Here is a 118,193-nt window from a genome sequence, read left to right as displayed (position 1 = left end):
GCCAGAAGGTCCCCCAACCCGCACCCCATCATTAAGCGGTTAATAAAGTCTCCTGGATTAGAAGTGGCTGTGGGAAATGGCAATAAATCTGGAAACAGCGTCCTTGCAAGTGGGAAGGTGGGGGAAGGGCTCGAGTCAGAAGTGGGTAAGTAGAGGCAAGGCTAAAGCTGCCGCTTCCCTCAGGAGCCCGGGGAGGAGGGTGGGCTGCCGCCCTGACCGCCCGTGTCACGGCAGCGACAGGAGCAGCCCCGTGGTGCGTGGGGCACTGATGACTCCACGTGGACACCCTAACTCCAGGGGTGTGGCCAGCGTCTACAGACCGGTTTTCGGTAGCGGGGGGAGCTATGGGGGGTGCTCAGAACGGGGGGTGATGGCGAGAAATGGGCGCGGCTGCATGAAGCTTGGGAACAAGAGAAGGGCCTGGGGCCTGGGATTTGAAGTTTAGATGCCTGGGTTGAGAGAGAACTCAAAGGTCTGAGTCAGGCTGGTGGTCGCGGCCGAATCACCCAAGCACGCGCCCCCCACCCCCCCAGCCGCTTTCTGAACCTCTTGGTCCTTCTTGCAAAGTGAGCTGATTCGCAGTTCCAGGTGGGAGGATGAGCCTCAGGGAGCTTCGAGGAGTTTCTGGTCGGGGAGACCACACACTGAAAACGTTGGGGGGCAGATCCAGGCGCCGGCCAGAGCAGGGGGCACTGGAGGGGGGGCGCGGTAAAGCAGCCATCGGACGCGCGACGCCCCCTCGTTTCCGCGCCCCCCAGCACCCCCTCCCCCCAGCCCCCCAGCCGCCCGCTCCCGGGTCCGTGTCGGGTCGGCCCGCTGGCCCGTCCCAGCCCCACTCCGGCCCCGCCCGGCCCCGCCCTCTCCCCACAGCTCCGGGCAGACCCGCCCGCCCGAGCCGGAGTTACAAGAGCCGCCTCCGCGCGCGGGGGCCCGGCCACTCGGAGCAGCTCCGCCGCGGGGACTGCACCGCCGCCCTGCCGGACCCGCCCCGACCAGGGCTCGCCGCCTGCGGCAGCCGCAGCACCGCGACCTGGGGCCCCGCGCGGGCTATGGCTGTGCCCGGGGGCTGAGCGCGCAGGTAGGGACACCCGGCGCACCGCGGCGCGGCGGGGACGCGACTCCGAGAAGGGGTGGGGGGAGGTGGGTTTCAGGGCAGGGGCGAGGCGCTCGGGCCGAGCGCACTGCGGGGATTCAGTGTGTAGCAAGCGGGGCACCCCGGCGCCGCGCGGGGAGGCGACGCGTCGCGCCCTGGGAGCCAGACTCTGCCTCCGGAGTTGGGGCGCAAGTTGGGCAAAGTTGGAAAATCGCTCCGAAGCGGGTATTGCTCCAGCCCTTATTTCTCTCGAGAGCTGAGTGTTGGTTCTGTTGCACGGCCCGGCGCGCGGTTCCTGGCCTGGGGGTCCCCTGTGGGTCCCCGTCCCATCCCCTCCTTCTCCCTGGGGCGGCGGCTCAAGCGCACCGCTCCCGCTCCTATTCCGTGTTTACTGGAGAAGTTTCCGAGGTCGCTGCCGCGGCCCCTCGGCCCCTCCCGGAGCCCCCGCGCCCCTTCCGCGGTCCCTCCCCGCTCCCCACACCTCCGCCTCGACAGAGCGCCGGGAGTCCTCCCGGCCCCACCCAGTTCTGCACCACCAGCCTCTCCCTTTCTCAGCCCCCCTCCAGCTGCCCCGCCCTGGTCTGGCCCCTCCGCGTCCCCCGCTCCAGAAGTCTCCCTTCTTCCTCCAAGGCCGCGCTGCCTGAAGTTTGCAGTGCGCCTCGGGACGGGACGGGTGGGAGTGGGGGTGGGGGGCGTAATTAGGGAGATTCCAGCGCTGGGGTGGGCGGGGAGGGGGGGAAACTGTGCGGCGGCCCGGCCCCCGGCACCGCCCCTTCCCATTCGGGGGCGGCGCGCTCTCCCCTACCCCACTCCCAAACCCGTCCGGGCGGGATGGCCCCCGCCCCAGCGCCTGGAACGGCGCCAGCAGCCTGAGGAATGTGGTGGTTGGAGCCGCTGACTAATTCAAACCAGAACTCGGGGGGGAGTGGTGAGGGGCGAAGGGGAGGGGGAGGAAGGGGCTGTGTGCGGGAGGTGGGGGCAGGAGCCAGCTCCGCGCGGGAGGAGGGCTTAGCCGCGGTCTCTGTACGAGCGATGCGCTCCAGGAGACGGGGCTGGGGGACGGGGTCCGGCCGTGGAGTTGGAAAGGCCGAGGGTTTAGGGTGTGTTCGGAGAGCCGTGTTATGTAAGGCTTTCCCAGGCGGGGAGAGGGTGTGCAGTATGTGAGGGCCTGGCCCTCCGTGGCTGGCCCGGGCGCCCCCTGCAGTGCCAGGGCCGGGGATGTGGGGGCGCAGCCCTGGGCGGCGCTGGCCACGAGGGACACGTGGGGTCTGAACAGGCCTGGCGGTGCTCCTTGCGTGGGAGGGGAGCCGAGTGGGCAGACTGGGCACCTCGCAGCTCGGGCTGGGCGCCTGCACCAGGTGGGGGACGGCCCTGGCGCCTTTGCACAATGTGGTGTGCGTGGTGTGGGCTCTCGCCTTTCACTGGGTGTGGCTGCAGAGAGGGGGCGGTGGGTGCCTCCAGGGAGCCCAGGGAGGCTGCTCAGAGCCCTGCTAACGTGCAGTGGATTTATGGAAAGGCGGAGTGGGACCATCCCCTATTGGGGGGGGGGATCCTTAGAGAGTGACCTGGAGTTTGCCAGAGAGAAAAAGAGTGGGATATTTACCTCTGTATCCCTGGCGCAGCGCTGGGCTCCCAATAATTGGTTTTGAAACAGTTTCCCCTGTTATGATCCAGCCTCCAATGAGGGATCACTTGCCTTTCCTTCCCCGGGTCCAGCACTGGTAGGGGCTGGCTTGGTCTCACCGGACCCAGTGAGAGGGTAGGGGCTAGAGTGATAGGCGAAGGCTGGGAGTGGTGGGGAGGAGACTGAAGATGCTTTGGAAGGCGTTTTCAGGCCTCCACACTTAGGCTGCCCGTAAAGTAGGGGGGCAGATTCTGCTTTCTTCTCCCTCTCTGCCTCTGCCCCGCCTTGAGGGAAATCCCTGGGGCAGGGTGTGGCACTCACTTCCTTTCCGAGGCGGAATGGGGGAGGCTTCCTTCTCCTTGACCCAGAGGGATGATGGGTTGGGCCAGCACAGGGTAGGTAAGTGGGCAGAGTGGGGAGCAGAAGGGCGCCCCAGGCTTAGGGGGTATGTCCTTGCTCTGAGCGGTGAGCTGCGGTATGAAGGAGGCGGGCTGGGCAGGGAAGGAGAGGACCTGGGACCGGGAGAGCTGGGCTAGCAGAGGACACAGGGTCTGCGAGCTTCAAAATGGGGACTGGAGGGCGTCTCAGCCCCTCTCTAAGGCTTTGCCCTGAAAAGCGTATAGGCGGGAACATTGGTCATCGGACAGGGACGTAACCACGTCCGTCATGTGGGGCTTCGTGCTGGGGTTCGGGAGGCCTTTGCGGTGAGCTAGGGGTCCTTGTCTGGGCAACCCCTTGAAGAGATAACCCCACAGAGCTGGGACTTGTACCAGCCAGGCTTAGTCCAGGGCCCAGGGTGAGGCCGGAGAGAGTAAACCACGGAGGACTCGCGGAGGGAGACGGCCAGCAGCAGACAAGCGCAGGGAATGGGCTGGGGGTCTCCAGGGTCGCATGAGTCGCAGAGAGGCCCTGGGTGGAGGTGACCAGGCATTGGCCCGGCTAGATTCTTTGGCTCAACTTGGAATCGGCTGGCTGGTGCTGGTGGAGACACCGCCAGAGCCTGAGGAGCTGGTTTGAGAGGTTGGGGCAAAGCTGTGGGGGTGGAGGGGTGTGTGGGGCTCTGGGGTGTGGTCACCACCTTCCTCAGAACTTGGGAACCGCCTGGGGACAGACAGAGATATACCAGGAGAGCTAGTCCTACTCGCGATGGGAACTCTCCCACTTTAGGCTCTTCCCGCCCCCCCCCCACCGCTCCCCAACACCCCCAGGTTTCTCTCCCTGGAGCTGGGCTGACCTCCTGCTTGGGCCTGAGGAGGGGAAGGGAGGTAGCTGCTGGAGAAGGTCTAGAATGTGCTGGCTTCAGTCAGGTGGAGGCGGTGGCCATGTCTAGGGCCTTTTGCTCTCTCTTCGTCCCCCGTGGGGTTCATCCAGGCTCGCAGGGAGCTGGCCTGTGACCATCCTGTTGGCACTCCAGGCCTTCCTGGGCAGGCTCGGTTTCCTCCGTGCATGGTGGCCTGGGGAGCGAGGGGGCTCCTGCGTGGATGGGCCACGGTGGGGCACGTGCACATGAGTTTGATAGAGCCCCTCCCCCCCCCCAGTTCCCACCGGGAGGACTCCTGGGCTGTTGCAGCTGCGGGTCTCGCTTGCATCCAGGTGGTGCAGTTTCACGGTGGTCTTGCGTCCCTGTGACCCCTAGTGTCCTAGTGGTGAGGTGTGATCACCCGCGGGAGGGTGTTCCTTTGCTTGCACCCCGGGCTTCCAGGGCTGGGGACAGCAGTGGGTCTCTGCCCTGGTGCTGGAGGTTGCGCAGGGGCTGTAGGTAGGGGCCAGAGTCGGTTTCTGCGTCCTGGATAGCTTCTGGGCCCTGGAGTTTGTATCCGGAGGTCCTCAGGAGGGCGAGGCTAGCTCTGGGAACGAAGCCCTCGTTGAGTGATGCCGAGAGGTGCTGCACACGGCTGGTCAGGGAGGGGCATCCTGTCCCGTCCCTGGAGGCCCGAGCGGAGATTCTAGGGGAAGGGGAAGTGCCTGGAGCTGATCCCGGCTCCGTGTCCCGGCTGGGCTGGGGGGCGGCTCCTTGGCCACTGCGGAGCGGCGGGGGCCTGGCCCTGCGCCCCTGCACTGGCGGGGTGTGACCGCTGGGCGGAGAGCTCCCCTGTGGTTGGGGAGTTTCTGCACCCCTGGCAGCTCCGGGCGGTCATCATCCCCCAGGGGGAGACAGAACGTTCTTCTTCACCACCCCTGCCTCGCAGAGGGTGCCACCGCCAGACTTGGTGTCTTAGTCCCAGCAGTCCTGGGGAAAAGCTCTCTACTCCGGGGCTGTGTGGCCAGGGGCGGGGACTTGCGGCTGGATAGTGGGCTGCTGTCCCCGTCCCCTGTCACAAGGAGTAGGGGAGTCCCTCTCGGTCATGAGTGGAAGAGGGAATCTCCCTCCTTGCTGGAAGAGAGAACTTGGAGCTTGCTCCGGGGGGTTGGGAGGAAGCTGTGTGCGGAGGGCCAGTGGGGAGAGCTGGAGAGATCAGCTGGCCTGTAGGGTCTGAGTGGGGCTCCTCTGGACGTTGAGGTGGGGGTCCCCTGGTGGGGCTGACCTGGAGGAGAGGCTGGAGTGACCGAGCTGGAGGAACTCCCTGCTGGTGGGAGTTGTGGGCTGGCCCAGTGGCCCAGGTGGCCGGGGAACAAGAAGATAGGCACACACAGGTAGAGGGAGACACAGACTCCGGGCACCAGGCTGACAGGTATAGGCGCCTTCCATGATGGGCAGGTCCTGGGGCTGCCCAGACAGGTGTGTGTTGGGGGCTGGGGAAGGCAGGGCTGTGGGCCTGCTCAGGGCTGGGAAGAGTGGGGAGCGGGGCTGATGAGCGTGTCGGCGTGCACGCGGCCTGTGCGCATCCTTGTCTGTCTTTCTGGGAATGTCCCTCCAGTGCCTAGGTCGCCTGTGTCTTGCAGCATGTTAGTCATATTCTGCCTGATAATCCCACCCCCGCCCCCAACACACAACATGCCCCCTTGGGCTGTACCCCCCAGGATGAGCTGAGTGTAAAAGTTCTCGATGGCCGGCTTTGGCTGTGGAGATTACCGAGCTGTTTCCCCCCAGTTCGAATAGGCCCTGCCATTTTCCAGACGACAAGAGTTCTGGCAGCGGCCTCCGTGGAGGTCTGTTCGGAGCCTTGGGCCCCGGAAGCGAACCCAGCCCTGTGTGGGACAAGGGTCTGTGCTGTTGTGGCTGTTCCCGTTCCCCAGTGAGTGGAAGCATGTGTCTTGCCTTGCTGGTGCCTTTCTCTGGAGTGGGTCTTGTGGCCCGCAAGCCCCAGAGGGGACGACCCTCATGACCTTCACTTGCTGGGGCCGCAGAGAGCCTGGCGGTGAGCTGGGGTCTGTGTGGCTCAGGATTTCTGACTCCGGGGACCTCAGATCCTGGCTTCCAGGTTGCTTGGGACTCTCTGCCCATCCGGGTGTGCTGTCCCCAAGCTGCTGGCCAGAAAGTGGCTGGTGTGTGGGCCCAGGAGACTGGTGGACACTAGCCCTCGCTCCTGCTGCTTGTGGCCCTTGAAAGGTGTCACGGCTCTCTGGGTGAGTCTCCTGGCTCTGGGTCCCCTAGGGGAATCTCAGCTCCTCCCTTTCTCCAGGTTTATGCCCCGGTCCCTGAGGCTCCCTCCCACCCTGTCTCCCTCTAGGTGTGCATGGAGGTCCCTCCATCGCCCTGTGGGGGTCTCTCTGGCCCTCCTGCATTGTAGGTCTCTGTCTTCCGCGTACCTCCCGTGTGCACTCCTCCACCCAGGAAAAGACTGTTTGCTCTGGCGTCACAGAGTCGGAGAAGCCTGGGCTCTCGCATCTCAACCCCCCAGTTCGCACTTGGGCAAGTCATCTTACTGCTCGAGGCCTGTCGCTGCGTCTCTAGAATAAGCACATTAATTATTAACCACGTAGGGTCCATCTGGGGTCCAGTGAGACCCCTGGCGTGGAGCTGCAGGAGCTCGGCCAAATTCTCTGCTTCTGTCCGTTGACGGTTTTCTCTCCATGCAGGGCTTTCTCTTCCTGTTCGCTGTCTGGTGTTTATGGGAGTAGAACACCCCTCTGGGTGTGTCTCCCTTTTCTTAGAATGTCCTTTGCGCGTTGTCCTGTTAGAAGCGCTGGGGACTTTCCCTCTGCTGGAGGTCTCTACCTGGGGGTAGGGGGTGAGTCATTTCGTTCTTCCTGGCTCACGAGGTGCTGCTCCCTGGCTTGTGCAGCCGGTGGGTGTGATGACCCCTGGGCCTGCCGTCACGCGGGGTAGAAGTCCCACTGCTGTCGGTTCCTCCCCGCGGTGGGGGGAGCACTTCTGTCTCCCGTGGAGCATCACCTCCTGTATTCCTGTATCCATCATGCTGGGCTTATGCTAAGACTTACGCCCCTCGGGTGTGCGTCTTCAGGTTTGGCGGACAGAGGCCTGGAGGCCGACGGGCCTGTCTCTCCGGCAGTGGGGCCTCTGCAGGTTCCTGCCATCCTGGCCATTTTTGGCTGCAGCGGCAGTTAGGCTGGGCCCCCTCCCTGGCTTCATACCCGCTCTTGGGCTTGGAAAGGGCTCTGTTCCCTAAGGGCAGGGGAGGGGGAAAGGTGCTCCTTTAGACGCCACCCCTGGCCTAGACCTTCTGCCCTGGGCAAGGAGTCTGCTTCTGGGATCTGCCCTTGTTTCATCCCTGCCCCCCCCCCCCCCACCTCCCTGGTCTGCAGAGGTGGTGCACGTCCTTTATGCAAGGTTTTTTTTTTTTTTTTTAATGTATTTATTTGAGAGAGCGCGCGTGCGTACAGGAGCAGGGAGCAGGGAGCAGGGCAGAGGGAGAGGGAGAAGCAGACCCCGCCCGCAAGCAGGGAGCCTGATGCGGGGCTCGATCCCAGGACCCCAAGATCGAGACCTGAGCCGAAGGCAGACGCTTCACTGACTGAGCCACCCAGGGGCCCCCTCTTTGCAATTTTGAATTAACAGGACGGCCTCGTTCTTCTCACGCTGCTTCTGGCCTGAGTTCTGGTGTCCCCCTAGTCTCTGCCTCACAGATGAGTGGACATACCATCTCGCACTTTCTCTGGCCTCAAGGCAGCCCTCTGCCTAGAGGGTCCCCACTCCGGTCTCTCCCATCACCAAGGATACTGTGAGCCAGTGTCAGAGGGACCTCGGGGTGGGGAGCCAGCAGACCAGGGGTCTGGGGCCCTGGCACTGTCCTGTCCTGACCTCTCTGGACCTCCCCCTCTCTTTCTGTAAATACCAGACGGTGCCGTCCCCGAGGGGCTTTGTGCAGTGGCAGAAACGTTCCACATCTGCCATGTCTAATATGGTAGCCCTGTGGTTGGTGAGCTCTTGAAATGTGGCTACTGCAAGCAATAAACTAACAATTCATTTTAACTTAATTTAAATTTAAATAGCCACATGTAACTACCATGTCAACAGCAGGGCTATAAGGTGTCTTCTAGCTCCAAAGACTTACGACACTTGGCCAAATGTGCAGAATTCCACAGAGTTCCAAAGACCCTCTTTTGAGTAGCCACAGGGCAGGATCCTCGGTCCTTGGGGAAGCCTGGCATCACCTGACCTATGTAGGAAAAGAACGGCCTGTCTGGGCTTGGCACAGGCTTCGAATATGTGGGAGAGACTGAGCAGTGGGACTCAGATGCGGAAAATAGACCCTTCCCACCCTGGTCTCACACCCCCCCCCCCCAGCACCCCTGTGTGCAGCCACCTGAATAGCCCAGAGCAGAGGAGGGAAGGGAAGTTGCTCAGAGCCCTGGGCCAGGGCTGGCAGGGTGGTTGAAACCCCTCCTGGCCAGGAAGCCAGCAGGTGCCCTGTTGGGGCCAACCTGCAGCCCCTGGTACCACGGCTCCTGTTCTCAGGGGCTGTGGACCCTTCATCACTCACGATGGCTTCCCCCCCCCCCCTTTTTTCAAAGATTTTATTTATTTATTTGACAGACAGAGATCACAAGTAGGCAGAGAGGCAGGCAGAGAGAGTGGGGGAGGCAGGCTCCTTGCTGAGCAGAGAGCCCGATGCGGGTCTCAATCCCACGACCCTGGGATCATGACCTGAGCTGAAGGCAGAGGCTTTAACCCACTGAGCCACCCAGGCGCCCCTTCTCCCCTCCTTCTGAGCTGTTGGCTAGAGGTGCATAGCAAGTCCTTCCTGAGCCTCTGAGCTGTGCTCCTGGGGATTCCTGGCCTGGGGCTCCCTTCTCAGGAGCTGGCCTGAAAGCCAACTGCCTGTCTCCACCGGGGCCCCAGCCCCTCTGGCACTGGGGGCTCTGGCCAACGAAGCACTTTGTCCATGGGATTTTAGGCGTGACCCTTTGCATGTCTGGAGCTGCTGCAGCCTCCCGTGACTCATGGGGAAGGAGGGAGGGTGGGGACGAGCTGTGGGCGAGGGTGAGCTGGCGCTCTGTCTCCGCCCCTACTGGCTGGGGACCAGGATGCTGGCCGAGAGAAGGGGCCTGCTTTAGGAGGGGAGCTAGGCTGGCTGGTGACTTCAGAGAGCTGAGAAGCCCTTGGGCTGGAAGGCTTTCCTTCCCTGCCCTGCCTGGCTCTCTGTCTGCAGGGCTGGCTACTTGGTGCTGGACGCTGGGGGCAGGCGCCTTAAAGTCGTGGCTTTGCTGTTTGCAGGGGTCAGTGTGACTTCCCCTAGCGGCTGCTGGCCTGGAGGGGAAGAGGCAATTCCCTCGCTCACCCTCTGTGGCTCTGCTCGCCTCCTAGGCAGCGCCCATGTCCTAAATTCTGCATGTGTGAGTTCAGAGGGTGGAGGACTGGGGGTCCAGCTGCTGTCTTTGCCCATGCTGTGTGATCAGCCTGACACCAGAGCTGCGACGCACCCATGAATTTCTGGGGGGATCCCAGAGGCAAGCAAACTCTTAACGCTTTCAAGAGCATTGGCAGATAATAGGTTCTCTTTGCCCCGTTCTTTCCTTCCATGTTTCATCCCCCCCAGGAGGCTTCCCAACCTTCTAGAACATTCTGAGGCTAAATGGGTCACACCCAGAGCACCTTGCTCATAATTTATATCCAGGGCAGGAACGAAGTCTTTTAAATCTCCCCATCTGGCACAGGGCGCGCAGTCACTGAGCGCTGGGAGAACGTGCAGGTGAAGCTCGCGACTGTCTAACGCAGCGCGCGGCGCAGGGCTGGGCTGAGCGGAGTCCGTCCCTTGCCTGTTTTCTTTGCGGCCTCTGCTCCGGTGCTGGCTGTGCAGGAGGCCATCAGCATGCATGTATTTATCGATCTTTGACAAAGTTCTGAAAGTCAACAGCTTCCGGGTGGGGCTCTGGGCGAGGCCCTGCCTGAGCTTTAGCATTCCCGGCCTGGTTTCACAGACCGGCTTCTGGATGACTCCGGCCCTGCTGTTCTGCGTGGGTGGCCTTAGGCCGGGGCTGTTTCCAGAGTCCTGCCTTGTGTCTTCCCAGGGCAGCTCTGCAGCTGATAGCTCATCCTGTGGCCCGAGGGCATCTTTGCTCCTATGGGGGCCTGGCTCCAGGCGCTGTGTGGGCAGCCAGGTGGGCCCTGACTCACTGTGTCCCCGAGGCGGCCCAGCTGCATTTGAGCCTCTGGGGCGTGGGCTGGCTGGGGGGGGGGCTGCGGCGGGGTTGGGGCTTCTTTTGTTCAGCCCGTTGCACCTGGAGCTCCCAGCTGGCGAGGGTCCCCCTGGTCCTAAGGACCGGGTTGGATCAGGTGACTGACTCACTGTCAGCCGGGGAGGGAGGGCACTGCTGTTCCTGCTCTCAGGCCTCCCGTGCTGGAGACCCCGAGAAGAGGAGTCTCACGCTGGTTAAGGCTACAGACCTGATGTGCTTGTAGGGGAGAGAGTTGCAGGCTCAGAGCCCAGGGGTGGTGGCACGCTTATTGCAGACCTCACATCTCAGTCTCTCCATCCATAAAACGGGGACATGGTCTCCTTCCTGGAGCTGTTACAAAGAACTACTGAGAATGGGTGTTTTGTGAAACTCGTGGGCACCTGGGCTTTTTCCTACCCTCGAGCGCTCTCTCCTTCCCTCCTCATGGAGCTCCTGCATCCTCTCCGTTTCACAGAGGAGATGATGTTCAGAGAAGTTGAGTGACTTGGCCAGGGACACACAGCTGGGAGGGTGCAGAAACCGGGTTTATTTTATTTTTATTTTTTTAAGATCTTGTTTATTTATTTGAGAGAGAGAGGGAGAGAGGGCTCAAGAGCAGAGGCTGAAGCAGGCTCCCTGCTGAGCCGGGAGCCCGACATGGGGCTGGATTCTGGGACTCCAGGATCACAACCAGCGCCAAAGGCAGATGCTTCGCTGAATGAGCCACCTAGAGGCCCCAGAGCAAGGGTTGAGGCCAGGGTTTATATCCGAGTCCGGCCTCCCTGAGCCCCGTCTCCACGATCCCAGGTTGGAGAGTCATGTATGAACGAAGGGTGTTGACGTAGGGGAAGGTTGGGGTTTCGGTGTGGCCCCCGTTGAGCATGAGCATCTCTGTCTCCTTCTCCCTAGACTGTGTGACCGACATTCCCGACGAGAGAGACTAAGAAGAGAGGAAGGAGGGGCGGGCTCCTGGCAAGGCATCGGCTCCTGAGCTGAGTCCTGCAAAAGGTCCATGGGAGGGAGGGTGTGCCGGAGGGGAGGGGGGGGTGGGACCAAGGGTGGGTGGCATCGGGAAGTGGGGCCTGCATGGAAGGGATGAGGGGCTGGTTGTGGCCGAGGTTGGTCGCAGCCTGTGTTCACTTGCCAGGGGGACCACTTCCACGGCAGAAGCAGGCACGGCCGCGTCACCCCCCGGGGATTTACAGCACTGGCCAGCCTTGGCTTTCTTGTCTCCTCATGCTCTCGAGCCCCCACTGTCCTGAGCCCCCATTTCCTTACCTCACCCCAGATGGAGAAGGAAGAGGACACGACCCGGGAGCTGCTGCTGCCCAACTGGCAGGGCAGCGGCTCCCACGGGCTGACCATCGCCCAGAGGGACGACGGCGTCTTTGTGCAGGAGGTGATGCGGAACTCCCCTGCGGCCCGCACGGGGGTGGTCAAGGAGGGTGAGTTCCCTCAGGGTGTGGGCTGGGTGCCGGGGTGGTTTGGCTGAGGGGGGCGGTGGGAAGGCCACAGGGGCTGGTCCCAGTGACATTAGGACGGTCGGTACCCAAGCCCCACCCTCGCCTCCCCTGCTCGCTCAGTGTCACTTGATCCACACAGTCCTCAGGGACAGCGGTTCTGGAGGGTGGTGGACACATCATCCTTAGTGCCCACTCCACTACCCAGGAACTCTGCCGCTTTGGGCGAGTTAGTGGGCCTCCCTATGCCTTACTTTTCTTCATCTGTGCAATGGGTATTACCACACCTGTAGGCTTGTCACGACACGCAGTAAATGCAAGTCAGCTCGAGGGCCCAGCCTGTGGTGGTCGTGTGCTGTTCTCCCGAGACCCCGCGGGTCTCACCTGCTTCTTGTTCCGTCCCGCTCAGGGGACCAGATTGTGGGTGCCACCATCTACTTCGACAACCTGCAGTCAGGCGAGGTGACCCAGCTCCTGAACACCATGGGACACCACACCGTGGGCCTGAAGCTGCATCGCAAGGGGGACCGCTCCCCTGAGCCCGGCCAGACCTGGACCCACGAAGTCTTCAGCTCCCAAAGCTCCGAGGTGGTTTTGGTGAGTGCCTGGCCGGCCCATCCGTGCCCTAAACCACGCCCCCCCGCCTCCCCCACCAGGCCACACTGACCTACTGGCCACTTCCTGAGCCTCATGTCTGCCTACGGGACCTCCCTGCGGTTCCCTCTCCTGCTTCTCCCCTGCCTCTCTCTTGAGCCAGACGGTGTGCTTGTATCCGTGTGTAGCGTGTGGCTGCCATTGACCCTGAAAGCCTTCCGTCAGTGGGTCCAGAGTGCTGCAGCGTGGAACCCGCTCACGCTGTCTGGCCCTAGAGGCCAGGAGGACAGTCAGTGCTTTGCAAGATTCATCAGAACAGTCTCACAGGTTCCCTGCTCTGCCTTCCAGATGCCATTTTTCTCATTCCAGAGGCCTGGACTCATCTGTGAGTCAGAGGCCGGGCAGCAAAGCACCTGGGGGACGTTTCTTTGCTCCTTGATGGCTTGTTTATTTAACAGATAATGGGTCCTCAAAGTGAAAGTATTAATCCAAGCACAGCGAGTCTCTACCAGCGCTTTCTGACAGGTCACTGAGAGGATTCCTGTCCCCTTATACAAGCCCGTGAGTTGAGAATTGAGAGCCCAAGGGCCAAATCCATGCAGAGCTGGGAGGCATCCCTGGGACTTGACAAGCCGATTGGAATCTAGAATTGATTGATTATAAATCCTTCTTCCAGACCGCAGAAGGCAGGAGTCTACCCTGCTTCTCTCCCGCATAGCTTTTACTTCCCAGAGTTTCCCCAAATAATTTGTTTCCCTCCTGTGATGTGGCTGTCAGCCCCTTTCCTCACCCCTCCATGCTCTGCCCCAGGAGGCTCTGTGGGCCTCCGTTCTGGTCCCGGCTTCTGTGGTAAACAGGCAACCATGTTGTCGGCTGGGCTGTGGCCGGGCGTCCGTGGTCAGGCAGATCCTGCTGCAACGTCTCCCGGCCGTGTCTTTCTGCAGAGCGGGGATGACGAGGACTATCAGCGCATCTACACCACGAAGATCAAGCCTCGGCTGAGGTCGGAGGACGGACTAGAAGGGGAACCTGGGGAAACCCAGAGCCGCACCATCACCGTGACGAGAAGGGTCACGGCCTACACTGTTGATGTGACAGGCCACGAAGGAGCCAGGGAGATCGATATCAGCAGCCCAGAGTTCAAGATCAAGATACCCCGGCACAAACTGACGGAAATTTCCGCTGTGGATGTGGAGACCCAGCCTGGCAAGACAGTGATCCGACTGCCCTCGGGCTCGGGGGCAGCATCTCCTACCACAGGCTCTGTTGTGGACATCCGAGCGGGCTCTGTTTCTGCTTCGGGACCAGAGCTGCAAGGTGCTGGCCACTCGAAGCTCCAGGTCACCGTGCCTGGGATAAAGGTGGGGAGCCCAGGTGTCAGTGTCAGTGCGAAGGGCTTGGACTTGGGTGGCAAAGGAGGGGTCCAAGTACCAGGAGCGGACATTTCGTCTTCTCTTGAGGGTGGGGCAGTGGAGGTACAGGACCCATCCCTGGAGAGTGGCACTAATGGGAAAATTAAAATTCCCACTATGAAGGTGCCAAAATTCGGTGTCTTGACAGTGCCTGAGGGCCAGGCCCCAGGAGCCGGTTTGAGCATTTCTGCACCCGAGTTCTCTGTGGGACACAAGGGTGGCAAGCCCGGCCTGACCATTGGCGGGAACATCCAGACCCCTCAGCTAGAAGTCAGTGCTCCTTCTGCCAATATTGAGGGGCTTGAGGGGAAGCTGAAGGGACCCCAAATCACTGGGCCATCTCTTGAGAGTGACCTAGGCCTGAAAGGTGCCAAGCCACAGGGGAGCATAGGGGTGGACATTTCAGGTCCCAAAATCAAGGGCACTGTCACTGGCTCTAGTGTGGAAGTTCAAGCCCCTGATGTTGATCTTCACGGGCCTGGGGGCAAACTGAATATGCCCAAGATGAAAGTTCCCAAATTCTCTGTGTCAGGTTCAAAGGGAGAGGGAACTGGCATTGATGTGACACTGCCCACAGGTGAAGTGACTCTTCCTGGGATCTCTGGTGATGTCAGCCTGCCTGAGGTTGCTGCTGGGGGGCTGGAAGGGAAGGTGAAGGGTACGAAAGTCAAGACTCCTGAAATGATCATGCAGAAACCTAAAATCTCCATGCAGGATGTGGATCTGAGCCTTGGATCCCCTAAAGTGAAGGGAGATATTAAGGTTTCAGTGCCTGGGGTACAAGGTGACATTAAAGGCCCTCAAGTGGCAGTAAAAGGCTCCAAAGTGGACACAGAGACACCTAGCCTTGAGGGGACCCTGACCGGACCCACGCTTGGTAGTCCTGGAAAAGCAGGAATGTGCAGGATCTCTATGGCAGATGTAGATCTAAATGTGGCTGCCCCTAAAATGAAAGGGGGTGTAGATGTCACGCTTCCCAAAGTAGAAGGGAAAGTCAAAGTCCCTGAAGTGGATGTCAAAGGCCCCAAAGTTGATGTCAGTGCCCCAGGTGTGGAAGTTCATGGCCCAGACTGGAACCTGAAAATGCCCAAGTTCAGCACTCCAGGAGCTGAAGGGGAAGGCCCAGATGTAGATGTGAAACTACCCAAAGGAGATGTCAGTTTTCCAGGGCCCAAGGTCAGTGTGGAGGCCCCAAATGTCAACATAGCGGGCCCAGGAGGCAAACTTAAAGGCCCTGATATTAAGCTGCCTGAAATGAGTGTCAAGACACCAAAGATCTCCATACCTGATGTCGATTTGCATGTTAAAGGCACAAAGGTAAAAGGAGAGTATGATGTAACAGTCCCAAAACTTGAAGGGGAACTGAAAGGCCCCAAAATGGACACTGATGCTCCAGATGTGGATGTTCAGGGCCCAGACTGGCACCTGAAGATGCCCAAGATGAAAATGCCAAAATTCAGTGTGCCAGGCTTCAAAGCAGAGGGCCCAGAAGTGGATGTGAACCTGCCCAAGGTTGATGTGGACATTTCTGGGCACAAGGTAGATGTTAGTGCTCCAGATGTGAGCCTTGAGGGACCAGAAGGGAAACTGAAAGGACCTAAGTTTAAGATGCCTGAGATGAATATCAAAGCCCCAAAGATCTCCATGCCAGATGTGGACTTACATTTGAAAGGCCCTAAAGTAAAGGGAGAATATGATGTCACAGTGCCAAAAGTGGAAGGTGAGATTAAAGTTCCTGATGTTGAACTTAAAAGCGCCAAAGTGGATATCAATGTTCCAGATGTTGATGTTCACGGCCCAGACTGGCACCTGAAGATGCCCAAAATGAAAATGCCCAAGTTCAGCATGCCTGGCTTCAAAGCAGAGGGCCCAGAAGTGGATGTGAACCTGCCTAAGGCTGACATTGACATCTCCGGACCCACAGTGGACGTTGAAGTTCCAGATGTGAACATTGAAGGACCTGAAGGAAAGCTGAAGGGTCCTAAGTTTAAGATGCCTGAGATGAATATCAAGGCTCCTAAGATCTCTATGCCTGATGTGGATTTGCATATGAAAGGTCCCAAGGTGAAGGGAGAATATGATGTTACGGTGCCAAAGATGGAAGGGGAACTCAAAGGGCCAAAAGTAGACATTGGTGCCCCAGATGTTGAAGTTCATGGTCCTGAATGGAACCTAAAGATGCCCAAGATGAAAATGCCCAAATTCACCATGCCCAGCCTCAAAGGTGAGGGCCCAGAAGTGGATGTGAACCTGACAAAGGCTGATGTGGACATTTCTGCACCCAAGGTAGATATTAGTGCTCCAGATTTGGGCCTTGAAGGACCAGAAGGAAAGTTGAAAGGCCCCAAGTTTAAGATGCCTGAGATGCACTTTAAGGCTCCTAAGATGACTCTCCCAGATGTTGACTTGGATCTTAAAGGACCCAAAGTGAAAGGCAGTCTAGATATGTCAGCACCGAAAATAGAAGGTGAGATGAAAGTTCCAGATGTGGACATCAAAGGACCCCAGGTAGACCTTAAAGCACCAGATGTGGAAGTCCAAGGTGCAGACTGGAGCCTGAAAATGCCCAAGATGAAAATGCCCAAGTTCAGCATGCCCAGCTTGAAAGGCGAGGGCCCAGATGTGGATGTGAACCTGCCTAAGGCTGACATTGACATCTCTGGACCTAAAGTTGACATTGAAGCCCCAGATGTGAGCCTTGAAGGTCCAGAAGGGAAGCTGACGGGTCCCAAGTTTAAGATGCCTGAGATGCACTTCAAGACCCCCAAGATCTCCATGCCTGACGTGGACTTACACTTGAAAGGTCCTAAGGTGAAGGGGGATGTGGACGTGTCTGTGCCCAAGATAGAAGGTGAAATGAAAGTGCCAGATGTGGACATCAAAGGACCCAAACTGGATGTTGATGTCCCAGATGTGGACGTTCATGGCCCAGACTGGCACCTGAAGATGCCCAAAATGAAAATGCCCAAGTTCAGCATGCCTGGCTTCAAAGGTGAGGGCCCAGATGTGGATGTGAACCTGCCCAAGGCTGACATTGATATCTCTGGACCCAAAGTGGACATTGAAGCCCCCGATGTTAACATTGAAGGACCGGAAGGAAAGCTGAAAGGCCCCAAATTCAAGATGCCTGAGATGCACTTCAAGGCTCCCAAGATCTCCATGCCTGATGTGAACTTGAATCTTAAGGGGCCAAAACTAAAGGGAGATGTGGATGTGTCTGTGCCTGATGTAGAAGGTGAAATAAAGGTGCCGGATGTGGACATTAAAGGGCCCAAAGTTGATATCAGTGCTCCAGATGTGGATGTTCAAGGCCCAGACTGGCACTTGAAGATGCCCAAGGTGAAAATGCCCAAGTTCAGCATGCCTGGCTTCAAAGGAGAAGGCCCAGAAGTGGATGTGAACCTGCCCAAGGCCAACATTGATGTCTCAGGGCCCAAGGTGGATGTTGAAGTTCCAGATGTGAATATTGATGGTCCAGATGCAAAAATAAAAGGTCCTAAATTTAAGATGCCAGAAATGAATATAAAGCCTCAGAAGATATCCATGCCAGATGTTGGTTTGCATTTGAAAGGTCCTAAAATCAAAGGAGATTATGATGTAACAATTCCAAAAGTAGAAGGAGAGATAAAAGCTGATGTTGACATCAAAAGTCCCAAAGTAGACATTAATGCACCAGATGTGGGAGGTCATGGCCCAGATTGGCACTTGAAGATGCCCAAAGTGAAAATGCCCAAGTTCAGCATGCCAGGCTTCAAAGGTGAGGGCCCAGAAGTGGATGTAAACCTGCCAAAGGCTGACATTGATGTCTCAGTTCCCAAGGTGGACATTGATGCTCCAGATGTTAATATTGAAGGTCCAGAGGGGAAGCTAAAAGGTCCCAAATTTAAGATGCCAAGCATGAATATACAGACTCACAAAATCTCTATGCCTGATGTTGGACTTAATCTAAAAGCTCCTAAACTGAAAACTGATGTAGATGTTTCTCTTCCCAAAGTGGAAGGAGACTTGAAAGGTCCTGAAATTGACATGAAGACCCCAAAGATGGATGTAGATGTTGGTGATATTGATATTGAGGGTCCAGAAGGGAAGCTGAAAGGTCCTAAGTTTAAGATGCCAGACATGCACTTTAAGACTCCTAAGATCTCCATGCCTGATGTGGACTTACACTTGAAAGGCCCCAAAGTCAAAGGGGATGTGGATGTGTCTATGCCCAAGATAGAAGGTGAAATGAAAGTGCCAGATGTGGACATTAAAGGGCCTAAAGTAGACATTGATGTCCCAGATGTGGATGTCCATGGCCCAGACTGGCACCTGAAGATGCCCAAGGTGAAAATGCCCAAGTTCAGCATGCCTGGCTTCAAAGGTGAGGGCCCAGATGTGGATGTGAACCTGCCTAAGGCTGACATTAATGTTTCTGGCCCCAAAATGGACATTGATGCTCCTGATTTGGATATAGAGGGACCAGAAGGAAAATTAAAGGGCTCTAAATTTAAGATGCCTAAGTTGAATATCAAAGCTCCTAAGATATCCATGCCGGATGTGGACTTGAATTTGAAGGGTCCCAAAGTGAAAGGAGAAATTGATGCTTCTGTGCCTGAGCTAGAAGGTGAACTGAGAGGTCCACAAGTTGATATCAAAGGTCCTAGTGTAGATGTGGAGATGCCTGATGTTGATCTGGAATGTCCTGATGCCAAGTTGAAAGGCCCTAAGTTTAAGATGCCTGAGATGCACTTCAAGACCCCTAAGATCTCCATGCCTGACGTGGACTTACACTTGAAAGGTCCTAAGGTGAAGGGGGATGTGGACGTGTCTGTGCCCAAGATAGAAGGTGAAATGAAAGTGCCAGATGTGGACATCAAAGGACCCAAACTGGATGTTAATGTCCCAGATGTGGACGTTCATGGCCCAGACTGGCACCTGAAGATGCCCAAAATGAAAATGCCCAAGTTCAGCATGCCTGGCTTCAAAGGTGAGGGCCCAGATGTGGATGTGAACCTGCCCAAGGCTGACATTGATATCTCTGGACCCAAAGTGGACATTGAAGCCCCCGATGTTAACATTGAAGGACCGGAAGGAAAGCTGAAAGGCCCCAAATTCAAGATGCCTGAGATGCACTTCAAGGCTCCCAAGATCTCCATGCCTGATGTGAACTTGAATCTTAAGGGGCCAAAACTAAAGGGAGATGTGGATGTGTCTGTGTCAAAATTGGAAGGCGATTTGAAAGGCCCCAGTGTGGATGTGGAGATGCCTGATGTTGAACTGGAGTGTCCTGATGCAAAGTTGAAAGGCCCTAAGTTTAAGATGCCAGACATGCACTTCAAGACCCCCAAGATCTCCATGCCTGATGTGGACTTACACTTGAAAGGCCCCAAAGTCAAAGGGGATGTGGATGTGTCTGTGCCCAAGATAGAAGGTGAAATGAAAGTGCCAGATGTGGACATTAAAGGCCCCAAAGTAGACATTGATGCTCCAGATGTGGATGTTCATGGCCCAGAGTGGCACCTGAAGATGCCCAAGATGAAAATGCCCAAGTTCAGTATGCCTGGCTTTAAAGGTGAGGGCCCAGATGTGGATGTGAACCTGCCCAAGGCTGACATTGACATTTCTGGACCTAAGGTGGACGTTGAAGCGCCAGATATGAACATTGAGGGTCCAGAAGGAAAACTGAAAGGCCCTAAGTTCAAGATGCCTGAAATGCACTTTCATGCCCCTAAGATCTCCATGCCTGATGTTGATTTCAACTTAAAAGGGCCTAAAATCAAAGGAGACTTTGATGTTTCTGCCCCAAAGCTGGAGGGAGAGTTAAAGGGTCCGGAAGTGGATGTCAAAGGCCCCAAATTGGATGTTGACATGCCAGAAGTAGCTGTGGAAGGTCCAGATGGCAAATGGAAAAGTCCTAAATTTAAGATGCCAGACATGCACTTTAAAGCTCCCAAAATCTCCATGCCAGACATTGATCTACACTTAAAAAGTCCCAAGATAAAGGGAGAGGTGGATGTTGATGTTCCCAAATTGGAAGGTGACCTCAAAGGGTCAGACCTCAAAGGTGACATCAGTGGGCCAGATATTGACATTGAAGGACCAGAGGGAAAATTGAAAGGTCCTAAGTTCAAGATGCCTGACATGCATTTCAAAGCCCCAAATATTTCTATGCCTGACGTGGACCTAAATTTGAAAGGACCAAAAATCAAGGGGGATGTTGATGTGTCAGTGCCTGAGGTAGAAGGTAAAATTAAAGTACCAGATGTGAACATCAAGGGCCCAAAAGTAGATATAAATGCTCCTGATGTTCATGGCCCAGATTGGCACCTGAAGATGCCCAAAATGAAAATGCCCAAGTTCAGCGTTCCTGGTTTCAAAGCAGAGGGTCCAGAGGTAGATGTGAATCTTCCCAAGGCTGACATTGGTGTCTCAGGACCCAAAGTTGACATTGAAGTCCCAGAGATGAGCATCGAGAGTCCAGAGGGAAAAATCAAGGGGCCTAAATTTAAGATGCCGGAAATGAACATCAAAGCTCCCAAGATCTCCATGCCAGATGTAGATTTACACTTGAAAGGTCCTAAGGTCAAAGGAGATGTGGACATTTCCTTGCCTAAGGTGGAAGGTGACCTGAAGGCCCCCAAAGTGGACATTGATGTCCCAGATGTGGATGTTCAGGGCCCAGACTGGCACCTGAAAATGCCCAAGATGAAAATGCCCAAGTTCAGCATGCCAGGCTTCAAAGGAGAAGGCCCAGAAGTGGATGTGAACGTGCCCAAGGCTGATATTGATGTGACTGGACCCAAGGTGGACATTGAAGGCCCCGATGTTAACATTGAGGGTCCTGAGGGAAAGTTGAAAGGTCCCAAGTTCAAGATGCCTGAGATGAACATCAAAGCCCCCAAGATCTCCATGCCTGACTTCGATTTGCACCTGAAAGGTCCCAAGGTAAAGGGTGATGTGGATGTGTCTCTGCCCAAAGTTGAAGGTGACCTCAAGGGCCCTGAAGTTAACATCAAGGGTCCCAAGGTGGATGTTGATGTCCCAGATGTGGATGTTCAGGGCCCAGACTGGCACCTGAAGATGCCCAAGATGAAAATGCCCAAGTTCAGCATGCCAGGCTTCAAAGGAGAAGGCCCAGAAGTGGATGTGAACGTGCCCAAGGCTGATATTGATGTGACTGGACCCAAGGTGGACATTGAAGGCCCCGATGTTAACATTGAGGGTCCTGAGGGAAAGTTGAAAGGTCCCAAGTTCAAGATGCCTGAGATGAACATCAAAGCCCCCAAGATCTCCATGCCTGACTTCGATTTGCACCTGAAAGGTCCCAAGGTAAAGGGTGATGTGGATGTGTCTCTGCCCAAAGTTGAAGGTGACCTCAAGGGCCCTGAAGTTAACATCAAGGGTCCCAAGGTGGATGTTGATGTCCCAGATGTGGATGTTCAGGGCCCAGACTGGCACCTGAAGATGCCCAAGATGAAAATGCCCAAGTTCAGCATGCCAGGCTTCAAAGGAGAGGGCCCAGAAGTGGATGTGAACCTACCCAAGGCTGATATTGATGTCTCAGGACCCAAGGTGGACATTGAAGGCCCTGATGTTAACATTGAGGGTCCTGAGGGAAAGTTGAAAGGTCCTAAGTTCAAGATGCCAGAGATGAACATCAAAGCTCCCAAGATCTCCATGCCTGACTTCGATTTGCACCTGAAAGGTCCCAAGGTAAAGGGTGATGTGGATGTGTCTCTGCCCAAAGTTGAAGGTGACTTAAAGGCTCCTGAAGTTGACATCAAAGGCCCCAAGGTGGATGTTGATGTTCCAGATGTGGATGTTCATGGCCCTGACTGGCACCTGAAGATGCCCAAGATAAAAATGCCCAAGATCAGCATGCCTGGCTTCAAGGGAGAAGGCCCAGAAGTGGATGTGAACCTACCCAAGGCTGACATAGATGTGTCAGGACCCAAAGTGGATGTTGAATGTCCTGATGTGAATATTGAAGGACCTGAAGGAAAGTGGAAAAGTCCAAAGTTTAAGATGCCTGAAATGCATTTGAAGACTCCAAAGATATCCATGCCAGATATTGATATTAATCTAGCAGGTCCAAAAATAAAAGGAGATGTGGATGTCAAAGGTCCCAAATTAGAGGGAGATCTGAAAGGCCCTGAAGTCGACCTCAAAGGCCCCAAAGTGGACATTGATGTTCCAGATGTGGATGTCCATGGCCCAGACTGGCACCTGAAAATGCCCAAGATGAAAATGCCCAAATTCAGCATGCCAGGCTTCAAAGGAGAGGGCCCAGAAGTGGATGTGAACCTACCCAAGGCTGATATTGATGTCTCAGGACCCAAGGTGGACATTGAAGGCCCTGATGTTAACATTGAGGGTCCTGAGGGAAAGTTGAAAGGTCCCAAGTTCAAGATGCCAGAGATGAACATCAAAGCTCCCAAGATCTCCATGCCTGACTTCGATTTGCACCTGAAAGGTCCCAAGGTAAAGGGTGATGTGGATGTGTCTCTGCCCAAAGTTGAAGGTGACCTCAAGGGCCCTGAGGTTAACATCAAGGGTCCGAAGGTGGATGTTGATGTCCCAGATGTGGATGTTCAGGGCCCAGACTGGCACCTGAAGATGCCCAAAATAAAAATGCCCAAGATCAGCATGCCAGGGTTCAAAGGAGAAGGCCCAGAAGTGGATGTGAATCTACCCAAGGCTGACATTGATGTGACTGGACCCAAGGTGGACATTGAAGGCCCTGATGTTAACATTGAGGGTCCTGAGGGAAAGTTGAAAGGTCCCAAGTTCAAGATGCCTGAGATGAACATCAAAGCCCCCAAGATCTCCATGCCAGACATTGATCTTAACCTGAAGGGCCCTAAAGTGAAAGGTGATGTGGATGTGTCTTTACCAAAAGTGGAAGGTGAGATTAAAGTTCCTGATGTTGACATCAAGGGCCCCAAAGTGGACATTGATGCCCCAGATGTGGATGTTCATGGCCCTGACTGGCACCTGAAGATGCCCAAGATAAAAATGCCCAAGATCAGCATGCCAGGGTTCAAAGGAGAAGGCCCAGAAGTGGATGTGAACCTACCCAAGGCTGACATTGATGTCTCAGGACCCAAGGTGGACATTGATGCTCCAGATGTCAATATTGAAGGTCCAGATGCAAAACTGAAGGGCCCCAAGTTCAAGATGCCAGAGATGAACATCAAAGCTCCTAAGATATCCATGCCAGATTTGGATCTTAACCTTAAAGGCCCTAAAATGAAAGGAGAAGTGGATGTTTCCCTTCCAAATGTAGAAGGTGATGTGAAAGGGCCTACTCTTGACATCAAGGGCCCGAAGATAGATGTAGATGCTCCAGATATTGACATTCATGGTCCTGAGGGCAAATTGAAAGGTCCCAAACTGAAGATGCCAGACATGCATGTAAATATGCCCAAAATCTCCATGCCAGAAATTGACCTGAATTTGAAAGGCGCAAAGCTTAAGGGAGATGTTGATGTTTCTGGGCCCAAACTGGAAGGTGATGTTAAAGCTCCCAAGCTGGATGTAAAGGGGCCAGAAGTGGACATTTCTGGTCCTAAGGTCAATCTTGATGGCAAGGCAAAGAAATCACGTTTTAAGCTTCCTAAATTTAACTTTTCAGGCTCCAAAGTTCAGACACCTGAGGTGGATGTCAAAGTTAAAAAGCCAGATATTGATGTGACAGGTCCAAAAGTTGATATTAATGCTCCTGATGTTGAGGTCCAAGGGAAAGTGAAAGGATCTAAGTTCAAAATGCCTTTCCTGAGTATTTCATCTCCTAAAGTTTCTATGCCTGATGTAGAGTTAAATCTGAAAGGCCCTAAAGTCAAAGGAGACTTAGATGTTACAGCTCCTAATTTAGAAGGTGACTTAAAAGGACCCAAAGTAGATATTAAAGCACCAGAAGTTCATCTTGATGCACCTGATGTGGATGTTCATGGTCCAGATTGGAGTTTGAAAATGCCCAAAATGAAAATGCCCAAGTTTGGTGTGCCTGGCTTAAAAGTGGAAGGGCCAGAAATGGCTGTGGATCTGCCAAAAGGAGATCTCAACATCGAGGGGCCCAAAGTGGACATCGAGGGTCCAGAAATAAATGTGGAAGGTGTAGAAGGAAGCTTAAAAGGCCCCAAACTCAAGATGCCTGACATGAATATCAAAACTCCCAAAATCTCCATGCCTGACATTGATTTAAACCTGAAGGGCCCCAAAGTGAAAGGTGATATGGATGTTTCTCTGCCCAAAGTTGAAGGGGATCTGAAAGGACCAGAGATTGATATTAAAGGGCCCAAAGTGGACGTTGATGCCCCTGGTGTGGATGTTCATGGCCCAGACTGGCACCTGAAAATGCCAAAGGTGAAAATGCCTAAGTTCAGCATGCCGGGTTTCAAAGGTGAAGGTCCAGATGTGGATGTTACTCTCCCTAAAGCGGACATTGATATTTCTGGCCCCAAAATGGACATTGATGCCCCGGATGTGAATATTGAAGGTCCAGATGTGAAACTGAAGGGTCCCAAGTTCAAGATGCCTGAAATGAACATCAAAGCCCCCAAAATCTCCATGCCTGACCTTGATCTGAACTTGAAGGGCCCCAAAATGAAAGGTGATGTGGATATATCTTTGCCAAAAGTAGAAGGTGACTTAAAGGGCCCTGAGGTGGACATCAAGGGCCCCAAAGTGGACATTGACACTCCTGATATTAACATTGAAGGCCCAGAGGGGAAACTGAAGGGGCCCAAATTCAAGATGCCAGAGATGCACCTAAAGACTCCTAAGATTTCCATGCCTGATATTGATTTAAACTTGAAGGGCCCCAAAGTGAAAGGTGATATGGATGTTTCCCTCCCCAAGTTTGAAGGGGATCTTAAAGGTCCTGAGGTGGACCTCAAAGGTCCCAAAGTGGACATTGATGCTCCTGATGTGGATGTTCATGGACCGGACTGGCACCTGAAGATGCCTAAAATAAAAATGCCCAAGATCAGCATGCCAGGGTTCAAAGGAGAAGGCCCAGAAGTGGATGTGAATCTACCCAAGGCTGACATTGATGTGACTGGACCCAAGGTGGACATTGAAGGCCCTGATGTTAACATTGAGGGTCCTGAGGGAAAGTTGAAAGGTCCCAAGTTCAAGATGCCTGAGATGAACATCAAAGCCCCCAAGATCTCCATGCCAGACATTGATCTTAACCTGAAGGGCCCTAAAGTGAAAGGTGATGTGGATGTGTCTTTACCAAAAGTGGAAGGTGAGATTAAAGTTCCTGATGTTGACATCAAGGGCCCCAAAGTGGACATTGATGCCCCAGATGTGGATGTTCATGGCCCTGACTGGCACCTGAAGATGCCCAAGATAAAAATACCCAAGATCAGCATGCCAGGGTTCAAAGGAGAAGGCCCAGAAGTGGATGTGAACCTACCCAAGGCTGACATTGATGTCTCAGGACCCAAGGTGGACATTGATGCTCCAGATGTCAATATTGAAGGTCCAGATGCAAAACTGAAGGGCCCCAAGTTCAAGATGCCAGAGATGAACATCAAAGCCCCCAAGATCTCCATGCCTGACTTTGATTTGCATCTGAAAGGTCCTAAGATGAAAGGAGATGTGGATGTTTCTCTTCCTAAGGTGGAAGGTGACCTAACGGCCCCTGAAGTTGACATCAAAGGCCCCAAGGTGGATGTTGATGTCCCAGATGTGGATGTTCATGGTCCAGACTGGCACCTGAAGATGCCCAAGGTGAAAATGCCCAAGTTCAGCATGCCTGGCTTCAAAGGTGAGGGTCCAGATGTGGATGTGACCCTGCCCAAAGCTGACATTGACATCTCAGGACCCAAGGTAGACATAGACACTCCTGATGTTGACATTCACGGCCCAGAAGGGAAACTCAAGGGTCCCAAGTTTAAAATGCCTGACCTGCACCTCAAGGCACCCAAGATCTCCATGCCTGAAGTGGACCTGAATCTGAAGGGGCCAAAAGTAAAGGGTGATGTGGATGTGTCTCTGCCGAAAGTTGAAGGTGACCTCAAGGGCCCTGACGTTGATATCAAGGGCCCCAAAGTGGACATTGATGTCCCAGATGTGGATGTCCATGGCCCAGACTGGCACCTCAAGATGCCCAAGGTGAAAATGCCCAAGTTCAGCATGCCAGGCTTCAAAGGAGAAGGCCCAGAAGTGGATGTGAACCTGCCCAAGGCTGATATTGATGTCTCAGGACCCAAGGTGGATGTCGATGTTCCAGATGTCAATATTGAAGGTCCAGATGCAAAACTGAAGGGCCCCAAGTTCAAGATGCCAGAGATGAACATCAAAGCTCCCAAGATCTCCATGCCTGACTTTGATTTGCACCTGAAAGGTCCCAAGGTAAAGGGTGATGTGGATGTGTCTCTGCCTAAAGTGGAAGGTGACCTCAAGGGCCCTGAAATTGACATCAAAGGGCCCAAAGTGGACATTGATGCCCCCGATGTGGACGTTCATGGTCCAGACTGGCACCTCAAGATGCCCAAGGTGAAAATGCCCAAGTTCAGCATGCCAGGCTTCAAAGGAGAAGGCCCAGAAGTGGATGTGAACCTGCCCAAGGCTGATATTGATGTCTCAGGACCCAAGGTGGATGTCGATGTTCCAGATGTCAATATTGAAGGTCCAGATGCAAAACTGAAGGGCCCCAAGTTCAAGATGCCTGAGATGAACATCAAAGCTCCCAAGATCTCCATGCCTGATATTGACTTAAACCTGAAAGGTCCCAAGGTAAAGGGTGATGTGGATGTGTCTCTGCCTAAAGTGGAAGGTGACCTCAAGGGCCCTGAAATTGACGTCAAAGGGCCCAAAGTGGACATTGATGCCCCCGATGTGGACGTTCATGGTCCAGACTGGCACCTGAAGATGCCCAAGGTGAAAATGCCCAAGTTCAGCATGCCTGGCTTCAAGGGAGAAGGCCCAGAAGTGGATGTGAACCTTCCCAAGGCTGACATTGACATTTCTGGTCCCAAAGTGGACATTGATGTTCCAGATGTGAATATTGAATGTCCAGATGCGAAACTGAAGGGCCCTAAGTTCAAGATGCCAGAGATGAACATCAAAGCTCCCAAAATCTCCATGCCTGAGCTTGACTTAAACCTGAAGGGCCCCAAAATGAAGGGTGATGTGGATGTTTCTTTGCCCAAGGTGGAAGGTGACCTCAAGGGCCCTGAAGTTGACATCAAGGGCCCCAAATTGGACTTTGACACTCCTGATATCAATATTGAGGGCCCAGAAGGAAAATTGAAGGGGCCCAAATTTAAGATGCCAGAGATGCATATTAAAGCCCCTAAGATCTCCATGCCTGACTTGGACTTAAATTTGAAGGGGCCAAAAGTAAAGGGGGATGTGGACCTTTCATTACCTAAGGTGGAAGGTGATCTAAAAGGGCTAGAGGTGGACATTGAAGGTCCTGAAGGGAAACTCAAAGGTCCCAAATTTAAGATGCCTGATGTCCATTTCAAAACCCCACAAATCTCCATGAGTGACATTGATTTGAACTTGAAAGGACCTAAAATAAAGGGAGATTTGGATATTTCCGTTCCTAAACTGGAAGGAGATCTGAAAGGCCCCAGAGTCGATGTTAAAGGCCCTAATCTGGACATAGACACTCCTGATGTTGACATTCACGGCCCAGAAGGGAAACTCAAGGGTCCCAAGTTTAAAATGCCTGACCTGCACCTCAAGGCACCCAAGATCTCCATGCCTGAAGTGGACCTGAATCTGAAGGGTCCCAAGGTAAAGGGTGATGTAGATGTGTCTCTGCCGAAAGTTGAAGGTGACCTCAAGGGCCCTGACGTTGATATCAAGGGCCCCAAAGTGGACATTGATGTCCCAGATGTGGATGTCCATGGCCCAGACTGGCACCTCAAGATGCCCAAGGTGAAAATGCCCAAGTTCAGCATGCCAGGCTTCAAAGGAGAAGGCCCAGAAGTGGATGTGAACCTGCCCAAGGCTGATATTGATGTCTCAGGACCCAAGGTGGATGTCGATGTTCCAGATGTCAATATTGAAGGTCCAGATGCAAAACTGAAGGGCCCCAAGTTCAAGATGCCTGAGATGAACATCAAAGCTCCCAAGATCTCCATGCCTGATATTGACTTAAACCTGAAAGGTCCCAAGGTAAAGGGTGATGTGGATGTGTCTCTGCCTAAAGTGGAAGGTGACCTCAAGGGCCCTGAAATTGACGTCAAAGGGCCCAAAGTGGACATTGATGCCCCCGATGTGGACGTTCATGGTCCAGACTGGCACCTGAAGATGCCCAAGGTGAAAATGCCCAAGTTCAGCATGCCTGGCTTCAAGGGAGAAGGCCCAGAAGTGGATGTGAACCTTCCCAAGGCTGACATTGACATTTCTGGCCCCAAAGTGGACATTGATGTTCCAGATGTGAATATTGAATGTCCAGATGCGAAACTGAAGGGCCCTAAGTTCAAGATGCCAGAGATAAATATCAAAGCTCCCAAAATCTCCATGCCTGATGTTGACTTGGATTTGAAAGGATCCAAAATCAAAGGAGATTTTGATGTGTCGGTCCCCAAGATCGAAGGTACTTTCAAAGGCCCAGAAGTAGACCTTAAAGGTTCAGGTCTGGATTTTGAAGGCCCAGATGCCAAGCTTAGTGGCCCACATTTGAAGATGCCATCGCTGGATATATCTGCCCCTAAAGTAACTGTTCCTGATGTTGATTTGCATTTCAAGGCACCCAAAATTGGGATTTCTGGTCCCAAGTTGGAAGGTGCTGAACTGGACCTCAAAGGGCCCAAAGTTGATTTAGAAGCTCCAAGCTTGGATGTACACACGGAGAGCCCAGATATTACTGTTGAGGGGCCAGACATTAAAATTCCCAAATTCAAGAAACCCAAGTTTGGTTTTGGGGCAAAAAGCCCTAAAGCTGACATCAAATCACCTTCTCTGGATGTGACTGTTCCCGAGGCAGAGATGAATGTTGAGACTCCTGAAATTAGTGTTGGTGGCAAGGGCAAGAAGAGTAAATTTAAAATGCCCAAAATTCACATGAGTGGCCCTAAAATGAAGGCCAAAAAACAGGGATTTGACTTGAATGTTCCTGGGGGTGAAATTGATGCCAGTCTCAAGGTCCCCGAGGTAGATGTCAACGTTACCGGGCCAGACGCCACACTTAAAGGTGATGTGAAATCCCCCAAAACCAAGAAACCTATGTTCGGGAAAATGTACTTTCCAGATGTAGAATTTGACATTAAATCACCTAAATTTAAAGCTGAGGCCCCCCTCCCAAGCCCCAAACTGGAGGGTGAAATACAGGCGCCTGATGTAGACATTTCTTCGCCAGGGATTCATGTCGAAGGTCCCGACATCAAGGTGAAGGCTCCCAAGTTCAAGCTGCCAGGCATGGATGTCTCAGGAAAACTAGAGGGTGACTTGAAGGGCCCCAGGGTGCAGGCCAACTTGGACACACCTGACATCAACATTGAAGGCCCAGATGCCAAAGTCAAAGCACCGTCCTTCGGCATTTCTGGCCCTCAGGTCTCCATCCCCGATGTGAATGTTAGCTTGAAAGGACCAAAGGTAAAGGGTGATGTCCCAAGTGTGGGACTGGAAGGACCAGACATAGATCTGCAAGGTCCAGAATCAAAGATCAAGTTTCCCAAGTTTTCAGTGCCCAAGATCGGCGTCCCTGGTGTGAAGATGGAAGGGGGAGGAGCGGAGGTCCATGCCCAGCTGCCCTCTCTCGAAGGAGGCTTGAGCACACCCGATGTGAAGCTTGAAGGGCCGGATGTGTCTCTGAAAGGGCCAAAAGTAGACTTGCCTTCGGTGAACCTCTCTATGCCAAAAATCTCTGGACCTGATGTTGACCTGAACTTGAAAGGACCAAGTTTGAAGGGAGACCTGGATGCTTCTGTTCCTGGTGTGAAGGTGCATGCCCCAGGGCTTGACCTCAGAGGTCAAGGTGGAAAGGTGAGGATGGAAGGAGATGGTGTGAAAGTGCCTGGGATCGATACCACGTTAAATCTTGGCGCCCCAGATGTGACCCTGAAGGGACCAAGCCTGCAGGGGGACCTGGCTGTCTCTGGTGACATCAAATGCCCTAAAGTATCAGTAGGTGCTCCTGATGTAAGTCTGGAGGCCCCCGAAGGTGGCATTAAACTTCCCAAAATGAAGCTGCCTCAGTTTGGCATCTCGACTCCAGGGTCCGACTTGGACGTGAACGTCCAAGGGCCACAAGTGACTGGAGAACTGCAGGCACCAGCTATGGATGTGAACCTCGGGGGCCTGAGCCTGAAAGGGCCTAAGATCTCTGGCCCTCAAGTCTCAGCACCAGACATGGACTTGAACTTGGAAGGACCAAAAATAAAAGGGAGCCTTGGGGCCACTGGTGAGATGAAAGGCCCCACTGTTGGAGGAAGTCATCTAGGCGTCAGCGTTGAAGGCCTCGGAGGAAACCTCCAGATGCCTGGAATCAAGTCCTCTGGATGTGATGTAGAGCTGCCAGGCGTGAATGTGAAACTCCCAACAGGGCAAATTTCTGGTCCTGAAATCAAAGGCGATCTGAAAGGTTCAGGAATAGGTTTCCACGGGGCTGCTCCCGACATTAGCGTCAAGGGGCCTTCCCTTAACGTGGCCTCCCCTGAGTCAGATTTCGGTGTCAGCTTGAAGGGCCCGAAAATCAAAGGAGGTGTGGATGTTTCTGGGGTTGTCAGCACCCCAGCTGTCAGCCTGGGCGAAGGGCATGTGAGTGTCAAAGGACCCCAGGCCACCTCTGCTCTTAACTTGGATGCACCGAAGTTTGCTGGGGGACTTCATTTCTCAGGACCAAAAGTAGAAGGAGGCGTGAAAGGAGGCCAGGTTGGACTCCAGGGTCCTGGGCTGAGTGTGTCTGGGTCTCCAGGTCACTTGGAAAGCAGATCTGGAAAAGTAACATTCCCCAAGATGAAGATCCCCAAATTCACATTCTCTGGCCGTGAGCTGATTGGCAGAGAAGTCGGGGTGGATATTAACTTCCCTAAAGTGGAGGCCACTGCCCAGGCTGGAGCTGGAGAGGGCGAGTGGGAAGAGTCTGACGTGAAACTTAAAAAGTCCAAAATCAAAATGCCCAAGTTCAATTTTTCCAAACCTAAAGCGAAAGGTGGTGTCACCGGCTCCCCGGAAGCGTCCATTTCAGGGTCCAAAGGTGACCTGAAGAGCTCAAAGGCCAGCCTCGGTTCCCTGGAAGGAGACACTGAGGCTGAGACGTCATCCCCCAAAGCCAAGTTCTCCTTATTTAAAAGTAAGAAGCCCCGGCACCGCTCCAATTCCTTCAGTGACGAAAGGGAGCTCTCGGCACCTTCCACCCCGACCGGGACCTTGGAGTTTGAAGGTGGGGAAGTCAAAGGGAAACACGCAAAGCTGAAGTTTGGTACCTTCGGTGGCTTGGGGTCAAAGAGCAAAGGTCATTATGAGGTGACCGGGAGTGATGACGAGGCAGGCAAGTTGCAAGGGAGTGGAGTGTCCTTGGCCTCTAAGAAGTCCCGACTGTCCTCCTCTTCCAGCAACGACAGTGGGACTAAGGTTGGCATCCAGCTTCCCGAGGTGGAGCTGGTGGTTTCCAAGAAAGAGTAGCGGGCCTCATGTGTGTACATATATTTGTAAAAATACATCAGCCTTGGGTGTGTTTGTATATAAACTGCAAAGAGAAACACACCGACAGCCTCAGCATAACGCGAAGATCTGGCCTCTGCCCGGGGCAAGTGCGGAAAAAAGCCAGCCAGCCGCCTTGGTGCTCCCGGCCCGGAGCTCTACGGATGGTTCCAAGTTCGTCCAGCCCGTGTGCAGAGCCAACAGGATTTGCCTTGAGATTTCAGTTTTTGTTTTTTGTTTTTGCATTGAACGCTGAGAGCTCCTGTTTACTAAGCAAGCTTTTGTGTTTATTATCCTCATTTTTACTGAACATTGTTAGTGTTGGGGCAATGGAAACCCAGTTTTTCATTGTAATGACTTTGGGGGCTTTGGTTAGTAAGGGTGGGGTGGGGGTAGAAAGCAGTAGAGGGTCCAGACCTCCGTTTCTCCTAAGATTGGATCTATTCAAACAGCAGACACCCAAAGAGGACCCAGAGGAGGTGGCAGGCGGGGTGGGTGTTTTTAGATCTCTCTAGCATTGCTTTATTTCCCCCCAGGGGTGGCGGTCCTAGCCAGTTCGGTGCTCACGGTGAGCCAGAATTAGAATCTGTTTGCAAATTGGCCGACCCCCCCCTCCAAGCTCCACAAGAGGGGCTCCTGTTCTGTGTCTTGTGGGAGAAATGTTTCCTTCATGGCCGCCACATTCCTGATACTAGTTCTGATTTCTTTCAATAAATGTTACCGTGATTAAGAAAATTTCCCGCACTTTAATGGCAAATTAATTGAGAATGTAAGGAAATGGAAGGCCAATAAAGCTGTTTATTAATCCTGATGTCTCGTGCCTTCGTGTTCTGTGTTGGGAGCACGAACCCAGCCCCGGCCGTTGAGACTCAGTCCGTCCCGGGGAATTTGCCGGTTTCATTACTGGGTGATGGAGGGGCGGGGTGTCTTTGCTGCCCGATTCTCACGGTGAGGCCGGCTGCATTATTGCTGAGAAATCTAGAGAGGCTTAGCACCCTGGCAGCCCGGGCCCCAGGACCCCCTCACCCCAACTTTGTATCCTCCGATAGGAATACACAACTCAGAAATGGTTCTGAATGGGGAAGAGGATAAGATATGAATGGAGAACAAGACCCACAGAGTGGTGGAAAGGGCTCGATCTGGCTCTGAGTTAGAGGCATGCCATCTCTTTCTGACTTGGCTGCGGCTTTGCGGGCTGGCCTCAAGTTACCTGCCCTGTCCGGGCCTCAGATTCCTCTTCTTTGAAATAAGGGTGCTGATCTCATAGTAGGGGTCTTTGTGGTTTCTGCTAGTCCTGCTAAACTTTTCAAAAATCCTCTTGTGGCCAGAGTTCCCTCTTGATTTCCAGCTCTGCAGACAATACTTGGTGGTGGTGGTGGTGGGGTGGTGCTTCTAGAAACTGGCTTCTAGTGTCAGTCATTGCTGAGCAGAAGGCAGTGCCTTTTTAGACCAAAATGATTGGAACAAACTCCTCCCCTTGCTGCTCCCCAGAGCTGCCACTTTCCTGCCTGAGGAGGCAGCTCTGCACCCCACCCATCACCCATCACCCCAGATCACCCCAGACCACGGGTAACAGCTCCTGCCCCATCCTATCCTGTCTACACTGCCAGCTTGTCCATGGGGTTTCGGCACATGGCCATGGGGTCTGCTCAGGGGTGCTCCACCTGTCCTGGCTCGGACTTCACAGTCTGTCCCCTTCATCCGTTCTGTCCCTGGAGCTTCTGGAACTCCAGAGCAGCTCTCAGTTTTGGAAAGAGGGAACAAGGGAGGTGCTGAGACCCCTGCTGCTTTTCTTAAGATGACAGACCTACCGTCATTGCTTTTGTGAGTTAGGCAAGACATTTAACCCCTTGGAGCCTTTGCTTCTTCCCGCATAAAACGGGGACACGTATCCATAGAGCCAAAGGGTCTGCTCTGGTACTCGAGTTGTTGACTGTGCAAGGACATGATGACATCAAAGGGGTTAGCCTCTATCAGAACCATAGGTTAGTTTTCTGGGAGCACGAGGTTGGGTGTGGGGTCCCAGAGAGGCAGGTGCACAGCCCCGCGTGCACACTCTAGAGCAACAGGACACGGGGGCTCACTGGCACACACACCCACATGCAGGCATTAACCTCCTCGGGAGCCCTCCCAGTGCTGCTTTCATTCTTCCGGTGCTCAGAGCCCAATCCCGAATCCTTCCTCAATTCTGAAGCTGTGGGTGTGGACGGAGCGCGCACATTGAGATGGCCGGTGCTGGTGTCGCTGGGTGGGACGCGTGGGTGATAGCGGGGTGTGCTTGTGTACACAGCCAGCGGGAATGCTGGCAAGATCCCGTGGGCAGGATGACTCAGATGGTCAGTAATATATCAATTAGCATTTTTTTTTAAGCTTAAGAAAGGGGGTTGTAGGCTGGTAGCGACTCTCAGTGATGGCCCCCGACTCTTCTTTGCCCTGCCTTTGGCTCCTCCATTTCCCCCCTCCCTCGTGCTGCCTGCTGCCTTCATCTCCAGCCACGCCCGCCCTCTCTCAGTCCCTGATGAGAATAGGGTGCTCTCTGGTATTCCCCCAGGTCCTGCGGGGCCCAGATGCACGAGGTCTTACACTTGAGGTCGCGGGCGGGAGTGGCATCAGAGGACCAGGAAAGGGCTGGGCTGGGCTCCCCCAGCCTCGTATCTTGCTTTTGGCAGCGTGATTGTGTGTGGGAGGTCGTGTGTTTCAGGGGACATTCCAAATGTGGAGTGACTGGGTGCCTGGGAGGCTCAGTTGGTTGGGCGACTGCTTTCAGCTCAGGTCGTGATCCCGGAGTCCCAGGATCGAGCCCCACATCAGGGTCCAAGCTCCCTGGGGAGTCTGCTTCTCCCTCTGACCTTCTGCCCTCTTGTGCCCTCTCTCACTGTCTCTCTCTCAAATAAACTCTTTAAAAAAAAGCAAGCGGAGTGACTTTGAAAGGCACCACATGCCCACAAATGACAGTAAATATTTTTCATTCACACAAACTCATTTCTAAATCTGTCAGGGTCCCTAGAGGAAACCAAATTCCACGGGAAGATAGCTGAAGCCCAGAGGCTTTGAAAAGGTACTGTTCAAGGAGGAGTGGGCGGGGACAGCGGAGCCAGTGCTGGGCTGGGGGTCGAAGGGGATGGGAACAGGGACAGCAGGAAGCTGGTACCACCCAGGGGCCTGAAGAGGCCTGGAGGGGGCTGGGGGAGGAAATGGTGTTCCTGGCATCCAGTGTGAGCCGGGGGCAGAGGAGCCAGCAGGAGCTACAGCCTCGAAGGACCATAGCATCTGCCAGAAACTGGCAGCCATGGGAAACAGAAGGAAGCGATCTGTCCTCCTGCTGGTGCCTCTCCCTGGAGGGCAAGTGAGTCTAGGTGTTGCGGATGAAGGGCTCGGCCTCCTGAGCAGAAGGAAAAGCAGACTCCCTGCTGATCCCAGGCTTGATCCCAGGGCCTTGGGATCATGGTCTGAGCTGAAGCAACTGAGCCATCCAGGTGCCCTGTATATTGAGATTTCTTAAAATAGCCCCCATGACGTGGGATGTATTTAAGGTGTGATCATAAAGTAATACGACAGTTTTTTAAAAAAATATTTTATTTATTTATTTGACAGAGAGAGAGATCACAAGCAGGCAGAGAGGCAGGCAGAGACAGAGGGAGAAGCAGGCTCCCCGCTGAGCAGAGGGCCCGATGCGGGGCTTGATCCCAGGACCCTGAGAACATGACCTGAGCTGAAGGCAGAGGCTTAACCCACTGAACCATCCACGAGCCCCAATACGACAGTTTTTGTTTTAAACAAACACTTATGTTTGGGAGATGCTGCTATGAAGAGTCTGTTAAGAATATTTTGTTTCCTTTCTTTCGAAATGACTCTCAGTGTCACCTATACATTAAAAGAATTTTTTTTTTCCCCCTTGGGGAAACACAGACCTTCCTGACTTCAGTTTTTTGCAAATAGCCCGGCAGGCCCGGAAGATACTCCGGCGTTCCCAGGACAGAACCTTGAAAGGCGCACTGGCCTGGGAGGAGTCAGTGGGATTAGCTGTTACCTTGGTTCCTCTCTGAGCCTCGGTTTCCCTCGTTTGTGACAGGGATCAGGCATGCATTCTCGGAGGCTGTGGCCGGTTCCAAATAGTTTCTAATCCTCTCAGAAGTAAAGATGGCGAGTTAGGTGGATGGGACCGGGGTGGGTCCAGAGCGAGGTGTAATGACAATGTAGCACAACTCATTTTCCTATGTGGTTGCTGAGTTGGGTCAAATGTTTTGAGCAACGGCGGTGTTACTGATTTACTGCTATGTCTCCAGTGTTCCAAAGCCAAAACACAGTGCCTGCCGGAATGTGCAGGTTGCTGGCACGCACGTCTCGCTGTCGCCGCGTCCCACCTCTGCTCCCTTGTACTCTGCAGGTGTGACACTCCTAGTAGCTGGGAAATGTCACTGAGGATGGGACTGATGCTCCTTTATTTATTTATTTAGACAATTTTTTAAAAGGAATTTTTAAAGAGTTTTCTTTTTAAGTAATCTCTATACCCAACGTGGGGCTCAAACCCATGACCCCAAGATCAGGAGTCACACGTTCCAGCGACTGAGCCGGCTAGGTGCCCCCAATGCTCCATTTTTTTTTTTTCTTAGAGTGTATTTTTTTTCTCTTTTTCCCCCTCCTTTTTTTCTTCTTGCTCTCTCTTTTTAATTAATTAATTAATCAATCAATCAATTTTTAAGATTTCAATTATTTATTTGACAGAGATCACAAGTAGGCAGAGAGGCAGACAGAGAGAGAGGAGGAAGCAGGCTTCCCCCTGAGCAGAGAGCCTGATGCGGGGCTCGATCCCAGGACCCTGGGACCATGACCCGAGCCAAAGACAGAGGCTTAGCCCACTGAGCCACGCAGGTGCCCTATAATTATCATTGTTTTTGCCGAGTCATTGGAGAGTCAATTGCAGGTCACCAGGACCCTCTACTCTAATTACTTTAGCATGTGTGGATGTCATCTTCTGTATCTGCAACACAGTCATCAAATTCCGAAACCTTACTGTTGGCAAAATACAATCATCGGACATACAGTCCATTTTTAAAAATTTTACTAATCTCCCAATGATTGCCTTTTTGCCAGGTCTTCTTTCCCATTTTGGCCTTGATCCCTGCCCATGATCCCACATGACCTTTAGTTCTCATGGTCTCTTCCTTCTAGACTCTTCCATCTGGAACCGCTCCTCAGCCCTTTTGTCATTTGTCACATTGATTTTAAATGCATTGAGCCAGCTGTTTTGTAGAATAGGTGTCGCCTCCCCCGCCACACCCTCCCCACCCCTCCCCGGCCTGGGGTTTTCGGATGAGGTGCTCATTTCCCTTTTGGTGAGATTCTGGTTATGCATTTGGGGCAGGAAAGACCATAGTAGCGGTGTGTGGCAGAGGGGGGTTCCCTTCTCAGGGCCCGTATGACTTCAAGCCCTTGATTAAGGAGGAAATGGCCAAGTTTCTCCATTGTCACAGTGCCATGCTTTCCCTTTGGAATTAAGGAGTAAACCCACGTTTTCAAGAAAGAGCTCCAAGTTTGGGCAAGTTCATTTCGCAAGCGCTCAAGGGCTTGGTGGCATGCGTGTCTCAGCCCGGGTGTGCTCTCCAGCTGGGGCTCCGGGAGACGCAGTTCTGCTTTTGGGCTCTGCAGCACAGAGCCGCTCTCTGTCTCTGCCCTCACGAGGACAAAGAATTCGGTGCATGAATGCTTGCCGTATGCCCGAGAATGCCATGTGCTGTTTACCAGCCTCTGAATAGCCCCACGGCGGCCAGCAGCCTGGAGTCCAAGGGCTCCTGGAGGCCAAACGCTCCCCGCAGAAGCACTGCCAGGGGCCACGGAGAATGTGTGGGGAACATTCTGCTGAGGAGCATGGTTTCTGTTCCCTTAAAAAAAAACCCTCTGTTATTTTCCACCGCAAGCTGGAGGCCTAGCCTTCATGGAAAAGCTTCCCAACCATGGGGCCAAGGATTGGGAAGGGTTAAGAAGGAAAAGACCCTCTCTGTGGACCGTGGGGAAGGGGGTATTCTGGTCTACAAGATGCTTTACCTCTGAGCTCCTCCCCGGGGACGCTGGTCCCCGCTCTATGGGGTAGACGGTGCCCTGCAGGGGGAGGAGGGTGACTCACAGAGCTGGGAAGGGGTGACTCTGCTAGGGTGAGCGAAACCTTGTGATTAAAAAAAAAGGAGGGAGGGACGCCTGGGTGGCTCGGTGGGTTAAACCTCTGCTCTCAGCATCACTTCAGCTCAGGTCATGATCTCAGGGTCCTAGGATCGAGCCCCCTCATCGGCTCTGTGCTCGGCAGGGAGCCTGCTTCCCCCTCTCTCTGCCTGCCTCTCTGCCTACTTGTGATCTCTCTGTCAAATAAATAAATAAGTAAAATCTTTAAAAAAATGTACATATATATATGTATATGTATATATATATATATATTTTTTTTTTTTTCTTTCTTTTCCACAGTGCCATTGTTGCTTCCCTGAGGAACTTGGGGTCCTTTTTCTGGGGAGGTTTTAGGAAATGGAAGAAGTCTTTTGAAATGGGTAGGGCCTTGCCTTTCAACAACAGCCCTGAAGTAGTCATTAAATATGTATGTGCAAAGCCTCTTTCCTCAATGAGCCTATTGTCTAGGAGGGGAATAATAATGATAAAATAATAGTAGTTATCAGCTTTCCCACTTCGTAGCTACATGATCCTGGGCAAGTGGTTGAACCGCTCTGGTGCCTCACTTCCCTTATCCATAAAACGGGGGTGAGACAGTCCCTGTGTCCCAGTGCCGTTGTGAGGACGGCATGAGTGAACACACACGGTGTGGGCGGGGTACGGTAAACACTGTGAGCGACCGCAAGTACTCCAGAGTACTTTGTAAGAGGCCTTCCCTGTGTATCCTATGGGCTTTAACTCTCTTGGCTTCTACAACAATCCCACGAAGTGGGTTTTCTTTTTCTTACTTATGGACAAGCTGAAGCTCAGAGAGGTTAAGCCACAGGTTCAGGGTCCCACAGCTAGGATAGGGTAGCATTCCAACGGGGCCAGGTCTGACTGGGAAGCTTATGCGTTAAATACTCGGGGCGTTCTTCTTATGCTGCGACACGGGGCAGCCTGTGTTAGTAACACACGACTGTTTCCAGGTTTGGAGCAGAGTGTGGGGCCGCACTCCAGGCAGAGGGGAAGAGCAGGGGAAGGTGTGGACGTGAAGCGGGTGGAGAAGTTCAGCAAGGCAGGGCGGGGTGGGAGGGGGAAGAGAAGGAGTAAGAAGAACTTGAACTTAGAATGATACACGAGACCACGCAGGCTGGTGTCTGACCCTGCTCAGGAAGGAAAGGAAAAGGCTCTCACCCGTTTGCCCATTCTGGAGGTAGGAGATAGATTCCAGGCCTCCAGTAAAGGGAACCCTTGGCCCAGGTTCAGTGGCCCCCCTTGCTGCCAGCCCCTCCTGCTCAGTGTCACCCTGGGTCTTTTTCCACTCTGATGGTCAACAAGGGAGTAGCTGTCATCAAAGCATTTGCGTTATAACCCCCCCACCCCCCCACCCTGCAACTGCTGGCCAAGCAGCCTGGAACTCTCCACAGCCCAGGGCCTGCACGCATCCCTCCCTCGGGCCAGCTGGCTCCCTCTCTGGGGTGGGCCTGGCTTTGTGTGAGAAGAGTCTGGGGGCAGAACAGAGTCCTCAACTGTGGAGAGAGCTTCCCCTTTTATTCTGTGCCTGCCGGTCCTGATGGCTCCAGGGCTGTGGCCAACTAGTACCTACCTGGGACTTGCTAACTAACAGTCCTCACCTCGAGCTTCCTGGGGGGGACGGAGTAGCCCCACCCACCCCCACCTGCCGCCTGCACTCCGCCCAAGAGGAAGGAGCTGAGACCTCTACCAAGGGGAGCCACTGGCCCTTTATTCTGGAGATGGGGGGTGTATGAGGGAAGAAGGAAGCAGAAATCTACAGGGAAAGCAGAAGAGTGTGGGGTGGGGGGCGGGCCGGAGGGACCAGGCTGCTGGGAGGAGCAGGAGAGGGAGGGGAAGCCTGGAATGAGCTGCTGGGAGTGGGGTGGGGGTGGGGGGTAGGGGTGGGGGCGTGGGGGCGGGGGTGGGAGCTGCAAGGGAGGGAAGGCAAGAAGAGAGGACCCACAGGGAGCAGGGAGTGGGGGAAGGGCTCTGGGCCATGTTAGCCCTGTTCCCCTATCTCCTGGCACCCCAAAGGAGCTTCTAACCTAAGTAAAGCAGCATGCTTGCAATGTCCACTTGCCCCCAAACTCCAGCCAGAACTCTGGTTTTTGCTCTAGCCCAAAACCGGTTAACACCCTGAAGCCCTCCATACTGTAACCATGGGGCCACCAGGGTCCAGGGAGTGTATGAGCCTCCCAAAGAGACTCTTGGCCCCAGAGGAGTAGGAGGGAGAGAGGTTGGGAGGGAAAGCCGATCGGTGAGGGTTGCTGATCAACAGGCCATCCTTGGGTCCCGGGATCCTTTGCTGGGCTGATTTTTACCCACCTCGGGGCTGCTGCAAGCCATGGGCCCTGCGGGGCTGGCAGGGACTTTGAGAGGGGCAATGTTGATAGGAAATTGGGGAAAGAAGACCCTGGGGGGTTGTTGGGAAGTTGCTCGAGGCCAAGTCCAGACTCCCCAGTGGCTGCTGGGAGAGCTAGCCTCCTGACCCTGGGAGGCCCCCAAGCTCCAAATAGTGCAGGGACCTAACTCTTCCCTTAGGCCAAACTTTCCTCAGCCCACAGCTTTGTACTCCACTGAGCCATATATGTGAACACTTTGGGACATTTGCATTAAAAAGAGGGCTTTTTTGGGGGGTGCCTGGGAGGCTCAGTGGGCTAAAGCCTCTGCCTTTGTCTCAGGCCATGCATGATCCCAGGGTCCTGGGATGGAGCCCCCCCCCCCCCCAATTGGGCTCTCTGCTCAGCAGGGAGCCTGCTTCCTCCTCTCTCTGCCTGCTTCTCTGTGATCTCGTCTGTCAAATAAATAAATAAAATCTTTTTTTAAATTTTATTTATTTATTTATTTATTTATTTAAAAGATTTTATTTATTCATTTGAGAGAGAGACAGTGAGAGAGAACATGAGAGGCGAGAAGGTCAGAGGGAGAAGCAGACTCCCCATGGAGCTGGGAGCCCGATGCGGGACTCGATCCCAGGACTCCAGGATCGTGACCTGAGCCGAAGGCAGTTGCTCAACCAACTGAGCCACCCAGGCGCCCCAAATAAATAAAATCTTAAAAAAAAAAAAAAGAGGGCTTTTTTGGTCCCAGGGTTGGTCCCAGGGATGGACCCGGGGCTGGCCAGCTCCAGGTATTTTGGGACAGGAGAGCCTTTTAGCAAAGCCTCACGCACAGCATGGGTAGTTCCCTGTCTTGCTTTTCTCTCTGGGTGTGACACAACCCTGGGCCATAGCGGGGGCACTTGACCCCTCCCTGTCTTGAGGTCCCTACTGTGGCCCAGGTGACAGAGAAGGCTTTGGAAGGCCTTTCCATTCAGCGCCCTATGGCCTGGGTTCTGTGTCTTCCGCCTCCAGGGGCCAGGCAGCAGAGAGCGCTGGAATGTGAACAGGCAGGACTGACTAATGACAGGGCATTTTCTACTTGTAACACTGCAAGTTCGGCTCACGGCTCACGATTTGAATTTCAAGTGGGCCCTTTAGGCAGATTAGGGAGGTTAAGTGAGAGAGTGGAGGCAGCCTTGGTGGATTGTCTAAATTCCTAGAAAATAAATTCTAGGAATTTCACTGTGGGAGGGAAGAGTAGCAGGTGAGCCTACTTAGCGCCATGCATAGGCAGGGGCAAGAACTGGTAGTCCTGGGGGCCTGCTTGGAGGAGGTGGCTTTTTCCTTTTCTTTCTCTATTTGAGCACCCTGTATCTCCAAAAATGACTTGTCTTCCAAATCAGATCGAAGAGACAAATTCATACTTTTAACCAAGGGCTGTTTTTTTTTTTGGATAAAAATTTATTTTTTCACTGAGCCGCCATCCAGCTATGGATTAGAACTGCTCCCTCTAAATACTGCTTTTGGTGCCTGCCCTTTGTTTGAAGTCATTATTGTCCCTAGAAATGGGAAATTACAAATTACTGTTTATCAAAAGGAAATAAACACCTTGGATTAATAGGGTTCTTGCCACAGGATGGTGGTTGCAGACCTTGCCAACGAGCTGGGTGAGAAGCCCGCCCAGCACGTCCTGCACCCCATTCACTTTCGGCATTTGATGATTTCTGAAGGGGAAATGGTCAGTTCCTGTGTGTCCCACGAAGCTTTGCCTGCCCTGTTATCGTGACGTCATCCTGGAGAAACTTTGAGAGGGCGCTTCTGGGTGTAGGACCAAGTACAGGAAAAAACACGGGGAGTGAGGCGTGTCACCTGCTGACTCTCTTCGGGCTGGATTGGGTTCCCGTTGCTCTGTGTTCATGGGCATTCAATGAGCTCTTGCTAACGGAGTGTGAAGAGTGGAATCAGGATGCTGTATTAAGACAGCCTGAGCCATGTACAGGTTCACGCAGGGAAGAGATGGCCATGAACCCTGAGCCCTGTGTGTCTCAGCCCTTCTGTGTTCCAGCCCAAAGCCCCAGGAAAGCTTGCCCCTGCTTGTAACTGGCCACTGTCAAGTTCTGCAGCCTCAAGCTGGGCTCTGGGCCACACTCAGCTCTTCCCAGCAATCCTGACCATCCCCTGCCATCTCTGGCCCCCTGGCTTTTAAGTAGCCTTCTCTTCCTCATCCTTTGGGTTTTGGTTTAGGGGGACATTTCTTCTGGGAATAATTCTTCCTTGCCACCCCCATATCCCCCAACTGTCTGTGTGCTCCTGCTGCCCTGTACCTTCCGGTTCTCAGTACTATTCCTACTAGATTACCAGGGACTACTAGTTGTGGGTGTGTCTGCCTCCGCCATCAGACTATCAGCTCTATGAGGGAAGGATGCAGCCTGCTTGTTCGCCATCCTAGTCCTGACTGTGACCCAACCCAACCCAGGAAAACCAACAAAAGAAACACCCACCAGAACTGGTTTCCTCATGTCATGGCTAAGGGTCTGAAGGTCGGCTGTTCTCCTTGAGCTGTGGATGAGTCTGATTTAACAAGGGTGGAAAGCAGGGAACGCTTGCTGCCTGGTCAGCAAACCACACTTGGCCAGCATGCGGGACTGCCTTGTTGGAGTGGAAAAGGAGATAAAGAAAAGCCTGGAGACCTAGAAGGGTGTCGACCTGGTGGCTGTGGAGCGCAAAGGGCACTGAATGGGGGTTTGGTGGGCGGGGAGGGGGGCATTCAAGATGGCCGCCACTGGAACTACAGGGGAGAGCCCATGGCCATGAACTGAAGCTGGGAAGGGGTAGGGGGAGAAAGCTGGGCCGAGGAGGAGGAAGGGCTCCCCAAATCTGATTACTTTTCTCCAAAACCGGTGGCTAGCATCTGAAATGTCACCCATTGCTCCAGTCTGGGATTGTGACTTGATTTTTCTCTTCCCAATTGATTATTTTTGTTTGTATTAATCGAAAATGTGTGTCTTTCTGATGAGACATGGAGTGCCCTGACTAGGCTTTGTTTTATTAAGAGAGTCATGCAAAGAAAGCGCCTTCTTTTGTTCCCCCGCCTTCTTGTCCCTCCCTGCCTTCCTTCCTAGTGAAATTCTGGACCGGAAAGCCCAGCCAGGATGTGGAGAGTTGTGTTTTCCACCTGAAGCAAGGTGGGGCTGGCCGGCTCTTTGTGGCAGCAAGCTACCCCACCCCCACCAGGCTGTTCTCTTTGAGCGGGACAAACACAGCGGTGGCCCCCGTAGCCCCATGGCCAGTGCCGACCATTGCAGAATGAGACAAAGCCCTTGTGTACTTTGCTGGGAAGCACTTGGCTGTGACATACAGGCCCGTGAGCGCAGGAGAGTGTGTGTGGGGTCCCAGCGCAAAGCACTCCCACGCACGCCTTTCACAGTGTTTCCAAGCCTCCTTCGAGGACAGCCAGGCTGGGGTGTGGTGAAGGTGTTTGTCTTTCTCAGGTTTGGGCAAAGTCCTTCTAGAAAGCAGATTTTGAGGCATTGAGATCAGAAATCACTCCTGGGGAAGTGGTGAGGAATTGTGTGTTTTAATCTGGGGCCAGTGTGTTCGAGCAACGTTCATTGGTCTAGAAAGAAATACCATTCTCAGCCCAGTGCAGACTTGGCCATGGGCGGCTGACCTGCTGTTTGTGCTGGTTCCTTATCCATGGATCGCAAGGTCCCGGAGGGAGGAAGGACTTCCCTGTTGAGGAAGAGACCATCCGTAAATCGGTGGGTCAGGAATCCCCCAGTTGATTCTCTTAATTCAAAGTGGAAATGGAGTGGAGGTGGTTCTTTTTTTTTTTTTATTTAATATTTTAGAAAAGTTTTTATTTATTTGACAGAGGGAACGTTTGCAGGAGCAGTGGGGAAAGGGCAAAGGGAGAGGGAGAAGCAGATCCCCTCCTGAGCAGGGAGCTGCACAGGGCTCGATCCCAAGATGCTGAGACTATGCATGACCTGAACCAAAGGCAGATGCTTAACTGCTTAACCAGGCACCCAGGCGCTTCGTGGGGGTGGTTCTTTAGCCTAATTTCCACTATCTTGTACTGAGAAGTTTTAAAACCCACTTGGATTTTATAAATCATCAGAGCTATGCAAAGCTGCTCACCACGCCCTATGTTGGGCTCTATGAGGGATTGCACGTAGGTTTGGGAGGAACAGGTTGAAACCTGACTTTGATCTTAACAAAGCCAGTCTTCCCTAGCAAACACGAATCTCCCGGCCAATCAGATTACCTGAGCCTTCCAGCGCCCGTGTGAACTGGCTTGACAGGGAAGCTGGGGGGGGTGGTGGAGAGGGTTGCTGGGGGGGGGGGGGGGTTCAGGTGGGGCAGCCCAGTGCCTGTAAGGTGTGATTTGAAGGCCTCAGGAAAGACCCACCTGAAATCTCCTGAAATCTCCCCCTACTGGCTCATCAAGGATGTCAACAATTTCACTATTATGGAGTTCACTATTATGGAGTCATTCCTTTGTATTTACCCTGAGCTCTCTGCTGGCCATCCCTCGAAATGCAGGTTGGTCTGGGGTAAGGAGGATTCCCTTAACCTTCTCACCTTGAATTCTACTGTTAATCTCTTGGCTATCCCACACACTCAGTTCCACTTTTTTTCTTTCTCGTTTTATTGAGAGAGACTTGACCTAGAACCTGGTGTTAGCTTTAGGGCCTCCCCATGATGATTTGATATTTGTGAATATTGCCTGGTGACCCCTGCAGTAAGTTGAGCTGCACTTTCTAGATGGTGGGCCTCTCCTGAGTCACCTCCCCTCCACAATTCCCTGTTCTGTGAGTGGGGGGTGGCCTTCCAGCTGACAAGAGACACCCCAACTTGTGCAGCTGGTTGGAGCAGACATAGACCATGTTCAGTGAGGGGCCAGCAGGTGCTCTGGGTCCTGCCTCTTCCTCTTTCCCTGGCCTAGAAGAGAGGACTAGAGCCTATCTCTGCCTTGCCCCCCTACCCTGGGCACCTTGTATCAGCCCACGCTTCTCTCCCAGAAGCACCACCCTCCCCTCAAAGCGGATACGCCGCTGTGAACTCCACTGGAATGCAAACTCCATCGAGGCAGATCTTTTTAATATTTCCCCAGAGTTGCAAACAGTGCCTGGCCCACAGTAGGTGCTCAATAAATATTTGCTGAGCCGACTTCCTCTTGTGGATGTAATCACGCTGGTAAAATATTTTGCACCCCAACGCACACACAGTTGGGCGTTTTTAGGACCAACGTTGGCAGAGATTTAATTTTTTTCTCTATTGTGCCCATCCCCCCCCTCAGAATTTAATTTCTAATTACACCACATAGCAATTCAGTTTTGGGAAACATTGAAAACAATCCAAGAAGTCCTCATCCCCGAAACCCTGTTGCGTGTTCCTCCTTAGCGTAACTCGCTGACGTCCTCTCGGCGTGAGCCCAGCAGACTTTGCTCGGTGCATCTGTGTGTTAACGCAGATGTCTGTAGTTTGGTGGGTGAAAAGAAACCATAAATGGGGCCCCTGGCTGCCTCGTTCAGTAGAGCATTCCACTCTGCGACTCTTGATCTCTGGGTTCTAAGTTCGAGCCCCATGTTGGGTGTAGATCACTTGAAATTAACTCTTAAGGGGAGCCTGGGTGGCTCAGTGGGTTAAAGCCTCTGCCTTTGGCTCAGGTCATGATTCCAGAGTCCTGGGATCAAGCTCCTCATCAGGCTCTCTGCTCAGCAGGGAGCTTGCTTCCTCCTCTCTCTCTCTGTCTGCCTCTCTGGCTATTTGTAGTCTTTGTCAAATAAATAAAATCTTTAAAAAAAATTAACTCTTAAAAAAAAAGGTTAAAAAAATGAAAGAAACCATAAATAAGATTGCACCGTCTTATTTTGCAATTTGCTTCCCCCATCCCCTTTAACAGTATGTAGGTCAATGTTCATTCTTTTTCACTGTTACAGACTATATGGCACGGCATAGATGACAAATTCTATGTTTAATGATTGTTCTAGACGGAACTTTAGGTTATTTCCAGTGTCTGCAAACATCCTTGCACATACCTCTTGGAGCACATGCTCAAATACTTCCCCTGAATTCTTAGAGACGTCATTGCTGGCTGAAGGCGCACGGGCATTGAACATTTTAAAGCTACTCTAAATTGCACTCCCGAAAGGCTGTATTCACACACATTCCCACTTTTGGGTGTGAAAACCTCCGCTTTTTCCACACCTTTGTTGGCTCTTAGAGATCTCTTTTACTATTGGCCAAAAACCATGATCTCATGGCTTGAATAATAACGTTCAGCTCATTCTACTTGGCCAGGAACTTGTCAGTGATTCCCATTAGCGACATAGCCGCACGGACAGTGATAATCCCATTTAACGGCTATGTGTTCTGTACTTGGTAATTATTTTGCACAAAGTGAGTAATAATCAGGAATAGTCACAAATCTGTTTTCTCCACATATTTCACCATGACCTTTAGATGTGAAACACAGGACTGTGGGGTCTTGGAGTGTGCGGAGGTGGGGGAGGATGACCTCCATGGCCGCAGCCTGTCCTTCCGTCACATGCCTTCCTGTCCCACAGTGGCCGTGCCCTGGAATGACGATGCCAGGTTGTCCAGTCTCAAGCCAACAGTGTGTTCTCTGCCATCCAGCCCCTGGGGTTCTCCTTTGATCAGCTCAGAACATGTCAGCTGAACTTGTGGGTTTGGTCCTTTGCTTGGCTTTGAGGTTATCATCAGGCCCACCTTGGAGCACAATAGAAGCTATGTCATGGGCTGGATCCCGCCTTAATCTTTTCCAAGCCCTCACGCCACCTAGGACAATGTTTTCCACACTGAGAAGTGCATTTTAAGAGGAAAAGCTTTAAGGGCATTTAGGATCGTACATTGTTTAATTTCGTGGCTCTTTTCCTCCCGATGCCATTCCTTCCTTCCTCTATGTTTTTCAACCTCGGTATTCAGGATAAAACCAAAATGGCACTGGGAAAGAATTCTACCCCGCCCCTCCCCCCACTGCCAGCTTTCTCTCGGTCTGGTTCTTTGTCACTGACAGCATCTAGTTTAGGGTCATGTAGGACTTAATGTTAATCTCTCGTGCCTCCAGTATGGCTGCATTGAACAGTGGGTTCCTCCTCCGGTTGAGGTAGGATTTTTAAGGCTTGTGACTTGTTTTGGTGGTTTCAGATGAATTTTGTATTTGGATCAGAAAGCCATTTGCTTGAAAGCATGATTGTTTCGTTTTCTAAAGACTTGGAACTGAATTCCCTTCCTACCCCTTTGTCCAGTCCAGCTACTACGGAATGTTCGTTTTGCTAGTTTTAGAAATATTACTCTGTTATTTCTCTCTCTCTCTCTCTTTTTAAGATTTTATTTATTTGACAGAGATCACAAGTAGGCAGAGAGGCAGGCAGAGAGAGAGGAGGAAGCAGGCTCCCTGCTGAGCAGAGAGCCTGACGTGGAACTCGATCCCAGGACCCTGGGATCATGACCTGAGCTGAAGGCAGAGGCTTTAACCCACTGAACTACCCTGGTGCCTCCCCCAACTCCCCACTTTTAAAAAAGGTTTTATTTGTTTATTTATTTGAGAAAGAGAGAGAGCATGGACTGGGGTGGGGAGACACAGGGAGAAGGAGAGAGAATCTCTCAAGCGTTCCAACGTGGGGCTCGATCTCACGATCCTGAGATCATGACCTGAGCAGAAACCAAGAGTTGACGCTTAACCGACTGAGCCACCCAAGTGCTCCTACTTTGTTATTTTAAAGCACTCAAGTTTTGGCCACAAGCTACTCCAAGAGAGGACACTGTGAGGAGATACGCTTGTAGCTAAGAGCCATACTTTCTTCAGGGTGACTTCTTATTTGGGGCATTGTAGTAACTTTGGCTCAGACTTTTCTCATTTTCTAATATATGCTGCTGGACCTGAGTGGTTGGTTTAACGGTTTAGAGTGTGGGTTCATGAATCAGAGGGCTTGGTTTCAGATCCTAGCACTGCCACGTCCTAGTTGTGTGATCTTGGGCAAGTTACTCAAACTCTCTGGGCCTCAGTTTTCTGTTGTGTAGAACAAAATAAGTGAAGCTACTGTCTCTAGAGTTGCCATAAGGAGTTAACGCACAAGATAAAATAGCTTTTGGCCCATGGTAAGTGCTGATGTGTTTGCTATTATTATTCAGTTCTTTCTGAAAGAAAAAAAACATTCCTTTCTTCTGTGGTTATTTGAACTTCTTCTGAGTCTCATTTTATAATTGAAAACTGAACAAAATGAAACAGAGGAGAGTTACTCAACCAAGCCCTTTCTGGAAAAGGCAAGATTGTTTCTCTAGAATGATTCACACTTGATTAATCTATTAGAATTTTAAAAATCTGTGGACTAAGAAGAATCAGCTTCGATTAATGGGGTTAATGTATGTGCAGCTTTTAGGAGCCTTGGAAGTCTTCACGCCATTGGTTTTTTAAAGAAACACAAGCATTATTCAGCTAAAAGAATCTTATTTTCCCCCTTCCTCTTTGCCTCCTTCCTTCCTTCCTCTCTTCCTTCCACAGACATGCCACAGACATTTCCAGAGTGCCTGGGAAGCTCTTCTAGGCTCTATAAACAGGGACATAGAGACAAATGATCCATGGGTCCAGCCCTTAGGAAGGTCTAATAGGGGATTTTCTTACTTTTATGGTGAAGAAAAATTTAAGTGCCTCCAACATCCCTTTGAAAGCTTGGGGCAGGAGAGATCAGCCAACTGTGAGAAGGAAGCATGAATAAGTTTGAAGTTGAAGATCCAGGCTCATTCTACTCATTAAGTTCCAAGTTTCTTTGTCTTGGAGAAGAGTAATTTCTTGGGATGATGTTCAACGTGTGCAAACACATGAAAAGAACATCTCACTGGAGCTGTTGGTCGCAATTATGTTCTCTATGACCTGGTTTCTATGTTGTTGTCAGATGGAATCTTGGCCTTGACCAGGGAATCCCATAGCCAGGTGGGCTTTCCTTCCTGTTGGGAGTCCCCATCCAAGATGGTGGTCACCCAGGATTGGAGAGCTCTCACATAAAGTTTCAGGAACTCCTCCCAGTAGACTTCAGACTCCATCCCATGGTATCCAGCTCAGTGCTGGACAGAGAGGAGATGCTCAGTGGACGTAACTCACAACCCTCCTTTCTACACATTCTTTGCTCGACAGCCCCTTGTTCACAGTGTTACACTGGACCTTATCTTTCTCCTTCCGCCATTGCAAAATCCTTGAGGACGGGAACAAGGCTTGCTTGCTGAATCTATGAACCTGAGATAGCATCATTCCCCTTGTACAAGGTTCACCAGACTTTCGCCACAGGATGTCTTTCAGTTTTTGTCAACTCCTTTCTTAAGATTCTGTTCTTTCTCCTACAGGCAGAGCTTCCAAGTGAGAGAGGAGGGGGCCGGGCTGAGAAGTGGTGGTGGGGAAAGTTGGGGCCTCTGGGTTTTTTATATACCCGTCGAGAAATGTTAATCAATTGGATGACTTTAAAAGTGACCCTTTAATAATCCTTGTCCTTGTTGTTAGAGCACATCACAACCATCAGCCCTGGAATGCAAAGACCAGAATAAACCTGAGGAAACCTCCAATCGAGCCGAGCAGTCTCAGTTTCCACCCCAAATGCAGGTGAGAGAAGGTGGTGGGACTAAAAGAACGGTCTTGGGTCTTGGTAAGGACACATCCCATCTGGAGACCAGGGCAATGATAGCGTCCACATAGGACCGTGTCTTCCAGGCGCACTGAGGCCTTCCTGAGGGAAGACACCCACGTGAAGGGCGAGAGAGAGGAAGAATTAACTGGAGAGTGAAGGTTCTGGATCACAGGGTCACAGAGCACTAAGCGGGCGGCGCAGGGATGGGGGTGGGGGCTCTTGGCTCAGTCCAGGCCCTAGCCATGATCTGGGCCTGTGTAAGACTTAAACTGTTTTTTTTTTAAGGTAGCTCGCCACATTTAAAAATCCGGAGAATTCGGGGCGCCTGGGTGGCTCAGTGGGTTAAGCCACTGCCTTCGGCTCAGGTCATGATTTCAGAGTCCTGGGATCGAGTCCCACATCGAGCTCTCTGCTCAGCAGGGAGCCTGCTTCCTCCTGTCTCTCTCTGCCTGCCTCTCTGCCTACTTGTGATCTCTCTCTGTTAAATAAATAAATAAGATCTTAAAAAAAAAAAATCCGGAGATTTCACGGAAAATAGGGAATGTATGGCCTTTCTAGAAATGTGGAAAATCTTTGTGGAGCCTGTCAGCGGGAGCCTGGGGACAGCCTGTCCCTGGGCAGTCCGAGCTCATCAGCTCTCCCCTCACCTTGTCCCAGGAACCCCCTCCCCCATCCCAGCACCATGTGGGATCCCACCAGGGGTTCTGTGCTCGCCTTCACTCACCCCTTCTCTCGCCAGCACCCCACCTCTACCTTGGTATCTCCTTCCTACTAATACCTCTGTGCACCCCTTCTTCCCCAGTTTAAAGAACCCCTCCCCCTCTGACTATCTGTGGGGTTGTTCCTGTGGAGCCAACATGCTAGAAAGGGCGCTCTTTCCTTGCCTGCCACTCACCCTAGTGCCCCCCCATCGCCCCTGGGCTCCCCCCTCCCCCCCCAACCCCCATGCCGTTCTGGTTAATCCTTACCCCGCCCAGGGCAGTCTCTGGGTGCTTGGCACAGTGCGTCCTCCCTCCTGGAAGCTTCCCCGCCCTCCACCGAGTGACATCTCTTGTCCTCTTGTGTCCACAGTGCTTAGGGCAGCTTCTCCCCTCCCTTCCCAGGCCCTTCGTGGGTGCTTCTCTTCCCGAAAGCTCACAAACTGCAGCATTTCCCACGGACCTGTCCCGCCGTCTTTATTTTTCTGACACTAGACTCTCTCTCGGGGTCACCTCTGGGGGCCTGCGGATTCCAGCCTGCTTTTCCAAGCTCCATGGCTGCTGACTCTGATTTTCATTTGTGACGGCAACCACCTCCTCACGCGTCTGCCCCGCGTGGATTTTTCTGCCGCAGGTGGAGGCAGCTGTAAGTAGAGGCCCGTCTAAAATAAAATAAAAACCAGGGGGCACCTGGGTGGTTCAGTGGTTTAAGCCTCTGCTTTCAGCTCAGGTCATGATCCCAGGGTCCTGGGATCGAGCCCCGCATCGGGCTCTCCGCTCAGCGGGGAGACTGCTTCCCCCTCTCTCTCTGCCTGCCTCTCTGCCTACTTGTGATCTCTCTCTGTCTATCAAATAAATAAATAAAAATCTTAAAAAAAAAATAAAATAAAAACCAGATCACGTTACTACCGCTTCACATTCTGCAGTGGCTCCTCTTTTCTCTCAGGGTGCGGTTCACACCTTTGGCTTAACCCCGGGGTGCTGCCCTGACCCAGCTGCCATTTCGACCCCCCCCAGCTTCCCATGGGCGCCTTTCCCTTCCCTTCCCTGATGCTGGTCCCCCTGCTGCGGTGTATCTGAGGGGCTCTTCCCCGTGCCTTGGGCTCCCTGGTCTCTTCCTCCCTCCCTCTTTCCTTCTTTCTTTTAAAGATTTTATTTATTTATTTGAAGGGCGCCTGGGTGGCTCAGCTGTTGGGTGGCTGCCTCAGCTCAGGTCACGATCCCAGAATCCTGGGATCGAGCCCCACATCAGGCTCCCTGCTTAGCAGAAGCCTGCTTTTCCTTCTCCCTCTCCCCCTGCTTGTGTTCCCTCTCTCGCTGTCTCTCTCTCTCTGTCAAATAAATAGATAAAATCTTAAAAAAAAAAAAAAACCCACAAAGATTTTTAAAATTTATTTGAGAGACAGAGAAAGCAAAACCAAAAGCGATGGCTGTGAGGGGCAGAAGGAGAGGGAAGCGGACTCCCCCCGAGCAGGGAGCCTGTGTTTGCAGGACTCCATCCCACGACCCTGACGTGCCCTGAGCCGAAGGCAGGCGCTTAACTGCTTAACCGGCTGAGCCACCCAGGCACCTCGCTCCCAGTTTTTCTGAGCGTTTGAATCAGGCCCCCCAGGCCCCCCTGAGCCTCTGAGTCTGGGTTCAGTGTCCCTTGCTGTCTTGGGGTGCCCGGGCCTCCCTGTGTCAGCTCCCTGGAGGCTGGGGTTCTACTAGGCTTCACGTCCAGTGGAGACCGGGGAGGTCCCTGGGCACACTGTGGCAAGCACATGAAACAAATGATGGCAGGAGCCTCTGGCGGGCTTCCTAGTACTCACACAGGGCTGGGCAGTCATCTCTCTCGCCTTCTGGAAGCGGCTTCTAGCTTGTTGCAGTGTTTGCCTTCCCAGTGCGGCAGGTCTTGCTCTGCAATATACTTTGTTGGCCTCTTATTAAATGTCTTGAGACTGAAAGGTGTTTGGGATTTGACCCCCTTCCTCAAAGGGCATGGTACACTCTGAGATTATGGTGTCGCTTCCCGTCAAGGAGCCTTTACTGAGAGCCAGCCCTGAAGGCAGAAGCAAAGCCGCCCAGCCCAGGGATTCAGATAAAATCTGTGCGGCTGGGAGGGACTTGCTGTGGCTTCGTGGGTCTCGGTTCACACTAGAGGGGAGAGCACGGTTCTCCCTGGTGGAGACTCCTTGACCGACCGCGTCGTAGGTTCTCCCCTGACCCTGACGTCTCCTTGCAAACCCACTTCCACGTCCCACACTTGCGTGGACTTTGAGGCTGCGTTTTGTGTCCACGTGACCTCCCTGGGATGCCAGAAACGACCCTTTCCTGCCCCCGCCACGAGCCTCCAGCTATCTCTACATCAACTTCTCAGAAGGATTCTGCCATTTCCCTTGATTGTTAGAAACGCGTTTGAACGGCACACAACTCGCATTTGTCATGGCAACACGGCTGTCAGCTGTTGTCATCGAGAGTCGTTCTGGTAAATAAGCAGATCAGGAGGTTTGATCAGAAAGACGTTGTTGCACTTTGAGGTAAGACTGTGAAGTTTGGACCAAGGGGCTCTCTTCCCCACCCCCCAATCTTTTTCTTCGTCTTCTTTTTAAAAATATTTTATTTATTTTACTTGAGAGAGACTGAGATCGAGAGAGAGCGCGAGAGCACAGAGGGAGAGGGAGGCTTCCCACTGAGCAGGGAGCCCCATGTGGGGCTTGATCCCAGAACCCTAGGCTCATGACCTGAGCCAAAGACAGATGCTTAAAGACTGAGCCCCCCAGGCGCCCCCCCAGTGGGGGTCTTGAATCAAGACATCGACCCAGTCACACAGTATCCTAAATGCTCCAGTGAGTTTGGAAGGGTAGAGTCCAGGGAAGCTGACCTCGGGGCTGCCCGCCATCAGGAGGTGCGCAGATTAGAGGCTGAGAGCCCGGCTGCAGGGCTGCACTGAATCCCGTTTCTGCCGCTCTGACCTTGGGAGGTTTCCAGTGTCCTCCTTTGTGACCCGGGAATGACTGGGGGACTCCCCTTACAGGGTCGTTGGCTGTGTGAGTCACTTAGTCCCTGTCCGCGGCTCAGACGTATAGTAAGTGCTCAGTCTGAGCTGTCGCCGGTGTGGCCCTTCATCAGCCTCAAGTGGGACTGCTTGCCACGGGCTCTTGCCCTTGGTCACCAAGGCTGTCGGCAGGTCTCTCGCGCTCCGTGCCAGGTCATGCCCGTTCCTGCTGTTTCGTCTTCTTTGCTCACTTTGCTTCTCTGAACGTCTTACTCCAGTCCTGTCCTCTTTCTTTCTTTTTCTTTTTCTTCTTTTTTAAAGATTTTATTTATTTATTTATTTGAGAGAGAGAGTGGGAGAGAGAGAGAGAGCGCGCAGAGAGCAGGGGAGAGGGTAGAAGGAGAGAGAGAGAGAGAGAATCCCAAGCAGGCTCTGTGCTTAGTGAGGAGCCCAACGCCGGGCTCGTGTCTCATGATCCTAAGATCACGACCTGAGTTGAAATCAAAAGTTGGACACTTAACTGACTGAGCCACCCAGGCGCCCCAGTCCTGTCTTCTTTCACACTGTCCTTTCTGCCTGGGACAAGCTCCCGTTCGGCCCCTGCCTCTCCTGCGAGGCCTCCCTCCCCTTATTCCGAAGCCACTTGGAGGAATGGATGCGGTACCCCTGGCCCCACAGTTCACCATAGGACAACTCGAGAATCATTTTTCATTTGCGTTTGTGTGTGTGCACACCTTCTAGAGCCCTTGTCAGTGGACTAAGCTGTGAGATCACCATCTATTTTTTTTTTTTAAATCATAAAGTATACATAACATAGAGCTTTCCATTTTAACCACTGGAGGTGTTCGGTTGGTGGCATCAAGGACACACACACCGCTGTGCAGCCGTTGCTACCGTCTATCTCCAGAACATCTTCATCTTCCCCGACAGAAACTCTGGACCCATTGAACACTACTTTTCCCTTCCCTCCTCCCTCCAGCCCCTGGCAACCCCCGTTTCATTTTCTGCCTCTCTGAATTTAACCACTTGGGGTCCCTCAGTGGAATCCTACATTTGTCCTTTGGATCTGGCTTGATTTCACTAAGCGTGAGGTCTGCAAGGTTTCTGCACGCTGTAGCAAGCTGAAGCATACTCCATTGGATACACACGCCCAGTTACCCGTTTATCTGTTGATGGATGTTTGTGTGGCTTCCACATTTTGGCTGTTGTGAATGAGGCTTTTCAAAACGTGGACCGTGTACAATGCACCTGCACGAGTACCCACTTTTAATTCTTGTGAGTGTATAGCCAGTAGGGGGACTGCTGGATCATGTGGCCCATCTCCTGTGCAAGGCTGGCTTTACCAATTAGAAACAGAGCCTGGAGGCGTCTGGGTGGCTCAGTGGGTTAAGCCTCTGCCTTCAGCTCAGGTCATAATCCCAGGGTCCTGGGATTGAGTCCCGCATCAAGCTGCCTGCTCAGCGGGGAGCCTGCTTCCCCCTCTCTCTCTGCCTGCCTCTCTGCCTGCTTGTGATCTCTCTCTCTGTGTCAAATACATGAATAAAATCTTAAAAAAAGAAAAAGAAAAAGAAAAAGAAACAGAACTTAAACACCTGCTGGGAAAATTCTCTCTTCCTTACCCTTCTCCCTACCTCCACCGGGTGCCTCCCACAGTATTTCTCTCTGCGAACGTCAGTGTTACCCCCAGCTTGGTCAGGCTGAAACTTGGACATCACCCTGGACTCCTTTAATTCCTTTCTTTTCTTTCTTTCTTTCTTTTTTTTTTTTAAGTTTCCATTTATTTATTTGTCAGAGAGACAGAGAGAGAGACAAGACAGAGAGAGAGAGAGCACAAGCAGGGAGAGCATCAGGCAGAGGGAGAAGCAGGCTCTCTGTTGAGCAAGAAGCGCCATATGGGTCTCAGGACTCTGGGATCATGACCTGAGCTGAAGGCAGATACTTAACCAACTGAGCCACCCAGGCGTCCCGTGGACTCCCCTAATTCTTTTACAGCCTGTACACAGGTGATTACCAATTTCCATCGGCTCCATCTTCCAGATCCGCAATCTAGTCCCTTCTCCGCATCTCTGTCCTTATTGCCCTGGTCATGGCCGCCTTGTCTCTCATCATCGGGAGGATGGCAGCTGTTTCCGAACCGCTTTCCCTGTTTCTGCCCTGGGTACTCTCTGGTCCCTTAGCACAGCATCAGGCTCCATCCTTTTAAAGCATTAGTCAGTTCATGTCCTGCCTCACTCATGACCTTCCCTGGCTCTCTGTCTTACTCGAGGGAGATCTCAAGGGGTTGCAAAGGTCTGTTGGCCCTCCCTGCTCTTCTGACCCCAACTCTCCTCCGCAACTGAGCTCGGGCCGCCAGGGGCTCCTTGCTCTTCCACCTCAGGGCTTCTGCATTTGCTGTGAACTGTGCCTGGAATGTTCTTTCCTTGACGGACTCTTTGCCCTCCAGTGTTGCTTGACCAGAGAGATCGTCTCTGGGATCTTACCTGAAGTACCGAAGCTCCCTTCCCCCGACCTCAGGCACTGTCTCTGTCTCTAATGCATTTCCTTATTGCTCTCCCATGCTTCTTAACTCCCCACTTCCCTCACTTCCTTCTTCCTCATTAGAAGGGCCGTGTTGTCAGGGGCTCTGTCTGGTTTCCCGTCATCCCTCAGTGCCTGGCCCATAGCAGGCCCTCAGTTCGTGTCTGCTGAATGGATGGGTGGAGAGTTGAAGTCCCCACCTTAAGGGCCCACTGATGTTCCCGTGTCCCTGACAGCTGCGCCGACGTGTTCGGCCCCCGCTGTCGTCCTTCTAGCCCAGGGCAGCTGGGCTGCCAAGGGACAACTGGTTGATCAGCTCTCGCTGGTCCCGTTAGCCTTGGTGGCTCTTAGAAATGTCCCTGATGGAGGCAAGGAATTCTCTCCTAAGAGAAACAGCCCTTTAGGAACGTCCCGGTGAGCACTGGGCTCTGCGGGCTCTTCTGAGGGGTTCAAGGATTCAGCACAATCCACAGTTTTGTTTTCACATTTTGGTGACAATCTAAGGAGAAAAAAAAAGAATGGAAACGGGTTTTTGGTTTTTTTGATGACGGTCTTACAGCCAAGGAGTGCTGTATACGTGGTTTGCGGGTAGTGTTTGCCTTTGCGTGTGATGGGATTCTTGGTACCCAGTGATCACTGGAAGCAATGGCCTCTCACTCTTAATTCTAATTGTTTAAAAAGATTTTATTTATTTATTTGACACACAGAGAGAACGATCACAAGTAGGAAGAGCAGCAGGCAGAGAGAGAGAGCCTGGGGAAGCAGGCTCCCCGCAGATCAGAGAGCCTGATGCGGGGCTCGATCCCAGGACCCTAAGATTATGACCTGAGCTGAAGGCAGAGGCTTAACCCACTGAGCCACTCAGGCGCCCCTCACTCTTAATTCTTGAAATGAGGGTCACTGGTTCATGAATGTCTTCTTGCAAATCTATGATAATTTTTTTTTTTTTTTTTTTCCTGTCGGACGTGTCTGAATGAACTGTGAACTAGAGCAAAACTTCCAGGCTCCAGGCGGCAGGTTTATATGGTCAGAGACAATGGACTACAAGAGAGGCAAGAACATTGGCCTTAGAGGCAGGGTCAACCTCTGTCTCTGAACTGGGTGGCCCTGGGTTTGTCAGCCCACTTTCCTGGGTCTCAGTCCTTCATCAACAAAGTGAAATAGAGACTCTCCAAGTTCTCTTCCAGCTAGGACGTTCGATTTTGGGAGGTATGGTTGAGCAGAAATGTCCATTTGAACACCAAGAGAAATACTCTGTTGGTACCATGTCCAGAGCACGGGCAATGAGGATTATTAGGGTGTCCCTTCCAGAGTGCTTTCTTCTAATGGAGAAATGGCCTTTTCCGAGGACTTTACCTAAAACCACAGCCCCCTTCCTGTCTCATTTGTCCTGCTTGATTCTTCTTCATATTCTTCTCCTGTGCTTTTGAGAAAATCTTACTTTATTTTGGTTATTTCTTCTTATCTGTCTTTTCCTCCCAAAGGCCAAGTCTGTAAGGTGGAGTCTTTTTTAAGATTGTGCCCCAGTGCCTTGGAATCGTCTATCATTTTGTAGACACCGGTCCACAGTTGCTGAATAGCCCAATGATTTGAGCACCTACTTCGCTTTGGGTTCTGGGCAAAGTGCTTTACACTTTAATCAATACGTGTGTAAAGTAAGCGTGATTATTAGCCTTATGCAATGGCTGGGAAAGCAGAGGCTTGCTCTAAGTGTCACAGCTGGGCCTTGAACCCAGGTAAGCCCTGTAGCTTGCCATATCCATCCTTGGCTTTGGCACCTTTCAGCCTGGAGAACTCAGGTACCAGAGGCTTCAAGGCTAAGTTAAAGCTCTGTTTGTTTTTTTTCCTCCCTTCTTTCTGATACTGCTCTGCTCACAGGGAAAGGGGAGATCAGACTCTCACCTAGGGAAGAGACTACCCCTTCCCGGTTGTATATCCCTGGCTCCTTTGTCGTAAATTGTCCATAAGTGCATGGGTTTGTTTCTGGACTCTCTGTTCTGTTCCCTTTGATATGCGTGTCTGCTGTTAAGCCAAAATCCTACCGTTCTGATTATTGTGGCTTTGTAATGTAGCTGGAAATCAGGAAGTGAAATCAGCATGGTTCGCCTTTCTCAAGATTGCTTTGACTCTTTTGTGGCTCTTTGCAAATGTTAGGATTATTGTTTCCGTTTCTCTGAAAAATGCCGTTGGAATTTTGATCGGGATTGCACAGAATCTGTAGATTGCCTGGGGCAAAAACTAAACCCTTAGAGCCCTCCTTGGCTGCTTTTGCCTGCTCTGACTGTCCAGAAAGCACCGTGCTGGGGTACCTGGGGGGCTTAGTTTGTTAAGCATCTGATTTTTGATTTTGGCTCAGGTCATGATCTCAGGGTTGTGGGAACCACCCTTCCAGCTGGGCTCTGGGCTCAGCTTGGAGTCTGCTTGTCCCTCTCCCTCTGCTCCTCCTCCTCATACTCCCTCAAATAAATAAGTAAGTAAATAAATAAATATAATCTTAAAAAAAAAAAGAAAACACTGTGCAAAATTTCAGAGCTGGGTGCTTCGTTATCTCCCCTCTGGTTCCGCTAATGCCCTCATTTTAAAGCTGAAGGAAAGGAGTCCTGTAAAAGCGGAGTGTTGTGTGACTTCTACATTATCTTGAACTAGGAACTGGCTAATTCATGAGCCTTTAACAGTCTGGGCAGTAAACCAGAAGTCCTGGGGAGGGAGTGCGGAGAGCCTGCACGGCACCAGGGACTGCCCCCCCTCCCCACCTGATGCTGTCACCATCTAGTGGCCCCCTAGGGTCTCCCCTAACTTGGATGCAGTTCAATTTCAGGAGGAGCCGATGCAGACTTGAGGTCCCCTCCTCTGATCAGACCATCTTCCAGGTAGTTCTTCATGGGACAACCACGTCTTCAAAAATGTCACATTTTGGTGTTCAGATGCACCAGGAGGATGAGTTTCAGGACCGTTGTGGTGCCAGGGGATGGGGGGTGGGGTTGGACAGGCATTCTCCTGTCTTTACGTTTCTGAAGGTTGTTTTTATCTTTTTCCTCCTAGGCTTTTTAGGGGTTAAATGCTATCAGGAAGAAGCAGGGAACGCTCTCCTGCTTATTCTGCACATTAGGAATGAGGAATATTTTATGCTCATGCATAAGCTATTGCTTTTTGATGTTCTGATTACAGATAGACTGTTCTTGTTCCTCTTTGTTACACACGAAATTGCACCGAACGGTACAAGATCAACTATGCATAATGTGCTTGAGTGATGTGGTCTCTGCTATTACTAGGTGTAGAAACTCAGGGGAGAAGAGGGTTGGAGATGGGCAGGAGGGTCAGACAATAATGAAAATAAAACTAAAATAAGGACTAACCCTTATCAGGCACTTTTTAGATGTCAGGCATGATGGAAAGGCTTTGGGTAACTTCACTCATGGATCCTCAGGAAAACCCTGTGAGGCGGGTACAGTTACATGCCTGTTTTACAATGAAGGCATCTGAGGGGCAGAAAGATTGAGTGACGGAGGGCTCGTAACGGCAAAGGCAGGGTTTGAATGCAGGCTGGCTAGCTCCAGAGGCCTTTCTCTAGACTGCTACCCCTGATGGCCTTGTTGAAGGAAGCTTTCGTGAAGGAGGCAAGATTTGAGCCTCGCACGATGAGAGGTCCTGCAACACGGAGACAACCCGAGGGGTGGCCGAGGGATGGAGAGACCTGGCAGGCCCCCAGCAGGGAAGGTGAGACTGACCTCAGTCTGTAGAGGGTACGCATTGAGGAGCAGTGGGGGAGGATGGCGGGGGCAGTAGGGTGGGGACAGATTATAAAAGGTCTAAACATCCAGGCAGAGGGTTTGGTCTTGGTCTTTCGACTTTGAAGTGTGCTGCAGCGTGGCTTTCTAGAAGCAGGGGCTTGGGACCAGCAGCAGGTAGTGGGAAGGAGGTGTGGAGGCAGGACGGAAGCCCCGAGGCTCTAGCCTAGATGACGCAAGAGGAATGGAAGCAAAGAGCCGTGTGGGAGGATGCATGGCCGGGAACAGCCGCTGGGAAAAGAACAGGCTTTGGGATTCTGCGTCTGGTGAGAGGCCCAATGTTGACTCCATCAGGCTTACTCGCCGACACTGCTATCTCAGGGAATTAAACATACAAGACCTCATCAGGTTATGTGTCTTCAACGCGCACCTGTTCGGCTAGCTGCTAAGACTGATTTTTTTTTTTCCTGTTGATTATTATATCAGTCAAGATTTGATGAGAGAAGTGGAATGTCCGTGAGCTATAAAGAGAAGAGGGGCTCTATCCCTGGGTCCGAGCGCCCGTGCCAGTGGGAGGTCAGTCTGTGGTCTGTGTAAGGTGCCGTCTTGTGTCTCATCTGGGCCGGATCAGGGAGGGACAGTGGGGAGACAGCCCGGAACCATGTCTGGCCCTCACTGCCTGCCTTCTCCACGATGACCTGGAGGGGAGACCCGAGGGGCAAGCTGCGGCCCTCATCCCAGAGCCGCATTCACCTGGCCTGGGAGCTGGGTTTGCTGCAGGGCCAGCAAGGTGGGCCCTGAGCCTCCTTCAGAGCAGAACAAGATGGCAGTGCTTCTCCTGTGCCTTCCAAACCTTCCGAATGCCATACATTCCTCTAGGGCCCTCGCTGACCCGGGACCCTAGAAGGACGGGAATCCTGGGAAATGCAGCTATGTGGACCCAGCCCCCAGCCATCACGACTGTTCACACTCACAGCAGGTTCACTTTCCTTTAGCTCTTCTGTTCTTCTCTTCAGGTAGGTGGCAGGTCTTCGGCCTTCACCTGTGAGGGCCGTGCTAACAGGGTGCCACAGACCAGGTGGCTGAAACAACAGAGTCTTATTTTCTCACAGTTCTGGAGGCCAGAAGCCCAGGGTCAAGGCCTCTGTCCTCGGCTTCTGGATAATGTCTCCTCAGCATCTTCCTTCTCTGCCTGTGTCCTTATGGCCTCTTGCGGGTAGGACACGAGTCCTACTGACTCGGCCCCCTCTGATGACCTTCCTTTACCTCAGCCACTTCTTGAAGGACCTGTCTTCAGACACAGTCCCATTCCGAGGTGCTGGAGGTTAGGGTTTCTCCGTCTGAATTCTTCGAGGACAGGGTTCAGCCTTTAACTCTTTCTCACCCTCGTTACCTCGTGGTGAAGGATCAGGCCCGCCTTCTGCCAGCTGCTCCGCTCTTCCGTCTGGCTCTCGTGGAAGGCAGCTCCTGGGCTTTTTTGGGAAGGTCGAGGACGTGATTTTCTGAGATCTGCTTTCCTGCGCGTCGCTGACCTTGCCCAGGCAGCGAGCATTCCTCCGCGACACACATTCCGACTTGGTCAGATCCCAAAGCAGCAAATCCAGGGGGGATTTTTTTTTTTTCCAATTTTTATTGCATGCAGAATTCCTCGCATAGCGGAGAGCTCGGGAAGGAAGGCCCTGTTCGGGGACAGAGGTCAGGCCTTCAGAGTTCAGGGCCTTCCAGAAAGGGTCAGGCCCTCCTCCGCTGATCCCAAGTTTGCTGGATTAGATTCTGAATTGATGTATCTAGAATGAACTGGAACACAAGTCCCGAATGCAATTTAACCCTTGTGCTTTGTTTTCTCCCGTCCCTAAGCTCTCAGCAGCAGGGAGGGCACACGTAGGAAGGGACAGAGACAAGCAGAGCAAGGATGAGGGTTCCGTGGCTCTCACTGTGCAGGACAACAGTCCACTGGGTCCTGCCTGCCCCCCCCCCCCAACTCTTCCCCCAGCGGTCACGGGCAGTGGGCTAAGGGCTGCCCTGCCTGCCAGGAAGCAGGGTCTGTGAGCTCGAGGCTTCCCCGAGTCCTGTCTCCTGCCCTCCCGCTAGAAATGGGGAGAGCAGGCTGGGAAACCCGTCTACAAATCTGAAGTTGAGTCAGGGGGGCAGTGGCAGGGGCGGGAGATGGGGGTGGGGGAAGGGGGCTGGGGAGTCAGTTTTGGTTTGAAGGTCTCAGGGCCAGGTGCCACCTCCCCCTGCCCCTGTCCCCACCCACCCCCAGCCCCAGCTGTAGCTGGAAGAAAGGAATGTTCTCGCTGACCAGACCTGCCTGGCTGAGGCGGTGGGAGGCAGGAGACCATCCCAAGAACCACAGGGACTAGTGTGAGGAGATAAGGAGGCCGAGAGCTTTGTGCTCCTGTGGCGGGGAGTTCCTCCCAGCCCAGCAACCCAGATTCTAGGCCTTTGTGCACCCCGGACCCTGGGGTGGGGAGGAGTGGGGGGGTGGGGGTGGGGGAGGGGGGCTCTGACCAGGCTTCCCTTTGTTCTTGGTACACACCCCCCAGCCCTCCCTTCTGGTCCTTTTCACATGGACCAGAGGCCTTTGCGTGTGTAATTCCTCGGCCAGCAGCACCCCAGCACCCCCAAGCTCCTCCAGGCCAGTTATTCCTCAGGGTCTGATACAGCTCTCGCCCCTCAGGAAAGCCTTGAGGGATGGGGTCGGGGATCCGGGGATCGGGGTCCCCGTGGGCTCCCTGCCCTCGGCTCTGTAACTTGTCTCCTTCACCAGGTTAGAGCCCCTTGGAAGTCAGCAGCCTCCTCACATGCTTTCATGTGGCCCTCGGGCTGGTCCTGGCAAGCAGCTCTTGGCAGGTGCGACAGAGGCCTGCCACCTCTCCTGGGCCAAGGGACGGTCCAGATCAGGAAGGCCAAGCTCAGCAGCCCTGGGACTGGAGGGGGTGGCAGCTCCTGGTTCTCACAGAAGATCTTCCCGGGGTGGGGGGGAGCTGCTTAAAAACAGGGCTTCCTTGCAGGACTCCTAAGATGCTGTGTCGTAGCTTTTTTTTTTTTAATTTTAAAAGATTTTATTTATTTATTTGTCAGAGAGAGAGAGAGAGAGAGAACATGAAGACAAGCAGGGGGAGTGGCAGGCAGAGGGAGAGGGAGAAGCAGGCTCCCTGCCGAGTGGGGAGAGAGGGAGAAGCAGGCTCCCTGCCGAGTGGGGAGCCCGATGTGATGCAGGGTTCGATCCCAGACCCTGGGATCATGACCTGAGCCCAAGGCAGATGCTTAACCCACTGAGCCCCCCAAGCGCCCCATAGCATTTTTTTTGTTGTTGTTGTTGCGGCAAAATATGCATAATCGAGACTTGAGTATTTTAATCATTTTTCCAGTGCACAGTCTGGCGTCATTAAGGACAGTCACACTGTGTGCAGCCATCACCTCCAGCCACCTTTGGAACTCTTTCACCTTTTCCAAACAGAAACTCTGTCCCCATTTAGCCCTCACTCCCCGCTCCCCCTCCCCCAGGCCCTGGCATCCACCTTCCATTTCTGTCTCTGTGGATTGACCTGCTCCGGAGACCTCTGATAGGCGGAATCACACAGTGTGTGTCCGTCCTCCTGCGTGTCTGGCTTCTGTCTTTGTCACAGCATTTTAAACAAGGGCCCCCCAGTAACCCTCATGTAGGGGTCTGGATCCCTCTGAGACATTCTGGTAGTGGCTGGGAGTGGGAGAAGGGGGGAAAGCCTGGCACAGGGTTTGAGGGCTGTGTTGACCGGGATGGTGAGGCAGGAGGGAGTCAGGCAGTGTGGACAGAGAGGCCCAGGGGGCGAGGGGAGGGTGGCGGTGACAGTGGGGCCCTGGGGTGGGCAGCCGCTGGTTTCTGGCAAGTACTCCTCAGGGCAGGGTGTTGGCCAAAGCCTGGGAGCTCAGGGTAGAGGGGCAGTGGAGGGAGCAGTGTGTGGCCCACGCGGTCCAGGGAGGGTCCACGAGCCTGTGGGTCACAGGCCAGGGGATAGTGCGGACAAGTGGAGGTCGGCGCGGGGAAGGAGTGGGGACCGGTGGATGACCCGTGGGTGAGGGCCACAGAAGGGGAGATAAACCGGAGGGGGAGGGGGCTGGGAGGTGTCAGAGCCACAGGGGTCAGCCCACGTGGGGGCGCGTGTGAGAAACAGGGGGCAGAGCCCACCCGAGGCCTAGAGGCAGATGGAGGGAAGTCCGAGTAGGCGAGTGGGGTCATACGCTGTGGGAAAGCGGGCCTGTGGGCCCAGGAGGGAGATCTGACGTGGTGCCAACCCTTTGCCTCAATCAGGAGATTGCTCATACTTCCTCTTGAGGACGGGCCAGCTTATGGGCAGTGTGACCCCATGGGGGCTCCCGGGAGTGGCTCAAAGGGCAGCCCCGCCCCCAGCCTAGCTCCGTCTAGATCTCAGGGTCTGGAGTGTTGGGCTCAGGGAGGAGTCGGCTTGTCCTTATCTGCTCTTTCTCTCTCAAAGAAGTAAAATCTTTAAAAATAAATAAATATAAATCAAATTGGTAAAAAAATGTTGAAAAGAAATTTAAAAAATTAAAAAAAAAAAAAAAGGATATAGCGAGAGAGTGGCTATCGGCAAACCAGGATGAGGACTGTCACCAGAAATCCCCGTGCTCTGTCACTCTGATGGCAGATTTCCAGCTTCCAGAACTGTGGGATACATCTCTGTAGTTTAAGCCACCCATGTCGAGTATTTTTGCCCTACCAGCCTGAGCTAAGACACCAGGGGGGCTGTCAAACATCCTAGGGCTCACAGGACAGCCCCCTGAGACAAGGGATTATCCAGCACAAAATGTTTCAGGTGTCGCTGTTGAGATCTTCTGCACTAGGGACAATTAGTTGGTTTTTGAACCTTGAAACTTGTGTGGGGTTTTGGTGGCTAGGAGCCAGAATTCTAGCTCCAGGAGTTATTCTCTAGATTATATGATTTTTTTTTTCATGTAATTTTTGGTGTGTGATCTAGCGCTCGTATGGCGTGGATGAGCCGGGCTTCCTGCTTTCCCTGTGTTGTCCACTTTGTGGACTCAGGTCATCTCTCATGCCTCCATCTCTCTCCCTCGGGGAATTACCTGTTCCTTTACCTTGCTCGACAAGGCGCCTTAAACCCGCCTCAACCAAGCTTTCGTTATGGTCTGGGTATGTGAACATAATCCCAATATAATTAATATAACTAATATACTTATCCCCCAGTGGAATATTCTGGAAGTTAGGGACTATGTGTTGTTTACTCATCTTTGAGCCCTTGGCACTGGCCCTGTGTCTGACCCGAGATCAGGCTGCAGGAAGTGTTTGCTGAACTGAATTGAACTTCAGAGGTATGAACCGTATGCAACAACTTCACAGAGAAGATGGCCAAATGTGGGCCACCCATTGTACGGATCACATCGTCTAGGGGAGGAAGGCGCTGCTGCGGGCTCAGTGGGGTGTGCTGAGAACTGCTTGAGAGAGTGGCTATCTCTCTTCTTCAAACCAATCCCAGCTTCTAGCATGCTTTCCTCAGTGTCAAAAGGCTTGAGTATTTCAAGATGCATTTTTGGAATGCTAGGCGAGCCATGGTGGAGACGAGAAACATCGAAGAGCTCTGGTGTTTCTAGCATGTGTATGCTCTCAAAGGTCACTGCAAAAGTTTGAGTTGTAGGGGCGCCTGGGTGGCTCAGTGGGTTAAAGCCTCTGCCTTCAGCTCAGGGCATGATCCCAGGGTCCTGGGATCGAGTCCCGCGTCAGGTTCTCTGCTCAGCAGGGAGCTTGCTTCCTCCTCTCTCTCTGCCTGCCTCTCCACCTACTTGTGATCGCTGTTTGTCAAATAAATAAATAAAATATTAAAAAAAAAGTTTGAGTTGTAGATAATGTCTTTTCTTTTAAGGAAATGTACTGATACTACTTTGAAGGCTATGCTTCGAATGGATTGAACTAGGAAGGACCCAGGCTCTGTATAACCACCAAGTAAACCAGGTCATTTAAGAGGGAAACCTGAGGACCCTTGTGAGTATGCAATGATTCAGGGTTAACATATTGCTTGTAAACGGTTTATTGCCCCACATAGTTAAAATGCTTCCTTATCTTCATTTTACTGTTGCTGGGCTTGGTAGCCTTTGTTTACATGATCCAAACTCTTTTTTTTTTTTAAATGTATTTTTTATTTATTTTCAGCATAACAGTATTCATTATTTTTGCACCACACCCAGTGCTCCATGCAATCTGTGCGATCCAAACTCTTAGTCAGGGGAATGTTTGAATTAATAAGGTTTCATTTCATTCATTGATCTAACAAGTATTTATGGAATGCCCATTACATTCCAGGTCCCGTGGAGAGCCATGAACAGACTAAGTCCTTGCCCTTTTGGAACAGTCTAGTGAGGCAAGAGGTGATGATGGTTGGCAGAAGGGGAGGAAACATCTAGAACGCAGAGCTGACAGAAACCGCTGAGGGACTGGATATGTAGGCGCAGTGGCGAGAGAGGGATGCACGATGATGCCTACGTTTTGGGCCTGAACAGCTAACAAAAGGCCTCTGCCGTGTACCGGGAGAAAAGGGTCTGGGGAAGAAAACCCCAAAGTTCAGTTAGGGACATGTCACGTTTGAGACTGCTAGAAGACAATGTCAAGGACACGGATGTGCAAAGAGAGTTCTGGTGTTCAGGGAGGCAGTCCAGGCTGGAAATCCAAACTGCGGGTCATATTGGTTTCTCCAGGTGGCTTAAGATAACAGAAATTTATTCTCTCTCGGTCTGGAGACAGCAAGTCCAGAAAGAAAGTGTTGTCGGGGCCACGTGCCCTCTGAAGGTTCTAGGGAAGCCTAAGCCTCTTGCCTTGCCTCTTCCTGGCTTCTGCCGGTTGCTGGCAAGCCTTGGCATTCCTTGGTTTGCGCCTGTAGCCTCCATTTCTGCCTCTTCACACCCATGGCCATCTTCTTTCTGTACACATCTGCGTCTCTTTGTCCAAATTTCCCTCTTAGAAGGCCCCCAACCACTGGCCCTTTCTAAGCTGGGGAGTATGGGATCTAGAGCAGAGCCTGGGTCAGGGGGACATGTTCTAGAAATTCAGAGTAGGCATTCAGCTATGTTCATAGCCATTTTACCCAAGCACGTCCTCATTCTTGTAACTAGCTGTTCCTTCGTGTTCTCCTTCTCCAAAGTGTTGGTCTGTAATCAGTAGGAAATAAAGATGCCAAAATCTTGATCCCTTACCAACCTTACCAGGTTGAATAAGACGGGAACTCAGAATTCACTTTGGATTTGGCCGTGTGGGTGATCTTGACCACGGAGGTTTTGTTGGAGGGAAGAGGAGGGGGCCCGAGTGGAAGCGGTTGACCAAGAATGACAGGTGTGAAAGGAGGCAGTGAGCATGGGGAGAGCTTTGCTCGGGAGGACAGCAAATCGAGTTGGCAGGAGGAGAGAAGAGTGGGGTCCAGGGAGATGTTCCTTATTCGGAAAGTTCCGTGTCCTAGGGCCACTCCCTGCTGCCAGGCCCAGGCAGACAGGTGGTCACTGTATCAACTGAACTGGCCTGAAGGGAGAGTTGGATACTGAGGGGCCGAGGGCTTGATGGAGGGGAGAAGAGGTAGCCTTTGATCCTGGCTTCTATTTTCTGGATTGCATAAGGGGCGAGGTCATGGACTGAGAGCAGAGGCAGGGAAGAGGCTCGAGGGGAGAGCAGAAGGTATGGAATGGCCATCGTGGGCAGGGGGAGAGGGAACTTGCTAAGAAATGGAGTAGCCTTTCCGAACAGTACTGGGTGGTGACTTGAGACCTGTGGTCATCGACTTAAAGGGATAACAGTCAGAGTGACAGTGGGGTGTACTTTCCACAGAAATCCAAACGGCTGGCATTCCGTCATAAGTGATTTGTTGGAACACAGGACACTAACGGTGTTGTCCTGGGATATGGTGGAAATGGACCCATCGTTAGAAACACCTTCCTGGTCTGTAGGACTCCCAGATAAAAATAGAGCAGAAGCCAGCTCTCCTGAGAGTCGTTTAATCACAGATACTTTCACTCCCCCCCAACCCCTTGATTTCTTCCCTTAGGGGATGTTCACAATTACAGGGCCGACCTGGTCACGTGGTCCATACCCCCTCTCTCAGAAACCCCTCGGTGGGCTGGCTCTTGAATACTTCTTTGCCATTTGCAATTACAATGATTTGATGATTCGCACAAGCTACACTTTAACAATAACGGAAATAAACAGTTACCGCCCAGCTTGATTCCAAGAATCTTCAAGTTAAAGGGGTTTTGCTGGGTTGCTGATTTTGGCTCCTTCTGCCTGTTCTCTTGGCAGATTTTAAGACACGTGATCAAAGTAGGTAATTGAAACGGTAGCAAGGTGGAAGGATTTGGGGTTAGAACACTGGTGTTTGGTCTGGGGACCTTACGAAGCTCACAGAACCTGCAAATCTTAGTTTTGTCATCAAAATGGAGCTAAAACTACCTGTGTGGCTGCTTTAGAAACTCTATAAAGGGCAGTGTCCTGTGTCAAACACAGGCTGCCTATATCTGTGGCGGCTGGCCATGTGGTTCTGTGCCTTTCTTTGATAGATTCCAATTCTGCAGCTATAATAAGAGAGACAGAGAGAACTGCTGATCCGCTGGGCATGGCTGTTGAGCTCCGGGATGCCTGGATGACCCACAGTAATGAGACCCTGGAGTGGGGACCAGGGATGAAGTGAGTGCAGGGCGGGGGTGGCGGGAGTGAGGCACCGGTGTGGGGTGGGGATGATTGCAAGAGAGGGAAAATTCTGGACCTAAGAGTGGAGTCCTTCCAGGCACTGGTGAGCCCCTAAGGACTGCCTTAAAATGAGGTTATGTCCTGGGTCCTCTGTTTTAGAAAGCAGGGGGTGAGGAGGCCAGTTTAGAAAGTTTAGAAACCTCTATTTAAAAGTTGACTTGTTTGCCACTTAAGGTTTTCGCCTTCAAGCTATTCAGGAAATTCTACTCTATAAAGTGACTCATTCATTCCCTAAGGGTTCCGCATAGCCAGGGTTTTACTGGGTCAACCACAGACGCACCAATTCCTGGAATATTGTTTCCATTTTGTCATGGACTATAACTTGGAGGTAATATTTTTGAATGCTCGGTTGTGGAGAACTCAAAATACTTTAAAGAAATTAGTTCTAAAATCCTTAGGTGCTCTCTTTCTCCTGTGACTATGACAAGTAGAAATGCTTGACGATCTCCAGATTAGCTACTTTTAAGGTACTTAAAAAGGCAACTTGGAGTCCAGTTCTGCCACCACACTGGCATCTCCCCTCCAGGAAACCCACCTTACCTCCAGTTACCGAGGGGTCCTTTGGTTTTCTTGCCTTGATCTCAGCCTCTGCCTTAAAATCCCCTGTTCTCATCTCTCTGCTTTCTGCGGCTCAGGGCTTGGTCTCCCGCTCCTCTCTCTCAAGCCACCAAAGAGCTCCGCCTCCCTGCTTAATCTTATTTATTTATTTTATTATTTTAAAGATTTTATTTATTTGTGGGGAGGAGAGAACAAGCAGGGGGAGGGGGACTGGGAGAGGGAGAAGCAGACTCCCCCACTGAGTGGGGGAGCCTGATGGGGGCCTTGATCCCAAGAGCCTGAGATCATGACCTGAGCCGAAGGCAGATGCTTAATTGACTGAGCCACCCAGGCGCCCCCTCAAAACTGTTCAAAGTGAAAAGTGAAAGTCACCCCCATTGCTCTTCCCAGGATAGCCCCTATCCTCTGGGAGAAAGTCCCCCAGGATGAAGGCTTCGGGACTGTGTCCGTGGACCCAGGGCTCCAGTTCTGTCTTCCGGAGCACTGGTCCCTCCCTTCTGCGGCACAGTGTCTCATTTCAAATACAGTAAATCTTTGGATTCGTTGGCAGGTCCCACTGTGGACAGTGCTTCAGTGACCTGCAAAGGATGTTTCCTGTGTATGACCCTGAGGAATATATGTGACCTCTGTGTCGCTCTGTTTCTTATCTGTAATGCGTGTGGGGGGTTAGGACACCATGGTCCTTAAGCACCTGTTGCTCTACCCCATCTCTGTGTCTAGGCTTCTCCCCCTCAAATGAGATTTCTGGTTTCTTTTTCTGCTATTATCATTTTCTTTTTTTGCCCCGCAGAAGGGCTTGTGTCGCTGTGCAGAGATGAGAGAGCTGGAGTCACCTTCTGGCTGGCTCCCTCTGCGACACTACCAATCATGTAGCCAGCCCTTTGGGACTCTAGTTTCCTCATCTGAGAAGTGAGGGACCAGGACTGTCTGATCTCCAGGAGACTTTCTGGTTCTGACACCCCTTGATTCTCCTATCCAAGGGTCACTCCTCTGATCCTAATTGGACAGTGGCTCGGGGCAGGTTTTTGCTGCTTTCAGCACAGGGTGGAGATGGTAGATTCTGGACAGGGGACCCGCTGGGGGAGCCGGCCCCTCTTCTAGAGTCCCTGAGTCAGCTCCTCATGCCCTGACTTCGCTTTTTCATCCGGAGTGTTGTGAAATCCCAGAACATCACCCACGCCCACTCTCAACACTGAGTACATTTGGAGCGCATTCCAACACCAAGTAAGAGACATTTGGAGATGACATCTCACCTGGGAGCTTGGGAACCCCTGCTCCTTGTCCTTGTGTGTGATTTGAAGGGGGCTAGGATGGTGCCTGTCCCATGTCCCAGGAACCCTCTGCACCACACCAGGACAGTCAGTTCCCCTCCTGATGTCCCACATCAGGGCCTGGCCCACTTCCCGAGTGGGCTAAGGAGCTGGCAGAGTGGTGAGACTCAGAATCAGCTGGGGTGCCTGAGGAATGCAGATTCCTGGGCCCCACTCTGGAGAGCCTGAGTCTGTAGATCGAAATTGCATTTATCAAGGCCTCTGGGTGAGTCTGAGGCAGGGGGTTCGGGTGCTGCACCTTGAGAGACACACGTGGGGCTTGGGGCGATGGGGGGGTCAGAGCCCACTCCTGTTCTCACGTTGCTCATACCACGGGCAAGGAGAAGCCCGGTGGGGAGCTAATAACGCTTACCTTGAAATGAGCGCAGTAACATGAGTCCCAGGACCGACAGATTTTATTCCTCCTCCCACCCTCCAAAGTAATTCGGTGCTTACAAAGCTTGGCTTTGTTCATTAAGAGGGTTTGACTGTGGCATTTTTCTGCAGGGGGCCTGCAGGGACGGTAAGTTAAAGTTAGCGGCAAGAGATGTCGGGCTCCCTGGTCTCACCACCGCCCCTGCTCGGTCTGCTGCATCTGAGGACCCATTGGTGAAGGACAAGGGGGCTGTCTCTAAGGCCCGTTGAAGCTCTGACCTTCTGGCATGGGGGGAGGGGACGAGGAACTGTCCTCATCTTATTTTAGGTAGGTAGTTGTCATTTCTGTTGCTTCTGAGCTATCCCTTTTTCTAAGGTCAATCGGTGAATTTGAGTGTGCAAGGGCGCTTCGCTACGGGAATGATTTGAAGAGGCGGCTTGTGAAGGGTGAGCTTATGGTGGTTCCAGGGGGCTTGCTCAGCGCCCGCTGCCGAAGAACAATGTGGCAGAGGCATCCCTCAGAGGGGAGAGGAGCGAAGTCACAGCTCCACAGGCCTTCAGAGGAGGAATGTGAGGTTCATGGGCTCCTGGCAGGACATGCCACCTGTGGGGTTCCAGGAAGATGCTCTGGGGCCATGTGTCACCACTGGCCATGTTGGCTCTACCCATCGGGCTCATCAATCTGGTCTGAGAGCTGGACTTAGGGGTGCTCTCTTAGTTGGGGCTGCTGCGACACGGTACCATAGACTGGGCAGCATATTAACACTTAATCTTAGAGAAAAGGCCAAGAAGCCTGGGTGGCTTATTAATGATAGAAACGTATTTCTCGAAGCCCTGGAAGTCCGAGGTCAGGGAGCCAGCATGGTCAGGTTCTGGTTCTCTTCCGGGTTGGGGCCTACCAACTTCTCACTGTGTCCTCACATGGTGGAAAGAGGTGAGGGCATTCTCTGAGGTCCCTTCTATAAGAGCACTAATTCCATCACTAGGGTTCCCCCCTTACTGCTAATCAGCCCCTCCTCCTGAAACCACCAGTGTGTGTGGGGGTGATGGGGTGGATAGGATTTCAGCTGATGGATCCTAGGGGGGCACCAGCATTCAGGTTGCAGGTGCTTCTGGGAACTGGTGCCCTGGGCATCCCCAGGGGCATGTTGTGATGGCTGCAGGTTGAATCCCGTCGCAGTCATGTATCAGCTTGGGTAAGGCGTTAACTTCTCTGAGCATCAGTTTTCCCATCTGTAAAATGGGGTAACGTTCCTTATGTTGTTGAGAAGATTGAATGAGCTAGGCAGGCAAACTGCTTTAGCACAGTGCCGGATGCGGAATAAAGGTTAGACTTTATTATTATTAGTCACAGAAAGTGGCAGAGCCCCGAAATGAGGTCTGTATTAATTTGCTCAGGCTACCATAGCAAAATAGAGCAAAACAGACCAGGGAGCTTCAACACCAGAAAATCATTCCGTCACAGTTCGGAAGTCCCAGACAAAGGTGTTGGCGGGTTTGCTTTCCTCTGAGGCCTCTGTCCTTGACGGCAGCCTTTCCACCTTGTCCTCATTGGTCTTCCGCACGCACACACGTGTGTCCCTGAGTCTGTTTGTGGCTGCAAATTTCCTCTTCTTCTGAAGACACCGTCAGACTGGATTAAGACCCACCCTATGGGCTTATTTTAACTTAATCACCTCTTTATAGACCCTGTCTCCAAATAAAGTCACATTTTGAGGTGATGAGGGTTAGGGCTCCACATGGGTTTAGGGACACAAGTCAGCTTGTAACAAGGGCCGGTCTCTGGGCCAGGATCTCCGAGGATCAGACAGAAGAGGCCCCCCCTATAGGGAGCCTGATGTGAGAGTGGGGCACAAGCTTGCATGGGGGCCACGCTGTGGCTGCCTGGGCGGCCCATCCCTCGGGACTGTGCTGCCAACTGCTGCACATCTAGGGTTATGGTTGATGGCTGGGTTTGCAGGGGGCCCAGCCTGGCCCATGGGGTTGACATCAGCTCCACAGGTGGCATGAGGAGGTGAGTGTGCAGGATACGGAAGGGAGAGCAGACGGTAGCTCTAGAAGAAACAGGAGGATTGCATCCTTGGCCATTAGGGGGACAAAACAAAGGCAATTTTGGGGATCCCTGGGCCCCCAGCCCAGCTCTCTTGGGTTCACAAAGCTCTTGCTTTCTTTCATTGGGTCAGGAAACCCTTTTAAGGAAGACAGTGATGGGTGTTCTGGCCATTTAGGGCCTTCTCCTGGCTCTGGTCCACGCATTTCTTTAGGAAATGCAAATCTGGGCTTTAGCAGACAACCAGGTAGCTGGGGTGTAGGTCCTCAACATCTTGGAGGCTTTCAAGGACAGGCCTAGAGCCCGGCGTGGGAGCAGGTGTGCCAGTCCACTAACTTTCAACCCCAGGATGAGCTCGTGAAGGTCACTTGTCAAGCGCCCTCTTCTCCCCTTCCCACTCTTCTCTTCCATGAGGGTCCTCTTGAGCTACTTTGTGGACTTCCCCAACATCCGGGAAGATCTGTCCCTGCTTGGGTTCCTGGACTCAGCATCTCTTTACCTGCCATTCAGCTTTGATTTTTGGCGGAAGGCGGGGTCCCAAGGATGGCATCCTGGCTCTTATTGCTGGAGTGAGGGTGGGCAGTACATGCTGTCGCCACGAACATTCCAGCTCCCTCACCTTGATCTCAAGGCTGTCTTTTCAGCCTTTTATTCACATCAGTTAGCTAAATGGTTTGGGGGATTTGATAGTGTCTCTGTTCATAGTCATTCTGAGGGTGCTAGAAATGGAAGAGGTAATTCTTTTCAAACCTTTGAGCTGTGTCAGAATTAACTTAGAGTTTCTGACTGAGTCCATGGCAGAATGTATTTAGACACAGTCCTTTTCTGGGGAGATGTGTTCCTGGGACAGAACCCCCAAATCCAGACTAGAATTCAAACTATATCTCCTACTTAGAGGGTCTTCTCAAGCCAGCCCTCCTTCTAGGGGAGCCAAAACACTCTGGAGAACTTGCTCAGCTCCTATGGACACCAGGTTGTAACCTTCTTGGAAGATAGTCATGAAGTGCCAAATGCAAGTTCTGGGTTCAAATCCTGGCTCTGCTGTTGACGAGTTGGGTCTTCTGGGGGTGTTTCTGAGTCTTAGTTTCCTCATTTCTGAGCCATGCGTGATACATATGAAGTACTCAAAAAATCATAGCTGATTTTATTCTTTCTTTAAAAAAAAATTCTTTGAGAGAGAGCGAATGAGTAGGGGGAGGGGAAGAGGGAAGGGAGAAGCCGACTCCCCACTGAGCAAGGAAGCTGACCTGGGGCATGATCCCAGGACCCTGAGATCACAACCTGAGCCAAAGGCAGACGCTTAACTGACTGAGCCACCCAGGCGTCCCCTGATTTTATTCTTATTGTTATCATGAATTCAACTTCCTCAGCCCAAATGGTGCTGGGTATAGTGGTTTCCCCTGGAGGGAGGATAAGGTGGAAGAAATAACCCTGGAGCCACGCTGGTCCTCAGGGAAGCTGATGAGTGACAAGTTGGACAAGAGTGATAACAGCCAGCTGGAAGATTCTGCTCGGGGGAAGAACAACCTCAATTGTGGGAGAAAGCCAAGACAGGTTTAAAATATCTGAAGTACGCCTTCTGACATGTCAAGATAATGCTGCTTACCCTTCTGGAAATGCAGCACCTAGCTATGGATTTGGTTCAGAGATGGGATGCTCCTGGGACATCTGACTTTGTTTTGGGGAGCAGAGGGCCATAGGATCCTCCTATTATCCTTGCAAAACTTGCAGAAACCCCTCTTGCAACTTCACGGGTTCCCTTGTGTGGGCCCAGGAAGAGCTCAGACTCAGGGGACAAGGGTTGAGGAAGACACTTCCTGGCTTCGATCTCTATCACCCCCTCGGTTGGGAAGTTTTAGACAGAAGTCAAATAAAACCAAGGAAGTGCTTGTCTGCCTTCTCCACCCTCCAAGTGAAAGCAGCTGGAAAGAAACTACAGGAATTCAACCGATCCTCCTAATCCACTGTCACGTGGGATCAGAGCTCCTTCTTGCAGACAGTGCAATGGCACAGGCTCTGGGGCATGGTGGGTAGAATCCCAGGCTCCAGAGTGGGGGGTGCCTCCAGGTCTGGGTCCCCACTTACAAGCTGTTCTTCTTTTCTTTTGAAATTAATTTATTTAGTTGAGAAAGAGAGATAGGCAGGCAGGACAGAGGGAGAGGGAGAGAATCTCAAGCAGACTCCCTCCCGAGCGTGGACCCTGATGTGGGGCTCGTTCTCATGACCCTGAGATCATGACCTGAGCTGAAATCGAGAGTCTGATGCTTAAGAGACTGTTCTTAAATAGCCCCACAAGCTGTTCTTAAATAGCCTCTGCCTCCCCCTTGCTGAAAAGGGGGTGATAGTAACCATGCACATCATAGTTGTGTTGTACAGATACAATGAGACTATAGATGTGAAATCCTGGACATGTAGGAAGCAGTGTTATCTCTTACTGTGATTACTCTCTTTGGGATGGGATATGTGATTTGCCGGTAGGCTTCTTGGGAATATTTTGCTAATTGTCATGAAGTACTATGTGTCCTTTGAGACCATTATTATTATTATTTTGAGACTAAAGGCTTTTGGTCTTCTAGAGGCCTCTTCTTCTTCTTCTTTTTTTTTAAGGATTTTAATTTTAAGTAATCTCTACACTCAATGTGTCTTGAACTCCCAACCCCAAGATCAAGAGTCGCATGCCCCACTGATGGCCAGCCAGGTGCCCCTCGAGAGTCTTCTTAGTAAGCAGTCATTCGAAGCATTCCAGCAATTGGCCTTCCGGGTGGCTTGCTGGGCAAGGACCTGGGATGGGCACAGGGGGAGCGTCCGGGGTTGCAGAGGGACCCGGAAGAACACTGGACCAGATGACAACGGTTCTCTGACCCGACCTTTTGCCCTGGGCTGCATTCCCCAAACCACCCATGGTATTTGAACTGAAGTCTCGCCCCCAGGATTGTTCTGAAGTCTTGGTGGAGAAGAGATGAGTTGAGACCCGTCCTTGGCATGTGGAGGTGATACTGCTGGCCCACAGATAGAAGGGCTGGCTGAGATGCCGGCCCTCCCTGGAATCCTGAACCGATCTCTCCACCAACCTTCCCATGACTGTTTTTTGAAAATGTCATGAGTTTTTGATACTTACTTCAGTCAGCATCTGCTGAATGGCTGCTGCTGTGCGAGGCCCCCAGAATGCAAATAGGTGAGAGAGATCCCAGTCTGTAAGTCCAGCGAGGTGAGGGCTGGGGGCTCTTGGAGCTCCCTGCTGACAACTTCTTGTCCCCTCCCTGCTGGAGAAGGGCCAGGAGGGCGTTCTCCGCCTGCAGGCAGCAAGAGCAGAGGCTCCGAGGAGGTGTAACAATGCGGTTCATTCAGGAAGTGAGTGGCCTCAGATGGAGGAGCAGGTCGCGTGGGCGGGTCAGAGTGCCACCTGGGAGTCCTTATCTTTGGGGAGTGGGAGTCACTGGAGGCTTTTAATATGGGGAAATGACACCAGCTGGCTTTTGTTTTTCTTAGCTATCACAGTGATGGGTATTGAACATTTCTTGTGATAGGCATTAACTAAAGGCTTTACCAAGTTCTCTTTTTCTTTTTCAAGATTTATTTATTTTAGAGAGCGAGTGGGCAGGCAAGTGAGTGGTGGGGAGGGGCAGAGGGAGAGGGAGGGGAATCCTGAGGCAGTCTCCCTGCTGAGTGTGGAGCCCAACGTGGGGCTTGATCCCAGGACTCCTGAGATCATGACCTGAGCCAAAATCAAGGGCCTGCTGCTTAACCAACTGAGCCCCCTAGGCATCCCCCAGGTTATCCTATTTAAGCTTCTTACAGAGGAGGCTGGGAGAGCCCACGGAGCCCAATCGTGTAGCGGCAGATGAACCTCCGCCTCTCCAACAACCAAAGTCCTTGCTATCCACGGCTCCTCCATCTCCCTGCACCTCAGAGCCCCGTCTAGAACGTCTCCCTCATGGGGTGGTTTTATGAACTTGGCGGGGGGGAATACTTGGGCACTTGGTACAGTGCCTGGCACCCAACAAACGTTAGTCACTGTTATTTTTAGCATTGTTGTTGTCATCTGTTGTAGAGAGTGCTTGCTGGTGTGCCAGGTGTTGGGTACCTTGAAGTTTGAAACCACATGAGCTGGTGGGAGTAAACTGTGCTAATAAACCAATCCTGCCAGAGCAGGGTGCTGACTAGGGTGCACGGCAGGAGTCTGCCTGCACCCACCCCAGTTGCTGTGGTTTCCGACTTGGGCACCTCGTTCTCTCTGTCCTGGGTGCCTCTCCAGCTCTGGTCTGGGTGACCCCATTCTCACAGCTCCTTCTCTGATGCTTCCTGCTGCACCCTCTGGTTTCAGTTTTGCTACAGCTGAGCAGAGGCTCACCCCACCGGTGGCAGAATGGTGGATGCACTGGAGGGACCGAAGTCCAGGAGGCTGTTGAAAGTGTCCAGGGGAGACAAGGTCAAGGCTGGAAGGGCACAATCATGGGAATGGAGAGAGAAGACAGCTTTTGGGATATTTTGGATTTAAACGGATAAGATGTGGCATTCTGACGTCACAAGGAGAAGACAAAGGGAGATGTGAAAAATAAATAATATCTCTCACTTCAGTGGCCTGAGGACCCTAGTGTTTCCCTTTCTGTGCTCCCTTCAGTGGATCTTATCCATTCCTATGGCTTTTAATACATTTCTAGGATGACAATCTAGACAAGTTCCCAATTCCCTGAGCTTCAGCCTTGAGTGCCTCGCTGTCTCTTGCTCTCTTCACTTGGATGAAGTCCATCTCCAAAACAGAACTCCAAAAATGATTTGTCTGCCTTACCCCTAAACCTGCTTCTCCATTTCAATCAATGGGACAACTCTTCCTTGTGTTGAAGCTAGAAAATATGGGGATCACCCTTGATGCCTCCCGCTTCCTTACCGCTGGGCTCCCCCTCATCGGCTAGTTCCCTAATTGCTTCCTCGGAAATACATCACAAGGGAAACACGTCACCATCTGCACTGCCGCTGTCCGGGGCCAAGCCACCCCCATCTCTCACTGAGGTGACTGTGAGTCCACACTGCCTCCCCTCTTCTACTTTGGCTCCAAATTCCAGCCACGGTGATCTTGTAGGAGCACGGATTCCACTGGACTGTTTCATCTTCCCTCATGAATTCCAGCTGCACTTAGCATAGCAACCACCACCTTCCAGGGACTTCCAAAGTCCTACACAGATCTCAGCTTCATCAGACTCCCCCCTTCCCTTCACTCTTCTCCAGCCTCACTGGTTTCCTGGCAGTCCCCATAACAGGCCGTGTCTTTCCTTCCTGGGGCACTCACCCCTGGTTCATGCTGTTCCCACTGTCTGGGATGCAGTGCCCCATCACTGCCATCGCTTTTCCTTCTCACCCTTCAAACTCCAGCCTAAATGCTCCCCCTTGGGTCACTGCCTACAGCCTGAGGAAGTAACACATCTTTCTCAACATCCTCTTTAGTTTATCTTCATTCAGAGCATGGACTGATCACTGGCTGAGATCTGTTACCTGTTCATCTTGTGTATTGTTTGTCTCCCCCACCTGGAGTGTCAACTCTATGAGGCTAGCCAGGCATATAGAAGACATTTGTTGAGTTAGTAGCCAGTGGATGAAGAGGGAACACACCGAGGCACCACGGAGGGCCAGGGGAACCCCGATATTCAAGGGGTGAGCAGAGGGGCTGTCAAAGGGTCATGGAGACTTGAGAATGAGGGACAGGAGAGAAGTGTCAGTAACCAAGAAGGGAAGGACATTGGTTGGGGATGCTACTGGCTCCAGGTCATGGCAAACCTGTCCCATGGTGAAGACAAGAGATGATTCTTCTCGTAGTCAAAACGTTTGGTGGCAATGCTCTGGGCCAGTGTTGCTCAGGTGCTCTTAACCTTCCCTCAGCCTCAAGCATCACATCGTCACACAACTGAGTTCAAAGACAGGAAACCGGGAGCAGGGTGGGGCAGACATCCTCCTCACATGTTTCTCTCTTCTTGGTGGGGGGTGAGATGGTGAGAGTGCTGCCCCCAGAAGACTCCAACAGGTGTTCCTCCATATTCCACTGGTTAGAAAGGACACATGCCTGCCCTTGGACCAGGGACTGGGCCCACCTTGCTGAAATACAAGAATCACTTTCCTGTCTTTGAACAAAGTTGGGATTGTGCCAGCTAAGGAGAAGGGGAATGGCTTTTGAGTAAGCGATGCACCGTCCTTGCTCTAGGCACATTGCACAAGGAAGCGTTTTTTCTGTTGGTCACATAGGATGGGTATAGAGCGGAGGCTGCTGGAGTTGCTGCCCGTAGACTGTGTGTGGCTCTTGAGAGAGTAGTTCCCATAAAGTGGTTGGGGCGGGCTGTCCACTACAAGCTTACGAATTAGTGGGAGAGATTTAGGAGAGGAAGGTAGATGACCAGGAAATTTGATGTTGAAGGTAAGAGGAGAGATGGGACAATCTCTGGCCGCAGGAGGCAGATGCAAAGAGATCCTTCCAGTTTGGGGCAGACTTGAAGATGTTTACTGGATGAGCCAAAGAAGCCAGCAGGAGAGAGGGGGAAGCAGGATGGGGTAGTTGAGTCCCTCGCCTTGAAAGAGGCATGGGGGGCGGGGCGCCTGGGTGGCTCAGTGGTTTGGGCTGCTGCCTTTGGCTCGGGTCATGATCTCAGGGTCCTGGGATCGAGCCCCGCATCGGGCTCCCTGCTCCGCGGGAAGCCTGCTTCCCTCTCTCTCTCTCTCTCTGCCTCTCTGCCTACTTGTGATCTCTGTCTGTCAAATAAATAAATAAAATTAAAAAAAAAAAAAAAAGAAAGAGGCATGGGGATGGGTTGAAGTGCACAAGACGGGTGGCTGTTACTGGACAGGGTGGGGAGGCTTTTCTGGAGACTCAGATGCCTTCTGAGATGGGAGAAGGGTCGCAGGATGGTGAAGGTGCCCAGGGATGAAGATTCCCCTCACTTTCCTTTGTGTGACAATGGGCTCATGCAGAGAGCTAGCTCAATGGGTGACCTTGACCTTTCCAAAGGTTAGAACATTTGTTTTAACATTCTGATATAACAGACTAACAACACAACAACAAAACCACCCCAGGTCCATCTGCACTCCGAAAGTCCAAGGACAAAGACTGATCCTTGGGTTTTCTTGTTTCAGCGGAACAGAGCCTCTCAGCACATGGTCAGGGGCGTGGTTGTTATACTGTCTAGAGCATGCAGGACACTTAACAGACAGCAAGAGCTTCCAGATCCTGCCGCCGATGGGCAACAAGGTGGAGGGGTGCATGCCCTGAATTGGTCAGAGAGGACTTGGGTCCTAGGTCCAGATGCACCACTTACAAGCTGGGGTTTGCTGTTATCCTCCAGGCCTGTGACCTCATCTGCAGGGGGGCTGGGCTGTTGACAGCTCCACTCCTCTCTCCTCTGCCCACAGCTTTAAAAATGTGGATGCTCCTTACTGGGAGCTAGGGGAGGGCCTTCCTGCCCCCTCCACATCCCTGTCTGGGGAGTTTTGACTCTGCTCAGTACCCCTTGGAACAGGACAGTGTTTTCTTTCACCATTAACCCTGGTCCCTCACTTCTGGCATCTTCTCCCCTTTGTTTTGGGGAATGATGGCATAAGGCCCAGCTAGTGGGATTGGGAGCCAAACCTTTCTCCTCTATTTATTCAGATCGTAGCTATGGATGCAGCAAAAAGCAAACAGAAGTTTGACTAGATATATGGGCTCAATATTCCACAACATTCAAAGCCGGTGCCTACTTACGTAGGAGGCATAAAACACAACATTATGTTAAAATGAATAATGGCCCCAACAGAAAAAAAGAGGTTATTTTTGAAGAAAAAATCCTTAGGAGGCATGTTCAGATGCTAAGTTGGTCAGATTGTCTTCTCAAGGGCTTGTTAATGTCCATCCACACCCTGTGCTATCTCTCGGGGTGAGAGTTCTAAAGGGGACATGTCTTCTCTTAGGTCACCCTGTTTAGCTGGCATGTGGGGTTGGACGTTGACCTCAGGAGGGTTCTGTGCATGTCTCATGGCTTCGCTGGGGGATTCCGATGTTGGTAAGGAGTGGGGGGGCTGGGATCCCGGAGTCCCATCAAAGCTACTGCAGTCAGATCAGTCCTGCTCATCTCTGCATCGCTTGGACTCCGCTTCTTCATGACCAAAACGTGACCAATGATAGTTTTGCCCTCATGGGGTGGCTATGGGGATTCGATGAGTTTACACTTGGGCAGTGTCTAGGAAAGTGCCCGGATGGAATCAGTTACTCAACCCACCATCACAGAGGGCCGGCAACTTGTCCATTACACCTTGTGGGAAGGAAGCCCCAGGTGCATCTCTGCCCTCACGGAGTCAGCATCTAGCTGAAGAAAGAACATGGACCTTGTAGAAATGGATAGAGAACCAGAGCAGCCTCCAAGACCAGCCCTTCCCGGTGGCACGGAGGACTTCCTGGAGGGCCAGCAGCTGCTGGGTGGGGCGCGCCATCAGCTGGCCCTGCTTCATCTCCTGGCCGCCAAAGCCGGGAGAAAGGAGAATCTGGTATTCATTGTGTGGTTGTTTCTAATTTCCTTCTGCTTTCGAGATCCTCTTCTGAGGGAGAACAATGCCCTGAACAAGGCTCAGGCTTCCTTGTCCAGGCACCCGCCCAGCTGTGGGGGTGGGGGTGCCGGAGAGAATGCAATGGCCGGCACTCCAAGGGCAGATGGCGTTTGACTCCTGTCCTCTGAGAGCGCTGGGGACGGGCGGGATTGGTGGCTGGTTCGAATCCCAGCCTATTGTTTGCTGTTATATCCCTGGGGCTTTGAGCAACTCCCCCCATCTCATTTATGAGTGTTATTTATAAACTGTCCCTGTTTGCCGAGGAAGGACAGTCTTTCCTGTACTGCCAGCTACAGGTACTGATACAGGAAAGTTCATCTGAGGCTGGACCTCCCATGGCACCTAGATTCTAGAGCCACTAGGTTGCGCCATGTTCTCCCGCCACCGTAACCCCGGCAGGAGGAAGTGGTGCTGGGTCCTTGACAGCATGGCTCTGGCCAGGGCCAGCGCCCGGACCAGTACGGGAGGGATCCTCAGAGGGCCTTGGGCTGGGCATTTCCCCAGCCCATGTCTTGTAAGTCTGATGGGAGCAGAAGGCCCAGGACTGGGACCAAGGAAAGGGCACGATTTCCGTACCCCTTTCTGTCTTCATACTTGTCCTCTTGTTTGTGGATCTCTGTACATTCATCAGCTTTGCTGGGGTTCTCTTTTACCACGGGAAATCAGAATGAGTGACCCTCAAGGGGAAGCAGGGCAGGAGAAGATCAAAGGGCTGGCTAGGGTCTTGCAAATCCACAGGGCTGTACTGAGGGAGAGGCCAGGGGAGCGGCAGGGGGGAACCCGATGTTGAAGGACTAGGGCTGGGCAACTGCCTCTAAGCGGGGGTCCCGTACTTAAGTCCATCGGTGGCCACCATCATCCCCTCTGCACCCCCATACCCACTCTGTACGCTGTTTGTTTAATGGTCCTCTTGAAATAGATTTATTTTTAAAAGCCCACATTTAATTACAAAGAAAGCTTTGTCACTATCATAAATAAAATCTGGCATTTTTCTAATAATGGTCAGCACAAGCTCATTACTGTTAAAATGAAAATATTCATCATGGACCTGCTAAGATCTTGAGCCTTGTGTGAGTTCTTGGTGTGGACTTTCACACAGAAGGGCGTCTCCCTGGGCGTCTGATGGTGACATTGGGGGTGAGCTTGGTGCTGGCGAGAAGTCATCGAAGATGGTTCAGGAAGGCACCCTGCTGCTTGACCTGAGGCTACCGGCTCCATGTCAGCATCTTCAATGTGGGAGAATGACAGTGTCTCCTTCAGAGGCTGGGTGAGGACGGACCCAATTCATGTATGTATAAGGTGTTCAGAACAGGGTCTAGGGTCTAGTAAGTGCTCAGTAGGGGTTAATAGCCACCATAACTTGGGAGGCTCCAGCCTTAACTTGGGGGCTGCCCTGGGGATCCCATCACCTGCCTGTTTGGTGACAGGGCCGGCCAGAACAGACCTGATCTCCAGGCTCCCTCCCGCCCGGCTCTCCACCCACCTCTGTTCCTCTCCAACTCCTCCCCTCCGACAGGTGCACCCAGGTGGTATGTCCGTCATTTCCCTCACGATGACAGAATTAAAACTAAGATGTGGTCATGGCGTTAGTCACCTCAAAACACTCCCGTTGGCATGGGTGGTCATCGGTGCCCACTGGAGGCTCTGGAACGGACTCTCAGGGATCAACGCTCCCATGCACACGCGGGGGGCTTGTCCGATCCCAGTCTGCTGTTCGATCTGAGCAGCCCTGGTTGTTTCTGGAATAGGACCTGTGGCTTGGAGGGAGAAAGTTGCTGTGGGAAGCAGTCCCAGGTTCCCTGGTGGGACTGGAAATTCTGCCTCCAGCCCTGGAATTTTGACTTCCTGTTTGGCCTGGCTTTGTTCCCCCACATATTTGGCTGTGGTGTATCCTCTCCCTCCCCCTCTCGGGATCCGTTTCCTCATCTGTAAAATGAGGGGGTTGCACTAGATCGTATCTAAGGCTCTCTTCAGCTTGAAAAAGCTATGATTTGCCTCCCACCCTCTTGCTGTTCCCTCAGGCCTCTTGATTGACAGAGGAAGGTGGGAAGGAAATGGGCGGACCCAGAAGAGCTGTGCGTCCTACAGCGTAAGGGGCGGGCCCCATAGCACAGGAGTTTCTAGCCCCAAATATCTATGACAAGGGAGGCTGGGAAACCTTGCATTAAGAGGGGTTGAAGGGAGGAAAAAGCAAAGACATTGTAAGTGCCCTAGAAATGACAAGTGAATGATGATAAAAGGGCAAATCCGGGGGTGGGGGGGGGACATGTGTGGGCAAAAGTTTTATAAAGGGGAGCAGCGAGTGTGCTAGGATGGGAAGAATGTGTCTGCCCAGTGATCCCAGTTAGGGTGTCGGAGTAAGCCGCTGGGCTGAGAGTGTAAACAGTCCTGAGGGGGACTGATATCTTCCCCAAATGTCCCTTCTCCTTTCTGGCTCATTTTGGAAGACGTGTTCCCCAGCACCCCCAAATTAGGGTCTCTGGAATTACAGAAATATAGCCAGTCCGCAGGGGTCCTCTTTGATGCTCTAGGTTGGCTTTAGGATGACAGACTGGTGGGTCCCAAGACAGGCAGTCATTGTCCTGTGAGCAACACCAGGCAAACCAGTCATGGTGAGGTTTTCTTTCTTTCTTTTTGTAAAATTAAATTTATTTATTTGACAGATAGAGATCACAAGTAGGCAGAGAGGCAGGCAGAGAGAAAGGAGGAAGCAGGCTTTCCGCTGAGCAGAGAGACGATGTGGGCCTGGGATCATGACCTGAGCCGAAGGCAGAGGCTTTAACCCCCTGAGCCACCCAGGTGCCCCATGGTGAGGTTTTCTGTTCGAACTTCGCTCCTTATTGAAAAAGCTGCTAATCTCCGACTCCAGAGGAAGATACAGGGAAAACGAGATTAAAGGAAATTAACATAGAGTGGATGTCTTCATGACCTTGGGGGTGGACAAGATTTTCTAAAACAACACCGAAAGCACTGACTATAGAAGAGAAACTGGTAAATTGAGCTTTATCAGAAGTATAACTCAACAAAAAGCACCATTCAAAACATGAAAAGGCAAGCCTCTGTCTCAGAAGAAATCTGCAATACATACATTTGACCAAGTGTTCACTTTCAGGATCTATGAAGAACCATCATAAATCATGATGGTTTGGGAGGCAAATCATAGCTTTTTCAAGCTGAAGAGAGCCTTAGATACGATCTAGTGCAACCCCCTGACCTGGGTGGCTCAGTGGGTTAAGCGTCTGCCTTGGGCTCAGGTAGTGATCTCAGGGTCCTGGGATCGAGCCCTGCATCAGAATCCCTGTTCAGCAGTGAATTTGCTTGTCCCTCTCCCTCTGCTTCTTCCCTTCCCCCTGCTTGGTTTTCTCTGTCTCTCACTCTCTCTTAAATAAATAAATAAGTAAATAAATAAAATCTGTAAAAAGTCCTTAAAATAAATCAGTAAGCAAAAGATGATGACACAATAGAAATTGGGCAAAAGACTTAATACTCACAAGAGATCGGGGCACCTGGGTGGCTCAGGGGGTTAAAGCCTCTGCCTCGGCTCAGGTCATGATCCCAGGGTCCTGGGATCGAGTCCCCCATCGGGCTCTCCGCTGCTTTGTCCTCTCTTTCTCTACCTGCCCCTCTGCCTACTTGTGATCTCAGTCTATCAAATAAATAAATAAAATCTTTAAAAAAAAATACTCACAAGAGATCATATCCAGATGGCCAAATGAACTATGAGAAGGTGCTCGACATCTTTACTCATGAGGAAGATGCACGTTAAAATTAACCATGAGGACATAGCACTACACACCCACCAGAGCGGCTAGAATGAAAAAGTGACAAGACCAGGGGTCACTGGTGATACAGAGCCACTGGAACTAGCATACATCGCTGTGTGGACCGTAGAAATGTACAATCCCGTAGGAAACCTGTTTGGTAGTTTCTGTTCAAGTTAAAGATACGCCTACTCCTTCACTCAGTTATTCCTCTCCGGGTATATGTATCTAAGAGATACGACCACACAGAGATATGTACAAGAATGTTCAAAAGCATTGTCTCCAAACTTGAAGTTCCCATCAACGGCAGGTTGAAGCAGTAAACAAACGGTGGCATATTCCTACAGTAGAGTATGACATGGGAGTGAAAGATGACATGTTATAGGATTTCATTACTAGGAAGGTCGAGAAGAGGCAAAGCTGACATAGGAGAGGTCAAATCTTAGTTCTGTCTGGTGGAGCAATGGACTGAGAGGGCACATGAGAGAACTTTTTGGGGTGCTAGAAATACTCTGTGTCTGGACTGGGGTGGTGTTTATATAAGTGCATATATGTAAATGATGATCAGGCTGTCCATTTATGCATTTTATTCTATCAAGGATTTATTTATGTATCTGAGAGGGTGAGGGGGTGGGGGGTGCTGGGAGGGTGGGAAGGCACAGAGGGAGAGCGAGAGAAATCCTCAAGCAGACCCCCTGCTGAGGGCCCCCGGGCTTGATCGCAAGGTCCTGAGACCATGACCTGAGCTGAAATCAAGAGCTCAGCAGACTGAGCCACACAGGTGCCCCAATTATTTTATTTTATTTTAATTAATTTAACTTAATTTTATTATTTTATGTTATTTTAATAGCATTTAGTTAATGTATAGTGTCATATTAGTTTCAGGGGTACAATAGTGTAATGCAATCCTTCCATACATCCCTCTGTGCTCCTCACACCAGGTGCACTCCTGTGTGCTTGACCGTGTATGTGGTAGACTTTGATTGAAGAACATGGAAAGAAATGCAGATTCCTATGTCCAAGGGAAGTAGTGACAACAGTAATTTACTGAACACTCAATGTATGCTAGGTGTTTTATATAGATTATTTCATTGACGTCATCCAAACCACCCTGTCAGCTAGGTATTATTCTCATTTTAAAGAAGATGAAACTGGAACTTCAGAAGGTAAATAGCTTGCAGAGCCTCACCGCTGCGAAACGGAAGAACTGGAACCTGGGCACCGCAATCTCTGTTCTTGCTACTTGGCTTGGGATCTTAGGGTGATGTAGGTGCTGCATCAAAGCTTCCCCTCCAAGCATCAAAGCCTTTGATACCATTAAAAAAAAAGAAAAGATTTATTTATTTGTATTTGAAAGAGAGAGAGCGAGCGACAGCAAGAGAGAGGGTCCGGGGGAGGGGCAGAGGGAGAGGGAGAAAGAGAATCTCAAGCAGACGCCATGCTGAACGTAGAGCCTGATGCAGGGCTCGATCTCACGACCCCAGGATCACAACCTGAGCTGAAACCAAGAGACGGATGCTCAACTGTCTTAGCCACCCAGGCACCCTGATACCATTTTAAAAAAAATTTGTTTTTTTTTTAAAAGATTATTTATTTATTTATTTGACAGACAGAGATCACAAGTAGACAGAGAGGCAGGCAGAGATAGAGGAGGAAGCAGGTTCCCTGCTGAGCAGAGAACCCGATTTGGGGCTCGATCCCAGGACCCTGGGATCATGACCTGAGCCAAAGGCAGAGGCTTTAACCCACTGAGCCACATAGGCGCCCACCCTGATAGCATTTTTAAAGAAAACATCATCATGTCTCCTGACATTCCAGGATTAAATCCCTCTACTGTCTTAAAAAGAAGAAGAAAAAAAAAAACCCGGCATTGAATGGGGAAACTTTCCATGAATTTGTTCTAATTGGGAGAAGAACCTGTGGTTTCCTACCCGTCCTGCTCATCCTAACTGTTCCGTGTTGTAAATTTTCTGAGGAGAAAGCATTGGCTACAGAAGTCAATACTGGAAGCCAAGCTTGAGCTCCAGTTCACTCCTCTTAAACCGGGAGGCTCTCAGGAAGTTATTTAGCTTCTCAAAGCCTTTGTTTCCTTGTCTGTGAAGAGGGGACTTGGTACCTACCTTATAGTTTCACCGCAAGGGTTGAATGAGGTCATACCTAAGAAGCCCTCAGCCCAGCAGCAAGGTCATAGCAAGTGCTCAGTAAAGGGTAGTATAGAGATGTCGGAGCTGGGGCACCTGGGTGGCTCAGTCATTAAGCGTCTGCCTTCGGCTCAGGTCATGATCCCAGGGTCCTGGGTTCGAGTCCCGCACTGAACTCCCTGCTCGGCAGGAAGCATCTTTCTCCCTCTCCCATCCCCCTGCTTGTGTTCCCTCTCTCTCTGTCTCTCTCTCTCTGTCAGATACGTAAATAAAACCTTAAAAAAAATGTTGGAGCTGATACTGAGTTGGTTTCACCCAGGGCTCTTAAAGCTTAGCACCTTTCTCCTTCAAACAGTTCAGCACACATATTAAAAAAAAGTTACGGGAATGATTTCTCTAGAGTGGAGACACTTCGGGTGGGGCAGAGTCTCAGTGCTTTAGTTAGAGGTGGGGGGGGGAGGTCCCTTTCAGCTAGACTGGTACGACAGAGGTATTAGCTGGGTAGGACTTTCAGAAATGGATAAGATCTTGTCACAGAGAAGGGACCAGGAAGGTGAGGGAGGGAGGGGTACCTCGAGCGCAGGGGGTGCGTCCGGAGTGGTTAAGCCGACCGGTTTGGAGGGCGCCAAAGATTTATGTAGGAACTACTGGAAGATAAGCTTAGAAGGGAAGACTGGCTCCGGATGAGGTCCCACTAAGGACGCTGGACTCCGTCTGCAGGAGGAGGAGTCACTGACCATGGTTGAGCAGGGAGGGGGTAAGATGAATCCAGGGTGGGCAGACCCACATGGGGGGGGGGTCAAAGAAACTGGGCCAGGAAGCCAGCGAGGAGAGAAAAAATGCAGGGTCTGGTGGGAAGGAGTTCGGTGTGATCTGGGGAGCGTGGGGGAGGACTCCTGAAGTCTTGGAGTCAATTTCTTGAGTTTACAAAGCAGAGAGAAAGTCTGTGTGGAGATGGTCATGAAAGGGATTTCGTCAAGGCTAAGACTGGAGGGTGCGTGCCTCATCCCTTCCTGAAGGGGTCCTCCCCTTCAGTCTGCTATTGGCATGTCCTCAAGAGCACCGTCTCTTCTTCCGGTTTTGGGCTTGCGCGGGGCACCCTAAGAACAGACACAGGCTCTCTACAAACATCCTTTCCATCCTCACAGCCTAGGAACCGCACAGAGGGTGGTGTTTCAAGACCAAAGCAGATCCAACAGCAGAGCAGTGTCCAGACCTATCCTCCGCAAGACAAGACTTTGTTTAGATGCTGTACCAAGGGGTTCCTCAGGGGTCGTCTCTTAGCTGGCGCAAAGCTAACAAGAGGTCTCCCCGTTTTATGGAGAGATGCAAATGGTGTTTTGAATAAAATTCCCTTTGTTATTGTTGTTTTACAGGGCTGTAGCAGCGGCCAGGAAGAAAACCGCCCCCTCTGAAAGTTGTTTTGGTGACTGTTCTTTGGAGCATTGTTCTAAAAATGGGAAATTACATACTGCCGGGCCAAAGGAAACAAACACCTGCAGTTAAAGGCATACCTTCCTCGAGGTGGCTTTTAGAGCCCAGCCCGTTCTGGGTGTAGGGCTGCCGCAGGAGTTCCACTTGGTGCATCTCTTCTTTTCTACGGGGATCGGGCGTGGGCTTATATTTGTAACCAGGGTGGGCTTGGGCAACTACCGGGCTCTGGTGATTGTCTTTTACTCCTTCATCCAATAAACATCTATCGAGCATCTCTACTGGGTCTGCGTTGGTTTTCACTACTCCCTTCCCTGGCACCAAAGTTCAGGAGAGGGGGCCACGTGGGTGGCTCAGTGGGTTCCAGCTCTTGATTTCAACTCTGGTTATGAAGTCAGGGTGGTGAGGTCGAACCCCGTGTTGGGCTCCGAGCTGGTCGAGGAGCCTGCTCCAGACTCTCTCTCTCCCTCTCTTTCTACCCCTCCCCCATTCTCTCTCTCTCTCCCTCTCTAAAACAAGCAAGCAAACAAGCAAATAGAAATGTTTTAAAAAAGGGTGTACCTGGGTGGCTCAATGGGTTAAGCCTCTGCCTTTGGGTTGGGTTGTGATCTCGGGGTCCTGGGATGGAGCCCCGCATCGGGCTCTCTGTTCAATGGGGATCCTGCTTCCCCCTTTCTCTCTGCCTGTTGCTCTGCCTACTTGTGATCTCTCTCTCTGTCAAATAAATAAATAAAACCTTTAAAAAATGTTAAAAGAAAATCACAGGGAAAGTTGGCTTCCAGTCACCACTTGTTCAATTTTCAGAAGTCAATGCATGACTTCTGCCTCCCTATATTGGGGAACCAGACGGAGCCCCAGCACCTTCTCTTCCTCCTCTCTCTTTCCTCTTTATTCAACTACAAAAATAAAAATGTTATTTTTTAACACGTCACTCAATATGTTTCTTTAAGTGTATGATTTTTCACGGTTTCCCGTTATGGGGCTACATACAGAAGTTCTCGTTCTGTGCTGTGAGACATCAAAAGGTAATTTTTTGGTTATCTGGTTAATTGTTAACACTTATCAACCTTGCTATCATTGCAAAATAATCAGGTCTTGAAACTCATCAAGGGTGAAATGAATACATTTCAGGTCGATTTGTGGTTTAGGGAGAATCCAGCTGTATAAGCTGATCTCATCTTTGTTGGGAGCAAGAAAGACAGGAGCAAGGGGGAAACAGCGAATGTCCAACTTTTTGGAATGCATTGACTTTGGTTAGAACTTCCTGCCCAGGAACATGTGCCTTCCTTCAAGGGGTTGGCCAGAGAGTGAGGGCAGATCTTTCTTGGGAGTCAGGGTTATCTCTCTGGGGACCACTTGGTGGCTGATGTGGTCCTGCCTGGAAGAAGAGAGATGGGGATAAAAAGGGTCTGTAACGTTTCGTTTACTGTCTTGGTTTCCACTTTGGTCTCAACTCGTCCACCAGAGGCTCAAAAGAAGGACGCTGTGCTGGATTCGTCTTTGAGGGCTTCCTCACCAGCCCCCACCCCCAGCCTCGGCCCCTTTTGCTTACTCAGATTTTCTTTTTTAAGATTTTATTTATTTATTTACTTATTTGACAGAGACACACACACACAGAGATCATAAGTAGCCAGAGGGGTAGGCAGAGAGAGAGGGGGAAACAGCTCCCCACTGAGCAGAGAGCCTGATGCAGGGCTCGAACCCAGGACCCCAAGACCATGACCTGAGCTGAAGACAGAGGTTTAACCCACTGAGCCACCCAGGTGCCCTGCTTACCTGGATTTTCTAACTTTTCTTTAATGACTGGCAAGATAACACAAATTTAGAACACATCCTTGTGGGGCTCATGTTCGAGAGGAAAGCAGATAAAAGGGAACATGCTCCGGGGAGATAAGTTTGCCACAGAGCCTAGATGAGGCGCGTTGGTGGTAGCGAGAGCCCCCGGGGCTCTTGGGGCTGCTGGGGCAGGGTGGGAAGAGCCCAACAGCTGAGTCTTGAAGGAACTACAAATTTTGCTAGATGTAGCAGATAAAAAAGACAGGATGCCCAGTTACACTTGAATTTGAGATCAGAGATGGATTTTTTTTTTTTTTTTTTTAGTGTAGCTGTGTCCCATAAAGAGCACGGATCATGAAGGGTGGAGTGTGGGTCTTCAGGTGACTTTGACAAGAGGGGGTCCTTCAGTCCATGGGAACTTCCTGCAAAGGTGTGGAGATGTGAACAGCAGGGACGTGTTGCCTCTTTCGGGTGTAAACCTGTGTGTCTCACAGTAACACAGGTAAGTGCCCCCTGAGGAAGGCAGTCTGCCCACCGGGAGGATCCTCTGTCCTGCGCTGGTGGCATCCGATTTCCTGTCTGCTCGCCCTTCCTTCCATCTGTCTGTCTTCCATAGACCACACACTTGGGGCTCTCTGGGGGAACAGATGAGCAGTGGGACCTCGGTCTTCGTCACCAGAGAACCTGTGTGAGGGGACATCTTGCAGAGGAGTTTGCACACTAAGCCTCCAGACCTGTAGCTGCCACCGGATCACCTTTATTTTTAAAGGTTTTATTTATTTAAAAGAGAGAGTTGGGGAGGGGCAGAGAGAAGGGAGAGGGGAGGGAAAGAATCTCAGACAGATCCTGTGCTGAGTGCAGAGCCCGAGAAGCGAGGCTCAGTGCCACCACCTGAGATCATGACATGAGCAGAAACCAAGAGTTGGACACCCAACCGCCTGCGCCACCCGCGAGGTCCCAGGAGCCCATTTATTAATCTGCTGTGAGGAAAGTCTAGTAGACTAGACGAGCATACTCTCTCCTGGAGGGAGAAGTCCTGGAGGTTGGTGGGTGAGCACCGACTCGGTCTGTAGGGCCTGGCTGAGGGGACACCCAGTCAAGGCTCCCGGCCAATGGATGCTGCGGTGCTTCTCCTTCCTGCTCAAGACCGCCCCATCTCTCGGGCACTGCTGTCCAGCCCTCCTCTCCGGCACGCCAGCCCTTTCTGTTGGACCAGCGGGGGTACAGGTTCGATTTCCGCTTACTCGATGCCACCCAGGTTCTTCACGTGACTCCCGCAGCTCCCTGGCGGAGCGCGGGATGTGGCAGAAATCTTCTCTCTTCATTAGGGGTGGTCTCTTGGTTCATCCCCGCAGACGGCTCACTACATCCCCGGTCTGGGAATTCTCCAGCCTCATTTGGAGGGCAGCCTTATTCCCAAGCCTCGTCCACTGCTGCACCCCCAGGGTAGGTGGGGGAAGCAGAAGCCTTGGAGGCCAGAGCCACAGGCAGGGCCCGTCTCCGAGGAGGGCCTGCCGTGCCGGGTGAGGAGTCTTTATCCTACAGGAGATCGGTAGCCCAGAAGGATTTTAAACAAAAGCCTGGCATTTCTGTTTGATTTCTGGCAGTCATGGGTAGAGTATTGTGGAAGGGGAGCACGACTGGCCTCTCAGAGACGATTTCGAGGCTGAATAATGACTCCCAAAGAGGCCCACGTCGGAATCCCCAGAACCTGTGCCTATGTTAGGTTCCATGGCAAAGGGGCCCCAGGAAGGGGACAAGGTCAAGTGACACTGAAGACACGGACTTAGAGACTGATTGGACACATGGGGTTGGGGTGGGAGCCCGAAGACCCTTCTCCCGCCCAGTACCCGGAGGCTCGCTTCTCATCTCATCTGTCCCGCCCGGCAGCCCCTGACTGAGCCTCCCCCCTGTCCCAGGGTTGAGGAAGTACCTCTCGAGCCACTAAAACCACGGAAGGGAATCATAAAGGACACACCGTAGTTACGAGCATCTCAGTTAACACAGGATGGTCGGGCACCGCAGACCCACAACCACAGATACGTTGAGTTAGTAACTAGACTTTTGTGAAGGGCCATGAATCTCTTCATTTGGTGGGGAACAGATCTAAGTTCCAAACCCCGACACTGGCTACTGTGCATGAATCTATTTTTAGATTTTTTTTTTCTTTGCGTGCACTATAGTTTTATAATTTTAGTTTGCTCATGGAAAGATGTAGGGTGGCTTCCTACAGATGATTCATTCTCACGATGTCCCATGTGCCCATTGGTGTGTTCTGTAAGTGCTTGGGAGGAGCGTTCCCTAATTACATGTTTCGGGGTGCATTGTTTGTGGAACCCCGCCGGCATCCATCCAGGTGTGCTTTATCGTGCATCTGAAGCCACTGTGAGGGGCGGTCACCCTACGGAGGATTACTATCCACCCGTCCCCTGACTTTCACAAACAGCAGGCCTTGCCTCAGCCATAAACTAGGCATAATTTTATCCACACCATCTTGATAAAGTTGATGAGGGCTGGTTTTGCTTCCTCTTCCTGCCTTGTGAGTCATTTAGAGATTTTTTTCTCTGCCAGCCTAACCTCAACTGTCTCATGTGTTGAGGGTGGAAAGCTAGCTCGCCTGGTGATCAGTCACTTCAGGGGACACGTTGACTTAGAGCAATGGCAAGTGGGGATTTTGCAATGTGACGGCCAGCGGTGTCTGAGACTCTCAGCCTTCTTTCCTTCTAGAGTAAATGTTCCTTTGTTGGCAGATGGTGGGGGCGACAGACTATTTTCAGAGACCACGTTCACCCACATTCACACTGCAGTGGATAGTGTGGTCGAGGAATATGGTCTTTCCTCTGAGCTCCTTAGAGGTATGAAGACCAAAAGGAACACAGTGCTAAAAATACAGTTTCTTGGGTTTTAATTTATTTTTTGTGTTTTTGCTTTGTTGGGATGCATCATAAGTTTTTTCTTTAGAGACTTTGTGTGTAATGCTTCTCAAATGCAGGAGGCTTACAGTCATTCACGGGCCTCCCTGTGTTTTAGTGTTTGGCATATTTATAGTGAAAATGGCTGATTCTATAATTATTTTTTTATATGATACAAGGGTGGACAAACTTTCCCTCTACCTCTCCTCTTCCTTCTTCAAATGTAGAAACCGTTCTTAGCTTGAGGTCCATTCAAAAAACAGGTCATGGATGGGGCACCTGGGTAGCTCAGTCGGTGAAGCATCTGCCTTCGACTCAGGTCATGATCCCAGGGTCCCGGGATCGAGCCTCACATCGGGCTCCCTGCTCAGCAGGAATCCTGCTTCTCCCTCACCCTCTGTGCTCTTACTCTCTCTCTTTCTGTCAAAGAAATACATACATAAATAAGATCTTCCAAAACAGGCCATGGCTTGAATGTGGGCGGCTGGCCAGAGTGTGCAGACCTGAGCTCCAACTTATGCATAAGCACATGCAGACAGAAAAGAACCCAACGAACATTCCTGCAATTCTCCCACTTCCTTCTGCTTCTGGCAACATGCACCCCACAGATTCGTGCTCTTTCTGCGGCTGGGGCCAGTTCATCTTGCATTCTGCTCTCTTAAAATCGAACACACATTTCCGTGTTGACTTCTCCTATCCTCGTGGACCACCTACGTCTCAAGGCCCCTCGAGGCGGACACTTGCTGCAGTGTAATTGTGTTTCCTTTCATCTCGAGGTACCTGTGTCGTATCTGCCCTAGGTAAACACTTCCCTGGCGAATAGGTAATTAAAATTCTGAACCTTTTATGGCCCTGGATTCTTATCCGTTTGGACGATACTCACCCAGGTGGAGGTGGTGAAGGTATGTGAGCTGATGATGGCCTGGATGCGGAAGAACCCAGGGCCCGAGCCGTGAGGGAGTGAGTGTAGGAGGTGGGAGAGTTAGGAGGCCCCCCACCAGGCTCCCACTTTCTGCCAGGAATCTCTTTGGGAACGGCCAATCTTGATGACCTGCTCTGGAATTTTTACCACCGGAGCCCCTCCTTTGTCTCACAGTCCCTCAGCATTGTCCCACAGTCCCTCAGCATTGTCCCACAATGAAGGGTGGGGCCTGGTGGCCTTAGGACCTGTGTGTGGACGTGTGTATGGACATGTTTGGGGGTGGGAGGACGATGCTCATCAATCTTTATTGGTTTGGCAGATTCCTGCATCTGAAATCTCCTTCTCTGCAATGCAGGGGTGGGGGCCTGGGCTCTGGAATCTGGGTTGTGTGAAGACTAAGTCAGAAATGGCAAGAATGCCCCCTAGCAAGTAAGCCATCTAGAAAGATAATGACTAGGTTGTGCTTTCTGCAGCCAGACTTGAAAAATGGGGCAGAATGAGGTCGAAGGTCAGCTCCAGCACCCCCCTCCCCATCTTGGCCCTCTCGGGTTGTAGATTCTGTTGGACTCGCCCTCGGAATCGTCTGGGAATGGAATTAATACTAATTCCCAAAGGGCTGACACATCGCTGGCACCCTTGGGCCGGCGGCAGCTTTGTTTGTGGGACTGTCCCTGTGATTTCTCAGAATTCTGATTTAAAAAAAAATTCAGAAATCAAATTAAAGCTGTCATATAGACGATAAAAGGGTCCGAGGAAGGCGCTGTGTTTCATCATCTGTCCAGCGCTGCGGTGTGCAGGGTGTGGGAGCCCCAAGGCCCGAGTACCGCCCCCCCACCCCCGCCGCCCCGCTCCGCTCCGCTCCCCGACACCTTGGCCGACACCGCCCCCTAGAGGCCGAGGCAGCCCCGGGGCGCTAAGGGTGGGGAAGGCGCGTCCCCGCCCGCCCGCGGTGCTGGCTGGGAAATTCCGACTAAAGGGCTCTCTCTCTCCACCGCCCCCTCCCTCCCCGTGCTCCACCGGTGCCCTTTCCGGGCCCGCCTCCCCTCTGCACGTCCTCCACTTTCATTCAGTGTCCGCGGATGGTGTGGCCAGGCCGGGACCGCTTGCCACGGAACGGGGAGGGGGTGTTTTTTTGGGGTTTTTATATCCACAAGGGACACAACATTTATGACAAGTTCTATACTTTGCACATTTTGTTTTAGGGCCATTTTGTAAACCAATCAACAGTACTTCGGAGATGTTGGTGCTTGGGGCTAGTGCAAAGGCCCTGAGGTGGGAAGGGGATTTGCTCTTAGAAAAGCAGGGACCTGAAAGCAGGGAGGGAGGGCGGGTGGGTGGTGGCTTCAGCAGAGGAATAAGCCGGAGGAGGTGAGATCCCGTGATGGGCAGGTTCTGCATTTAAGTTTCTTAAGAGCCCTGGAAAACGTTCGAAGGTTTTACTCCGCGGAGAAGAGGGGGTGGAAGGGGGTTTTCATGTGATTAAAATAACTTTGTTAGTTGGGAAGAGAATGGACTTCAGGGGCACCGAGTGTGAGCTAGGAGGCCCCCGGGTTGTGAAGTGACAGGTGGCTGGTGTGGCCCGGACAGGGGTGGGCCTATGGACATGGAGGGAGTTCCCAGACGGCTTTGGAGGCTGACCTGCTTGGCTGGATGCAATGGGCACAGCCCAGGGCAGGGTCAGGGACACCCGTCCTTCTGGCTGGAGCAGCTGGGAGGCCGGATGCAGAATTGACTGAGATTAGACACAGCCTGGGGTGAGGGGTGGAGCGTGAGTTTGGTGGGACAAGTGCCCTTTGAGAGGCGGGGGTAGATGGTCTGGGGAGGAGGTCTGGGCTCTTTTGGGGACAGGTAACAGAACCTAGAGGAGAGTTTCTTTAGACAGGTTCTGAATTTTCTCCTGGGGGTCCAGGGCTGGGTTCAGGGGGGCTTCGAGAAGGGAGTGGGGTGTCCCAGGCATCCCCCTCACCCCTTGCTTTACCCTCTGCCTGGAACACTCTGTCCTCCTCCCCTGGTGGCTGGCTCTTGTCCCCCCTTTAAGTCTCCTCTCAAATCCTAAGAAGGGGGCCTCCCGAGCTACAGTTGGCCTTTCCAAGCTACTCCGGGTCACATCACTCCATGGATTTCTTTTACGGTGTTTGTCGTTGTTTCATGTACTTGTTTGCCGACTTATTTATTTATTTATTTGCCAGAGCGAGTGAGCTTTCCCGTGGGATTACAGCCCACGGAGAACTGGAGCCCCAGTCCATTCACACCGCCATACTCGGGCCTCCGCCCGCTCCTGGCCCAGAGCAAGTGCTTTACCCATACTTGTTGGGTTATGAAATCTGCTCCCGGGTCCCCATAATGCCCAGTGCCACTATGCGCACATCGAAAGTGCCAGTAAACATCTAGGGATTGATTTCATGCCTGAAGACTCCTTTGTCATAGAAGACAGTCTCTTTCTGCAGGAAAGTTGGCTGAACAGGGACTCAGGGAATGGGTTATGGGTGCGAGTCAGAACGTGAGAGCATTACCCCATGGACGGTGGACAGCAGTAACCCAGTGCCGACCTGCCCTGTGTCTGTGACACTGCTCCCCCCCACCGCCCCCGGATCCTCTTCTGGGCAGAGACGTCCTTAAAGGAAGACTGATATGAATGGATGGTTTGACTTGTAGGCTTTTGTGATTTAAACCTGGAAATAGAGGGGCGCCTGGGTGGCAAGGTCAGTGAAGCATCCTACTCTTGATCTCAGTGCAGGTCTTGATCTCAGGGTCGTGAGTTCAAGCCCCGCATTGCGCTCCACACAGGTTAGGGAGGCTACTTAAACCAAACCAACCAACCTGGAAATATAATGTCCTAACAATGGGGACAGATAAATGATCTAGAAAATGCATAAGGAGGGTTTTTTTCCCCCTATTCTCCACCCCCTTTAAAAAATAGTTTGATAAATAATTTCATGTAGCATATATGAAATGAACAAAATACTTAACCTACCATCTCTGGGGACCGACCCCATGTAAACTGCCCTGATGGCCCTGAGGAGTCAGGGTCTGTCACTCTCAACGGCATCCCATACCCCCTGGATCCTTAATCAAGGGACTGAACCTATTCCCCCTGAAGCCTTTGCTGCTGAAGTGTCTTACAGGAATCTGATTCCTTCTGGGAGTGATTGTGCGCTGTGTGTGACGTGAGGTGTGCTGAGGCCGAGCTACCGGCCCTTAAGGGATCCCAACTGCTCTGTCCACATGCTAGAAACGGACTTTTCCGTAGATCATTGGGAGATGGGACTCTCTGGAAGGCTCCGTCTTTGCTTGCAGGTGTGTCTGGGTAGCATAATCAGCTTAAATATTTACAGACTAGTTAATTTCATCACTAAATGGCCGGAGGTTGAGGAGTCTGTCTGAGGTCAGCCGCCACCCTATACGGACCCCATTTTGTTATCCTATAGGTTAAGTTTGAGCAGGTCCCTGGGTGACTTTCTGCGGAGGAGAAGGAGTGTATGTCTTGCCATGTGTGGCCAGACTGGTGTGTGTTGGGGGTCTGGAATTGAGACCCTGGGTCCCTTGGAGATGTGTTTGCACAGCTACGGCCTTTCTCTGCACCTGCTGACCTTACCCTATTAGTGGCCGACCTCCTCACTCTAGCAGGTGAACAAAAAAGAGGCAGGGGTGCAGGGCACAAAAGTGAGATGCTTAAAATTTATTAAAGGGAGCCAGGCTGGGGACAGAGTGAAGGAAATGTCCCGGGAGCCGCAGGAGCTCCAGCAGTTGGCGATCTTCCGCTCTAATTCCTAAGCACACGCTGGAGTTTTTAAGACTTTGCCCTAAAACAGACAAAACAAAACAAAACAAGACAAACAAAAGAAAAAACCAAGACAATAGTGAGCGAAACTCCAAGTTAGACCAAGAGGTCTGCATGTAGAGACCTCAATGTCCATTAAGAGGGTCAGTAGCTCGAGAAAGAACTAAGCTCGTAAGAGTTTTGATTATGTCTCAGAAACCTCTTAAAAAGGGTAAGAGGACCGAGTCTGCTTCCGGAAGGACGATTCGCACTGGGATTTTCCTTCCTGGATTAGAAACGGCTCCAAAAAAATGGGGCGAGGTTGTAGGCCAGGGACTGGGGGGATCCGCTGCTAAGAGGCACAGGGGGAAAGGAGCTTTTTACCGTGAACTTTAGGATGTTCTGTGTGGTGTTGGAGGGGAGGGTGTCCACCAGATTCCTCAGCTGGATCATCCCATCTCTCATGTCTGCGTCGGGGGCGAAAAACTCAAGTGCAGCCTCGTAACTGGAGAGCGTGCCCACGAAGAGGGTTTTCATGACATTCAGAAAGGCTGGGCAGATCTCTGCTGAAGCTGAAGCACAGGAAAGAGAGAGGACACGTGTCCAGGCCCTTTTCCAAGCTGGCCGCCCCCCCCCCCCTTCCCCGGGCTGGGCCTGTCCCAGAGGCAAGCGGGCGGGCCTGTCAGCAAGAGATAGCAGCCTTTTGGTGGATGGGATGGCGTTGAACGTGAGATCTGGTGGTGCTCCAAGCAGTTGGTTCTTTGGCCAACTGTGGGAAGACTTCCCGGGGTTGCAGCCAACTTTTCCTGGCCTGCCTGAGCCCTCCTTGCACTTCCTGGGTTGGGGCAGGGCCATTTGCTATTTGTTTTTTCTGTTAGAGTTTCAAGCAGGGGAGTGATAAAAGTTGTTGCTGATCTGATCTTTTATGCAACAGTGGGGGTTTGGGAAGAAGCTACCGAGGGTTTCTGGTTGTTGTCCCACCAGAAACATACCTCTTCCAATGGTTAGTGGTGGTCTAGGCCACTTGCCACGGGGCAGGAGACGGGTATGTGGCAGATTCAGGCTCTGTTGGGAAGAAGGACTTGTCCGGGCCAAGTGCAAGCCCCGGGAAGAGGTGTGCACCACAAGCTCTGGACCCCTGTGGTGGACTCAGCTGCCCACATGCCCCTTGTGTCCATGTCCGGCCCCACTATGTTCCCTTCACCCGCAGTACTCCCCAGACTGTGCTCCCCTTTCAGGCCCCTGCCCCAGGAACATGGGGGAGAGCCACTGGTTTCCACACCCTGCGTCTTGGTCCCCATCCTTGAATTCTTTGCCTTGTGTGCAAGTTCCGCTTCCCTGTCTGGACTCTAGCGACTCCCAAAGTGGCCACCCCAAGTCAACCCCTCTGCGGAACGTAGAGCCCTGTTCTACTATGTCATCTGGCAAGTTACTTTCTCTTTGTGTAGTTCCATTTCTGATCTGTAAAATGGGAATAAGATCCCTATTGGATAGGGTTATTGTAAGGGTGTAAAGGGGTTCAGAACAGCGACAGGCACATAGTGCCAAATAAATGGGGGACATTACTATTCTTATTATGCCATGTGCGCACGCACAAATATACAAAGGCATCCCAGGTGCACCCCTTCCCATATTTCAGCTCTGTCTTGCTGAGCCGCCCTCTCTGTTGACGGCGCTGAGGTATAATTAACATACAGTTGACCTTTGAACAACACGGACTGAACTGCGTGGGGCTCCTTACATTGTTTTCAATAAATATATTGTTTTTTTTTTTTTTTTTTGAGATTAGTGACGATTTGAAAAGACTCACGGATTAACTGAGTAGCCTAGAGAAAATGAAAGAATTCAGAAAAAGTTGGGTATGATTGTCAGAACACAGTATATAATACACACGATGTACAAAATGTGTGTTCCCTGGTGGTTCATATTATCGGTAGGGCTTCTGGTCAACAGCAGGCTGTGAGTAGTTAAAAGTCAAAAGTTACAGGCAGATTTTTGACTGTGTGGGGAGCAGTCAGCACTCCCAAGCCCTGTGCTGGTCATTGTATGTCAGCTGTAGATGTCAGTCCAAAATGATGTTATTTCTCCTTAAAAACAAATATCTCTACGTAATAGTTGTCCCCGTTGCCTCTTGGTTTTGGTTTTCCAACTCCCCTGCCACTCCCCAGGGTCATAGACTTATGGCCATGGGTGTCATGAGACTTTCAAAGTGAACTAATTGAAGTTTGCTAAAAAACTTTTTGTTTGCTTGCTAAAAGTAGAAGAAGCGGATACAGAGTAAAAACCACGTAACTCAGTTCCCAAAAGAACAGGGGGCTTGGATCGAGGTGGGATCCTCCTCTCTCCTTCCCTCTCTGCCTCTCCCCCCACCCCTCATTCCTTTCCTTTTAGTGACAGCTGCAACTATTCAGAGACTCCTAATCCTTTTGGCAGAGGACAAAAATGTTTAGAAAACTCCACTCTGGGTTGGCAGTCTCCCAAAGGGAAGATCCCTTTCTAGAATATTCCTCTCCATCCAGCATGGGAGACCTTGCCTGAGCTTGGATTTCTTTTGGAGGCATGATGCTCTGCAGCTCCTTCTAGCCCCCTTGGTTGCCAGAGTGGTGTGGAGACCCCAGACCTGAAGGTGGCACTGTACCAAGGTCTCTTGCCATCTTGGGGTCTCTCCAAGACTGGGATCTGAGGAGCTCATTGTTCCTATTCTGTTGGTCATGGAACACACATCCATTATGAGATCTCTTCCATCCCTGCCTCTAGTCTGTTCCAAAGCTGCAATTCTGAGGTGGTTGGCCATGGAAGATCAGACCCCTTCTAGGTTTCTTCACAGGCTCAGGGTGCTCCCCAAGTTCCCAAGATGGGTCTGTTCACAGACCCGGCTTCCCGGCCAGGGGGTCTGCATTTCAGCTAAATAGCTGCCCCCTGTTCTAAGCAGAACTGGGGAGCAGGAAGGGTTCCTGAGCCTGGCTTGGGGGAGAAGGGCTCTGGGAACTCACCAAGGCTGCAGCAGAGAGCAAGGAAGGCCAGGGTGAAGATGACAGCGAGCTTCATGGTGGGCAGGAGGCTGGCGAGTGAGGCGCTGGCCTGTCTCTGGATTGGGTTTGGGGTCCTGTGTGAGACATGCCCATTGGGGTGCCTTCTTAAATGCTCCAGGCTGTACCTGGAGGGAGGGAAGAGGGCAGGGCTGGGCTCCACTGATGGGACCACACTATTTACCTGGTATCAGCTTGGTGGGAAAAGTAAATATTCTCTTTTCGCAACCCGGTTTCTTTCCTCATTGGAACTGAGTTCACACAATGGGGCACTTGGATGGGGAAACCCAGAGTCCTATGTGGTGGCCACAAGGGGACTCAAGTTAGAGGGTGTGGGCACCTGGCTACCCTCTCATTGAACCTGAGCGCTGGGACAGTCCAGATCAACAGAGGCAACTGCAGAGTCCTCCAGGACCCGTGACCCCAGGAGAAACCGAGGCCTAAGGCCCCTCACACATCTCGTCACAGGAAGAAGGCTTGGGACTCCTGATGCTCCATTGGGTTCCTCCCATCGCCTTTCCAAAGATGGCGGCCGGAGGCCGCTTGGACTAGAACATCTCCGTGGCCAGACTTAAGGGAGACCCTGGACCGAGGCATGTTGACAAATAAAGACTTTCTCTAGAAAGCCCATGAGAAACACAAGCCTCAGATCAGACTGGAGAATGCACTGGCTTGGGCTGGGTCTGCTCCCACCCGAAGCTGCTCTAGAGTCCTGCCCTCCTGGTAGCCAAATCCATGGGCACTTCAGGCCTTATCTCGCTTGACCTCTTAACGGCCTTGACCCTCTTGACTTTTTCATTCTTGAACTGTTCTCTCTCCTGCGCTCCCATGGCCGCATTCTTTCCTGATTTCCTTGCCGACCGACCATCCTTGTTCTTCAGATGTTTACTCTTCACTTACTGTGCCTCCCTGTTGGCTGTTCCAGGCTTTGGTTGTAGCCCCTTCTCAGCCCCCACAGCACAGCTATGGCTTCTCCTGTCCTCCCCCAGTACCTGTGCCTCAGGACACAGGCCACCTGCTCAAAGCCAACTCCTGGACGGCCTCCTGTCCCTCGGTTGCCCTCCTTGGCCGTCCTCAGGAAGGCCAGCAGAACGATCTTTCTAAACCCAGCTGAGCATGTCAATTCTTCTTCTTCGAACCCTTCGAAAGCATCCTTTTGCTGACGGTAAAATTCTAGTGTGACCTACAAGGCTCTTGTCCACTGGCCTTTGCTTATCATTTGAGCCCCGTTCCCTGACTTCCCCACATAGTGATTTGACCCTATCTTTGTGTTTGTGGATTCAGGAACATCCCATGTGTTTCTTCATGACTTTCTACCCTTGCACAAAGGATGCCTCATGCCCGGAATACGTGTCTCCCGCGTTGTCTCCTTCAAATCCTGTTTGTACTTCAAGACCCAAGCAAACGTTTATTCGTTCATTCATTCATCCACTCCTTCATTCATTCTGAGCACCTACTAGGGGTTGGGGGTTGGGGTAAATATGGAGAAGCATTGGCTGGAGCCCCAAGTAGAGCTTGTCACCTGGTAGCGAGGAGCATGGTCAACAGAGAGCCACTAGATGCCTGTCACTTTGGGGTCTGCCCGGGGCGCAGAACGCTGCTTGGCTCAAGGTCGCGCCCTTCCTGGGGCCGCTCCCCTCTGGCAACCAAGCAAGGACTGTGCTTCTGCCCTGCCCAGCCCAGAACCACTCCAGAGGGCGACGCCTACTCTAGAACCTCTGGCTTGGCCGGCTGAGATTTCACCAGACCAGCATTGCCAGCTGCCTTTCCCTCTGCCCAAGCCTCCTGAGGCCCCTTCCCCACACGGTTACTACCTGTAATGGCGGTCTTGCCCTCCAGACTCCATCTCAGCATGGGCTTCCTTGGCGGCATCGGCCCATGGCAGCTGGCCGTGATGGATGAAGCAGGCCTGGGTCCCCGATGCTGAGGAGCTTTGTGCTGGGGGCAGAGAGCGGCAAGCGGGCCGTGAAGCCAGGGACCTAACTGAAGGGGTCCTAGGTGCTGGGGGACACGAAGCCGGACATGGGGTAGAAAGTAGGTGGCGGCATCAGTGGGCAGTTGCTCTGAGCAGGTGACTTCCTACTGAGACCCCCAGCATGGGGTCTGGGTGCAGGGATGCCCAGCACCCTGGCCCTCCAATTGGAAGAACCAGGGTGTGCCCCAGGGACACAGGGGGCCTGTAGTGCCTGCACTGGGAAGGAAGCGGGGACCCGGATCTCGCACGGCCTCCTGCTAAGTAAGGTCTCTATGCTCACAGTCCTGGGAAGCCCTGGAAGGAGTTTCTCTTTTTAATGCTTTAAAAAATGTGCTAAAATACAGGTAACACAAAGTCTCCCATCTTTACCACTTTCACTAGTACCACTGAGTGTGTTAAATCCATTCACGTTGTGCAGCTGTCCCCACTATCCCTCCCTGTGGCTCTTTTTATCGTATAAAATGGAAACTGTCCCCATTAGACACGAACCCCCCTCCGTCTCCAGTCCCTGGTAGTCCCCCTTCTACCGTCTGGCTCTGGATTTTGATCACTAAGTGCCTCCTCTCTGTGCAATCCTGTCGTCTTTGTCGTCCCTACCGGCTCGCTTCACTTAGCGTGGTGTCCTCAAGCTTCATCCATGGGGTGTGTTGCAGAATTTCTTTTACTTTTAAGGCCAAATAATGTTACATCGTATGTGCAGACCACATTTTGCTTATCCATTTGTCGGGCAGTTGGGTTGTGTCCGCCTTCTAGCTATTGTGAACAAGGCTGCTGTGGACAGGGGTGCACAGTCTGGAAGGTTTTAATCTGGGGAGGTGGGGTCTGATTTCCCTTTTGATGGGCTGCCCCAGACTACTCTGCGGGAGGGAGTGGCAGAGCAGCTTGGCAGAAGGGACCGTGGGCTTTGGAGCCACTGAAGGCAGTGGGGTGAGGGTCTGCGAGACACCGGGACAGGCTCCGTGCTGGCTAGAACAGGGCGGGTGAGGCAGAGGGAGGTGAGATGATGACCCAGGGGTGCTATTTCCTGAGCAAGAGAAGATGCCAGGTAGGAGAGGGTTGGGGATGGGGAGAGATGGAGCTTCTCAACCTGCAGTTCCCGTGGCTGATCTCTCATTTCTATACCCCTCTGCTACAGGCTCCCCACAGAGGGTTTTAACTGTGTGGTTGTTCACTTGACTCTGTCATGTCATAGTCGCTAAACAGGGAGCCATGGCGTGAAGCAGTACAGGAGCCCCGCTCGTCCTGTGGTCTCTGGAGGCCACGATGAGGCTCAGAGGTGCCTCAACATGACTCAGACCGCAAATTCCAAACTATCCAGTCAAGAGAACTTGCTGAGCAAGCCGCTGTGTGTCCAGACAATGCAGCCGACAGATCAGGAGAGGGAGAGCCTCTGAAGGAACAGTGGAAAGACTCCCTGCAGACTGCGGAGGGGAGAGAAACAACCAGGAGGCAGAGCAGAGGAGAAAAATACCAGAATGAAAAAGAGCAAAAAGGAATCCACAAAGGTAACGGCTTGCGTATGCATAAAAGCTTGCTGAAACTGATGGTACTGGCTGCTTCCAGAAGGAAGAACCACACGGGAGGGAGACTGAGAAAGGAAGATTTTCAATTTCAACACTTTGGTGCCCTTGCAATTTGGAATTGTGTAAATATGCTCTTGATTCGAAACACTATTTTTTTTTTTTTTTAAAGTAGGCTCCTCACCCAGCGTGGAGCCTGACATAGGGTTCGAACTCACAACCCAGAGATGAAGACCGGATCCAAAATGAAGAAGGGGATACTTAACCGACTGAGCCACCCAGGGGCCCTTCAAAACAAATTTTTAAAAATCAACATTATAATGTGTTATTTGTTTCAGGGGTACAGGTCTGTGAATCATCAGTCTTACATAATTCACAGCGTTCCCCATAGCACCTACCCTCCCCCGCGTCCATCACTCAGCTGTCCCTCATCCCTCCCCCCTCCCACCCCCCCACCCCTCCAGCAACCCTCGGTTTGTTTCCTGAGATTAAGAGTCTCTTATGGTTTATCTTCCTCTCCGGTTTCATCTTGTTTCATTTTCCCCTCCCTGCCCCTGTGATCCTCTGCCCTGTTTCTCAAATTCCTCATATCAGTGAGATCAGTGATAATCGTCTTTCTCTGATGGACTGATTTTACTTAGCATGATACCCTCTTGTTCCATCCATGTTGTTGCAAATGGCAAGATTTCGTCAAAACGAATTTTTAAAAAATATTTATTTATTTATTTGCGAGAGAGAGAGAGAGAGAGAGAGACCCCGAAGGAGACCCTCACTGATCATGGAGCACTGATTCGAGGCTCAATTTCACCACCTCAAGATCATGACCTGAGCTGAAACCTAGAGTCAGAGGCTTAAATGACTGGGTCAAGCTCCCTGGTGGTCTAGTGGCTAGGATTAAATGACTGGGTCACCCAGAGGCCCGGCAAAACAAATTTTTTAAAAAAAGATTTTATTTATTTATTTGTCAGAGAGAGAGAGAGAGAGAGAGAGCACATAAGCAGGCAGAGTGGCAGGGAGAGGCAGAGAGAGAGAAGCAGGCTCCCCGCTGAGCAAGGAGCACGATATGGGACTTGATTCCAGGACCCTGGGATCATGACCTGAGCCAAAGGCAGCAGTTTAACCCACTGAGCCACCCAGGCACCCCTCAAAACAAGTTTTTAAAGATAGAACAGATATGACACCTGCCACAGCATGGATGACCCCTTGGGACATTATGCTAAGCGACAAGCCAGTCACAGAAGACAAACGTGGCATGACCCCACTTAGATGAAGTCCTTAGAAGTATCAGGTTTGTGCAGACAGAGAATCGAATAGGCTTGCCGGAGGCTACCAGGGGAGGAGAATGGGCAGTTGTCTTTGTCTGATGGAACAGTCTCAGCTTGGGGAGGTGAGAATGTTCTGCAGGAGGATGGTGGTTACACGGCACGGGGAAAGTCTTGCTGCCACTGAACTTAGCATCGCAAAATGATTAAGATAATAAATTTTGTTACATGCATTTTACCACAATTTAAAACGTAATAAAAGGGTAGATAATAATAAAATAAAATACAATAAATAATAAAATAATTAAGTGCGGATAATAAAATAATTAATAAATTAATAAAATAATTAAGGTTTTAGAATTGGGCTGAGTTGAATCTCGGATCCATGATTAATACTAGCTGTATTATCTTGTGTGAAGCAGGTAACCCCTCTGCCTCGAGTTTCATGTTTGTACAGGGAGCCTGATACTATGATCTGTTGCCCGTAAGTGGTGCTGGGGTGGAGAGCGTGCTCTGTGAATGAACCTTGCCGACTACCGTATTTGCCTGTCCCTGCTGGGAAGGCCTTTCAATTTGGAAGTCTACAAATCTTTCAATTTGTCCAAGTCTACTTGTGCATGACCAGAGCAGAGAGGATCCACTTCCATACTCAGTACTTAGCCTAAGCCATCAGGATGAGCTTTTCTTTTTTTCCAGCTCCCATGCTGTGTCCACGACATGCTGAGCTTTCATGGCTTAGCGAAAGCTTAGCTGACACCCATGTTCCTGACCTGATCCTGGGGCTGGAAGTGGTAGGTGGGCTTCTACGAAGAAAGAGGAGCTCTGAGGTCCACCTGTATGTAAGCCGTGTCAAGAAGCTTGGAATGCCCAGGAGTATTTTCATGTCCCCTGTGTTGTAGACTCGGAGAGCGAGGGTCTCTCCATGTGTTCTCCCTGAACCAGGGAGGGCTTCCTTGACACACGACGTGACCGCTTGGGGACACAGCCCGGTGGCTGTGCAGAGAACGGCCCGATTGAGTGTCAACAAGATAGTTCATCAGGTCGAGCATCTTAAAATGCCGCCTTTGTGAAAGACTTCTGTCCGTGCCATTGAGGGCCACCCATGCTATTCCCCATGGTTTGTTGGCAGCAGGGGGAACTGTGCATGTCCTGTTCTTGTTCCCACCATCTCTCTCTGGAGGCTCCTTTTCTGGTTCCTCTGTTCCTCCATGTTCCTTCTTCCTCCCCCTTCCCCCGCTCCTCTGTACTCTCTCCCTGGGCAACTCATCCCTGCTCAGTTTCGGTTACCTCCTACGATAAGATAACTCCTTTTTATCTCCACCGCAGCGTTCTTAGAACTGTAGCCTTGACCATCCAATGCTCGCTAGACATCCTCACCTAAATTTTTCAAAGGCCGTCAGACTCACTTTGTACAAAGTCAACCTCATGATCTTTGCTCCTATGCCTGGTAGATCTTTCCCCAGGATTCCATATCTCAGCAAATGATCTCACCAACCAACCAACTTGGTTGGAAGGTGATGCCTTATCTTCCCTGGGGTCATCTTGACCCAGCCCCATGCCCACCACCAAGTGCATGGGTATAGACACAACTCTGAGGGTGCTCCCCCCTTGGTGTTCTCTGAGGGTCACCCCAGGCCTGTCAGTCAACCACCCAGGTCCTTCTCTTTCTTGTTCAGCTCCTTCTGGGGCCATCAGCTCTGGGCATCAGAGTAAGGCCCTGAGGTTTAGTCTGATTATTTCCCTCTACTTTGGGAATATCACTGATTCATGGTAGGTTTATTTGAGGGGCTACTTATCTAAGAGGTTAAAAAAAAAAACCCACTGAAAGCTGAAAATAAGAAGCTTTTCATTATTAAAAGAAAAGAAAACAAAACCCCCATGATATAAAGACCCTCTTCCTTCTGGGTCTGAATCCACGATCCAGTGACCTGGTTGGTCTCTTGAGGTCAGCCCATCTTTCGGGCTCAGTCTCAGGAGTGTGAGTAGCATGCTGGATGCCCCAGGGTACCCTGAAGCCCTCTCAGTGTTGCCCCGAGTGGGTCGGTTCCTCTGTGAGCTGGTGGCGGGAGTGGCTGAAGCTTGTGGGTCTCCCAGCATGTCACCCACAGCCTTAGACTCTGTTCCCTGCATCCATCCCACCTTCCTGGTTCGAGGTCCTGGGAACAGAAGAGCTGGCTTTTGGGTCGCTGGGGAACCTGACATCTAACATCTCTCCTGCCATTAGAGAGGCTCGGATGTGATAGCCTCAGGGACAGTCAACCCCTGCTGTTCCCGGGGCAGGGTCCTTCCAGGTATGAGGCTGGGGGACATTTTTAGACTCGAACACTTGCTTCTCAAATCCTGAAACCCCACACACTGTGAACTCCAGGCCAGAACCACCGAGCCTGCCTTAGCACAGGGGGAGGGCTTGGAGCCACCATTTCCGGCTACGCTGGGCAGTGACCCGGTCACTGTGCAAAGATAAACTGTCCAAGGGAAGACAAGCTGCTTGGTTATTGGCACTGTAGGTACGGCAGTGAATTTGCCTGGTTCCTGACAGCAGCGCCCCCCACCCCCGCCCCCAACCAGAACTCTACTCTGTGTTCACCGTGCCAGGGTCTGTGTGAGCCCTGACCCTGGGTTGCTAGAGCTTCAGGGACAGGGCTGGGGGAGTGACCAGGAAGTCTGCCTTGGAGGGTATGCCTGGTTCTGGCCCATGAGAGGAGCCGGAGAAGGAGCCTCAGCCAGAGCCTGAGGGTCCCAGGGGATCCAGAAGTCTCCCTTGGGAACTTGGACTGTAAGGCCCTAGGCCTGCCGGTCTCCCCTGAGCATTCAGGTGTGTGTGTGTGTGTGTGTGCACGTGTGCCAGGTTGGTGAGTCACGTTCACTGCCCCTTGGGGAGCCTCTGCAGAACCCACTTAAGGGTCAGGTAGCAATGGTGGGCGGGAGGGCATGAGCCAGCAGCAGCTCCCATCCCATAGGGCCAGAGCTATCGACTTGGGCTGGACGTTCAGCCCTTGGGCTCAGGGCTCAGTGTATCCCAGTGAGCAGGAAGCTGGGGGGCAGCCAGTGTGGGCATCCGGCTTGCTGCGAGTCCCAGCATGGCCCAGGAAACAGGCTGGAGGCGTGGGTGGGCCATTCCGATCCTGCCCATCTGGCTGGGTTGCTGAACGGGGACTGGTCAGGCGGTCCGGCCACAGGTTCATGAGAGCAGCTCATGGGGTCAGCTCACTGGGCAAGCTGCAGAATTCAGCCTCCTTCTACCCTGGGCTTCTGGCTCTGTGTTTGCTCTGGAAGCAACCGCTGAGCAGAGTGGATTTCCCCCTGTGGGTTTGGCTTACTCTCTTCTCCCCTGGCGTCTCCTAGGGCTGATCCCTGCACTGACCCAGGAGCGCCTGGCAACTTTTGGACGGTCCAGCCATTTGGGCCACCAGCCATGAGGCCCAGGTCCTGTGAATTTTTGAGAATGCCCCCCTCCCCTAGTGATCATGTATTTACAGGCTCCAGAATAGGAAAAGAAATCCTCAAAATTGTAAGTAATGAATATTTATCTAGGTAACATCATTTCACCTTGCTTACTGCAACTCGGTTCAGCTATGGCCTAGCTTTCTGTAAGAAGCCATGAAGTTTCAATTGTATGAACAAAATGCATAATATGGTTCAGGATCAGAATTATTAAGTTTATATAAGCCCCTTCAAAAATGTATAGCCAAAATTATGCATAGTGTGAGAAGTGGGTATATATATATATTTTTTATAATTTTTAAAAAAATATTTTATTTATTTATTTGACAGACAGAGATCACAAGTAGGCAGAGAGGCAGACAGAGAGAGAGGAGGAAGCAGGCTCCCTGCTGAGCAGAGAGCCCGATGCGGGGCTCGATCCCAGGACCCTGGGATCATGACCTGAGCCAAAGGCAGAGGCTTCACTCCACTGAGCCACCCAGGCGCCTGAGAAGTAGGTATATTTCAATGTTTGATATGACGTGGGGAGGGAACATCAATTAGGAGGGTTTCGGGTTCGCTCTCCCCATACTTGCAGCTGTGGGCCTCGAGGGGCACAAGCCACTATCAGAACAGGAAAAGAAGGATCAGAGGGAAGAAACGCCTCAACTTGTCTCTAGTCCCGTCCTCTGATCTATAGCTAGAATGTTCCATGGCTCAACCACCTCAGTCAGTGAGGGAGCCCCACTTTTGTGGTTCGTAGAGGTCAGCTTCCTGGGGGCACAGAGTAGTTCAGAGAAAGGGAGAGAACAGACGGGCGGGATGAGTGTCAAATATAGAAGAACCCGCACATAATTGTATCATTCGATACACAGAGCTCTGGATCTTGCCTTTTTCACTTTATATTATGTCTGGGATATCTTTTGAAACTTTGGCACTTAGAGATGTACTTGATTTTTTTTTTTTTCCAATTCCAGAATATCCCTTGTAGGATGTCATATAATTGGAGTTACCAGTACCTTAGGGATGGGCGTCTGTATTTTTCCCAGATTTTCTGTCATTAGAAGCCACACACGGTGCCTCTTGCTCTGGGGACTTGCTGCGGCGGTCTGGCGGTGCTGATTCTCCAGGCTGAAGTCTGTCTGTTCCGTCTGCAGGGGTGGGGGTCGGGGGTGGGAAGGTGGGAGAAGGAGGTGGCATGTCCGCGGCCACTGCTCTGATTTCCCACGGGGATCTTGGTCATTTTCCCAGAGCAAGTTGTCCCTCAGCCCCAGACCAGGGCAGGAGCCGGCAGAGATGGTTCTGGGGCTGCTGAGAGCACCCTCTGGTACCCACTGCCCACCCGGGCTGGACGTCGAACCCAGGTGGGAAGTGACCCTGGTGTTAGCTGTTTCTGGAGGCTGAGCCTGAGAGTTTCAGGGAGGGGTGGGGTGAGTCAGGCCATGACCTGTAGAGGATCAGAGCCCTTTCTTTGCTCCCCAGCCGGGCAGGCAGATGAGCTGAGAGGGCGGATCAGGCCTGGGAAGCGGGGCCGGTCCCCGTGGAGCCTGGCAGAGCCCGCTGGTTCTTTGCCTGGGACCAGCTCTCTTGAGGGGTGGGGACAATCCATTTGATGGAGTCCCTGTTCTGCGAGTGGAAACTGGTTCCCCTTCACTTGACAGGCCAGCTTTGGGGATTTGGGCAGCAGGCTGGGGGGTTGACATAAAACTTCTTGTCCTTTCCCAGGAAGCTTGCTTAACTCTGCAGGTTCTTTGTTCAGTGGTGAGTCACCCAGATCCTACCTTTTGTGTCTGTCCTCTTTCACCTTCGCTGCCCTGGGCCTCTTTCCACCCACAGACGTGGCAGGTCACCTCTCAGGCCCCTCTGGGTGGGTCGTACGGCTCTGCTCTCAGCCGTCCTGGGGACAGGAGTTGCCGTGGTCAGCAGATGCGGGTTGGCCGGCCCCGTGGCTCTGCAGGGCTGAAGCTGTCCTAGATGCACAGGGATGACGGGCTGTGTGGAAGACCGCCTTGAGCTCCCTCTGGCTTTTAGTCTGAGGCAAGGGGTGTCCTACCCAAGAGGAGCCTGCTGGGCCCCTGGGTCTCTGTCTGTCCCCCAGACCAAGCGCTGTGCTGTCCCCTCTGGGCACCACGTCACTTCTGCTCCAGCGGGGCAAGGCAGGCTCTCAAGCCCGGGTGTCCACACAGTGCAGTGGGGCTTCCCTTTCTCTATCCATCATCATTGTCTTTTTCTATTTTTATTTTATTTTTAAAGATTTTATTGTTTTATGTGACAGAGAGAGAGAGAGAGGGAGCGAGCTCAAGCACGGGGAGCGGCAGGCAGAGGGAGAAGCGGACTCCCTGCTGAGCAGGGAGACTGTCTTGGGGGCTTGATCCCAGGACCCTGGGATCACGACCTGAGCTGAAAGCAGATGCTTAACCGACTGAGCCACCCAGGCGCCCCTCTATCTTTATAAATAAAATAGTTACAGTTTATATTTGTGTTTATACATTTTATGTAATATATATTATATAATGCATATTTATCTCATAGATGTATGTAACATACATATTGCATCTAATACATAATATACAATATTTATACTGTAACTAAATTAGCATGTAATTTCAGCCTAAAGTTTTCATTCTGTTATAGGGATGAAAATTTAGTCACAGTCATGTTGGGGATCCCTCCTCCCCAGGGTTGTGCCTAACTTCCAGGGGCTTGTGCGGGACCGAGATGGCGGAGGGCTTTGTGCTGGTGAGGGCGTCTGGAGCTTGATGTCCCCCATCACCAGCCTGTGATGGTACTGTTGTTTGTAGTGGGCTTATTGTTGTTTTATTTTTTAAAATTTTAAAAAAGAGTGTTTATTTATTTGAGAAAGAGAGAGCGAGCGAGCACCGAGCAGGAGCAGGGGGAGAGGAGGGGAGAGGGAGAGGAGAGACGTGGGAAAAGGGGCAGAGGAGGCAGAGGGAGAAGGAGAAGCAGACTCTCCAATGAGCAGGGAGCCTGATATGGGGCTGGATCCCAGGATGCTGGGATCGTGACCTGAGCCAAAGGCAGACCCTTAACCGACTGAGCCACCCAGGCATCCTTTACCATTGTTCATAAATCCTCCTCCCGCCTGAACCTGGAGCAGGCCACAGCCTCTGGTTTCAGCAGCCGCCATCCGTGCTGGGTGGGGGCTCTGGAAGCTTGGCTCTTTACCCAGAATGGGTGCCTGGAGGTCTTTCCTTTCCTCTGGAGGCCTAGCCTTTTGAACTTCAAAAGCCAGGAAAAAGACTCACTCGTCTTCTGCCTACCTCTTTCTTAGCCTTTCCTGGGGTTGTCTGAGACAGGGAAAAAGGAAAACAAGGAAAGAAAAATAAGAAAAATAACACAGGTGAGTGTTTCCAAACCTCTCCGCCTCGAAATGGCTGGCTTGTGCCCTGGGAGAGCGGGGTGGGCTCAGGGCTGCTGCATCCCTGCCCTGGTGGTGAGCCCCGGCTGAGGCGCAGGGCCTGGACTCAGAGATTCCAGATGGTTCTCTGTAGCTGCCTCTGGCTTGTTCTTGCCTCTGGGATCTGGAAGGGCTGCAGGGAACCTCAGCTCCACCCTCTGTGCTCTGGAGACGGGGGTCTCTGGACGGGAGAGATGCTGTGAGTTGTGAGAGGTTGCAAAAGTGTGGGGCAGAGGCAGGACTTGAACCCAGGTCCTGTGATGCTTGCCAGGGGGTGGGACAGGGGGTGCCTTGATGTGCTGGGCTGCAGAGCAGAGCTTGGCCCCTGCAGTTCACGGCTCCAGGTGTAAATGCACCCAGGCTCCTACGGGCAAACACGGTCCATGCATTTATGCTCTGAATCTCACGGACCCTCGGGGTCTGCAAAAATGCTGGCAAACCAGCACCATGGGCTGTAACTGACCTTCCTCTGGTCACTGGTAGGTCTTTTGAGGGTAGATCCCGAATGCCAGGAAATGGGATAACTAGAGAGCGCATGCATCCCTTGGTCCCAGAAGGAAGCTGGAGTTGGCGAGGCACGGGTTGCAAGCGGCCTGTTCCCATTCTCCCCAGAGCAGCCAGAGTGACCTTTTAAAAACATCAATCAGGGATCATGTTAAATCTCTGTGTAAACCCTTCTTGGCTTCACACAACACTTAGAATGAAATCCCAAATCACCCCTGGTCCATACGACCCAGAGTGACTGGTTCCCACGTGTCCCTCCCATCCCGGTGTGTGTTGCTTCCCTGTGACTCAGCCCTTGGTGACACCCTGGCCTCCTTTACCCACAGGATAGTGAGTGCGGCTGGCTGCTCGACCTTTGCTCTGGCATTTCCTAGGCCAGGACACTCCACCCAAATTATTTCTTGATCACACCCTCTATCATCATCAGAGGTGTCAACCCACACAGCTCCTCTGTGGATAAGGCTTCCGATCACTGAGCTCCCCACCCCCATCTCTCTGGGTCCTGGCATCTGAGCTGTTGCCACCCTCTGTGGCCATCTGTTTCTTATCTCCCCACCCCTAGAAGGCATGCTCCATGCTCAGCGGCGAGTCTCTGCGGCCCAGCACATAGTAGGTGCTTTAAAAATATTTGTTGGCTGCATGAATGGGACTCTGAGCCTTTCAGCCTGTGGCCCCATTTCGAGGTGTTCTGCGAGCACCGGTGGGGAGGATGTGTGTAGCACGTGGAACATCGGACATACACCAAAACGAAAATATTCAGTGTTTTCTGTGACAACACTGGCATCCCAGGCTCCCCAGAGGCCCAGCCTCGGTAACTCCTCCCGTTCCTGAAATGCACTCAGCTGTCTTCCCCCATCTCCGTGGGCTGGAATCCCCTGGTCTCCCTTCACCCCTTTGGGGAAAATAGGTCCCTTCTCCAGGCAACGCAAGCTCTTCTCACATTGAGAGAAAGAAAGTTCTCTCTTTATCACCAGGTAGGTGCTCATTCCATCCCCATTTCAAAGATGGGGACACTGAGGCCAAGGTCTCCTAGTCAGCCAGTGGGAGGAGTTGGGATCTCCACCTAGGGAGGCTGACCCCACTTTGATGTACATCCCTCTGCTGACGCCCCGTCCAGTTGCCTCTCCCCTTGCTTGCCATGCTGGCGTATCACCTGTCTGCAGGGACCCCAGAATTCGCAGACTGTCCTCTCTCGCAGCTCTGCCTCCTCCTGGCTGTTCCTGGAACCTCAGTACACTGTGAGTCCCAACAGCGTTGCTGGTGGGATCGAACCTAATTCCGCCCCTTCTTACTCCACGCCAAGCACCTGCTCTTTTAGCCTCTTTCCTGGGGCGGTGGTAGAGGAGGCACCCTAAGTTTCTCCATCTTTTATTAAATATGTGGATGATTTAGGTATAATTGACCTATGGTACCATATTCAGGTATATAACGAAATGATTCGGTATTTGTATCTGTTGTGAAATGATCTCCCCAAGAAGTCTAGGTAACGTTTGCCACCGCACGGAGTTCAAACATCTTTTTCTTTTGTTGAGAACTTTTTTTAAAAAAAAGATTTTATTTATTTATCTGACACAGAGAGAGAGAGTGAGCAGGAGAACACAGCAGGGTGAGTGGGAGAGGGAGAAGCAGGCTTCTCAGCCCAATGCGGGGCTCGATCCCAGGACCGTGGGATCATGACCTGAGCCAAAGGCAGATACTTAACTGGCTGAGCCACCCAGGCATCCCCAAAGTCTGTATTTTTTGAGGAATGTTCATGCTGTTTCCACAGTTATGTTTGTCAAAAAGAGTGTGAACGACCCCTTGGCTGAACTTGGGCTTGATCAGACGGATACTACCCCACACTCACACCCTCACTTGGCCTGAGCCCAGCTCTGCCCTGGGCCCCACAGTCCCTCCTGACATTGAGGTGGGAGAGGCGGCTGGTAAAACGGCCCCCAGCGGGGAATCCTGGGCTGCTGAGTGGGAGCGTCCGAGACTCCGGAGCTGCCTCTTCCCTCCTCAGGGAATCACCACTCCCGGCCAGTCCTGCCTCACCCCTGCCCCACTCCCATCCGGAGGCCCCTGACTTGCTGGAGCCTCGGCCAAGAGGGCCTTTGCCGTGGCTGGGAGGTGATCCCTCTCCCCCAACAGCAAGGGGACCCTGAACTCAGGGGGCCTGATAATGGGGCCCGGGGGGGCATCCTGGTGGGTCCAACCTCTGGCTGTGGGTGGGGAGGGGCTCTTGTGAGTGGGGCTGAGGACCAGGCTGTATGTGACCCAGGTGTCCCGGGCTGCCCTGGTGGCTCGCTGGGCAAGTCACATCTCTCCAAGCCTCGGTTTCCTGTCTGAAAAACCAGACTAGCACCTGGCTGGCTGGGTTGTTAGGGTTCGAGGAGGTTAGTGGCAATACAGTTGGCCTCGACCACTCCTTGTTCTGAGCCCTGCGGTCTGGCCCTGGCTCTGGTGAGAGGCTCCCCTCAGTGAGGTCTTTCTGCCAGGGCCTGAGCTCACAGGGTGGGGCGGGCCTCGGGGGCCACATATCAGTTGTTCTCTCTTTCCTGGGAGCTGGTCCAAAGACCAGGGGGAGGGCGTCTGCTTTTCATCGGGGGGCGGCTGCCTCTAATTCCTTTGGCATCTCAGCTTGTCAGGAGGAGGGAGATGCACTTAACCGGTTGTGGACCAGCTTGGTGCTGAGGCACGGGCGGGCGCTGGGCTTGGAATCCGTCAGCTGGGACTGAAGGCTACCTGGGCCACTTACTGGTTGTGAGACTCGGGTGAGGCACCCACTGCCTCTGAACATTGAGGAGCCCAGTGGGACACGGGAGTAATCATTTCTGCTCTGCCTACTCCCCAAAGCAGAAATCCATGTAAATTCCGTGGTAAACCACGGAAAAGATGACACGGGGGTCCCCCTGCCATTGGGGGTGGGATGGAGGCCTCTGCCCAGGGACCTCACCCCAGGCCTGCAGGCCCAGTGCCTAGACCCTTGTCCGGAATGGTCAAAGCCAACTATTGGGTCCTTGGAACAGAAGCACATTTCAGGAGGTGCCGGCTGGTGGTCTTGAAGAGCAGCCGGGCCCAGAAAAGGAAGAGTTCGCTCTGGTAGGTGTGGCTTGGGAGAAAAAGAGCACGACAGTCAGAGTTCCTGCGGGCTTACTATACGCCAGGCACACGTCTAAGAACTTTCCACTCAAGTAGTTGACAAGGGGCGCGTGGGTGGCTCAGTGGGTTAAAGCCTCTGCCTTCGGCTCAGGTTATGATCTCAGGGTCCTGGGATCGAGCCCCAAATCAGGCTCTCTGCTCAGCAGGGAGCTTGTTTCCCTCTCTATCTCTCTGCCTGCCTCTCTGCCTACTTGTGATCTCTGTCAAATACATAAATAAAATCTTAAAAAAAAAAAAAAAAAGGAAAAAGTAGTTGACAACGACCCTCCGAAGGAGGTTTCTATCATCCCCCCTCTTTAAACGTGTTGTTGAGGTGGCTCCATAGCTCAGGGGTTAGAGCACTGGTCTTGTAAACGTGTTGTTAAGGGCAAAAAGGCATTTTTGGATGTGCAGAGTCTGGGGAGCATCTCCCATCCCGGGGGCAGTGGGCCGCCTGCCTGCAGCCGGGAGGAGTTGGCCTCGTGGGGCCCTGGCAGCCCACCCCGGGGGTTAGGTTTGAGATGGCAAGCCGGGGAATGCTACAGGCTCTTGTGTGACCTAATCCTTGAGAGTGGGTGGGATGGGGCTCCTGGGAGGGGGGCAAGGGCCTTAATGGGCTGGCTTCATGGTGTAGAGTCCAGGAACAAGGAGAGAGGTTCCTCATTCTTCTGTCTTCATACTTGAGGACAGGCCCAACTGCCGCCCAGGGAGCCCCCAGGGGAACGCCTTGACTTCGAGACGGGCTCAGAAGCTGGGCTTCTCAGAAGCTGGGTGGCCCGGGGGCCTGAGCTCTCAGAGCCCTGGGAGGCCAGGCTTGCAGCCAAGTGGCCTGAAGCGGGTCCTACACGGGCCAGACTGCGCCCCATCGCGGGTCTGACCCCAGGAAGGCAAGGCGGCCTTGCCTGCTGGATTACAGAGGAGCCTAGAGCTTTCTGCTCACACTGGCAGGACAATGGAATCTTCCTGGTCGGAGCCCCCTGCACAAGCCCGGTCATGGGGGCTGGGCCAGCTAGGGACGGAGAGGTAGGGCAATGGGGCCTCAGTGATTAGAAACAGGAAGCAGGGCTGGAACATTTTCTCCCAAATAGAATGCAGTCCGGGGAGGCCACCGCAGAGTTGGCCACGGTGGAGGCTTTCCATTCGGACGATTCGGGTGCCCGCACATCAGTAGGACCCTCTGGGGAAGTAAAGGCAGGTGTGTGGCACCCTCCCAGGGACGGGCTGCCTGCTTTCTGCAGCACCTCTGAGCGAGGACCGGGGGCTGGGAACGCGGGGTGTGCATGGGGGGAGATTCCATTCTGCAGGGCGCCTCACCCTGCGTCCTGACCATTTCTGCTTGGAGGCAGTCGGCAAGCACGCTGGAATTTCTAACCAAGACAGGGACAGGGTAAGAAGAGGCTTGGGGGAAGCGGCAGAGTTTTTTAGCCATGAGGCATCCAGGGTGTGATATCTGTGCAAAACCCAGAGATGAGATGAACAGAGATGGCCAGGAAGATTGGGAAGGCCCCGGGGCAGAGAGGCCAGATCCGGGGTGAGGTCACCGGGGAAGCATGCGGGCCCACAGCGAGCTGTGGGCTGAGTGGGCCCAGGGGAAGGGAGGGGAGCAGACGGAAAGGAGGAAGGGAAGAACTCGCTTTGGCCTTTCTTACTTGTAAAAGATTAAGTACTTGGTGTCTGAATGGAACGTTGCGGGAGAGAGGTCAGGAGTTCAGTCCCCCAGGGATCTGGGGCTGGATGGACAGTGGGACATTGTTCTCGAAGGCGAGAGAACCCCAGCCTTTGTTCTCATTCCACGTCCACAGTAAATATTCCGGGATTTGGGGTGAGACCAGCATCCACCTGTGCTAATTAGTCGGTAAATACTTCGGGAAAGTGCTCTTTGCCCGGAGAGGCACTTGGGGTAGCTCTTGTCTGGCAGGGCTGGCCTTGGGAAAGGTTGAAGGGTGAGCACAGCTGGGAAGGGAAAGTGACCTGGGAAGGGGCCACGGTTTCTGGTGGCCACACAGGGGGAACTCGATCCCCACCTGTTCTTCTGACGCCAAGTCATTCTTTGCCAAACTTCTGGGTGGGGCCTTATGCTCTTGGCACAGCCTGCATTTCCCTTTCCCAAACCTGGAGCCCAGTCCTGTTCCCACAGCCCGGCTCTGGAGGCTTCTGGTGCAGAAGGGACGGCCACGTGTGTGTTCGGAACGGCCAGCCCGGCCCCAGCATCCCAGTCACGCGTTCTAGCCAAATGCTCACCCGATGTCATGAGGAGGCAACCTGGCCTCCTGCGGAGGTATGACACCGCCTGGCCCCAGGTCCTGAGTGCCTCGCCAAGTCACGGGGGCC

The 118,193-nt window shown here is 52.3% G+C and overlaps 2 protein-coding genes and 5 long non-coding RNA genes across 10 annotated transcripts; 3 read left to right on the top strand and 4 right to left on the bottom strand.

Moving 5' to 3' along the window:
• Positions 1 to 873: 873 nt before the first annotated feature.
• AHNAK (AHNAK nucleoprotein) lies at positions 874 to 32,086 on the top strand. Of its 3 annotated transcripts, none has more exons than XM_082748112.1 (5): positions 874 to 1,078; positions 11,127 to 11,225; positions 11,506 to 11,662; positions 12,087 to 12,274; positions 13,216 to 32,086. In XM_082748112.1, the coding sequence occupies exons 3-5, from the start codon at positions 11,506 to 11,508 to the stop codon at positions 31,255 to 31,257; spliced, it is 18,387 nt and encodes a 6,128-aa protein (XP_082604238.1). In that variant the 5' UTR covers positions 874 to 1,078; positions 11,127 to 11,225; the 3' UTR covers positions 31,258 to 32,086. The 3 variants fall into 3 exon arrangements, with proteins under 3 accessions (XP_082604238.1, XP_082604240.1, XP_082604239.1); XM_082748114.1 differs by lacking the exon at positions 874 to 1,078 and adding an exon at positions 3,089 to 3,116; XM_082748113.1 differs by lacking the exon at positions 874 to 1,078 and adding an exon at positions 7,396 to 11,024.
• On the bottom strand, positions 31,797 to 92,972 carry LOC309873108. Its single transcript, XR_014316194.1, has 2 exons — positions 92,909 to 92,972; positions 31,797 to 33,778 (listed from the first exon to the last, which is right to left on the bottom strand). It is a non-coding gene; the product is annotated as an uncharacterized lncRNA (long non-coding RNA).
• LOC309873109 lies at positions 41,190 to 44,068 on the bottom strand. The gene is made up of 2 exons (XR_014316195.1): positions 44,017 to 44,068; positions 41,190 to 43,481 (listed from the first exon to the last, which is right to left on the bottom strand). It is a non-coding gene; the product is annotated as an uncharacterized lncRNA (long non-coding RNA).
• On the bottom strand, positions 45,606 to 53,352 carry LOC309873104. The gene is made up of 3 exons (XR_014316189.1): positions 52,955 to 53,352; positions 51,903 to 52,555; positions 45,606 to 49,290 (listed from the first exon to the last, which is right to left on the bottom strand). It is a non-coding gene; the product is annotated as an uncharacterized lncRNA (long non-coding RNA).
• Positions 69,860 to 88,518, top strand: LOC309873107. Of its 2 annotated transcripts, none has more exons than XR_014316192.1 (2): positions 69,860 to 70,147; positions 88,187 to 88,518. It is a non-coding gene; the product is annotated as an uncharacterized lncRNA (long non-coding RNA). The 2 variants fall into 2 exon arrangements; XR_014316193.1 differs by lacking the exon at positions 69,860 to 70,147 and adding an exon at positions 86,719 to 87,567.
• A 4,543-nt stretch (positions 92,973 to 97,515) lies between the features above and the next one.
• On the bottom strand, positions 97,516 to 100,827 carry SCGB1A1 (secretoglobin family 1A member 1). The gene is made up of 3 exons (XM_082748128.1): positions 100,605 to 100,827; positions 97,996 to 98,183; positions 97,516 to 97,654 (listed from the first exon to the last, which is right to left on the bottom strand). The coding sequence occupies exons 1-3, from the start codon at positions 100,657 to 100,659 to the stop codon at positions 97,622 to 97,624; spliced, it is 276 nt and encodes a 91-aa protein (XP_082604254.1). The 5' UTR covers positions 100,660 to 100,827; the 3' UTR covers positions 97,516 to 97,621.
• Positions 100,828 to 110,326: 9,499 nt separating this feature from the next.
• On the top strand, positions 110,327 to 111,293 carry LOC309873106. Its single transcript, XR_014316191.1, has 2 exons — positions 110,327 to 110,585; positions 111,098 to 111,293. It is a non-coding gene; the product is annotated as an uncharacterized lncRNA (long non-coding RNA).
• Positions 111,294 to 118,193: the final 6,900 nt, after the last annotated feature.

This window comes from Mustela nivalis, assembly GCF_964662115.1.
Source record: "Mustela nivalis genome assembly, chromosome: 9".
Lineage (NCBI taxonomy): Eukaryota > Metazoa > Chordata > Mammalia > Carnivora > Mustelidae > Mustela > Mustela nivalis.
The sequence above is the reverse complement of the archived record's forward strand: the minus strand, read 5'-3'. Positions and strand labels throughout refer to the sequence as shown.

What these genes read in the sequence shown, in the direction of transcription:
- AHNAK (XM_082748112.1), top strand. Translation starts at nt 11,506, where the DNA reads ATGGAGAAGGAAGAGGACACGACCCGGGAGCTGCTGCTGCCCAACTGG. An exon ending in CACGGGGGTGGTCAAGGAGG is followed by an intron (nt 11,663 to 12,086) that starts GTGAGTTCCCTC and finishes CGTCCCGCTCAG; the next exon opens with GGGACCAGATTGTGGGTGCC. An exon ending in AAAGCTCCGAGGTGGTTTTG is followed by an intron (nt 12,275 to 13,215) that starts GTGAGTGCCTGG and finishes GTCTTTCTGCAG; the next exon opens with AGCGGGGATGACGAGGACTA.
- SCGB1A1 (XM_082748128.1), bottom strand. Translation starts at nt 100,659, where the DNA reads ATGAAGCTCGCTGTCATCTTCACCCTGGCCTTCCTTGCTCTCTGCTGC. An exon ending in TGCTCTCTGCTGCAGCCTTG is followed by an intron (nt 98,184 to 100,604) that starts GTGAGTTCCCAG and finishes CCTGTGCTTCAG; the next exon opens with CTTCAGCAGAGATCTGCCCA. An exon ending in AGAACATCCTAAAGTTCACG is followed by an intron (nt 97,655 to 97,995) that starts GTAAAAAGCTCC and finishes TGTCTGTTTTAG; the next exon opens with GGCAAAGTCTTAAAAACTCC.